This window comes from Podarcis melisellensis (assembly GCF_964234715.1).
Source record: "Podarcis melisellensis genome assembly, chromosome: 1".
NCBI lineage: Eukaryota > Metazoa > Chordata > Lepidosauria > Squamata > Lacertidae > Podarcis > Podarcis melisellensis.
Genome location: NC_138528.1, coordinates 31,618,391 through 31,761,312, shown reverse-complemented (window position 1 = coordinate 31,761,312; position 142,922 = coordinate 31,618,391). Strand labels below are relative to the sequence as shown.

At 43.3% G+C, this 142,922-nt stretch overlaps 4 protein-coding genes and 2 long non-coding RNA genes across 14 annotated transcripts; 2 read left to right on the top strand and 4 right to left on the bottom strand.

The window, feature by feature from the left end:
- Positions 1-11,296: 11,296 nt before the first annotated feature.
- LOC309373446 lies at positions 11,297-18,321 on the bottom strand. Its single transcript, XR_014170025.1, has 2 exons — positions 18,128-18,321; positions 11,297-11,513 (listed from the first exon to the last, which is right to left on the bottom strand). It is a non-coding gene; the product is annotated as an uncharacterized lncRNA (long non-coding RNA).
- Positions 18,322-42,543: 24,222 nt separating this feature from the next.
- On the bottom strand, positions 42,544-46,400 carry LOC309373389. The gene is made up of 3 exons (XR_014170011.1): positions 46,345-46,400; positions 44,361-44,498; positions 42,544-42,655 (listed from the first exon to the last, which is right to left on the bottom strand). It is a non-coding gene; the product is annotated as an uncharacterized lncRNA (long non-coding RNA).
- A 7,776-nt stretch (positions 46,401-54,176) lies between these two features.
- Positions 54,177-86,812, bottom strand: SEC23A (SEC23 homolog A, COPII coat complex component). 2 transcript variants are annotated; one of them, XM_081910915.1, is made up of 20 exons: positions 86,653-86,812; positions 80,411-80,647; positions 71,417-71,474; positions 71,015-71,101; positions 69,839-70,075; positions 69,446-69,525; positions 68,622-68,766; positions 68,104-68,262; positions 67,241-67,356; positions 66,135-66,258; positions 64,898-64,978; positions 63,379-63,468; positions 62,448-62,554; positions 61,295-61,448; positions 60,342-60,419; positions 59,233-59,394; positions 58,884-58,970; positions 57,984-58,139; positions 56,835-56,900; positions 54,177-55,311 (listed from the first exon to the last, which is right to left on the bottom strand). In XM_081910915.1, the coding sequence occupies exons 2-20, from the start codon at positions 80,629-80,631 to the stop codon at positions 55,222-55,224; spliced, it is 2,298 nt and encodes a 765-aa protein (XP_081767041.1). In that variant the 5' UTR covers positions 80,632-80,647; positions 86,653-86,812; the 3' UTR covers positions 54,177-55,221. The 2 variants fall into 2 exon arrangements, with proteins under 2 accessions (XP_081767041.1, XP_081767042.1); XM_081910916.1 differs by lacking the exon at positions 86,653-86,812 and adding an exon at positions 86,419-86,577.
- Positions 86,813-94,141: 7,329 nt separating this feature from the next.
- On the bottom strand, positions 94,142-106,780 carry LOC309371550 (phosducin-like protein). 5 transcript variants are annotated; one of them, XM_081914350.1, is made up of 3 exons: positions 106,479-106,780; positions 104,807-104,837; positions 94,142-96,217 (listed from the first exon to the last, which is right to left on the bottom strand). In XM_081914350.1, the coding sequence occupies exons 1-3, from the start codon at positions 106,483-106,485 to the stop codon at positions 95,197-95,199; spliced, it is 1,059 nt and encodes a 352-aa protein (XP_081770476.1). In that variant the 5' UTR covers positions 106,486-106,780; the 3' UTR covers positions 94,142-95,196. The 5 variants fall into 5 exon arrangements, with proteins under 5 accessions (XP_081770476.1, XP_081770474.1, XP_081770478.1 ...); XM_081914348.1 differs by lacking the exons at positions 104,807-104,837; positions 106,479-106,780 and adding an exon at positions 105,082-105,511; XM_081914352.1 differs by lacking the exon at positions 106,479-106,780 and having other exon boundaries at positions 104,807-105,034.
- Positions 106,781-110,294: 3,514 nt separating this feature from the next.
- On the top strand, positions 110,295-130,608 carry PROSER1 (proline and serine rich 1). 4 transcript variants are annotated; one of them, XM_081910108.1, is made up of 15 exons: positions 110,295-110,426; positions 112,775-112,941; positions 113,240-113,347; positions 114,196-114,261; positions 115,752-115,820; positions 116,787-116,881; positions 117,221-117,314; positions 118,213-118,323; positions 119,309-119,392; positions 120,798-120,876; positions 122,101-122,196; positions 123,038-123,082; positions 126,119-127,829; positions 128,653-128,800; positions 130,044-130,608. In XM_081910108.1, exons 3-15 carry the CDS (start codon positions 113,303-113,305, stop codon positions 130,173-130,175), a joined length of 2,775 nt encoding a protein of 924 aa, XP_081766234.1. In that variant the 5' UTR covers positions 110,295-110,426; positions 112,775-112,941; positions 113,240-113,302; the 3' UTR covers positions 130,176-130,608. The 4 variants fall into 4 exon arrangements, with proteins under 4 accessions (XP_081766234.1, XP_081766236.1, XP_081766237.1 ...); XM_081910110.1 differs by lacking the exon at positions 130,044-130,608 and having other exon boundaries at positions 127,699-127,829; positions 128,653-128,789; XM_081910109.1 differs by lacking the exon at positions 112,775-112,941 and having other exon boundaries at positions 110,302-110,426.
- A 3,559-nt stretch (positions 130,609-134,167) lies between these two features.
- On the top strand, positions 134,168-142,583 carry GEMIN2 (gem nuclear organelle associated protein 2). Its single transcript, XM_081915348.1, has 10 exons — positions 134,168-134,329; positions 135,521-135,605; positions 135,926-136,015; positions 136,370-136,429; positions 136,692-136,805; positions 137,238-137,282; positions 138,392-138,460; positions 138,815-138,925; positions 139,323-139,381; positions 142,125-142,583. The coding sequence occupies exons 1-10, from the start codon at positions 134,208-134,210 to the stop codon at positions 142,162-142,164; spliced, it is 795 nt and encodes a 264-aa protein (XP_081771474.1). The 5' UTR covers positions 134,168-134,207; the 3' UTR covers positions 142,165-142,583.
- Positions 142,584-142,922: the final 339 nt, after the last annotated feature.

Here is a 142,922-nt window from a genome sequence, read left to right as displayed (position 1 = left end):
AGTTTGCACACCAGCACATCAGCTCACAGATCTGGAGCACCAGGTTAACTGACTTCTCAAACACTACTCTGCTCAGATTTTATAGCAAGGCCAATTCCACTAAGAGCTGTTACAAGAATTGTCGGGGTAAAATTGCGAGGCTTAGGATATCTGGAGAGGCTCCATGAGAAGTAATCATTCAAGATTATTGCTGAATAATGTGAAGCATTTCATAAAGTTCTTTTGTAAAGGAACTGCAATGAAAAGTAAATGTTGGCAGCCTGTTACAGTGGAGCCATAATATATGTCAGCCTCCATTTATTATACTGAGTATTGGGATGATGGTGCCTGGGCCCATCCTCTCCAGAGTGTGCGATAACATGTTTTTTCTGAAGAGGATGGAGGAGAAACAGAGCAGGAATTGGGTTACAACTGTTAAATACTATAATAAATACAATATGCAACCAAGTACGGTAAAACTTTGGTTCCCGAACGGCTTTGTTGCCAAACAAATCGGCTCCCAAACGCCACAAACCCAGAAGTAAGTGTTCCGGTTTGTGAACGTTTTTAGAAAGCCAAACATCCGACGCAGCTTCCGCTTGAGTGCAGGAAGTTCCTGCAGCCAATTGGAAGCCGTGCCTTGGTTTTCGAATGGTTTTGGGAGTCAAATGGACTCCCGGAACAGTTTAAATTTGAGAACCAAGGTACCACTGTAGAAGTTTTTTTTATTTTTCATAGTTCAAAACTCCCAACAATGTTTATAACCTCATGGTCAGAGAAAGTTGTCCTGTTTAGTCTCAAGGCAGCTAACAACATTTTATAAAGTACGTAATTATAAACAGAACAAAAATAGTCAGAAACAATAAATAAAACACATCAAAAAGGACACAACCAAATTGAACAATTTCCATGTAAATCATAAGAAGATACAAAAATAATAATATCAATAACAGCAACAAACTCCCCCAGGCAAAATCCCCTCAGAGGCGTACCTAGGAGTTGGTGAAACTGGTCCCCACACACCCCGAGGTATGTGTACAAAAATCACCCCAGAAACAGACTTTATCTGTTTAAGGTCATCATGAGTTTAGACAAGAGCTGGGAGCTGAGCTGTAGGAGTAATGGCAAGGCGGTATGAAGGCAGACTGCTGGAGACTATGGAGTGTTTGATGTATCTGTGTGTGTGTCTGGCGACGCAATGCCTCTGTCATCGTGAGATCAAACATAGGACAAGCTTCTATCTCACACAAAGGCATGCAAATCTTTTTGTCCCTCCTTCTCTCCCTCACTTTGAACACTTTGAGTACTCGGGTCATGGAAAATGTAGTAATTTCTAATGTAGCTATTGTGGTAAAATGGCTTTTTGGGTGGGGGCAGTGCTGAAATGATTTTTATTTTTATTTTTGGCAAAGTTGTTGAGCAGCCAAGACGCTATTTTCGGAGGCCGAATCCCGGATATGTCCAAGAAATTCTGGACGTATGGCAGCCCTGTGATACTAACTCCTTGTCACAGCCAGCAATTTTGCACATTTTTCCATTTGCTGATGCACTCCTCCTCAAGATTCTGTCACCAGCATTCAGAGAATCCTCAGCAGTTAGTACTCTCTCTTATGCGTACCATAGATGATGCACCTGATGCTGGAGCCTTGAACAGGGATCATACCAGCAAATGGGAAGCAACCAACGGGCTTTATTCTGGCAGCAGGGAACACCTGGGATGGTGACAGTTCAGCTGGAAACTCTGGCGGAGGGCCAGGGTATTTGGGTCCTTGCAGCAGTGGCAAAAGCCACAGTAAAATCACCTCCAAAGTCACGCAGCACCATACGTCACCCTCAACCCAAAGAAAGGTTGTCCACTCCTACCGTACAGTAAGAAATAAGGCACTTCAGAATATATGAAGCAAAATATATCTGGCCACCTTTTACCAAAAGCAACAGAGGTTTCATTTCACGTTAATGTCAACAAACTAATATTATGCACCAAAATCAATAAATATGCCACAATGTCATATAGCTTTATGAGGAAATAAGTTTCAGTGTGAAATGTATGCAACTAAGAAATGTGCAAATAAAAGTTTGCAACCGAATTTCTAGGTAAAAAACAACAACCGTTGGGACTGATCAAATGGAAATTCTTATCTTCCCTTCTGACAGAAAATGTCTGGTGTGTAGAGCAGCTGGACCTGCTGAGACTCCAGAAAGGCAGATTATCCAAGGCTGCTTTTAAGATGAAGCAAGGCCACAAGTTGCTTTAACTTGCTGAGGGACATAAACAGTGAAATCTCAACAGAGCTTAATTTCAATGAAATACGTAGCGCTTCATAATTCATGCTAACATGTGCATTATTTATCATTGTGCTTTTCCCTGCAGTAAAACTCAGGAGAAGAAAAAGAATGTACAACTGAGTCAAACACTTGAAGGAAATGTGAGATTAAAATGACTGTGAGAGGTGAAGCACAAATCAAGATGGCCTCTTTTTCTTCCCCTGCTTATCCCGCTGCGGTGGAGTAAGCCAACAACCCATGCCTGTAAAGGGCAATCCAGCACAGAAAAAATGTACCTAACTGAAAGTTAAATTTGGATGGGCTGTAGCTAAACCCGTTATTTCTTGTAGCAGTAAGGACCTTTTCTTTAGTTTAGAGTGTTATGAAAGAGTTAGACTATTAATAGTTGCCATGGGCCCTCAAGAAGTGGGTGATTCTTCCGCAGCCAGTCTACACTTACAGTGCTAGCTGTTCTAATAACAATGCAGTCAGGGGACAAGGACATGGAGAGGACTAGCTGAACATGGAAATCTCCGAAAAGTGCTGCAGCATATCTTGTGTTCAAAGCCTGCCGAGGGCTTTGAAGCGACAGACTTGAATACAACGTGAAAATAGTGAAGTGGATGTTTATAACTGTGTTTTGAACTCCTCGTGAATGACAACTACCCACCTCTAGGAAGCAGCGTTATCCTGAAATCTTATAGAACCATGATATATTTTTAGGAAATTCGCTAGGTTCTACATCTTTTCAGCTTTATTTTTCTTTCCAAGAGTTTCTTCTCCTTCCGGCTCTTTCAAGGGGGATGTTTCTTTTCAGACGCTCAGTTTCCGTAGAGGCCAAACAGCGATCCCTCCCAAATTAAAGCCAAACTACTTCTGAACTTTGGCACGGCTTAACTGCATATGTGCAGTTAGCAGAGAGGGGGAGTGATGTCAGATGGCTCGTAGGCGTTGCCAGGTTTCCATCGCTGTGTCCCGTGGCCTTGCAGAGAATAAGCAAACAAAGAATATTGGTTGGCAATTCAACATAGCTTAAAGAGCACTACTCTGAAAGATTGCAGGTCATTAATGCTATCAGGATACGGAAGTCAATGCAAGCTGTTCTCATTAATCAAAGGCTAGAAATAGTTCCCCTGTTTTCGTGAAAGGTGAGCAAACAGGGCTGAATACCACTGTGGCCTTGACCTTGGATTCTGGTGCACACAAATCATTTCAGAATGGTCTTGTGCTAACATACAGCTCTAGAGCTTTTCCAAATGATGACTTTTGGAGTCACTCTGTTGCCCTATTGCTTCATGCAGCACCAGCCCCCGGGCAGGGAGGAATGGGAAAAGGGCAATGTAGCCACAGAAGGGCACTTTCTGTCTCACATATCAAACCTTCTTAACAGAACCATCTCTATATAGCAGACAAAGCCCTGAATGGTTTAGGCCCCAAGGATTTGAGAGAGTATCTTCCTGAGTATCAACCAACCCAGGTTTTCAGATCTGTGGAAGTGGCCCTACTTGCTTGCGGTACTGTCACGGATAGCCACTACACACAGCAGGGCCTTCTCAATGGTGGCACCCCTTCTGTGGAACTCCCTTGCATTACAGATCCAGCTATCCCCCACTGATGCAACCGTTGAAGGGTTGGACTAGATTATCCGTGGGATCCCTTCCAGTTCTACACTTCTATGATTCTACACTTGAGTAGCTGAATGTGCATAATTGCTCCACACTTCAGCTGCTTGCACATGAGTACCTCTTGGCAGTGGCTCCATGCTCAACCCATAAACTTTGTGAGAGGTGGGCACAACAGTCAAGCAGGACCTGTCGCACAGTCCCATTGCAACTTCCACATGTGACAGCTTTTTTCGTGCATCATACAGGAATAGGGCTAACATGTGCTAAGGTATCATAGCAAATTGTCACGATGAGACTGCACTTAACATAGGCAGGAAAGACCAGCCCCCACTGCTTTGCAAAGGAAACCATACTATCTACACCACAACATAACAACTCTTTATAGTGTTGTTTTGTGCACATTTGTATCTCATGGTTCAGTGTGATCACAGAGATTTTTGTTCCAGTTTATGATATTGAGCTGAACAACTGGCTTCTTTGAAGCTATCACAATTTGCTGAAGCCCTAGCAAATAAGGGTTCTTATAAGTTAAGACTCTGACAAAAACAAAACAGAAGTAGTCATTAAAATTGTTTTGAGGTTTGCTAGTTATTCAGATGGCTTATTTGTCAATTTAAAAGTTCAGCTTGCAGCAAATGCAATCTTTCCCCCCCCCAAAAAAAAATAAGACTTTCTGAGGTACGGTCATCCCAAAGGCACCCACCCACTCACCAATGCAGATTACTTTTCCTATATTGCTGCTGTTTCTCCTCTGTAAACAAAGCAAAACCTCCTTTGCACCTGCACTTTTGGAACAGCTCTGGAACATCAGCAACTGCTTTCCCCCCAACAGATTAGACAAATGAAGTACTTTTTGCAGAGCCAAGATCCAACTGGTACTTTTGCTGGAAGAAACCCATCTCCTTGCATCCCATTAAAAGTCGCTACAAACAATTCTGGTAGCAGTGAATCGGCCCCCCCAGGCCCACACTACAAAAGTAATGTGCTTACAAATATTCAGTCTGAATGTTCTGTAATGCCTCTATTAGAAAGCAGCATCTGTTTCAATCTCTTGTACATGCAAATCAGCAAATGTTCACTTCCTCTTCTTCTGTAGTTTTCCCACAGAGCACTTGCCCAAGGAGACTCCCATGACTGCCTATATTTATTATGGGATTCCCCTTCCCCCATTCCCTTAGGAACAGCACAACTGCTCATGTCACAGGCCAGGGTTACATCTGCACAGTAAGAAGGTAAAATGATGAGGTGGTTGAATAGCATGTTGCAAACACTTGAGGGAAGGACCCTGCATAGAAAAACGTCCCTCCCAGAATGCTCACAAGCAGGGTTGGGCCAAAGGCAATGATGCTCAACGTTGGCTGAGGGCTTGTTGCACCTTCAGCACCTGCCTTTCCATTGGGTCTAGACTGAGCATGGGTAGGTAAACTAAGACCCAGGGACCGGATCCGGCCCAATCGCCTTCTAAATCGAGCCGGCAGACGGTCTGGGAATCAGCATGTTTTTACATGAGTAGAATGTGTCCTTTTATTTAAAATGCATCTCTGGGTTATTTGTGGGGCATAGGAATTTCACAAAAAAATATAGTCCAGCCCCCCACAAGGTCTGAGGGACAGTGGACCGGCCCCCTGCTGAAAAAGTTTGCTGACCCCTGGTCTAGAGGGGGGGCACTGGTGGCAGAGCAGGCGCTTCCAGAGCATCTTCAAGGCTTTGTGAGCATTTCCTTCGAACATGGACACGGTTCACATTCTCTGCTTTGCCTCATTCCCAAAAGGAAATACAGACCCCCGGCTAAAGCGCTTGCAGCACCTGGAATCTCGCACCGCTCAGAGTTTGGGGTGGCATGCAAAAATAGATAACGTCTTCTCTAGGCAAGCTTCAGAACACTGAATGGTTTCAAGACCAATATTAGTTTTTCACTCTAAATTGTGGCCACAATCCTACCAAGGCTAAGTATATTTAAAGCCCACTTATTTAAATAAAGTAATGCTTAATGTCCTTACTCTGAAAACAATAGGGTTTTAAAGTGTTCAACATTGGATTGTTTATGCCCTTCTTTTATAAATCCATTCACATTTGGGCTTAATTCATTTGAATTCTGGGTAATATTACTCCACCAATGGCTTGCTCTCTTTCTTTCTTTCTTTCTTTCTTTCTTTCTTTCTTTCTTTCTTTCTTTCTTTCTTTCTTTCTTTGGTAACAGAGCACTTCAAATCAATAGGAGTTGCAAATGTTCAGCAGTTTTGTCTGAGAGCATTTATTTGTTAATTTGGAAGCGCTATCCTTTGTAAGCACTTCTTTTAACACCCTTGCACTTGACAAAGCTTTCCATCATGGTAGATAGAATAGCTCCAGAGGTTAGATGCATATCAGTGTAGCACAGCAGGAAGTAGCAGCAGGAACTGTGTTCTACGCCCACATGATTCGAAAGCTAGATGTGGATTTTAACAGAGCAACCCTATACCTACCAATTACACCAGCAATAGATAAGCTGACGCTATGCCGGCTCAGTTTCCACCATGACCTACATTCACCCATCCCAGAATGGTCTGGGCGGGGATGCACTGCTCTGAAAAGAGCTAAGGTGGCAGTCAACGCCATCAGTGGCAACATCATGGGTGCCCACCAATCACAGGGTGGAGTAGTGATTTGGGGAAATGTTATGATGTTGTAGAGAAGATGTCACAAAGATGTCATGGTGGCACCTCTATGCCAACCAGACACAGGAAGAGCCAATCCACTCAGAGTATAAGATTTGACCTATGCCTGCTCATTTCCTGTCTCGCCCACATCCCACTCACATCTCCATCCTGATTTGGCTGCTCCTTCAGTTGAACTGCACTAGTGGAACAGATATTGCATTACAGTGTCATGCAACAAAGCTAAATGCTGGGAAATTCAGGGCAGATAAAAGAAAGTACTTCTTCATGCAGTGCATAGTTAAACTACAGAACTCATTCTCACAGGAGGGAGTGATGGCCCCCAACTTGGATGGCTTTAAAACAGGGGTCAGCAACCTTTTCCAGCCGTGGGCCGGTCCACCATCCCTTAAACCATGTGGTGGGCTGGACTATATTTTGAAGGGGGGGAAATGAACGAATTCCTATGCCCCACAAATAACCCAGAGATGCATTTTAAATAAAAGGACACATTCTACTCTAATTCCCGGACCGTCCGCAGGCTGGATTGAGAAGGTGGTTGGGCTGCATCTGGCCCCCAGGCCTTAGGTTGCTTACCCCTGCTTTAAACGATAATTGGACCAATTCATGGAGGTTAAGGCTATCAACAGCTCCTAGCTATGCTCTGCCTCCACAGTTGGAGGTCGTAATGTGTCTGCATACCAGTTGCTTGAAGCCACAGAAAGGGGAGAGTGTTCTTCTGCTTGAGTCCTGCTTGCAGGTTTCCCACAGGCCTCTGGCTGGCCACTGTGAGAGCAGGATGCAAGACTAGATTGGCCACTGGCTCTTCCTGTCTTCTTATGTGTCATCATGCCAACATAGCTAAACAGTTGCTCTTGCATTTCGGATCTCAATATATAGATTGACAAGTTGTCATGTGTTGGTTTTCTCCACCAGATAAATGAAAACCCAAACCTTATGCCACCAGCTCTGCAGAACTGATATGAAGTGTATCACCTTAGATTTAATCTTATCCAGCTCCATTAGTGTGGCAAAGATAGATTTTTGTCGTCGTCGTCAAGCAATATAAATATATCCGTTTACAAGTGTGCTGCTTCATTCATCAGGGTTGCACGGGACAATCTGTTTTCAGTAGGTAAGCATAGCATGGCAGAAAGAGATAAAAATGACAAATGCTTCCAACTCAAGATATGCTAATTCTGAGCTATGTACTGCAAGTGCTTATGCCTACTATTATGTTAATGCTTCTCTCAAGAAAGTTCTGGCCATATTGTTAGCATTTAACAAAACAGCACAAAGAAAGCACAAAATAAAACCACAGGAGTTTTGTGGCCTAAAAGACTTCCGTGAGACTCCAGAGCAGCCTTTCTCAACCTGTGGGTCCCCAGATGTTGTTGAACTACAACTCCCATTACCCCTACCTAGCAAGGCCAGAGCTCTGGGATGATGGGAGTTGTAGTTCAACAATATCTGGGGACCCACAGGTTGAAAACCACTGCTCCAGAGCAATGAGGAAGGAGCAGGCGTGTGGTTTGGGGTGCCCCTGTTTCCAGTTCTGTCAGTGGAGGTGAAGATGCCTTCTGTGGCTAGGAGTGCACACCCTCCAACATTTCTCCAATGAAAATAGGGATATCCTAAGGAAAAGTGGGACATTCCAAGATCAAATCAGAAACCGGAACAGCTGCTCTAAATCAGGGACATCCTTCGAGGGTCTAGGAATGCCTTTCACCAACTTTGGTTGATAAGATAGCTACAACCGTTCCTGGTTCAGAATGATTTGACCACAGTTATTGTGGAGGTAACACTCCACTTTATGAAGGCAAACCTTGCACCAGACAAGCAACAGTGTGTCAAGGAGTGTCACACCTGCTGTCCCTGAACTTTTGCCTTCTTGGCTAGAAAACAGGGTTTTACCCCTGACCGTTTGTCCTCTCACAGATTTGTTTACTAGACATAACGCTTGGCTGGAGCATGACCGGGGATGCAGACGTATCAGGGGGGAACATCTGAGGGAAAACACCTGCTGACACGTGTATTTGCTAACGCTGGAAATGTGCTTAGATGGAAATACGTCAAGTTCAGGGTGGTTTCACTACTGTTGACTTCTGCTAATAAAAGGAGCCTCTACAGAGCTAGCTGGCAGCTTGCTTGGAGCATGCTTGCCAGCGTGCTTCTGCACAGCTCAACTGCATTCAACCTCCCGTCGTCTCCATTATTCCTACAGTTGTAACCTCACAGTTGGATTACTACAATGTGCTGCATATGGGACGACCCTTGGGGTTGGTCTGGAGGCTGCAGCTGTTGCAGCACATGGCTGTTGTGTGGTTTGTGTGGAGAAACTACCTCCAGCGTATAACACTCTGTTTTCAGGATCTGCACTGGCTGCTAACCTGCTACCAGGCCAAGTTCAAGATGTTGGTACTAACTTATAATACCCTATACATGTTACTTGAGAGACCACCAAGCCCCTTATACGCTCTGTAGATTGCTGCGGTCTGCAGGAGAGTTTCTCCAGCAAATTCCAAAGATCTCAGAAGTCCACACCACAATAACTCAGAGCAGGGCTTTTAGTGTAGCTGCCCCTGTTTTGTGGAGCAGCTATCATGTTGAGATATAGCAGGCACCTGCAATCTGCACTCTCCAGAAACAACTGAATAAATGTTAAAGCATGTACTAATGAGGCAGAAATGCACAATGCCTATTGTGCTTGCATAGTTAACAGATATTGTGACTTTTAAGAGATAATTTATCAGACCACTTCTTACCCCTGCTTCCTTACCCAGTCAGCCATATTGTATGGGTTTGAGGCACAAAATAATGTTAATTAGTCTTGTCTACCTGTCCAATTCCTAACCACAAGAATAACCTTTGAGGAAGTCAGATCATGAGTCTGTAAGCCTCCTAAATTCACAAGTAAATAAGCTAAGAACCCTTCTAGAAAGTCTTTATTATTCCGTGTTTTGGAAATGTAATGATATTCAATCCCGGTCACACTTAGAATAGATCCATTGAAATCAAGGTACATAAGTCCTCTCTGATTATGACTTACCGGTATTTGGTTAGCACCCAGTGAAGGCCTGTTCAATGGATTTCTTCATCTCTTTTTAATAGTCAGTTGTTCAACATGCTAACATAACAAGGTTCTGGTTCATAATGAAGGCCACATAATGAATTCCTACAACTTTTCAGTTGGATGACTACTATAAAAGTGTGAATCCCTCTCGACCAAGGAATAGAAATGAATACATAAAGAATATGTAGCTGAAACAAATATTTTTCTTCAGTAGTGCATTTTTTCTAATCAGCAGATTTAGTTTCTGTAGGATAAAAACAAAACTGAATGCGTGTGATGTGTCTTCGCAGTAAGACAGTAGCAGCTGCTATTTTGGCACCAAAAGACTGATGGAATTTACTGGCGTACTTCAAACATGCTGGTGGTTGCTATGGTATCCAAGCATGTCTGACACAGTTGTTCAAAAGCAACAAAGGTTTGTGCAATTTGTCTCACAGGACAGCAAATGATTTCTACATGGTTGTGTGCCTTCGTGGTCCTTTTCCTTGGTGGGTGTTGTGAAAAGCCGAACCCTCAGAAGGATGAACTGCAGAAATCCAGTTTTGTTCTGTAAAAAAAAAAAAAAGAGCTTATTGTTTCAACAATGAGCTCGCTCCCTCTCGGATGTTTTCACAAATGTTTATTAGTTTCCTCACTTGTTCAGTGACATCCAGTTATTCAACCAGTGCTATTTTGCAGCTTCAGGAGATGCAGAAAGTGGCAGCCGCTCTCTTGACAGCAGAATCACAAGCTGACATTACGCCAGTCCGTTAGAGTCTGCATCGGCTTCCTGTTTTCCCTCTGGGTACACTTCCATGTGCTACTTTTGACCTACAAAGGCTTGGAAGCAGCACCCCTAAGGGACCCCTTCATTCCTTTTGACACATTGCATTATCTTAGGTTGACCCAGAGCTGCCTTTTAATAATACATTTGCCTGTGCTGAGATAGGATGTCAAGAATATGTAAAGTGGTGCCCTCGAGAGCTCTCTGATGGCTCCCCTTCCCCTGGAGACCCTCCAAAGGCCAGGCATCAGCATCTTTCAGATGTGTTCAAAACCCTGCAGATTTGGACCAGGCTGCAATGGCAGGTGTATGAATTAATGGAACGGAGCTATCAATTGTTAACATGTCTCTATTCAGATTCAGCTGGCTTTTCCTGTATATCTGGCTATGTTTTAGGCACAGGAATTCATTCAGAGCACTTTTTAAAAATGCACATTCCTCGTTTTATTCCTTGTTTTATGGTCGTGGCTTTTGCAATGTTACGCAGCCAATGTCTTTGAGACTGGTTGGACAAAAAAAAATAAAGAAATAAATAATCAAATCCTGCTAGTTTGCATGTATTTGAATCATTGGAGAAGCATAGAGCTTGGACTGTGACACACTTGATACCTCTCTCCATTTTTTGCTTACGATTTTTTTCATACCACCCCGATTTTCAAGCAACGCAAGATTCCAGGGGTTACAGGCACAGAAATCAAGCACGTCTTTCCCTCACAGGCTTCAGCCTGCAGCCTGCTTCTAGCTCACAAACACCTCCACTCTGCCTTTTGCCCTTCTAACTACCAGCTGATTGAGGGAGGGAGGCCAACCAATTGATCTCTGGCACAAAGCCACCTCCTTTGTTACCTTAACAACCCATACATAGGACATTACCAAGAAGTTGGCTGGCTATTCCAACAATTGGATCCTTGCTGGATCCAGGAAATAGAAGGGACTCAGGCATACAGCCTAACCGCAGCAACATCATGTTTTATTTATATTTCTGGTATTAACATGTTTCTTTGAGTAAAACAGTACAGCTATTCCCTTTTACATATGACTTCTGGCTCCACACCCAATTTCATTCCTTTTCAGTCTTGGGAGTAGCTGAAAAGATGGATTCCTCCTTCCCACTCGCATTTCCAAGCCATCGCTTTTGGAAGCTCCACAGCACAGCTGAGCCGAGCTGAAAGCTGAGCAGAACAGAGTTTGAAGTCAGTGCCTAGCAGCTGATCGGTGCTGATTTCAAACTCCCTGAGATCAACAAACTACTGAGTTTGTCATGAGGAACTCCACACAGCTGCCGCTGCAGAAAGAGGAGCTTGAAGTCAGGGTTGCTGATTGGCATTAACTTAAAGTCACTTGGCTGGATTACAAAGGGGGGAAATGGGTCGGTAGAGTGCTTCTGCACGTGCACGTGTGGCAAAACCCCAGAAATATACTTCCAGGTTTTTTTCTCTGAAGCAAAAATGACATGGACAAGAATTGACCAAATTTGGGTAACTAGTAGCCTGGCGCCAAGAGTCAAAAAAACAGAAATCTGTCCAAAAACCTGCTCCGACCATAACGCGGTAAAGATGGAGATGAAACTAACAACAACTGGATCCTTTAGATGGAGAATGAATGACACCCTATTTAGAGATGAAGAAATTTATAAGAAGGCCCAAAAAACATTGAAAGATTACTTTGAGATAAATATGAGAACAGATGTGGAGAAAAGAACAATCTGGGATGCTAGCAAGGCCGTGATGCGTGGTTTCCTAATTCAACAGAACTCCATAAAGAGGAAAAAGCAAAATGAGAAGAAAGCAAAAATTTTGGAAAAAATGAAAGAAGGAGAAAAGAAATTGAGATCTAAACCAAAGTCCCAAGAGATCTTGAGAGAAATAAAATATTATCAGACGCAATATATGGAACTGATGAATCAAGAAATAGAATGGAAAATAAAGCAAATGAGACAAAAAACTTTTGAATCAGCAGACAAATGTGGGAAACTTCTGTCATGGCAACTGAAAAAGAGGCAAAAATTGAACACTGTGACATGTCTTGAAGTGGATGGAAAAATCATCCACAAACCGAATGAGATAAGTAATTGTTTTCAAAGTTTTTTTAAGAAATTGTACGCACAAGGGCCAGTAAATGAACAAGAAATAGAAGAATTTATTTAAAAATATGGACTACCAAAAATTTCAGAACAAAGCAAAATGATCCTGAATGAGAAAATTACAGCACAAGAAATAGAGGGTGCCATTCAGAACATGCAACTGGGGAAATCTCCAGGACCAGATGGTTTGACTGCAAGATACTACAAAGCGTTGAAGGAATGGTTAATACAACCATTGAAGGAAGTATGCAATGAAATTCTGGAGGGGAAAAAGGCTCCCGAATCGTGGGAAGAGGCATTTATCTCACTTATACCGAAAACAGAGACTGAAAAGAACCAGGTTAGGAACTACCGCCCTATATCTTTACTGAATGTGGATTATAAAATTTTTGCAGACATTCTGGCAAAAAGACTTAAAAGAGTGCTGTTAGGGGAGATTCACAAGGACCAGACAGGCTTTCTCCCTGGGAGACAGATGTCAGATAATGTGAGGAACATTATAGACATTTTGGAGTTATTAGAGGTGGACATTAACAGGAAAGCTGTTTTGATTTTTGTGGACGCGGAGAAAGCCTTTGACAACATTTGCTGGAGCTTTATGAAGAAGAATCTCCAAGGGATGGGGGTAGGCCAAGGTTTTGAAAACGGTATAAGTGCAATATATTCTAAACAAAAAGCTAAGTTAATTGTAAACAATGTGGTAACGGAGGAAATATCAATAGAAAAAGGGACACGACAGGGATGCCCAATATCCCCTTTGCTTTTTATATCAGTCCTGGAGGTTTTGTTAAATATGATCAGAAGGGACCAGTTGGTTAAAGGTATTCAGGTCGGAGTCAAAAATTACAAGTTAAGGGCATTTGCAGATGATCTAGTGCTAACTTTGCAACAGCCAGACACTAGTACTAAAAGAGTATTAGAACTAATTGAGACATTTGGTCAAGTAGCAGGATTTAAACTGAACAAACAGAAAACGAAAGTGTTGGAAAAAAACTTAACAATGGAAGAAAGAGAGAGATTTCAGAGTGAAACAGGGTTGGAAATAACTAAAAAAGTGAAATATCTGGGGGTGAACTTAACATCTAAGAATGTGAATTTATTTAAAGACAATTACGAAAAGTGTTGGACAGAAGTAAAGAAAGATTTAGAAATATGGTCTAGACTGAGACTTTCCTTGTTAGGCCGAATCGCTGTTATCAAGATGAATGTATTGCCTAGAATGTTATTTTTGTTTCAGACGTTACAGATCTTAGACAAGATGGACTGTTTCAAGAAGTGGCAGAAAGACATATCCAAATTTGTCTGGCAGGGCAAAAAGCCCAGAATAAAATTTAAGATTTTAACTGATGCAAAAGATAGAGGGGGCTTTGCCCTGCCGGACTTAAGACTCTATTATGAATCAGCAGCTTTTTGCTGGTTGAAACATTGGCTGCTTCTTGAAGATACAGACATTTTGGATTTGGAAGGGTATGATAACAACTTCGGTTGGCATGCATATTTATGGTATGACAAGGTAAAGGTGTATAAAAGTTTCAAAAACCATATTGTTAGGAAAGCACTATACAATGTTTGGATTCGATATAAAGACTTATTGGAAAGTAAAACTCCCAGGTGGTTGTCACCAATAGAAGCTAAGGCGGTGAAAAAACTTAATATGGATTCTAATTGGCCAAAATACTGTGAAATCCTAGAACAAGACGGTGAGAAGTTTAAACTTCAGAGTTATGAGAAACTAAAGTTCAAATTTCGAGACTGGCTACATTACCGTCAGATAAATGAGACATTTAAGCAGGACAGGAAAATAGGATTTCAGAAGGAGAGGTCAAAGTTAGAAACAGAATTGTTAGAACCCAATACTAAGAATCTGTCTAGAATGTATAACTTGCTGTTGAAATGGAATACACAGGATGAAACGGTGAAATCAGCTATGATTAAATGGGCACAGGATATCGGTCATGACATTATGTTTGCTGACTGGGAACAGTTATGGACCACTGGTGTTAAAAAACTATGCCTTAAAAGAGAACATAATGAAAATGATCTACAGGTGGTACATGACCCCAGTCAAGCTTGCAAAAATTTATCATCTGCCCAACAATAAATGTTGGAAATGTAATGAGACTGAAGGTACCTTCTACCAGCTTTGGTGGACTTGCCCAAAGATTAAAGCCTTCTGGGAAATGATCTATAATGAAATTAAGAAGGTCCTTAAATGGACTTTTTCTAAGAAACCTGAGGCTTTTCTCCTGGGCATGGTTGGCCAACTGGTGCCAAAGAAGGATAGGACTTTTTTCATGTATGCTACTACAGCAGCAAGAATTCTTCTAGCAAAGTATTGGAAGATGCAAGAACTACCTACTCTGGAAGAATGGCAGACAAAGGTGACAGACTTCATGGGACTAGCAGAGATGACCGGCAGAATCCGAGACCAGGGGAAAGAGACAGTAGAAGAGGATTGGAAGAAGTTTAAATTATATCTTAAAAACTGTTGTAAAATTGAGGAGTGTTGAGATGTCAAGGGGTAAGAAGTAGAGAAATACAGCTGTAATTATCAAGTTTAAGGAAATCTAATGAAAGGGAACTAATAGATAAACTGACTAAAGGGTTGCTAAAGAACTTTGGAATAAGGATGCAGCGAAAGGGAGGTATGGGGAAGTCTGTATATGTTTAATGTTGTGTATGTTTTTGTTTTGTAATGTGTTTGTCTTTTATTATGTGTTTGAAAAATCAATAAAAAAATTTATAAAAAAAAAAAAACACAGAAATATACTTCCAGGTTTGCCGCTTACATATCCCAAAGTTTACACAAATGGAGGGATACATAAGCGGAGGTACCACTGTAGTCCAGAACAGTTTTATCATCTGATTCTGAGAATGGGTCTCATCGTCCTTTGGGAACATAGCCAGTTTTCTTGCATTCATCTCATTGAAGTGAGTCCTTAATTTGTGCTTGGGAGTCAAGCTATTTAAGCATACAAACAAGCCAAGCACTTGTGGAGATTGCAAGCGGCAGGGGGTTTGGAGAGGTATCTTTCTGCAGTGAAAACTGCTTGTCATAGAATTACTCTGAACAACTGGACGTGAGGCACAGAGGGAATGTTTTGCTCAAATGCTTTTGCAAAGTGATCATCATCCAAGAAGGCAGGGAGAATGCCACTTTCTCCATCAACATGAATGAGAAAGCACTGGGACATTTTTGCTCTCGTCACTGCATCCTGTCAAGACCCTAAGTGAGAGAAATTGCTTCTGTATAGGTAAATCTGGGTTATTAGACAGGAGCCTTCTGGAATCTGTGCTTTTTACACTTCAGATGTGCATGGGGATGTCTCGCCAGTAGCCTCTAGCAGCAACTACCAGCACAATCCAATGACATTATTATATTTGCAGACAGCTCAATGTTTCCCTGTAGGCAGCGTGCAGCTGCAGCTGCACTTCACAGAGTGGGCCATTCCTGCACATTATCAGATAGTAAGGCATGTGTGAGTGTCTGGAGTCGGTTGGAGGATGGATGGCGGCTAACAGATTGAGATTGAATCCTGACAGGACAGAATTACTGTTTTGGGGGGACAGGGGGCGGGTGGTGTGGGGGACTCCCTGGTCCTGAATGGGGTAACTGTGCCCTTGAAGAACCAGGTGCACAGCCTGGGAGTCATTTTGGACTCACAACTGTCCATAGAGGCACAGGTTAATTCTGTGTCCAGGGCAGCTGTTTATCAGCTCCATCTGGTACGCAGGCTGAGACCCTACCTGCCCGCAGACTGTCTCGCCAAAGTGGTGCATGCTCTAGTTGCACGCTTGGACTGCAACCACGTAGAGCGCTTGGACTACTGCAATGCGCTCTACGTGGGGCTACCTTTGAAGGTGACCTGGAAACTGCAATTAATCCAGAATGCGGCAGCTAGACTGGTGACTGGGAGTGGCTGCCAGGACCATATAACACTGGTCCTGAGAAATCTGCATTGGCTCCCAGTACATTTCCGAGCACAAATCAAGGTGCTGGTGCTGACCTTTAAAGCCCAAAATGACCTCAGACCTGTATACCTGAAGGAGCGTTTCCGCCTCCATCATTCTGCCCGGACACTGAGGTCCAGCGCCGAGGGCCTTCTGGCGGATCCCTCATTGCAAGAAGTGAGGTTACAGGGAACCAGAGGGCCTTCTCGGTAATGGCGCCCGCCCTGTGGAATGCCCTCCCATGAGATGTCAAGTAAATAAGCAGCTATCCTATTTTTAAAAGACATCTGAAGGCAGCCCTGTTTAGAAAAGTTTTTAATATTTAATGTATTGTTCTTAACACTCGATTGGGAGCTGGCCAGAGTGGCTAGGGAAACTCAGCCAGATGGGCGGAGCATAAATAATAAGTTGTTGTTGTTGTTGTTGTTGTTGTTGTTGTTGTTGTTGTTGTTATGCACGTCTCCATTCTTCTTTACTGCTCTCTCAACAATATTGCATCTTGCTGAGACGATAGCTGACCATGGAGTGGAGGAGGGGGGCGGCTGTGATGATGTGCCAGCTTTTCTGGTTTGCCAGTGCCTTTGGGTGTCTTGCCTTCATATCAACTGCTGGCTGTAGGTCTTGAGATCCCTAAGTGAGGAGGCTTCTGTATGGTCCCTTCTCTGAGGCACCACTGCCCATGTGTTCAACTTTTCCCTCTGGGCCCAGGCCATAGAACTCTCCAGAAGGAAGCAGAGGAGGGGTCTCCATTTCTACTCCCTCTTATCATTCCTGGATGCTCAGAGTGAGCAGGCAGCAAGAGGAGGAGCTCCGAGATCAGGAGACCTCAGGGATGGGCAATAGGCCCCCTGCAGATGTGTGGCTTTCAAAAGGTGCCCTGCAATGGCTACTCCTGACCCCGACCCTGTTCATACCAGGTAGTGTGGCACACTCTGCTCCAGCTGTCCCTTGCATACATTACATAAGAATGGGAAAACTGATGTATATTTAACTCCAACAAGTATTTGAGTTTTAAATGTATACTTTTACAAGGGCAGCAAGATCAAAGAGAGATAATACTTCACTGTCTAGAAGAACAGTATCTCCATTTTTCTCTGACTAGAGAAGTATGTGCGATAGCTCCAACCGGAGATTGCTTGTGGATTACCTGGGACCGTAAGATCCCAGATTTTAACTAAAAGTTAAAACCCACGCTATGTGTTTTCAGATTTTGATAACCCAATGGGTACAAGCCGGAAGTTTCATTTAGGCCTGTAGACTGCATAAATAATTTAATTACCAAAGAAAGTTAGAATTAAAAAAAATAAAAATCTCAGCATTTCTGGAGCTGTTTGAAGAGTAAAGTGCCATATTATGTCAGTACACAGCATGCAGCAGCAACTCTCATCAATTAGAAAGCTGTTTTCTTTTTCACCAGTGATAGGAAATGTTTTATTTAAAATCACACAGGGAGCTAAAATCAAAAACATAAATCACCTGCTATAGGCAAGTACTATCATTTTCAGCCTGCAAAAATTATGGAATAAGAATGGGCACCCCTCAGGCCTCTGGGCCAAATGCAGCCCCCACCCCCAGACTTTCTGACTGGGCCTCAGGCCTATAGGCCACCCCCCTTCTCCCAGGGCTGCAGCCTTCACTAGCCCTGCTTTGCACCCGAGGTTTTTTTGCCTGGTTGGAATATATCTTTCTATGCATGTGTAGAAAAGTAGCCTACTGTAAGAAAGTAAAACAAACATTTGTTTCTCCACCTACTTTTGCTCCCGATCCCACCCACTTCTGGCATGTGGCCCCTAGAAGGTTTCCCGGAAGGAAATGTGGCCCTCAGACTGGAAAAGGGCGCACCCTAGATGTAGGATATCAGGCAAAGCTAACGCTGGGTGATTCTGAGCTTTGGAATCAGAGCCAAGATTTAGAAAAGATAAAGAAACAATTGAGGGGAAAAACAGCTGAATCACAGAAAGGATAAAAGTCAGGAAAAAATCAGGGCTGGGTCATGAGTCTGAAGTGAGTCAGGACCAGAAACTCTAGCCAGCCTGCCCATGAGGTGAGATGATCTGGTCACCTCAACTGATCTTCTCTGCCACCGTTCACCGCCTCCTCCTCTTGCACCCAGCTGCCTCCTTTGCAATTATTGTTCTCAATGACCACTTATAGAGCAGCAGATAACTCGGTTAAATTAATGGAGGAATTACGGTATATCTGTTAAGAACTAAGAAAAACTTTCTCATAGGCTCAACATACAGAGGCTTTTAAAAAAGGAAACAAATGGTCTAGAATTTGTATAACTGGGTTTAGAAGAAGCAGCAGCATAGCTGTCAACTTTTCCCTTTTCTTGCGAGGTATCCTATTCGGAATAAGGGAATTTCCCTTAAAAAGGGGAAAACGTTGACAGCTATGAGAAGAAGACAAACTCTATAACAGATTATCAGTTATTTCTCTTAAGTTTCATACAAAAGAACAGTCCAAATAATATTTATCGGAATTTTTTTTCTAACTCTAACAGTGAATCTTAAAAACTGCTTACTCAGAAGCAAGTCCCACTTTGTTCGATATGTCTCTTTAGGATTTCAGCCTGAAAAATCTTAGTAAGATCACTGGGTAATAATTGAAATAGTTTAAAAATATTTATACTATCAAGTCTTTTCCTAGCTGGAGTCAAAGTTAGCCATTATTCCAAATGCATTTGCTCTGTCTGATTAAAATAGACACAGAAGCCACAGAACCAATCTCCTTCATTTCCGTGCCTTTGTAGCAGGCCGAGAAATATTTCATAGCGCTGAAATAGCTTCAAATTAAGAATGAATTCTCTAGTCAGTGCAGAATACCCAAATCCGAAATGAGTACAATAGAATGAATATTAACCTCAGTTTTCAAAGGAATAACAAGCCTATTCAGATCCAAGCTAACTATTTAAGCCTTTTATTGAAAGATATTGAAAGAAACAAAAACGGGATGTTTCATGCCCCACAGGAGTAGGGTATAATTACAAGGAAGTGTCAATTATTTCCCAGTAGTCCTACATATCATGACAAGAAAGTGAGCATTACTAAAGGCTGTCCCTGCCTTCCAGTGCTTTTCGTTAGCTGTACTGTATCTGGTTCTCGGAATCCTCCTGGTAGCCATGAGACGAGGAGGAAATGCCCTTTTTGCACATCTAAAAGTCACTCATCCTTGCTTGGTCTTGTTCATTCAGCTGCCCTTGAGCAGCAAAAGAAATGAGGGAAAGTAGAGAGCCAATCAATCAGAATCTGTCGCACTTGATAGAAAGTCTAATCTCTGACACCTTAAGCTCAGGGGGAATAAAACTGCATTGTCTGTCTGGTGTTATTAATCCATTCTTGAGAGTACCGTTGACTTCTAAGAAAAATATAAACAACCTGAATAGGTGAAAGGAAAGGTGCACATTCTATGATCCAGTTTTCAAAAATATTCATAACAACACTGTCACCCTTAATATGCACAACCCTATTCATCTGTGCAGCCTGATCACATGGAGCTTAAATGTGTGTAAAGAACTGGACGCATCCTCGCCCTGTCCCCTCCACACCAGATATGCCACCTACCACAGATGTCTGAAGGGAACTTCTAATCATGTTCAGCTGACATTGCAGGGTTGCCAACCATGAGGAAGCATCTAACTGCAATTAACTGAACATGATCATCATCATCATCATCATCATCATCATAAATAATAAATTTTTATTTATACCCCGCCCTTCCCGGTTCAGAAAACCAGGCTCAGGGCGGCTAACAACAAATTTAAAACACTTAATTTATGCAACAAAAACAGCATAAAATACAGTATAAAACATGAATAACAATAAATTCAGAATTCAAAAATCATTTTAGGGGGGGAAATCCATCCAATAAACATTAGATGATCACTCTTCAGACTTTAGTGCTTGCATGTGGACGGTGAGGGGATGTGGGACTTACCCAGCATGCAGGGGAAATTAGGGGTATGCATTCCTAGCCCTCCATCCATATTTACCCCTTTCATGATCAACTGAATTCCTGAGAGCTAATGTCAGACTGAGGACACTTCAGAGGCACCACCTTCTCCAGAGGATTGAGGGAGCCTGACGCAACATCACGCAACGCCACATGATATTGCAAATGCCCTCAGAAAAGTCCCAACACCCTCAAAAAATGCATGGGGGGAGGAACGCCCTCAGCCCCTAGCCTATGGGATGCTTACAGACTATAACTTTTTATGGTGATATTCAATCACATCCTGGCAAATCCAGGTTTGTCAATTTAAGCTGTTTGGGAAGTCTTAAGCAACAAATCCACTTCCCCAAAAGATGGGACTTCTTGCTATAAGGAGAATGATGGAGAAACGCACTGGAAAACGTGAGATAATGCTCACTTTGACACAAGGCCATCTCACCAACCTGCTAATAAATCGGAATGAATGTTCATTAAATGTCATCTAATCAGGTTGAACACTTAAGAAGGAGCACTAAGAAAAGACTAGTGAAAGCCACTTGAACCATGATGTGTTTCACAACATATCTTCTCGTAAGGTATGCATTTTGAAACAAATTTTATCTGGACATATACAGTTTTAAAAAATGCATTCTTATGCAGCTTTGAGCCAAAAACTGCACTGCAGCCTTTAGAAGCTAAAATCACATATGTTTAAAAAGTGTGGTGATGGTTCATTCTCAGCAAAAGTTGCTTTTGTCACAAGTAAATTTTTGCTGGATCAGAGGCCTATAATTCTTCAGAACTGTCTGTTTAAAATAGCAATATTGACCTTCCTCGCAGTTCTTTATCAGTCAGAAAGCACCATAAATTTCAGTTTGGGCTTTTCATCACCCCAGGCAGTGCTTATTTGGCAGGTTTAGGTCACTATGGACTGTGAGAATTTCACTGAGAATGCTGCAGCCATGTAAAAGGACAAATATGCAATAAAGAGCAGGATTCAGAATTGAGAAAGAATGTTTTTGCAGGGCCAGGTAATCATGTAACTCTATTCTTAAAGTTTCCCTGGACTTTCCAAAATCTGGAATGAAAGAGTAAAACTGTACAACAGTCACAGTGCCAAACGGTTTAGCATTCCCATTAATTAATTGTTTCTTAGGTCCAGATTTCACATGATACAGGCATTCCACAATGGGTTCTCCTGGCTAAAAACGAAATAAAGGCAGTTTGTTGCATTAATTCAATCAGAACAATGGCACTGGAGTGAGCCAGTGTGTAACTCTCCTCCCCACACTTCCCTCCTGAATCACTCATCCTTACACAGAGAATACCACTGAAATAAATGGGCAGTTACTGGTGATGGCTGCTGTCTGCCAGCAGGTAGCTTATTTGTTTATTTATTATATATTTAAACCATCCTTTATTCCAAGGTGGTGTACAGAGGTGTGGTTAAAATTAGCAGAGCAATACAGTCTTAAACCAACATATAAACAAAGCAAAATACAGCTAGTCAAAACAATTAAAAAGCTAGAAACAATATAACACACAATTCCACCCCCACCCCCCAAAAAATAATTCTACGCTCTAAATTGAGTGGGCAAAGAAATGCCTCAGAAATGCATGTAATATAGATATGAGAGACGAGGCTCCCCAGGAAAGGCATTCTAAATTTGGGGTGCCCCCACAGAAAAGAAGGGGGCTCCAGAATAAACACCGTCTCTCCCTCTCCCCAAATCTGTTGCCATCTTATAATTGTTGACTTAATATCCACACCCTTCCCTGTTCATATACTGTGGCGTTTTGAAGACACATCCAAGCAATTCAGATATCATGTCTTGCCATTATTCACCTAAAAACCAGCTCAGCATCAAACACTTAATTAGTTTTCAACCGGGACAAAAATTATTCTAGCAATTTTCCTTTTCTTCAGAAATGAGCACTAGGAATAAAACAGTTGCCTCGCTTTGCCCTTGCTTAACATACTGTGACATTTCAATTACAGAGAATTTTTTCACCACATTCTTGCTCCCTTCATTCTGTAATCAGTTCTTATCCTACAGCATTCAGGCACCCTGTAAAGCAGAGTAGATTATTGGAGCAGAAGTGTCTGCGGCAAGTATAACTATTCCAATAAATAGCTTCCCGCTGTGGGTGTGATAACTGTCCTCCAGAGTCTCGCGAAAGGAAAATGACAGCTGGTAAGCAGTTCATTAATCCTGAACATTGAACATTTCAGATGTTCCATCGAGGCATGGGCAGCGCAGAAGCCTCAGACAGAATTCCGTTTTCATGTCAGCTTCCCTGCCTCAAGTAGCAAATTTCCACAGAAAATCCATTATGGATTTGCATGGCAGTTCATTCAATATTACGAATTGCTAAAATCAGCCAGAGGCACTGGGGTGTTTATACACCTGTTCACAGGTGAACTGGGCCATAGTCCTTATGATCTTCTAGCCCACGTGCTGTTTGACCTCAAGCACAATGAAGATGGACTTTTTGTGTTAAAGAGTTAAAATGCCACAAGAATGCGGGTGGTTTGGTACTCAAGCAGGCACATTCTGTTCACAAGAGGTTAAAAAAGTTTAACATATACAGAAAACGCAGAAGAAGAAGAAGAAGAAGAAGAAGAAGAAGGAGGAGGAGGAGGAGGAGGAGGAGGAGGAGGAGGAGGAGGAGGAGGAGGAGGAGGAGGAGGAGGAAAATTCTGAACTATCCTTATTACATAATATGGGTTAGTGCAAATGCGATTCATAAATTGGGTCTTGTTGAAAGCGTTGTGGATTCTGAATCTCTAGAAGAAATTTCAAATTAGGACTCAGAAGGGACAAAATTTGGGCAGACAGAAGTAAGCTTGATTTGGACGTAACAATAAGCTTGCATTGTCTCAAGAGGCAAGTGTTTGAGCCTCACGTGCACCCACTTTTATTGACCAAAGACCAGGTAGCAGATGGCTCTTCAGGCGCAACACATATTTCCCATCCCTGCATTCTCCAATGTAGCCAGTCAGTGAAAGATCTGAAAGGTGCATGTGTACAAGGTGTGATGCAATCTGGAGCGCTTCTCTCCTTTCCTTCTGCACCATCCCACAAATCCTAGATCCGCACACACCCCTCCTCATAGTTTGCTCCAGCCTCCCTTCCAGGATACCACTACAACACCTGAACCTTATCCTAACGCTTGTGTAAAAATATGACTGGGGTACAAACTGCAGAGAAAAGAATGGGAAGAATGGGGGGGTCAATATCTAGAATTAGGTAGCTGATGTCAATCATACTCAATATTTACTTGAGTCATGTCATTTTAAAATGAAACATTCTGTATAAAATATTTCCCTATACAGACAGCAATACAGCATTAGTGGGAGTTTAGTCAGTTCAGAGCTTTAAAATATTTCAAAATCCTGTGACTATATATAGATGACTTTAAAAGCTCCCGTGAAGTTAAAATATCTGTTCTAGTACTTGTGATTTGTACCGGAAACTGGAAAGATAGTGCCCTCTGGTGAAATACCGACTTGGAATCCTTCATTTTTAAAAACAAGTTTTTAGTTGATCTGCGTATTTTAAGAATAAGTTTGATTTAGCGTGGACCAGTGAAAGGCTCTTTATTAACCTTTCTCTATCTCATATATGAGGGACGCAGGTGGCGCTGTGGGTTAAAGCCTCAGCGCCTAGGACGCAGGTGGCGCTGTGGGTTAAAGCCTCAGCGCCTAGGACTTGCCGATCGAAAGGTCGGCGGTTCGAATCCCTGCGGCGGGGTGCGCTCCCGCTGCTCGGTCCCAGCGCCTGCCAACCTAGCAGTTCGAAAGCACCTCCGGGTGCAAGTAGATAAATAGGGACCGCTTACCAGCGGGAAGGTAAACGGCGTTTCCGTGTGCGGCTCTGGCTCGCCAGAGCAGCGATGTCACGCTGGCCACGTGACCCGGAAGTGTCTTCGGACAGCACTGGCCCCTGGCCTCTTGAGTGAGATGGGCGCACAACCCCAGAGTCTGTCAAGACTGGCCCGTACGGGCAGGGGTACCTTTACCTTTACCTATCTCATATATGGTCCCTCCAGTTTCAGAGGAAGGAGGTGTCATGTGCACTGTATTCTGCAACATATCATTGAAACAATAACAGTGGATTAGTAGTGGATTTATACTGGACTGTCCACAGAACGTTCCTTTTTATTAGTTCCTCTGCAATGCTTCCCCAGTGTTCTTCCATTATGCTGTCTGAAAGAGAACACCTGCACTCTAGTGCAACAAAAGCAGGACAAAAAATGAAGTGGAACATTCGTGATTTAGAAAGATGGAGGTTGCAGGACAAGCACTAACTGGAAATAAACAGTATGTCCATCTCAAAACTTCTGCAGGTTCTCAAAACTTCTGGAAGAGAGATTTCCGTATAACTGCCCCGATACTATCATGAGCACAAATCATGATGAACACACAGTTTTAAAAAAGGGGGGGGATTTCTGGTAAAACATATTTAAAAGGCCCAATTTCCTACCAAAACCCAACATAAAATTACAATAACTTCAAAATTGCTTAATCAAACACTGATCCGTTTCACTCATGTAGCACCCTGCTTGTGGTTAACGCTTAGCTGGAATGAAATATTCAACGCAGCAATAGAGAAATTAAAATAATAATTTATTTGTCAGACAAATAAATGAGAGGCACAGTGGTATATGGTTACCAAGCTCTGGCCTGGGCTCCTGCCATTATGGCCAGCACTTATATTCCCTCAGCCCAGCCTCCTTGCTCCTCCTTTGGCTGCCTCTGTCCAATCAGCCTGGTTGAAATTCCCATTGGCTGTTTGCTAGAACCAATCCTAAAAGATACACCCATTTCCTATTGCCTTTTATGGGAAACAAAAAGCTATATATTCTTCTATCTATAAATGACAAATAAGTAGTCATTATATCTTACATTTGTCTCAACAAGGAACCTTAATTACCAGCTCACCTCTTGCCCTCCTTGCCCTATTGCCCTCCAAAACAGATGGTTAATAGTTTTAAATTTTTATCTTAAACAGATGTCAGAGATCTTGGGTTCACATTCTCATGCATCATCAATGAAAGATCTCCTTTTTGGAGGTCTTTAAACAAAGGCCTGACAACCATATGTCAGGAGTGCTCGATGGCGTTTCCTGTCTGGCAGGGGGCTGGGCTCGTTTGCCCCTCTGGTCTCCTACAGCAATATGACTATGAAATAAGAATTTAACATTTCTTTCTTTCTAGATCCTTTGCATAATTACATTTAAGCCAATATATTTCATACATTATCATAGATAGCTTTTTAGAAGAATAAACCTTCTCAAAGTAAAAAAGAAGGAACAGTTTACAGCCTCAAAATAAAATAGGAAAAAGCCTCTTCTTCTGTTTACACTCCCCTTCTCCAGCCAGTTGCTTTCTCCATTTGCTCTTGCCCTTTAACCTTAGGAAAATATGGCTCAAGTTTAATGGGAGGCACATGGTTTTATTTTACTATTTACCAACTCTTAATTATGTTTTTTCTTAGCTTTTTATATTCTGTAATATGTAGGGTCAGTGTAACCTTTGCTCTCAGCCTGTAATTCCCTTTTTACGACTTTGAGAATTGTTTTCTGCTATAAATCAGGGGGCCCCCTTGTCCAGGAGGATAAACATCTTGCCAAAGTACTTAGGCAGCTGGTACTCTGCCTGGCATAAAACATTTGAAAATCTTTAAGCTCATTTTAAAATACAGACCCTGATCAAAATATAAGCCTTGATAAAAATGCAGGCTATGATTAGATGCCTCACTCATGCAACTATAAAAATGCAAGAGCTGTGCAAGTAAAACCCTGTGGTTTCAGGCTCGTTAAGTACCTGCTCTCAAGTGGCATGCAAAAATTAATTAACAGGAAGAGCAATTAAGTAAGGATGGGGAAGGTAGAATATGACAACTGCCAAACCCTGAGCTCTGCTATACTTGTGTCAACCATAACAGAAGTGGGAAGTGCAGGTGGTTGCTGGCTGTCTGGCTGGGAAAGAAGCTTCAGGGTTGACATATTTTCCTCTCTCTCAACCCCAGAGGGATGTGAGGAAATTTGTATTTTTACCTATTTAAAAGATTTCAAGCAAAAAAGCACACCTAGTATTCAGGGGATACGGCTAAGGAACCCAAACCTAACATGACCTGCCGCCAACATATCCCTTCTCCCCTCCTCTGAGTGTGAAGAAGGGATAACTTCAATGGATGCAACCAGGAGGTCTCCATGGGCCGACCACCTGTTCTGCCTGCAAATCTCCTTCTCTGCATACGGCAGGTGAGGGGAACCTTTGGCTTTTGTGCTGGTCCCATGGGTTACCTGAGAGGCAAGGTCCAAGTCTGGTCCATGGTCAAAGGTGCAACGTGGAAGCAATCCGTAGTAGCTGAAGCTGGGTGCAGGGCAGGGAGCCGGGTGAAGTCAGGAACAGGCTTGCAAGCAGGGAGCCAGGGTGGGTCAGCAGCTCAGGCAGGAAAGCAGGACAGGGTTCAGGCAGGAACTAGCAACCAACAATGTTGCTCCCGCAATCTGGGGCTGGTCGGCTTTGATCTGCCTCGAGGCATGGGGCTGCCCCGATCCTCTGGTGACTCGCCTCTCCTGGCCTGGAAGCGAGCACTCCTCCTGCGGGAACTTAGTTCCCTCCACCTCTCTGCCCTGAGCCTCTGCAGCTCAGGAGAGGCTGGAGGGTTACTGGACCCAGAGGCAACCTCAGCTTCCTCTGACGGGGCTGAGAGTGGAGCACCTGCAGGCAATGGGTCCTCCATCACCTCTGGAGCCAGAGCAGATTCAGCTGATGTCTGCTCCTGAGGATCCGGCACAGGTGAGGACCCTTCAGGCTCATGCCCCAGCCCCGGTGGTTCTGGAGGCGGGGAATCCTGTGCAGGCTGGGATCCCTCAGGTTCAGCATCCGAGTCTGAATCCCAGGCCATCACAGCTTTCCTGTTGTTCTTTGACTACACCTCCCATCATCTCTTGCCATTGGCCAGGCTTGCTGGGGCTGATGGGAGTTGTAGTTTAGTCATAGAGGGGACGGTCCCATTGACCTATAGATCCTATGGTCCTTGGGATGCCCTCTGGATGATTCCATGGGATCAATAACTGGTTCCAAATTTTAAATTCTTAGTAAAAATTGCTACTTTCAAAGTTGCCCCCTCTCAGAACTGGAAGTTGTCATCATTAGAGGAAAGAATAATTAAATTAGCCAAAGTAAAAAATTATATTTAATAATACTTATTTTCTTGTGCTCTGTGGAGCATGATTTTATTATTTCGGTGGGCGAACATTTCCTTTCATGCAATGCTGAAACCAAAGCCTCATCATACGTTTACAAGCTTCTATGAGCTTTGCTTTTTGCCTCCAGCCATCTTTGTAGAAAGTGTGTTTTATGTAAGATGTAAAACAGGTTGTAAATTTTTAATAATGTAGCTACATGGTTCAATCCATATCCAAGAAATATGACGTTCAATTTATGGTTGGCTGTCTTTTTTAAATTTTGTAGCCAAGAATGCACACAAAATATTAAACTACAGAGGACACCAAAAACCTGCCTTGGAAGAGCACCATTAACTTTTGTGTTTATTACAAGAAATTAGCACAGGCAACAGTCAAAATGTTTATTGTTGGAAAAATCAACTAGCACTCTGAAAGCTATTTTGAGAGAGAGAGAGAGAGAGAGAGAGAGAGAGAGAGAGAGAGAGAGAGAGAGAGAGAGAGATTAAAATAAGTGCTAAACAGTACTCAATTTTTTAAAAATTGGAAGGCATAGTCAGTCTGGAACTAGACTTGGAGGATTTGTGTATCACCTCCAGACTGTCAGTATTTTGAATATACTGCAAATTTAGACTTGCAGAGTTAACGTAAATTAAAGTGCAGTGTCAACCAGGTGAAACAAAGTCACTTAAAAACAACAACAACTTCCTGGAGTTAGGAAAGTGACAAGGAAATGTGCAGAAAAGTGTGGAATGAACAAATTATCATGGGATGACAAGCAACCACTTACATAAGCAAATTAGGATGAGTTCAGGACAAATATTCATTGTTGTATAATTTCTCCCCAACAAATCAAAATTAAAGATCAATAAAAACTTATTGCATATAATTATATATATATTCATACATACAAGAAAAGCAGAAGATAAATAATCATTTCCAGGGACAAGGACAGGGACTGGAACTGCATTTTATTTCCTGATATAGGTCACACAGTCAACTTGTTATGTACTGAAGTTCTCACCCTGGGCCAGCAGGGGGATACTGTAGATAGTTATGCAAATAAGGGATCGAAAGTGACGTTCAGTGATTGGATAGTTTTAGAGAGTTGTTACAATTATGTTGCACTGGAGCTCTACATAAGCAGGCTGACTGAACCCTTCAATTCAGTTCTGTTCTGGCCTCTGAATAAACAAGAGCTGTTTGAAGAATCGCTGTGTCATCTGATATGTTCACCCACAACTTAACACAACTCTTGCTATTGGTTGGCCTTTATATATTCTAAACAAATAAATTTGCTGAGCAGCTTCAAGACTGTGCACATGTTAATGTTTGCCACGTGAAGGCCACTTTATCTTTTTTTTTTTCTAGAGATGTCTTCTGTGTGGTGACATTTTTACTAAACACAATAAATGTTGGAATCCTGGAAGCCAAGACCCAAGTTTGGGACAGGTACTCTTTGGTGAGAACCCCAGCAGAGATTTAACATTACAAAACTTGCAGCAAAGAAACACATGGAAATATCGGCTGGAAAACCCTTAAAATGTGCCCTTCCAGTGAGTCCCAAAATGTCCTCTTTTAAAAGTTTTTTTCTGAAGCTTTCCTACACTGCTAGCACAGATAGACCACACATTTGCTAAGTCATATAGTGGTTTACTTACAAAACTCTTCATGTGCTTTTCCATACAGCAATCAGAAAAAAACGCACAGGTAGTCAAAATGTTGCTTTGTTACAAAAGGTAAAAGTTTATAAATTATTGTTATAGAAAAACACTAGTTTTGAACTCCAATTTGGTCAGAAACAAGAGGCTGGTTAAAGCCATGCACTGCAGCAACCAGCTCGGAGATCCTTACAAACTGAATTCCTCATGTAGAGAGGAACAACAAAGGTTTAGGTTAGGCCTGGAAGGACAGCTTACTCTATGGTTTTAACTCTTTCATACACCAATTAGACTCAAGCCTGCTGGTTATATGAGGCTGGTTACCCTACAATAAGCAGTGATGTCCAGCCCCCTGCTATATGCAGCAATTTACAGTGGTTTCTATCTGACAGCTTGAATTTCAACACTTTGCCTGTGCATAGGCAGCATCAAGGAATCTAGTGGCAAAGCTGCTGTTGATTTCTAGGCAAACAAAAACTTTTTTTAAAGACTCTCCTGGCTTACAGCTCAGACATAAAGCAGAAGAGCAGGGTGCATTTATGGTAGAGAAATTTTCAAATGTTGATCATTTAAATGCATTGTTATAAAGGCCAGGGAGGAGGGACAAGTCTGCCAAAAAAGAGTTCTGTTCTTTCATTGATGTGAGTGATTAAACATGCAGAATTGACCTTAAATAATTCATAATCATAATACTGAGCAGACTTGGCTCCAGGCAGTCTTCAACCTTTTCGGCAGGGTGTGGGGAGGAAAGATTTTGCTACTTCACGGTGAACTTTGTGCTTGGCAAATCATAACGGTGTAACAATGAATATTCATTGCAGCCTGGGTGCCCCCCCCCCCAATTAAGAACACCACATTTGCCATCTAAAATTAAATTGTCCTTTTATGAGTTCACATCCCACTTAAAGAGATTTGCGATACACATACAGATATATTCTGCACATATCCGCCACAACAACTCTAATTAAACTGCTTAGCATAACAATGCAATCACCATTTTAAGGCCTGCTTAGACTCTCGGGTAAACAACTGCTGTAGAGATCAGGCAACAATCAGAGTATTTTACGTGACTGCTTCGTAAGTCAGGTGAGGTAGGAGGGCAGATTACGCTCTTTGAATTCATAGTACCTGGATTGCCTATGGCTGGCAATTCCCACCCCCACCCCATTTTTTCAAGCAATCTTCATTAAAAAGCAGACTCTCCCTTTGGCTTTGTCCATCCCACATTGGACAAGAAAAGGAGAGGCTGCCAGGATGTCACCGAAAAGGTGCCATTTTGAAACAAAGGTTGCCAGGGTGACAGTGGGGGAGGATGCTAGAAGCAGAAGGGGAGTTGTTTTCTTCAAAGGCTGCTGGGAAGGAGGAGGAGGATGTAGGGAGAACTCCATCCAGCGCTGGTTGGAGGAGGCTGCACTGAGAGACCAGGGGTCATGACCGGCTGCCACTTTGGACCTGAGCTTGCTGAAGCCATGAGGGGAACAACGAGAGAACCTCTTGGGGTGTAATGTTCTGCACGCACTCTACTGAAGGCTTCCAGGTGTAAATACAGTGGTACCTCAGGCTAAGTACTGAATTCATTCCAGAGGTCCGTACTTAACCTGAAACTGTTCTTAACCTGAAGCACCACTTTAGCTAATGGGGCCTCCTGCTGCCGCCGCGCCGCCGGAGCATGATTTCTGTTCTCATCCTGAAGCAAAGTTCATAACCTGAAGTACTAGTTCTGGGTTAGTGGAGTCCGTGACCTGAAGCATATGTAACCCGAGGTATCACTGTATGTGTGAATAAGCCACATTTCTATGACACTGCAGACCGCTGGGCCTTGATTTTCTTACGGAAACAGCTCTGGGAGCCCCTAGAATGCTACCGCTCAGCAGAGGTTGGGGGGGGGAGTATAACAATATATTTAGAATTATTCAGGAAGTGCACATCTCACATGGTGCAAAATTTAGAGTTGAGTGAGAGGAGGAAGAGGAGGATTTATCCACCACCTTCTTAACTGAATATAACCCACTGAATAAAAATCATCCAAAGACAGGGATTTGAGTTGCCCAGGAAGGGGTAAGACTATAGCTAAAGAAGGCCGTCTGCAGCTAAAGACTGGGGGCTACATTTTTGTTGCGATTATTTGGCAGGTGAGGTGGTTGAAGACCTGTAACTCCAATACATGTTAGAGCTCCAGATTTGGGGGAGCAGAAGGTGGCCTTCCATTTATCTTTTGCCACATTCTCATATATATAATAAGCCCTTTATGTCAGGGGTGGAGAACCTGTTTCCCCATCCCCCATGTTGTTAGATCCCAGCTCCCATCAGCCACAGATGGACAGACTGCATGGCCAATGGTCAGGGGTGATGGCATTGTAGTCCAGCAACCTCTGGCAGGCCACACGTGCCCCATCCCTGATGGTATACACCCACACCTCATTATGCCTTTGCGCCAATATAGTCAGTGATGGGGGCTGTCTTCACACCAATTACTCAATGAAAGGGGCTGAGTCCTATTAGCAAAGTATGGAAAAGGTCACAAAGCAAAAAAAATAAGATAAGATTCATTATTCTCTAAAACGGGCTGTTTTCAAAGAAATGCCAAAGTAATGTTAATATTTGCTTTCACTTAAGAGCAATGTACATTCTAGTCATCTAAAAAATGAGATTCCTGATGAATGGGAGAGTCACACAGATCTTCAAAGAAATTATTGATCTCAGAAGAGTGATATGGACATAACATTTTAAATCGAATGCTCCTGTCTATTTGCTTTCCTTTAAACAGGCTGTTGAGTGACACATCAACTTTCCACTTCACGGGAAGTTAATGGCACTTATTATATCTTTCACCCAAAGAAACCTATTATATTACAATAAGACTGGAGTTAAAAGGAAAGGTTACTGCAATTACTACAGTCAAATGCAAAGGTGTTATTAATAAATTAAGACATTCATTATTATAAGATGCCTACTGGGTCGAATAGTCCAAAGAGCATTGTAACCTGATGGCTTAATTAAAAACCTTACTTGCCTTTATAAACAGTCTTGGCTACACAAACAAATGGTTAGTGGGCTGGTAACAAATTGGTGGCATTAATTTTTGGAGGTACATTTGTCTCAGGGTTCACACATTCATTTTTTTTTATTTGGAGATTTAATCTCTGTGTAAACTCTGACACATTTGTTTAGGCCCTCACAATGTGGAGAAAAAGAGGTTCATTCTCGCTGTCATTGAATCTGTGACTGGAAAGTGTAATTGCAATGGAAGTTTACACACTGGGTCACTTTTTATTTACTTTTGCACGTTTTTAGTCCAGGGTAATTAATTCCCATTTGCACCTGCTTTGCTGAGCCTGCACTTCTTGGTCAGAATCTCTGTTCCAACATAGTTTTTGCTACAAATATCCCCAAGGTGCTTTGCTGGTTCTTCTTTCAATCGGAGTCTGGGTTGGCATCAGGTGTCAGCATAAAGAAGCACCTATCAAGGCCCACATCTGAGTGGAGCAGGGGGCACAGCTGGCCCTCAAAACTTTCTGCTCTCCCTGCCAATTAAGCTGCTTTCTCCATGTATTCGGTTTAATTTGTATTACACAAAGCTCTCATTTTCTGTTTAGGGGGAATAAACTCAATGTTGAGAGAGAAATACAGGTTGCCATAACCCAGCTGAATATTTGACAAATGAATCATCATACTCAGGGTCCAGAATAGACCATTCAATTCACAGATAAAAGCCTGTTTTTGAGAGGGAACAGGCAGGGAAGAAGTAAAACACATATAGGTAGGTGCCTCTTCAGCTTGTTCCCTGAAAGATGCGTGACCCAGCTGAGCTCAAGTGCGTGGGTTAAAATTGATAGGGTCTAGAATCTAGGCAATAAAAAAGCATATGCCAGAAAAAGCACATTTTTCCTAAGCTGATGTCAGGAGCCGGAGATGGGGGAAGATCAGCAATAAAACACCACGGTTTGGTTTCTTTGAATAAAGAGTGAACTTCTTGAGCTCTTCATTAAAAGAAGCCAAAACAGCACAGGCCTAGTGATCACAGCAACTCTACCCATGAGATGTTGCCTCAGTGGGGCAGTTGTGAGGACTGAAGGTCCCCATCTTCCCACCTCTCTCTAAGGCTTCTCCCCCGGTTCCTTTCCCAGTAATCTGAGACTCCTTTGTCTTGTCTCTCTTTGCTCTACCCTCTTCATTCATCTCTGTGTTCTGGGAGACCAGGGAGGAGGGGAGATGGTCACAGCAAGCGGGAAAGACTCCCTGGCTTCTTCAGCAGCCTGCTTCATCTCTGCCTCTTGACACACACACCTTTTGAGTTTGGATTTGATATCCCGCCTTTCACTCCCTTTAAGGAGTCTCAAAGTGGCTAACATTCTCCTTTTCCTTCCTCCCCCACAACAAACACTCTGTGAGGTGAGTGGGGCTGAGAGACTTCAAAGAAGTGTGACTGTCCCAAGGTCACCCAGCATTTGCAAGTGGAGGAGCGGAGACTCGAACCCAGTTCCCCAGATTACGAGGCTACCGCTCTTAACCACTACACCACACTGGCCTTTTGCTTCTGCTGCTGAGCTTGGATTCCCCTCTACCACAGCCTCTTCCTGCTCACTAAACCCTGTTACTTCTTCAGCTCCTGACACCTCCTCTTCCCAGTCTGCTCTCGCTCCTCCCTCTGACCACTTGTCATCGTCCAATCACCAGTCCTCTGGCTCTGAGCATTCTTCCCCTGGGTGGTCCCCATCTGGTGCCTCCCACCATTCCTTGGCACCCAGTCAGTCCATGGCAGCTGACTTCATTGCAGGCCCATGCTAGGGTTGCTATCTGCCCTATATAATACAGGATTGCCCTGTATTTCAATGTAAAATGCTACGTCCTGTATTGTGACAGTTTGTCTTGTATTTCAGGTCTCTTCTCTCTCTCTCTCTCTCTCTCTCTCTCTCTCTCTCTCTCTCTCTCTCTCTCTCTCTCTCTCTGCCAAGGCCCAGTTTGTTTGTAGGCAAATTCCTTCTTGGCCCCCAAATACAGCCACCAGTTGTGTTGTTTTTTAATTATGTGTTGGCACTGGAAGCATTAGGACCAGGCTTCTGGTCTTCAAAAAGCAGCCTGGAAAACAAAATGTTCCAAACAGTAGAATATATAGGGCATGCTTTGCTTTTGTCAAAGAAAGTGGTGATAAATAATACAACAGAGTTAGATTCACAGTCTGAGGATTCTAGTTAAATATGAAAGTGATAACTTGACGTACAGAAAGCACATAGAATGCATCTTTCCTATCTGCTGTCTATCAAACATTTAGCTCATTGGGAATCACTAGGAAAATGTATGAGGGAGTCAGAATGCTCAGAGCAATGGTGTCAATTATTGTGCACGGGTTATGAGAATGTGCCTCAGACTCACACACTTCTTCTCCCCTCTCTTCCACTCACAAGTGGAGACAAGTGAAAGCTGTTTTGTGTGAACAGTAGCGTCCTCTTTTTAGGAATATAGGAACATGGAAAGTTGCCATGTTCAGGCTAGTCTCAGAGGCGCATTTAAGACAGTGCAAGTGATACAGTTGCACTGGTTGTGCAGTGCAGCCAAGAAGGACACCTTCTCAAAGCCTGGTAAGCGTTTGCCCATCATCAGGAAGGGCTCTTACAGAGTCCTAGACGACTCCTTCCTCCTTTCCAAAGCTGGGCAAGTGCCTACCAGCCTTTTGGAAGGAGGTGGGAGGGGTCTGGGACCCTGCCAGATCCTTGCACCTCCTTCCTGAAGCCTGGTTTAAGCTGGCACCACAAGGGCTAAGGGGAAAGGCATCAAATATTGGCCTTGCACAGGGTGGCATATTACCAAGGTCTGCCCATGCTGGTCTTTGCCAAATTTGGCAGGATGTTTCCATCCTACACCTATTTAGATGCCTCTGAAGATATCACCAGACTTGGCACAGGGTTTCCTAAAGTGGAGGCAGCGGTTTTTGTCAATGTTTGGATGTCCGGCACCATTTTAAATCAGGGTGATGGACCAAGTTAAGTCTAATTAAGCATTAGTTACACACAGACACACACACAAAAAAAAACCTGATTTGGGGTTGGGCCTGGTGCTTCCTGGGTCAGGTCAGTGCCCTGGGCTGGGGTATGTGTTTGTGTTTGTGCCCAGCCCTAAACTTCTCAAATTACACTATCCATTTAAAAACCACTGTTTGTTGTTGCTGCTGCTGCTGTTGTTTCTTCGAATTCCCAGGCAGTGCCAGGTACTTCCTGCTCATCTATTATATTAGTAGAAATTGTTTTGCAGAAATGTATATATTACAGGAAAATGTGTATATTTGGAGAAAATCACTCTGAAATGCTGGTGAATCACAAAGTGATGTGGGAATGTGGAGAACTGAAGACTGAAACACTGACATAAATCTAAATTGACATCCCATCCTCAACACTTTCACTCGCTTTCTTTCATGCACAAAGGAGGAAGAAAGGGGGAAGGAGCAAGCCTAAGGCTCACAGTGGCTCATCTAAAACAGCCCACAATGTTAAAATATAAATTCCTTTGTGAATATAAAAAAACAGTAGATGGCAAGTCTTTCATTTGCTAGATAATTTCCCATATATTCAGGTTACTTTTGCAACCCACCAGTAATACTTTCCAAAAGTACTTTACAATATTTGTACACTGACATTTGATGCAATTATGGATCTCACAGCAGCTCATAATAATAAAGTCAGATTTATGGGTAAATGATATTGCTTTCACAATAACAGGCCTAGAGTACCAGGCACTCTTGATTAAAAGGTAAAGGTAAAGGTACCCCTGCCCGTACGGGCCAGTCTTGACAGACTCTGGGGTTGTGCGCCCATCTCACTTAAGAGGCCAGGGGCCAGCGCTGTCCGGAGACACTTCCGGGTCACGTGGCCAGCGTGACATCGCTGCTCTGGCAAGCCAGAGCCGCACACAGAAACGCCGTTTACCTTCCCGCTGGTAAGCGGTCCCTATTTATCTACTTGCACCCGGAGGTGTTTTCGAGCTGCTAGGTTGGCAGGCGCTGGGACCAAGCAGCGGGAGCGCACCCCGCCGCAGGGATTCGAACCGCCGACCTTTCGATCGGCAAGTCCTAGGCACTGAGGCTTTAACCCACAGCGCCACCTGCGTCCCAGCACTCTTGATTACAGTATACCAAACCACAGTGCTATGTGGTTCCTGGCTCTGCTTCCAGCTTCCACTATTGCTCTCTGAGATCTTTGCTGTTCCCATAGCATTTCTCAGCCAAATCATTCTTGTCCAAGAAAAGGTATGTCAGTTACTAATTGGCTCAAAACCTCTCTTGACAAAATAAGTCTACATTTTAACCACCTTTCGAATATCAGCTGACAAAAGACACGTGAGGTGCTATGCTGTCAGAACACACAGACTGCTCTTCATTATATACTCACTACATGAACTCTGCTCACATGACAGGTTTATTTGGGTGGAGGAAGTGTTGTTCCTGTATCATTTTTAATTTTAGAGAAGTACCATTTGAAGGAGCATATCTTCAAGCTTTATAATTAGGTACTTTTCTGACAGTGCCCTTTAAGAATGTGTGCCTTGATACAAGATTAATGAGGCATAATGCAGGAAAGGTTAATTAAAGATGTTACGTCAACTGTATCTCTCATTTTCTAGGACCAAGATGGTGATAACATTCTATATTAAGATGTAAGATTAATGGGAAGAGGTGCAGAAATCATATTTCCTTCCAATGACTTAGAACTTTTAACTTGGAGTCCTTTCAGGTGATGTGCAGGGAGCGCATGGTGGTAAATAATTCCAAGGTACAACCACTGGCTGGGGTTGATGGGAGTTGTTGGGAGTCCAAAAACACCTGGAGGGACACATGTTCCCCATCTCTGATTTAAGGTGCTGGTGGTTACCTTTAAAGCCCTTCACAGCTTGGGACTAGATTACTCAAAGAATTGTGTATCTCCACAAAAGTCCACCAGTGCTCTGAGATCATCTTCAGATGCCGTCCTCCAGGGATTACTGCCTTTTGAGATGTAGCAGCTGGTCAAGTAGATGACCTTCTTGGTGAAGGTGCCCCATTTTCTGTGGAATGCTCTCCCACAAGAGACTCCCTGGGTACCTACTCTTATACAATTTCTATCCTTTCCCCAAGTATTTTAAATGTGAATTTTCAAACCCTAGTTATTGGCTTTATGCTGCTAGTCTTTACCCACATTGTTTTTAGATTTTTCCTGTCTTGGCTCTTTTTCTTAACTGATCTGTAAGGAATCCTGGAAAAGCTTGTTGTTGTTTTTTCGAAGCATTGCATTTCAGCAATCCACAAATGCAGAGCATATCTAAGTTGGATTAGGGCTGCCATATTTCAAGTAGTAAAGATCCAGACACAGTTGCTGAGCATTTGGGGGGGGGATGTTTATATGGTGATACTAAGCTATATATATATTTAAAGCAAGTAAACAAGGGTGCCCTCCCTTAGAATGCCTGCCCACTGTGTAGCAAGGCTACATTCTTGTGCAGTTTCATAGTATCCCACTAAGTGGTCATTGTGAGATGCGGGTGGCACTGTGGTCTAAACCACAGAGCCTAGGGCTTGCCGATCGGAAGGTCGGCGGTTCAAATCCCCGCAACGGGGTGAGCTCCCATTTCTCGGTCCCAGCTCCTGCCAACCTAGCAGTTTGAAAGCACGTCAAGTGCAAGTAGATAAATAGGTACCACTCCGGTGGGAAGGTAAACGGTGGTCCAAGTTCTAGCAGATAGTTAGCTAACTGGAATCTCTAACTCTGGTCCAGCAATAAGTTCCACATCCGTTTCTCATCATGAAAAGTTCCACTGAAGTTCTAGAAGGAAACATCAGTAGGTGTGTGCAATTTTTTTCAGGATCAGCATCATAAACATACAATTTAAAGAGCAACTGGAAAGGCACTTACAACGTTTTGAGACGGGTACCTTGACCTTCTAAGCTATGTCCCAGACTGTTATTTTTAAAGCTAGGAAACAAGGTGTGACCCTCTCTTCAATTGTCAACGATATGAAAACATTTTATAGCAGCCAAGGAGCACCAGCATGTTAAATGCTAATGGATTGGGTAAGTTTAGCTAGCCTGAGGCAGTTCACTATTGTTCTTTTTACTTTGAAATGGACTGGTGGATTAGTTTCATCAGTTCTGTTGAGAGAACATCACACCAAAAAACACATTCCCAGGTGTGTGTGAAAGCAACAGAGAGAATGGGCACACATTGTTTTTCACAATAAATTGCAGGATGCAATCAGGAACAGGTTAGCTTAGTTAGGGCAAAGCAAATGCAGGATGCTCCAGCCTGTGTTGGTACAAACAATGTCATGTTCATCAAAATGTGAATGGGAACCTGTATTTACTAGGCGAAAGCCTGCATGCTGCCTCTTACAAGTTAGTGCCAGCTTGATTTGATTTGATTGATTGATTGAGGCATCTGTGAGGCTCTTGGTCAAAAGAGTATCCGAAGTATCTGGTGTATCTGAAGAAGTTTGCATGCACACGAAAGCTTATACCCAGAACAAACTTAGTTGGTCTCTAAGGTGCTGTTGAACAATTTTTTTGTTTGTTTATTGGTGAAAAGGAATCAGTGCAGGTGCCATGAAACCATCCTGAAAATTGTAGCCACCTTGAAGATGACAGATAGCCTCTCTTCAACCATCTCATAATACCAAAATGACCTCTGACTGCAAATCTAGCAAAAGGTGTGGTGGAACTAATCAAAGGGAAGGTTTTCAATGTGTATCAAGTGTGGGTGTGGGATCTAAAGTCAATCTAGATAAAAAGCAGCATGTTCAAGACAAGCAGGAATGGTTCTGAATTGAAAAGCTCTATTTCACTGTGCTGCAAATACGTAAGTGTTTACCCAGCCTTAATCAACTGGTATTTAAATATGGTTAGTTTTGGCTGGATCCTGCCCAATATTTTTGTGCCATGCCATGTTGCAGTTTATTTGTGGTTTCATGGTGTTTTCAACTTCTTCGGTACAGTCTGTTCAATACGGAACTGGTTTCCCATCTTAATTTACACTGGCAATCACAAATGCAAAGGATTTGTAGTGTAGGGTCCTTTTAAAAAAAAGTCTATAGCTGAGTGTAGAATTCTTGGCTGGCCGGCTGATATCTGCTGTTAACAAAATAAGCCACCACAGAATCATCGACCTGTTCAAGATGTATGGCAAAACTCCTGCAGATAACAAGAGAATTAAATCTGGCCTTGAATACATTGTAAGAATTTTTCCCAAATCAGATTGGCTCTGACTGAGAAATCCCTTAGTTGTACAGCAACATCAGAGGTGGATGCTATTAATAATTGCTGGCTTAAGTGAGCAGAAAATTTCCCCCTCTGGATCTGAGTTTTGGTTTATATTTTAGCTCTTTGTATTTCTTATAGTTTCAATGTAAATTTTGAAAGGCCTTTAAAAACTTCACAGTATGTAAACACATACACACACAGAGAACAGTTGCATAAATTATATACGGACATTTTCTCACCAAGTTCTCAGTGGTTGTATTTACAGAAGCTTCCCAGTTTCTGATTTGATCCCAGAATGTCCCACATTTCCTTACGATGTTCCTATTTTCATCAGAGAAATGTTGAAGGTATGTTATTCTTGCCCCAACTTCAAGCAGCTACCATCTCAGTCTGCATGATGAATACTTCAGTCATTAGTGACTGGCTGCATTGTTACAACTTAGAGTTAACTGCATAAGTTCTGTTTTGTCTGCTAGCGAAGTCACCGATAACACAGATGAAGTCAAGAGAGAGAGAGAAAAGTATTGATAAAACACCATGTAGAATTTGAGGAGAAAGGAACAGAGGGGTTTTACCTTTCTTATGTCAGGCCCTATACATAGCAGGGAGACATACAACCAAACATACAGAGGGAAAAACTTCCTCAGAACTACACAGCCAATCAGGGCATGTGATACCTCAGCAAAGAGGTATACTGCTCAATTGCTAAGAAGAATTTCTACTAGCTGGCTAGTTGACATTAACAGAATTAACCCTTGAGTTACAAATAATGATGCCTGCTGTTGAACTTCCAACACTATCTTGACTGAAAGTAGGGGGATGTAGGGCAAGATAAGGATTCTGATTAACACACTCTGCTATAGAGGATTAACAGATTGCTTGGCATCCATTGGCCAGGGGAGCAGGTGTTAGAATATTCCGTTCCACCTTAAGAACAGATGTGTGGATTGCTCTGTGTCACATGTCTGTGTACACTCCAGCACAGCTTGCTGGGAACTTCCGTTTTGTGTATAGCTATTGCTTATGCTGCTTGCTTTTGGACACGAAAGGGAGAAGAAATGTTTTTCTTTGTCCTGCTGTATGCTGAATAAACTGCTTGTAAAAATGCTCACACAGCCGTCTCCTGCCACTTCGGTTGCGTAGTGTTCACTCTGCTGATTGGAGCATGCTCCAGTTTCTGAAGCTGGGGTCACTGACGCAGCTCCAAGGACTGGAGATCACCCGGCTTAGCGGCCAGTGGGCTGGAGCCAGCTGGGGGCTTGCAAATTGCCCCTGTTTCCTTGGATGCATCCCAACAGCAGCTATAGCTGGACTGAAACCTCCAGCACACCCCCTCTTCTGCCATACCACAGTGCAGGTGCCCATGTATCATTCACTGCCAATCTGTATAAGAAGGCAAGGAGCTAACCCTGCAGAACCATTATTGAGCTCCCATACTATCACAGCCTTTAGGTTCGGCCCTCAGTTTTATTTTTTAATCACATGCCTGTATGCTCCTCCTTAAGGTATTTTCCAGAGCAGCAATTGAAGAACAAGGTGCAATTGGATAGATGCTCAATGATTAATTTGAGATCAAAGACATGCATTCAGAAAATTGACTCAAGTTGAAAAATAAGGGGAAATGCTTTTCATTTGCATTGTTGGATGGTTCTTAGCCTGTCAGCTTGCAGAGGCAATGGTACACAGTCACATTTAAACTACAGTGGTACCTCGGGTTACATAACTTCAGGTTACATACGCTTCAGAACTTTGCTTCAGGATGAGAACAGAAATTGTGCTCCAGTGGCAGCAGGAGGCCCCATTAGCTAAAGTGGTGCTTCAGGTTAAGAACAGTTTCAGGTTAAGAATGGACCTCCAGAATGAATTAAGTACTTAACCCAAGGTACTTACATCTCAGCAGATAGTTGGCATGCATAGCAGATTCTCACTCCAGCCCCCCAAGTTGCTAATGTAAATAAATCCATGCAACATTTTTCTTGGCATTACAATTGTAGGGGCAGAATTGTGCCCCACCCACCCAGTTCCCAACATTAATCTCCTGTCTTGAATAATAAGAAAATGTGCTTCTGTATTGTTTTGATAACTTCGAAAGTCTTTGACTGAGCCACCGTGAAAAGAAAATATTGCAGATAAAGAACACCATGTTTTGACTGTGACACAGGACTGGCTCCAGACATTTTGTTGCTGGTGAGGGAGGGCGAAAAGCTTGTTAACCTTTTCCCCTCTAGACTTCTCTGAAAGTTCCTCCTCTGGGAGTGAGAAAGATGTAGATACCCAGACAAAAGAAGACAAAAACACTCTCGGGAAGCAAAATTGATAAGCTGTTGTTTAGACTGTTCTCATCAACCTCTTGTTATCTTCATGTGCAACTGATTATTGTGGAGACAGGACTAAAGTGAAGGAAGTAGGAGCACAACTGGGTGCAGAGAAGATCAGACTCAAAACCAGAGCACAGGGGTAGTATAAAATGCCATGAGAATCCTTGCCAGACATTCAGACATAAATTCTCACAGGGTAAGCTCAGTGTTCTAGGGTACTGCTCATATTCTCGCACAGGCAATGCCTTCCTGAGATTCTGAGAAAACTGGAAAAATAGCATCTGACAAACCCAGAAGGTGGAATGGCAGAATACTCACCAGGTGGAGCTAGTGAAAAGCTTTCCTGACTCCCATTGCAGTGCAAACTGGCTTCAAAAAGGAGTTACTTAACCCATCTCTCACTAACATATTACTCTTCAGATGGACTCCGACACCCATCAAGCCTGACCATTAGCCATGCAGGGTGGGCCTGGTGGGAAGTAGAGTCCCAACAATATCAGAAAGGCTGTAGGCTCCCCATTCATTAGTTTGGTGGCTAAGAGTCTGAGAGTGGACATTATCATGACAGACACATTCTCAAATCCACATATCCCAGTGTAGCAGAGAGTTAGATGGATAGATGGGTGTTCTGTGTGAATTTTAATGGTATAATGTATTTATTTTTATGTTTGTGAGTATAAGTCTCCTGAAGACCTTTTAAATAACAAGCAACTAATACGCAGAAGATGAAGAGCATATTCTGAAAACAATATCCTCCAAAACCTGCCACTACAAACAATTTAAATTTATCAAATGAAAAAGAAAACTTATGTATGAAAGGTCGTTTTCCCCTTATGACTCCCCCCCTCCCCCACAGAGCCTGAGAAGCAAAGACACATCCGAAGCCCTTTTCCCCCAGTTTGTCATTTCAAGGTCCTGTGCTTCATCAGGAGCCAAAGATCTCCACTGGAGAACTAGAGTGAGAGAAGGATGACAGAGCTTCACAATACTGATTGCACAAACCTTGAACACGGTGCTATTAATAGCTGTTTTCCCATTTGTTGTAGAATGAACCAAGAGAAGTAGCAGGAAAAAGCAGGAAACCATAGGAGGGCCCTCTTTACCCGGAGGGGCAAGGGGCGCAGGGCACCCAGGCGCCAAATTCTGGAGGGTGCCCTGCGCCTGGCACTGAAGCCACCTAAGCTCTTAACTATCTACCTGTTATGAAATAATGAATAATTTTGATCAAGCTAGAAAAACAAAATACATATATACCGAGGTATTACCAAAATGGCTCACTGGAAGGACAGATTGTGAAGCTGAGGCTCCAGTACTTTGGCCACCTCATGAGAAGAGAAGACTCCCTGGAGAAGACCCTGATGTTGGGAAAGATGGAGGGCACAAGGAGAAGGGGGCGACAGAGGACAAGATGGTTGGATAGTGTTTTCGAGGTTACCAGCATGAGTTTGACCAAACTGCGGGAGGCAGTGGAGGACAGAGGTGCCTGGCGTTCTCTGGTCCATGGGGTCACGAAGAGTCGGACATGACTAAATGACTAAACAACAACAACATTACCAAAATGTATACCTACTGTTTCACTAAAGGACTTTAGACTTTGTGCACTCATTTACCAAAGTGTCAGACTCAACGACGGCGCTTGTCATTCACAATGGCGCCGTGATGCGATATTAACTCTTAGATCAAAATATTATATTACGGATTGTATTGAGCTGCTATGCGGCAGCGGGGTCAGCGGCACCTTTGACACGACTGATATTTCTCCTAAGTAGGTGCCTAAACAATACTTATAAGTTTAAGTGCGGTGATGTGGTATACTTAAGTATAAGTGTATTATAAATAAATGAGCAAATAAAAAAGTTTGTTTCTTTTTCCTCCCTTCTTTCGTAAATGAGATAAGGCGTAGGCGTGGTGTCTGACATAAACATAATAAAAGTTAATTTGGGGGCTAAACTAAATTTTGGGGCGCTGGATGGATCTTTGCACCCTGGCGGCGCATATGCTAAAGACAGTGCTGCCAATATGCCATGATTAACACTCCTAAAGAAAAGAGAGAGAAAAGACAAAAGCCGGGCTCTTCATTTAAAAGGTAAAGGTAAAGGTACCCCTGCCCGTACGGGCCAGTCTTGACAGACTCTGGGGTTGTGCGCCCATCTCACTTAAGAGGCCAGGGGCCAGCGCTGTCCGGAGACACTTCCGGGTCACGTGGCCAGCGTGACATCGCTGCTCTGGCGAGCCAGAGCTGCACACGGAAACGCCGTTTACCTTCCCGCCAGAGCGGTACCTATTTATCTACTTGCACCCGAGGGTGCTTTCGAACTGCTAGGTTGGCAGGCGCTGGGACCGAGCAGCGGGAGCGCACCCCGCCGCGGGGATTCGAACCGCCGACCTTTCGATCGGCAAGCCCTAGGCGCTGAGGCTTTAACCCACAGCGCCACCCGCGTCTTCATTTACTAACTAGTAAAAAAAAGAAAAAAGAAAAGCAGGCGGAGGTTGGGCAGCAATTTCCTCTAATGGGCCAGCAAGATGGCATTTGTGTAAAAAGCAAGCTGCCTGACACTGATAAGCTGACATAAAGGCAGGCAGCTTCAACCCTGTAGATTTGTAGCTAGTTCAATTCTGTTATTAAGCGAGAATAAATTACTTGGTGTTTATTCATACCTCAGGAAGCTGGAGGCGTTTTGTAAATATTCTGCAGTTTACTCCAAAAAGGAGGAACCAACAATGTAATCCCAGGGGCAAAAGGACTCTGGCTCTCCGTTCCATGACGAAAGAGGCAACTGCCTTCATGGACAAAGTCTAGAATAGAAAGGCATTGAATTTACAAAAACAAACCTGCTCACGTTACTAGTGCCTAATCAACATTTTGGCCTTATGGAGAGAAAGCTTTGCATTAGTGGATTTATAAACGTCTTGGTGACTGCGATCATCCAATGCATCGTTAAATATCTTACAGTCTCTTGAAGAATTGGGTCACCTAAGCAACAACGATTGGAACCCCAGCTTTTACATTTTACACACATCTAAAAATCACTGGCATTGGTGGGGTGGAGATGCAACACTTGCTTTGAAATAACTCAAAGTAATTTAGGGAATATCCTCACATGGACTAACTGTTCAGGGGAAAGAAATGTCCAAGATGAAAAGCAGAAGACATGAGCAGCTGAAGACAACACAGCAGCCATCTTTTCCCCATACAATTTCCCTGGGAGAGGCTTCACATTATGATTTGCAGCCACTTTCTGAATGCATTTCAAAAGGGGTTTGTAAAAACTGCATAGCCATGAAGCTCTTCTAAGCGGCTTAGCGTGCTTAAAGAAAGAGGCAGCCCTCAGACCACCTTGAAAGTACTACTACTCTTTTTTTGTAAAAGTGGGTGGATTTTTAAGGTTTTTTTTTTCTTTCACTTTAAAACTCTGCAGGGCAAAACACAGATTGCTTGGAGTGTAACAAAACTGATATGGGACTGAAAAAGATTGATTGATTGATTGATTGATTGATCCATCCATCCATCCCTAGTAACCAAACTTGGGTTACTGCAGAACCTCCAAGTATCCCTGTTTTCCAGGGATGTCCCTGATTTAAAGAAGCCGTCCCAGTTTCTGATTTGATCCTAGAATGTCCCACTTTTCTTTAAAGGTAAAGGGACCCCTGACCATTAGGTCCAGTCGTGACCGACTCTGGGGTTGCGGCGCTCATCTCACTTTATTGGCCGAGGGAGCCGGCATACAGCTTCCGGGTCATATGGCCAGCATGACTAAGCCACTTCTGGCAAACCAGAGCAGCGCACGGAAATGCCGTTTACCTTCCTGCCAGAGCGGTACCTACTTATCTACTTGCACTCTGACATGCTTTAGAACTGCTAGGTTGGCAGGAGCAGGGACTGAGCAACGGGAGCTCACCCCGTTGTGGGGATTCGAACCGCCAACCTTCTGATCAGCAAGTCCTAGGCTCTGTGGTTTAACCCACAGCACCACCCGCATCCCTCACTTTTCCTTAGGGTGTCCCTAGTTTCACTGAAGAAATGTTGAAGCGTATGGACCTATCCGACCCCTGAGCCGTCTGAAGGCAATCCTGTATAGGGAAGTTTTATTTAATGTTTAATGTTTTATCATGCTGTTATATATGTTGGAAGCTGCCCAGAGTGGCTGGGGCAACCCAGTAAGATGTGTGGGGTATAAATAGTAAAAGTATTATTATGGAATGGGGCGTCCCTATTTTCATCGGAGAAATGTTGGAGGGTATGTCACTATGATGTTGTTGAGATGGGAGTGGGGTTGCCATGTGCTGCAAATGTCCTGGGCCAGCCCTGGGAGTGTGTGGGAGAAGGGGCAAAGTTCCATGTTTGCCCCAGGTCCCACAAAATGATAACTGGGTCTTGTTCAGGAAAGCTTCCCTGCCCTCATGCATTATCAGCTTAGTGCTGAAGCTGTAGCATGGAATAAATTCGCAACCCACACTTACAGTAGTTTTAGCACAGGACCCAATTCAATCCACAGCCACTTCCTTAGTGGAAGCATTCCAAAAATATCCAGTCTTTGAATACGCTGAATTTCTACAAAAGCTTAAGGGCCAAAATTGAAATGAATAGACACACTTATGTGGCAAAGAGGTGCATATTACAGTGCAGTTCTGTTGGACTTACATTGTATCCCCAGGTGAGATATAACCTCCGTGCTTTTTGCAAGGTAAAGTTGCTCCTACTGACAAAAGAAACTTAACATAGTTTCTCATAAAGACAGCTTCAGCATATAAACTGTCCCATTATTTTTTTTTACACTGACTTCTTCACAGACGTGATGGAAAAATACAAGACTGCAGACTTAACTTGAATCAAGTTAACTTGATTGTGCTTATTTCTCATTGAAATCAATGGGGTTTAACTATATTAACCTGGATCCAGCCCCCAAACTCTAAAGAAATGCTCAAAAACACAGAAATATAGAAAAAATATTGTATACAGTCTCTTCCTATGCAGTTAGGTACACCTGAGTTCATTAATTTAAGCGGACTTAATTGTATTTACCAGGCTGAGAGGGTATAAGCAGACTACTGGTTTTATCTTTTACTTTTAAAAAAAAACACACCATAAATCTTGATTTATGAACATTTTGCACATGTTAACAAGGTACATTAAAAATTGATTTATTTATTTTTTAATTAAGAAATGAGAAAAAATACATGAAGATATTATTTGAAGGAACAGGATGTGAAGATAGTGTGCCTAAGGAACCACTTCTCAGAGAAAGTAATGCAACTTTCTCCAATATGTGGTAAAATTAAGAGGCTGATAAGATCAAAGGATTTTATGATGTTGCAAAAATACGTTCCGTTACTGAACTAAAATTATGTGTCCTATTATTGCGCTGGAGATGGTTTTACAGCATTACTAAACACAGAAGTCAAGTATTTTGTGACCCCTTGATTGTATTGCAACTCTATAAATAATTGCCACACTGAGCCTCAACACCTTTGGGTCTCCTCCAACCTTTTCACTTACTGTATTCTTAAACAATATACCCGGTCTTGTTTTTTAAAACTGGAGGTGAAAAAACCACCTACATTTCCACTGCATTGATTAGGCCAGCTCTAGTGCAATCCAACTTCAAGATCCTCTAGGATCAAAATTTGGATTCAGCAGGTCTTGGGCATTCACCAGCATAAAACCATCCCTCACCCCAGCTGACCTGGAGATATGTCAGAGTTAATTCCCTATTCCCAACCTTGGTCTGCTTGGTCATGGGACCTAGGGCCCAATCCTCAAAACCTGGGCCCACTCTCACCTGCCATTTCAGTTGGCAGTGGACCCTCACAGTGGCTCCTGAAAAGTATTTGGAATAGGGATAACTTGCACCAGCTTCAGTTACACCAGCGTCCTGTAGTTAAGGTTGCTCTGTAAAGCTTCAGTATGCAAGCACATAATTTTTTGCTCTGATTCTTTATATCGGATGTGCTACGTACTGAAAATTTTAATAGACCTATATGCAGCTTGACAATGATTTCCAAGAGCTCTGATGCTCACACGCATCAGAGGAGGTTGCACTGCACTTGCAAAAGATGAAGTTTTGCTGTCCCCTCTCTTATATAATTTTTATTTATTTATTTATTCTTTCATTCATTCATTCATTCATACATACATACCCCACCCTCCCCAGCCAAGACTGGGCTCAGGGCGGCTAACAACCAATAATAAAAACAAGTTGATTCATACATACAAGAAAAGCACAAGATGAATAATCATTTCCAGGGACAAGGACAGGGACTGGAACTGCATTTTATTTCTTGATATAGGTCACACAGTCAACTTGTTATGTACTGAAGTTCTCACCCTGGGCCAGCAGGGGGATACTGTAGATAGTTATGCAAATGAAGGATCGAAAAGTGACGTTCAGTGATTGGATAGTTTTAGAAAATGGCAACAGTTACAATTGTTCTGGAGCTCTATATAAGCAGGCTGACTGAGCCCCTCAGTTTAGTTCTGTTCTGACATCTGAATAAAGAAGAGCTGTTTGAAGAATCGCTGTGTCGTCTGCTATGTTCACCCACAACTTAACACAACTTAAAAAGCAAGATTAAAATACAACATTAAAACAATTAAAACATTAAAATGTAGCCTCATCACAGGAGGAGAAAGGAAAAAAGAAAGGGGGGGGAGGGAATCAAATTGATTCTAAGCCAAAGGCCAGGTGGAACAACTCTGTCTTACAGGCCCTGCGGAAAGAAATCAGATCCTGCAGGGCCCTGGTCTCATGAGGCAGAGCGTTCCACCAGGCCGGAGCCAGAGTTGAAAAGGCCCTGGCTCTGGTTGAAGCTAATATAACTTAGGGCCTGGGACCTCTAGGATGTTGCAATTTATGGACCTTAAGGTCCTCCGTGGGGCAAAATATATGCAAATTAACTTCATTCAGAAGTTCCATTTTCCACCCCAGAGTTCATTTGTGGCTCTACCTCAGTGCATTTTTCCTATTAGGTGGTTGCCAACTTACAACTACGCCATGATGGTATATCTTCTTCCACTAAAATGGCTGGAGGTGTATTAAGTAGATGTGTCCTACTTTTTAAATTAAATAAATCCCCAGTTTGCTCTGTTGAACCTTTGGATCTGAACAATAATCCCAGCATGCCTCCCCATGACCTTGGTTTGCTTTGTATTTCTTCAATCACTTGAGAATTGAAAGAGGGTGAACAAGTGGAACTCTGAAGAAACATCATGAATAACTTCACTGGTGTCATGTGTTCTGCATGCAGTATGGCTCTGTGGGTTTCAGAATGATTGCTCTCAGTTCAACTTTTCACCAATGTAAATAAGCTTCAAATCTGTTCCTAATTATCTTGCCTTGAGGCAGGCTCCTGCTGCAATACTTTCTCGGTGTTATTGTTCCAATGTTCCCATCTTCTCCAGCCTGTGATTTCTTATTCTAATTTGTAGCCCTGTTATCTGTACATATGATTACTAGATTATGAAACTCCAACTGCTCTGGTGCCACTGTGAATGATCTTCCTGGGAAATGAGATGCAAATTAAGGCTTAATATAATTAAGGCTGGTTTTGCCTTGATCAGATTTAACTTTTTTCCCTCCATTGCCATAGGTTTGATTTGTTCCATGCCATTGTTTTATTTCAACTTGCTGCTCTTCGTAAAGTACTATAATAGCTTGTTCCAATTTTAGTGCAATACTAGCAAAATGTTCATAACTTCTTCCACCATCTCAAGCGCACACTTGTTGACCAAATAATAAGCACAGCATATCAAATAATATTCGTATCCCTCCCAAATAACCACTATGGAAACCCACACATCAAAAAAAAACACTCCAGCTTCTAAAATATTTTCCCATACAATTGATGTGTATTAATCTCTGCAATAAAGCCAGAAACATGCCAAACTCCTTATCTGCAATGAAGTTTTCACTGCCTTTATCGTTGAGCCTCAAGGTTTCCAAGTTAACCTTGTTGTTGTTGTTTAGTTGTTTGGTCGTGTCCGACTCTTCGTGACCCCATGGACCAGAGCACGCCAGGCACTCCTGTCTTCCACTGCCTCGTCCTCTGTCGTCCCCTTCTCCTTGTGCCCTCAACCTTTCCCAACATCAGGGTCTTTTCCAGGGAGTCTTCTCTTCTCATGAGGTGGCCAAAGTGTTGGAGCCTCAGCTTCAGGATATGTCCTTCCAGTGAGCACTCAGGGCTGATTTCCTTAAGAATGGATAGGTTTGATCTTCTTGCAGTCCATGGGACTCTCAAGAGTCTCCTCCAGCAGCATAATTCAAAAGCATCAATTCTTCGGCAATCAGCCTTCTTTATGGTCCAGCTCTCACTTCCATACATCACTACTGGGAAAACCATAGCTTTAACTATACGGACCATTTTTGGCAAGTTAACCTTATAATCCCACAAATGAAGAGAAAGGGGAAAAAATGCCTCCCCTGCAAGAGTCTATGCAAATAAGGACCATACACTCAGTTCAGGACAGCAAAGTCCAACTCCTTCGCAGCTTTCATGAGCATGGCATTGTTGCTACATGCAGGCAAGGCAATCTATATCCTGGATGTGGGTCCTATCTTGTGCCTAACGCCTAGTTCCATGTAACCTTAAAATAGTGTTGGCACCCTAGGCTCTGGAAATGTTGTTTACCTAGGAAACAAAAAGGGAACTAACGTGGACTGTGCAGAAAAGATAGGGTGGAATTCAGCGTTTATAAGGCTGTCATACGTCCGGATTTTCCCAGACATTACAGGGATTTCAAAGGTAGAATTGATGTTCGGGAGAGAATTTCCAAAAGGTGGTGCATCGTCTTGGATTCCTGGATCTTAACAACTTTGTTGAGCTCAACACCTTTTAGGGTGTCCTGGTTTTTACTCTTTGAAATATGGCAACCCTAGTGTTGCACTACGATATATGTTGTTTCAGCTTGCTAAATGAAATAGTCCCCTCTCTCCTCCCTCTTGTGCACTGCTCTGTGGGTTCCTCCAAGCCCCCAAACCCAAGCCAAATCCACCTGAACAAATTCCTCAAGTAAAGTTCAGGACATTTATTAATGTTGTAAACTTTTTTTTCATTTCCTAATAAATTAGCATTTTCTGATACCACTGCTCTTGATTTGATTAACGTTTCTGGAAATTCTGTGTCAAATCAAATAAAGGTTATAATACATCACCTTCCCATTCTAGAAAGTCACCTCCTGGTATTAAATAATTTTGAATGCAATTCATATGCCATGCGACACCAAATAAATCCACAGGTGTTCAGATGGATATGGGTTTATTTGGTATTTATTAAAATTTGATTTATTGGGAAAATAACCAGTTTTCTAAACAGCAAGAGGTTGAACGAGGGTCCCCCGAAAACATTGACTATGACTTTAATTATGATAGGAGCTGCACCGTACACATGTATTTGTTTTTGATAGCTTTCTGCCCTCCCGACCCAATCGCAATAGATAGTATAAGGGGAACATATGAGGAAAACATTGGTTGAACTTTCCCACTCCCTATTTCTAGGCTTGTTTTTAAAAAAAGGGTGTGTGTGTTATATCTAAGGAATACTTAGAGCTGGTTCTTGGTTTCTTTCTTATACATTCCCTTGAGTGCATGCATGTTAGCCATTTCTCCTTAATGAAATGTCATGCCCCTGAAGAATGTGTGTGAATAATCCACAAATATGCATGTGATCCATAGGTCTTTCATTCCCTAGTCCCAATAGGCATCCTGCAGAGAGGAAAGAGTGTTGGTGTGTCTAAGCTTATGGGATTGGATGCCTGGTAACCATTCTTTAAGCACAGAAAACAAAAGCCCCATTTTGTTTTCGATTCTGTGAAACAATTGGGAATGAGAAGCCCTTGCCAATATCACACAAATCACCCAAAGATTCCACTGCCCATCCCCTAGTGTAGGGGTTCCCAACTTCGGGTCAAGGAGCACCAGTGATTTGCAGGTTTTCTTCATGTGATCTGTAGCATGTCTGTAAAAATACAATTAAAAATCCTACAGCACCTAGCACAGCACATTACAGCTGCTACAAGAGAAAGATTTTTTTTAAAGCAGTCTGCCAAGACCCTGAGCAATTTTCACGTGGGTAAAAGAGTTTAGGAACCATTTCAGTTTCCCAGGAAAAAATCCCCCATCAGGGAGACAAAAGCAGTTTGTATCCAGGACCAGAGGTTAGGCAGATCCAGAAAGCCTTTAATCTAAAGGGCACCTTACACAAGCAAGGCACCTGTATGAAAGGCAGAAATAAAGCAGAAAATCCATATCTCTGTTTGCTGATTCATTACAGCATTTGACACTCAGAACACATGCATTGATTATCTTTCGTGCAATGCAATCTTTTTAAAAACGATGCTTTATGATTCCCTTCAATACCAGTGGATTGTAGAATTATTTCTGGGAAGTCTGCTCAATGATGACAACTTACTTAAAAAAAAAAAACCAAAAACCCAACGCCCTTTCATATGCAGCCACTCGAAGTGTCATTTTGACTTGCCAAGTACAAAAAGCAGGAAAGGACAATTACATTTTAACATTAAGATGCCAGATACAGAGCCTAGTAATAATAGATTACAGTATAATCAGAGCTGACTTTACCAGCTCCAAGAGAATTACACCGGCCATGGATACCATTTGGATCTGAAGGGAAATTGTAGCACAAGCTGCTACTGCCCTCTTGAGGTTTCCAAAAACCTACTCAGAAAGAGTCACATGCTAAATGCAGTTCCACAATTCCTTTCAGAGACCGTTTTGTGTTGTTTTAATAGAAGACAGTCACCGATACTGCCATTTGAAGGGGAAGTGCAACACAGGAAGAGTTCCTAATCTGTTCCCCCAAGCCTGTCATACTGTTTTTACTTCCACTAGAAAGAGATTGGTGCCTGTATCTTTTTCCCCAGGGTTGTATGGGGTGTTAGGAGAGAGGTAGCACCTCATGTCATGCTCCTTCAGGGGTAGTTTGCCCACCTTTTGTCCCCCCTACAAGCAGCTCCCCCTTGTGGCTCCTAGAAGCTGTCAGCATGTGACTGTGGCCACATCCCAGGAACGGCTTTGGCTAGCCGGCTAAGCCAGATAAGGGTAGCAGATAGGTCTCAAACTCTCATTGACTTAAGGACTTCCCCTGAATGCAAAGACAGGTCCCAGTGGGTTGAGCAGATGAGCCAATAGTGGGTCCAATGGCCAAGAAGGCGGTTTCTGCATGTGCTGTAGAGAGGTGAACGGGAGATGGGGGCTTGTCAACCTGGGAAGGTAGCCCATCTAGGAGAAGGAAAACTCTGGTCCTAAACCTCCGCTTCCTTGTGGGATTTCTTCAGGAGAAGAAAAAGCTAAGGAGTAAACCCTACACAAATCTGGAGTGCAATCCCTAATATGGTTGGATGGTATGTTGTACATCTCGTCCTGGCAGCTGCTGCAGCCAAGGAAGTGTCAAAAGTATTGATCTGCTTTCCTTTGGACGCACCAGTGAGGCCGAGAGGGGAGTATTGTTGTCTGGTTAGCCAAAGACCTCCATACACAGTCCCCAGGCTTGAGCCCTGGGAAAGTCACTTGGGTGCTGCTAATGCAGCAGTTTGACTTCACGCCCCACTCCAGAGGTGCACTCCATTGTCTCTTGAGACAGACGGATGCCAACAAATTTTCCCCAGTCGGTTTTATCTTCCCCAGTGAAGAGAAAAGCAGCTGCCAGATGATGGGTGAGGGACAAAGGAACCTGATGGAGCTGCGGGACTTTCAGTAAAGCCAATGCAGTGTCTCTGCTTCCCATCTCTCTCTCTCTCCTGCAACCTCCCTTCAAATGAGTTTAGAATTCATCCAGCCCTAAACCTGTGTCACTATGCCTTCCAGGCACACTGGACCAAAAGAGATAGTAAAATTATTTCCCATGTATTAGGTATTTCACTTTAGGATAAGACACTGATGTCGGGCAGTAAGACCAATCTGGATGGATAGAATACACATAGGTATTGATCAGCCAAGGGGAAGCAAAGTTCACATTCCCTCCTGGCTAGTATCACAGCTACCTAGAATATCTTTAAGTGTTACATCTGTAACAGCGATAGAGCTAAGGGGCTAGATCACATGAGGGTGAGAGAGTTAAAATGGACAACGTTTAGATTTAGGCAGGGAATCTGTGGCTCAAAGGCAGTTCAAGTTAGGCAAATCCTTTGAGAAAAAGGCCAGTGTGTTGGTGACATGAATAGACATACTGTTCCCAGAGTCAATGAAGCTAGGTAACTTTTTTTTTCTTGCACTTTAGTGCTGAGACCCATCTCAAGGGCTAGATGAAAACATTTGGGAGTATGTAGTTTGAGCGCAATTCAGGTCCTTTTGCTCAAACTTACTCTAGTCAGCAACAGCCTGCCAAGTGTGTTTGTGAGTTCTGCTAGGGGGAAACGGTATAAGATTGTTTACATATAAGAATATGTTTTTTATTTATTAAATTATTATGATCAAATTCAGCTATTGCATATAGACATAGGCTTACAAATGCAACCATCTGTTCTATACATAAAAACTTTATTATTAAAAAGCAAATATATTTGTTCTCAAGGAAACAAAGCTAAAACTGAGTATTACCAGATTTATTACAATTATGGTGTGTACTGTGTAATACTGTTTCAACAAGAATCATAACCTGCATAATTTATAACAAAACTGAAGCAGAACAAAAAAACAAGCACCACACAATGTCATAACATTATATGGCTGTAATAAAATAAGCATACTTTACTTATGGAAATAGGCAGCAATATGCTTTTGTTTATGGTACTATAACTATGTGTTTTTCCCTGTGTAGACACTGTAGACAGGTGCAGGACATCAATTTTTCTCCTCTGTTTTGAAAACACCCAGATTTGATAGTGTTTTAATTAAGTGTAGTAATCACAGGCTTTGCCAGAGATTATCCAAATGATTGTCAAATTGTAAACTTTGGATAACAATTGACAATTTTGTTTCAATTTTTGCTTGTTAAACTTCACTTAGAAAATATAGAAAAGATTTCCTAACAAAAATGAACACTTACTAAACCATCGACATACAACTGATTGCAGAAAATAAATATTTTTCGATTTCAAGAAATTGGATTTATATCATCTTATAGTCAGTTTCTTTGTTCTTTTCTAGCCAAGAAGAATAAACATGAATATGCCAGAAGGCAAATCATGAAAGCCCATTGCTGACAATAGACTTTTTTTTTACAACATTTAGTGTTTCTGCAGTGCAAGCCAGAATAATAATTTCGACTGTTCAAATATAAAAGATAGTACAAAGTTATAATCAATGGACTAAGACAAATTACAGTATCATGGAAACCAAAAAAGCTCCCCCACCCCCCACCCTGAATTATATCCCAGTTTGGTTTACTTTTCCAAACTGTAGTTTGTACTTAGGCCTTTGATATGCTCTTTTTCTGAAAACTACACTACTTTAAGATGTAGTTAGGCAGCTTGCAACACATCAGAGCATTTGTTTTACAAGTACATCAAATGGAAAATAAAGCTGAAATGTTGATTCAGCTAATCAACATCTGTTGCACTCCACACTTAGGCAGCACTTGATACAGCAAGTTTCTTCAAATGATCCATGAAAACCTGCAAACTGACATCGTCTGTGAGAATGGGTGCTCCAGATTCCTAGAAGAAAAGGGAAAGCATTAGAAAATATGTCAAATTCATTAAGCGAAGCCAAAATATTCCATGAGAACATGTACTATGAAAATCAGTAAGTCTAATCACTGTAATTAAGTAACCAATATACCTCCACATTTCCCTTTACTGGACAATTAACAGCTGTTCCAATAGGGGCAACGGCAATCGCAAGGAGGAAAAATGGGCGATCAATGGCTTCTCCTAACTGGCAACTGTCCCCTCAGCAAATATAGAGAAGACAGGCAGCAGAAAGGAACAAAGAAATAAAAAAGAACGCAGAGAAGCTTCAAGGCACAAGAGGAGCAGAAAAAGCAAGAAGAGAAAGACAGGATTTTATTTATTTTTTACAAAGTAGGGAAAAGTTGACAAGAGAAGCAAAGCGCAGTAAACACGCACACAGAGGAACCGCAGGAAAGAAATGGAAAATATTGAAAGGAAAAAAACAGTTAAGTGACAGGAACAGAGAGAGTCGGGAGGAATGAGCTGTTTTACCATGGCAGAAGAGAAAAAACTGAGGGGATTCACTCCAATTCTGCTCTCCTGCCTTCCTCATAGCTTGTGATCATTACCCAACCCAGTTAATCCTTCCTTATCCCACTGAAAAACAACTTCTGAACCTGGTGTTATTAGTTTAGCTGGAATGTAGGAATCTTCCACATAGCAACTCAGATACAGTCCTACCTTGGTTGCCGAATGCCTTGGAACTCCTATGTTTTGGCTCCCAATCAACTGAAAACCGGAAGTGAGTGCTCCATTTTTCGAACGATTTTCAGAAGCTGAACGTCCAGTGAGGCTTCCGCGGCTTCTGATTGGCTGCAGGATGCTCCTGCAGCCAATCAGAAGCCACACCTTGGTTTTCGAATGGTTTGGGGAGTCAAATGGATTCCCAGAATGCATTTTGTTCAAAAACCAAGGTACGACTGTAATTGGCCCACCGTCCTCAATATTGCCCGCACTGTATAGTCTACGTTGTCTATGATGAGTAAAATGATTCTCCAGGGTTTCAGAAGTATTTTCCTGCAACCTTTTGCATATTAAGAATGTGAACTACAGCCATAGTCCTAAACCCTCCATGAATCTGCTAACCTTTCTTTAAGATCCAATGGTAATGAATTTCATACAATATAAGCTTTTAGGCTGTCTCCGCTATTCGGTTTCATCAACAAAACTGGCTTTAGTACATTTTCTACTGAGAACAATCCTCACCTCTACCTAATTTTTTTAAGGCCTTTAAATATTTTGTATCCTATCAAAACTCCCAGAAGGAGAGAAATATATTGTTTCTAGGCTGCAAGAAATGCTAATTTTTAAGGGCAACAAAAAAGCAACATAGCATTTCCTTAATCTGAATGGCAACTTCTAAAAATACTGTATTGTTTTTGACATACAAGTTTTAATATTGGTAATCGCTCCCTATTTGATTAACTATCAAATTGTTTTATGAGAGTTAAAGTAGGAAACATTATGTATATTATCTTAGCCTTTTGGTTAATCCACCTGAAACTTACCTGCCCCCAGGCATACATATTATTGTGGGTCTGAGAGGGATTCACTTTAGAAAGCAGAAAACGAGCCTTTAAACAAAAATAAGGAAAATAAAGTTATTCTAAATAATGCTTACAGTCCAAAAAAAATGGACTACACTCCAACAAGAATGACCATCATGTGACCTGCCATTTGCAGGCTGCCCTGAGGTGCCTGTTATATAGTCTGCATTCAGAGAATGATTGCTTTTAAATTTTTTTAAGCATTAACTTTTGTTAAGTATGAAATATTAAAAAGTGCTAAGTGAGCAGCAACAAGGAATAAATGTACACAGCCCTACCACGTATAGTTTGGCTTGAGAAGACTGAATGAAGGTGAGCTATGTTCTGGGAGCCTATGCAAGCAATAGTAAGGGGGTTGCTGTTTGTCTTGTCTAAATCCCACCAGAAAATGGGGGGGATTGAGTCATGACCATCTAAAAGCAGCTTAAATCTTCAGCCAAGCACATGAGCCATCACATGCTCAGTATGCTAGAAGTTGAGTCATAATTCATACCTCTTTCAACTACATGAAACTTGAAAGTTTATTAATGCAAGTCCAATATTGATTTGGCCTGTCTTGCATTTAGCAAGATGATTCCATAAACCAGTGGTTTTCAACCGGTGTGCTATGGCACCCTGGGGTGCCTTGAATGATGGTCAGGGGTGCCGCGGGCAACACTGGCCTCTGTCCCTCTTCCCTTCCCTCTCTTCCTCTTGTGCCCTCTCATGTTTCTGTCTCCCAAAGGCTTGCACAGCTGTTGCAGCAGCTGTGGCTAAAAACTCTCCAGGCAAATGTTGCCTCTGGGGCTGGCCAGGGAGTGCTTCCCAGGCCTCTGTGGGCCAATGGGAGGAGGCACCTCTCTTTGGGGTGGAGAGGCAGCTCAGAGACCAGGGGCGGCAGCTGCAGCTTTTCCAAAGGAGAGGCGAGGGGAGAGGAGGCTGAGGGAAGACTCCACAAGGGAGGGTGTTTGAAAAAGGGTGAGAGGCTGCCAGCTCTGGTAGGCAAGAGGTGACATAACTGAGCTCCTGAGCCCCACAGGGGTGCTGCAGAAAGAATGCAATTGTCCAAGGGAGCTGTGGACCCCAAAAGATTGAAAACCGCTGCCATAAACTGAAGCAACAGTGCTTTACCTGACTGCCTCCATGCTCTGTATCTATGTATCGTGGCATTGGAAATCTGGAATGAAGAATTTCCTGTGCATCATCTGATGGAGCCTGGAGCAAATGGCGGAAGTTTTCGTACTCTGGCATGTCCTGGTAGCCTGACTTGCGCCACTGAGCTATGGTCTATAGAGCATTAAACACACATTGTTTTATTCATACAAACAAGTTTTATATAATCTAGTTTGAGTAGGACGCAATAAGAAATCTTAGGGAACAGGTCAGTTAATTAATGTTTTGGCAGTGGTTTAATCACCAGAATTACATTATTGTAATTATATTTTTACCAAGAGCAAATAATAACTGTGATATTCCATTATGTTCTGAATAACAAATGCTCAATAGTTTCTCGTTTTTCAAGCAGCAGCTCTGTCACAGCAATCATACATGACACCTAGTGCCATCATCCTCAGTGGAAGTATGCCGTAGTAAGTAGTCATAGAATTGCCTACTTAGTGTTATTTGTTAACTGAAATGCAAGAATGTATGTTTGCTGACAATAGCAACTTCCGTAAATACAGCAGGTAGCGAACGTATTAGCTTTCAAGGCCTCAACTTATAAGGATTTTTGCACATAAGCACTTTCATAGAAAATTCAAGTACCATGATGGCCTTGAGAAGCTACCAATATGGACACGTGACAGAGCTCTACCCAAAAGGCTCTGCAATGGCCTCTGCAGTGTAACAGTAAGGTTTTTGAGCCCTCCTCTTCCCAGAAGCAACTCCACATGACAAGCAGCTCCTAAAACTGGACAAAGCACAAGAAATGGCCTCCAATACAGAGCTATTGCCATGTGTGGGTGACAGCCACTAGTTTTAATAAGTATGCCCAAATAGTAGGATATGGAAGTCAAAGTGACTTGATCTTACCTCTCCATGATAAATAAGGATCTGGAAAAAGGTGTCCATGAGAAGAATGCGATCAGGCAGAATACTGCTGCTATCTAAAAGAACAGGCTAATATAAAAGAAGAAAAGTGTCTTAACTACATATACAAAACAGAGAATTCCATTTCTTAAAATTCAGCTTTCTCTGTTACATTTAGCAAGCAACATAACATGCTCCCAAAATTTTCCTGTGCAAAACTGCTTTACATTTAATTTAAAGCATTAATTTAGTTTGAAATTATTTTCCCAACAATACACTAATGAGTCTTCTTCATTTTCAAGTTTTCTTTTTGCAGCTATTCATACACACTAGGTCATACACACCAACATACCTCTGGGGGTCCATTGAAAGAATAGGCATATAGAATTGGCTGAACCATTATAAGGGACTGAGTCAGATCTTGCCGCATGAAATGATGGCGATAGTAGGAACTTTCATCAGGACTGTTGTTGAAGACTTGCAAAAAAGGAGATCTTCTTAAATGGAACATAAACTGCAAAATAAAACAAACCAGAAATTCCCCCAATGTTTCTTGTTCACAAACCCAGCTGAATCAACAGTAGCAATGTTTCTTTCCAAAAAGATTTGATACTGGTTTATGTCACTGAGTTTAGTGACATCATTTAGCTTGTCTGGGACAGAAAGAAAGATAACCTCCAAATTGGTAGGGTAACAATGCTGATAGCAAGGAAAAGATGAGATGTTACCTCTGTGGCCAACAAAATGATAGAAAATCATAGAAAAAATGTACTTCAATTTTGTCTGTTCATTGGACAGTAGTCTAATACAGTTGTGAAATGAGGTGTTTAGGGCTGCAAGTCCTGTGAATATTGTTGACATTGCATGTAATTTACAATTTATGATTACTGCACTGTTATACTTGTATGTATGCTACTGGTATAATATGCCGTTTTATGTTTAAAAAGCGCACACACGGTTCTTGTAGGTGTTGTATACTTTTTCATTGTGGACCCAAATTGCCCTTGGTGATCTTTTTGCAGTTATGTTTTTTTACTGAAAAAGGAAAATTCTCAATGAAGGCATAATTTTTAAACATGAAAAATCATGTTATAGTTAATATCACACGTAGATGTTGATATTTATAGCATGGTTTATATTTATATAAATGTTCTCGAGTGTTTAAATTTATGACAGTCTTGTGGCACATTTGATCCCAAAACTAGAATGATACAGTATTTTTTTAAAGTAGCGATTTAAAAGTCTAAGAAATTCAGAACAGCCAAAGTTAAAAGGCTTAGAATGAGAAATACTATTCAGTTTTATGTTTTAGTGCTTCACAAATCCCAAAATGCTAGCACGAAGCAGAACTTTTAAAAAAACTGCAATCTAATCAAGGACACTTGGACATCTTACAATAAAGTGAATATAAGCATCATACTGGATATAGAATGTTCTCTATTTCAATTCATTCATACTCACCTGTGGGTAAAGGGAAAAGGTTTCTGAAAATCTGAAGGAACTTGGATCATCCTTGTGATATTCTCCAAATTTCTGACACTGGATAAATTTTTAAAAGTCTTTTAAGTTTTCAGTTTGACACTTCAAATACTATCATGACATTTTCAGAAATATATACTTCTACTTTCACTACATTACAAAACAACCTAACTTCACCGAAGTAGCATGGGGAGGCTTCTAAAATTCTGTTCAAGAGTGTCAAGTACATAGTTACCATACATAGATCCCAGAATGAAATCTAACCAAAATGCTTCATTCAATACCAAATGTTTAAGACCCACAGATTTTGCGGAAACATTCACATCAACTTTAACAGTTAGCAACAAGCTCAATGTTTGTATATTATTTTTCGGCTCTCAAAAGAGGGAGGAATACAACTGAGGCTTCCAGACAATTAAGTTTTACTTGAGCAGTATATCTATTGAGAAAAAAACATGACTTTAAAAATTGTGGAGTGAAGCTTTGAAATGCAAGAGTTAGAGGTTATTATGACAAGCAAAACCTTTGGCTTATTTATGTTGGCACTTTATAGTACAAAGTAGATCCACTGTGAAAAGCCTTCTTTATCATCCTTCTAATATCTTTCAACAAGTTCCTTTGCAACTTTATACACCAGAAGCACATAACTTAAAACTATTCAAAATATACATTTCTCAAAATATCAGACTGCAGTCTTAGGAACAAACTAGATGTGGCATCATTCACACAATCATCAGTTGCACAAATGTTTGTTGGTTTTTTTAAAGTAAATAATAGGAGCAGTAGCCCATTCTGGATCAGGACCTCTATATCTGCTATTTGCACTGGGGGCAGACAAGGCAGATACAAGACCCAGGCCCGGTCCTATTCTCTCCCTAAATACAATCTCAGATGGGAGGAGGAATCAATATTTTCACACATTTGTAATGCCTTACCAGTCTGATGAGCTGTCTGTCCAACCACCTAAGAACATCAGGTCCTTCCTCTGTCTCAGCCCTGTACACTGCCAGCCTGGCCATAAGAATGGCAGCCGCCTCCTGGTCAAAAGAAGCAGCGATGTTTTGAATCTGTGTCTGAGCATCAGCCCAACTGCAAAAGAATAGCATTTGTTTACCACACGTCATCAGAGAGAAGCAAAAACGTATCAGTTTAATAACGAACAGCTCCAATCCATGTCACTCCTCCAAATCAAAACAAAGCTCCCTTACGCAATTAAGAGAAACATAAAACATGCAGGAAGCTCACTATGTAGCAAATACAACAATTCCTTTAGAGCCAATTTAGACATTATGCCAGAAGCAGGCCTTGCAGAATCATCAGCAATTCATGAGCCCCTGAAGGAAAGGCATCATATAGCTCTCTGCATACCATGCTCTGAATCGTAATCAAGCACAACCCACCTCCATGGTTGCTAATGTGATCATCCATTTGTGGAGGTGTAGGAAACTGCAATGATTAGGTGTCCAATTCAATTGGCACTGGCTGCCACTCTGCAATCAGGCTAAGTTCAAGGTGCTGGTTCTACCATATAAAGCCCTATATAACTTGGGATCCAGCTACCTAAAATAGTATCTCTCCCTTCATATACTCAATCAATCACTGTGCATTCTGCAGTGAGGGCTTCCTGCAGATACTATCTCATCAGGAGGTACTTCTCCATATATAAATGGGGCCTTTAGTGTTGTGGCACCTACTCTTTGGAATTCCCTCCCATTAAATAATAGACAAGCGCCGTCTTGTTTGCCTTTTCAGCCTACTGAAAAAGCTTCCCTTTCCAAAAAGCCTTTTAAGTGGAGAGTTCTTTCCCAGACCTCATCTGTACTGGATTTATGATGTTTTCATTTTCTTGTTTATGTGTCTGCTGCCCTGGGATTCTTTGGAATGAATAAATAAATATTGGCAGATTAACAAAAATCAGGTGCTTTGATGTGCATGATTCAAAGTGCTTTCCACTAGTGTAAAGTCAGCATTACATGCAATGTCAGACCTTACATACATAAGGTCTACTTTCTAAGCAAAATACTGTTTGTTAAACAGTGTGCATACAACACAAATATCTAGAATAGCACATCAGAACTTAGGGCTTACTTTCTGGCAACAGTGGTCACTCTGATTCGTCTCTGTCCACTCGAATGCTGGTACTGAGTCACAAACTGGATTGCACCTCGCCCACCCTGAGGAATTGGAGCATTGTGCTGTTTTGAAGGGTAAATGGTGAAGAGATTAAATTGAACAGAATCACAGGAAAGTTGTGCAGCATGATCACTACATTAAGAATCCCATCACTGCCACTGTCAATTATATAACTAGAGGTGATTTGTCAGAAGCTACTTTAATAAGTGCAATATGCTGTACAAATATGAAAAAATTAAGTCAGTAAGCTTACTGCCTATATTTAGCTACAATTTAATTCAACACTGGAGCAGCTTCCAAAACAGAGTGCTTTAAGTAGAGAAAATACTATAGGAGATGTACAAATCTGAAGGCAAGACAGGAGCACGGTAGATGAGACAAGATAATACAATGTAATATGTATATAGCTACTTAGAGCAACCAAGTGCTTCACAAACACGACCTCAGCATTTCTTACAAACAACCCTATAAGATAAAAAAGTATTACTACCCTCATATTGTAGATGTGGGCTGAAGGCAGGCAAACTACTAAGGCTGCCCACCAAGTTCATTACACAGATGAGAACTAAACCAGGGACTTCCTGGTTTGTTGCTTAGCGCCTTATGGTATTACAAGCTACAGCAAGTCTCAAAAAATGTTCCTAATTAAAATGGGGAAAACTATAATTTGCTTTCCCCCCTCCCCAAGTGATGAAACACACAAGGAGGCCTCATCACATAATTCTTGAAAGAAACTACTTTTGTAGACCACATCAACTACTTCCCCAAAGCTCCCAATTAAAATGGGGAGGAGGAAGTGGGAATTGTGCTTTTTCAACCACCTACCTCCTACACAATCAGTAAAAATATTTAAATATGCACATGTACTCTAAAAAAATTATCTTACCTGATTAACCACCTCAAAATACAATCCTAGGGTTGTGGTAGGATTAAGTCCACAAATCTTCCACTGACATGTACCTCCTGTTCCTATCTCCTGCAAAAATATTACAAATAATTTTCAGCAAAAGTTACATTTGCTATACACAGCAAATTGTAGGATTTGGGAAAACGTACTGCTGTTTTCAATGGTTCCTATCCCAGTTACTTAGATACAGCAAAATTATATCTTTGTTATAAATGCTTCACTTCTCCCCTCTACTAAGATAACACTTAACATGTTGTTAACATTTCACTGTAACATGAATTTCCACAGACTCGAGTATACTTTGGCTGCGTGAAGGAAATAATGCCACCTTATGCTAGTGGAGAAAGCCAAACGAAACAATGAGCCACTATACTGGCACTAAGCAAGACATTACTGGTACACATCCAAAGAACTACAGGATAAGTAGGACAAATAGTGAAGTTTATAATGCTGATATACAGTGGTGCCTCACAAGACAAAATTAATCCTTTCCGCGAGTCTCTTCGTCTTGCGGTTTTTTCGTCTTGCGAAGCACGGCTATTAGCGGCTTAGTGGCTATTAGTGGCTTTAAGAAAAAGGAAAAAAAATTCGCAAGACGTTTCGTCTTGCAAAGCAAGCCCATAGGGAAATTCGTCTAGCGAAGCGATGCAAAAACCGAAAAACCCTTTCGTCTTGCGCGTTTTTCGTTTTGCGAGGCATTCGTCTTGCGGGGCACCACTGTACATACATATACATACATATATATATATATATATATATATATAGCATTGTTGAACCCAGGAGGCACCACAAGAGGTACAATACATAAATAAATAAGCCTATATGTAAGGTGCTTATCACTACCTAGAGCTTTCTACTCCTCAACAATATATTCACTACTTTGGAAACTGAGTGGCTAGTGAAATAAACATATACACACACACACACACACAGGGCAGGATTCAGTTAATGAGTCCTGTCAGTAGAAGCCCTGCACAAGGACTTCTCCTTGTACAACAGGGCTTTTCCTTCACATCGCCCTGCGCAAACACGAAACTGTCTCTAGGGGAATCGGGAGAACCCCTGGAACGGCATGTAGGGGTGAGGAGGGGGATTGTTCCTTCAGGCAAGCCAAAATGCTTTCCCTGTCAGAACCATCACCTTAGGGTGACACTGAATTACTCACACACAGAGTGGTATAGTGTAATCGCAATATGATACCCACTAATGCTTACTCACATCAGAAAAAGCTGGATCTACTGCATTTTTATGTAACAGGTGTAAGGGTTGGATTAAAATGGTATCAACTGTTCTAAACCAGCCAACAGCCACACAACTCACTGCTCACCCGGCCTGAAGGACAAAAAGTCAAAACTTTTGTAAAATCATGCCTTTGAAAATGACAACATGCTAATAGGATTTTACACAAGATTTTACTACATAATTTCTATAGCATTTTGTGTGTGAAAAGTGAGAAAGGCACAGATTGTATAAGTGATTTACAGGTTAATCAACTTACATTTTCTGATACGCAGGGCCCTTTAGAATTGAGAGATACACAAGGTCCAATAGCTCCAGATATCTTTATTTCTCTTGAAGTCTACACAGATTGAAGAGCAAAATAAAATAAGAACAAATGATTGTTCCTGCAGAATGTAGGATAATCTTTCCTCTTGGCAGTCTGAGCTTGTAAATCTCCTTTACTAGTAAACAGCAGTGCTAACAGAGGTCTGAACAGTCATTTGATTCAGAATGGAGCAGAAACTAGACAGCTTTTCTTGTAGTAAAAATGGTTTCTATGAGACTGCACTGTGGGTAAGTATGTAGAGAACTGCAGCCTTAAACAACTCACTGGATCAACTAAAAGTACTCCTTGCACTAAAAGGACTTATGAGACTTCATTCCTCTATTTTGTAGAAGCCTATACACTTTAACTTTACATCTCCTTTACAAGTCCAATCTAGAACAAGCATTGGTGGCAGAGATGACAAATCATATCTCAGAACAGGCACCTGACCCAGAGTACCCCCAAAGTTTCTTAGAGTCCCACACTTTCGTACAGGTGAACATATGGAGATGTTTTATAAAAATGCCAACCAGCTCAGTATTGTCTACTCTGACTTTTCGCAGCATCATCCTTTGTGGAGATAGCAGATACTGGGTCAAGGACCTTCCATGTGCACATCATGTGCACTACCACTAAGCAACAGCCCCTTCCCAGATATATATTTTTCCTCAGCAGCATATTCATATGACCAGCAGGATATGGACAAATCACCATACTATCCCCTGGATCTCATGCCCTGCTGCCCACGTTCCATAATGGCAAGAAGAAATGTTATAGGAATTGCACCTTTATGCAACAGAGAAATATTTCTGTTGACATTCAGTATGTATTGTGAGTGCAATCTAAATATCCTATCAACAGATTACAAGATGTTAGAGTGAGCTGTGTCTGCAAAGGTACAGGAAAGATACCCAGTTGAATATCTTGCAAGTCAAGGATAGGAATTCATAACAGTTTTGCCAAGCAATGAATGCTGGATCACAGCCACACTAAATTCCAGTGTTTATTTTCACTGTAAAATAAAATACTACCAACCCAACGCTAAAGGTTTAAACTAAAACACTGACTGAACAATTGTTACTAGCAATAATAATACCTTAGTGCAATAGTTTAGTTAGTTGTAAACAAATGTGATGGAATAACAACACAAGACCTTTAAAAATATTTATAGTAAAATTCCAAATCTTACTTTGATTTCTAAGGTACCTCCAAATCCCATCTTGAATTGCCCCTGTGCATCTTTGGTAAACACACGCTGAAAGGTTTGTTTGAACAGGGATGTATTGAAAGAGTCTCCCATTACCATGTAACCCCTACATGGGGGGAAAATGAATAATTAGGTCAAACAATATATGAAAAACGCGAAAGAGCAGTTATAATGGAATCTGGAACTGCTCGAAGTCATCACACTCTAGGCTGCTACCACAAGTTCACCTGTGAAGATTTCTGCTCCACTCCTGCCATCCCATATTTCGTTGTGATATTGCAGATCTATATGCTATGTATAAAAGTGACCATCACAAGACACTCATGGAAGCACTGCAGTATCAGCTTATATCCATTGACTTCCCCACCCCACCCACAGCTTGTTCCTGAAGAGGCATAATGTAGTAATAAAACATGGAAAGCAGCACCGAGGGCCCAGTGGCCACCCCTAAACAATTTATTTCACAAACAGACCATTTTATACATATCGATGTAGCTCCTGAGAAGCGCTGGCAGAATTTGAATAGGTCTGCTTCAAGTAAGACTTAATTGGATATCACCCATTGATTTTGAGGGGTGTGCCTTTCATGCTTGCAGCACACCATGGTGTAGATTATGGATGTTAGGGAAGGAGAAGAAAGAAAACATTGGTGCTTGACAAAGGACAGGAGGTTAGATTTGATTTGATGATACTTTCCAGCACTATAATCCTACAATAGTGCTTCTGAGCAGCAGCATTTAACTTTCTCAGTAGAGAGAAAAAGCTTCCTTTAAGATTACTCTCCAGAATAGTATTATGCTCAGTATTAATAGCTGTGTGATACAAAATCTTTAAACAGGAGAAAGGAATATATTGCAATTAAGAGTACTAGTCAAAGAGTATTGCTTTCTGACGTGAAAACTCGTTTTAATCTATAATTTCATGATTGAAAAAGATTAATTGTAGTGACTACTTTGCTCACACAGACATAATCATGCAAACATATGCAAGTCCACTTGACTTCCAATATATAGCTTTTCTCTTAATTACACAAGAACACTGTTTCTGCATATAACCTCTTTTACGTTACTGTAAAATGTAACACATACCCAGTGTAGTTAGGACAGCACTTCATCTCCAGAAGACCAGTCTGATCTAATGCACATGCGTAAATGTCAATAACATGACCAGTTGTAGCAGCGTGATTTGCCAAAGCTTCAAAATGCTAGAGACACAAATGTAAACATAACTTTTACTAAACAATGCAGATCAAACTTTCCACATTTTACATTAAGGCTTCAAATATTCTTCAGAAGATGAAGTGTATTTGCCAAATTATATTATTTTCAGATGCTATACAAGACTAGATCAGTATTTAAAACAGAAATATGTTTTAATTCATAATTGTTCTGATTTTGTATAAGCCAAAATAGCTACCTTTACTTGGGGGGCGGGCATTCCGGACAACAGATACAGTTTGAACAAGATGAAGCAGAACTGCATCAAGGAGCAGCCCCAAGCCCTATATCTGATATTTTAGGGGGAATGTTGTGACCTCATCTAGAATAGAATGTAATATTTTTTCCTAGTTCAACTTCCCATCCATCACCAATCTCATCTGGATTAAACTTTATTCCATTAGCATGATGGCTGTCAATACACTGTGGTTTTGAAGGGAAGGAAGACATATAATCACACAGCAGTTTCAAGAGATGCTACATGAAGTATTGGACGGGTGGAGAATTACATGCTATTTCTTCCACAGTCCTATATGTTCCATTATGCTTATGTCACCCTCTGTCAAGGCAAGCACACAAAATATGCCTCCAAGGTTAATGGAAATGTACCAGTTTGTTTTGGAGGGGTTTTAATTTTAGAAAATATGCAGTCACTGAATAAATTATGTACAGATCTCACATTACTTTACATATATTCCAAATAATTACAGAATTTAAAACTTATGTGTTCTTACCTTAGTACCCTTTTTTACATATTTGGCATTGTCTTTTTCAATGTCATGCCAAGACCTTATAGGCACCTTAAGTTCATCTCCTACAACCATCCCAGGTCCCTGTGTAGCCGGTCCGCCAATAAACATCATTATACGGGCACCAGTGTTAGGAAAAGTACACTGTGGGATAATAAAAGTTTTTAAGACAGAAAGCAAAAAGACGTGTTTAAAAGACATATTGCGATGATATTCGGAAATGCTGATTGAGTTCTAAAATAGGTTGAACTGTGACCTAAGGTTAATGCTGAGACCTATTTAACTAAGTATTTTTAGTATTTGCACTATAGTCCCTCACTTTTCTATAACTGCAAAAAGAAACAGCTGAACTGGAAAAACTTCAGGAAAGTCTGTTTGCAATCAGAGGGAACAACGTTCAGCATTTTTCCAATTTCAAACCAAATTCACATTGCTTTAACTCATTCAGGTAACCCAGATAAGGGCAGCGAACTTTCAGATGCACATAAATGAGAACTTGTTACCTCTAGCAGTCCTACAGCTATGGAAAGTGCCACTCCAGAAGACCGCAAAGGTCTTTTCCCTTGGGGAACAGGCCAAGGATCACGTTGCAGTTCATCCAAAAGATCAGTGAGATTCATGTCAATTTTCTGGACCGGCTGTAAGAACCTGGAGACAAGAAAAACATTAAGTTAAAAAGAAGTTTCCCTTGATTGCAGAAGCTTTCAAATGATTCTAGACCATTTATATATTTGCAAAGTATTGACCCACAATTATAGTGTTTAAAATACAAATTAATTTTTGTTATAAATTTAATGTTACATGGGTGGTATCCAACTAAGTAATACTTGGAATAGACCTTCCAAAATCAATAGACTTAAGTTAGTTCATGCTTGATGTCTCCCTGTGTTTTTATATTATGTTGGAAGCTACCCATTATTATTATTATTATTATTATTATTATTATTATTATTATTCATGACAAACTTAAGCCCATTGATTTCAGTGCTTCTACCCCAAGTATGACTTAAGTTGGCAACTGATTTACTTTCATTGTGAGTCACCCAGAAAGCTTGTTACTGGGTGGCATGCATATAAATGAGTAATTAAATGAATGAATAGGATTTGGCACAAGCTAAGGTTTGCATCTTGAGTACACTTGCTTGGAGGAAAGAGAGTCGGGAACAGAGATTGACCTCAATATCTGACATTTTAACATTTTTTATTCATCTATTTATTATTACGCTTATAACCCACCTTTCCTCCAATGACTCATACTGCAAAATTACAAAGCAGGGCTTACTGTAAAGCAATTTGGTACATTTTTCTTCTTAATAAAAACAAATACCTGTTTGATGGTGGTGGCTGCTGAGCTTGAGGGCCACGCCCCACTTGTGCAACATTCATTTTTGTAAGTCCTAACATTTCCTGTGAGTATATTTAACATAATAAAGTTGAATATAGTTACATATTCAGCATATAAACAGCAACAACATGTTAAAGAAAATGAAGGAATATTTCTTATTCATTTACACCGAGTCTTTTTAATTAAAAAAATCTTTTACTTTTAAAAAAAGTTTAGAAACATCTTTATAATGTTGATTTTCTCATTTTACACATTGAAAATGTTTGCTTAATTCCTTAACTGTTCAGTAAGGTACAGATTTTTTTAATTCCATCTTCAAAGACAGAGCGGCTCCAAAACTGGAAATACCATTTTTAATATTAATTTTATATTTACCTGAAGCTGTTTTGCAGTCAGATCCTTTGTGCCTCTGAAGACATAACTTTTGTAAATCCCCTCACAGCCAAGCTCATGAACTTGCACCATTCTCCCAAAAGTAATGAGTCCAACTAAAGCAGTTGGAGGTAGGAGACTTAACGACATTTGCATGGATTCCTTCAAAGCTTGCAAGTCTTCATCTTCCATACACGTGTCAACAACATAAAGAAATATCAAAGGCATCTGAGGTCCGCGCTTTAAGAAAAAGTGAACAAGACTGCAGCATTAACATTACTTCAAAAAGTCAGGAACAGCCTTGTTGTAACTATCCCCAAACTATACCTGATCAAATGCTTTATTGGGAATACACATGCAAAACTGGCTTCAACATGGTTGTATCCGTTCTACAGTCCTAAATAAAAACACATGAATCTCTCTAACACTATGCAAAGTGTAAGGCACTGACTTGGGCAGACATACGTGTATTAGATTCCAGTGTTATTTAAATCTGTTTTGCTATACAGTCGTACCTTGGTTCTCGAATGGAATCCGTTCCAGAAGTCCATTCGACTTCCAAAAATGGTTGAAAACCAAGGCACGGCTTCAGATTGGCTATAGGAGCTTCCTGCAGCCAATCAAAACCTGCAGAAGCCGCGTTGGACATTCGGCTTCACAAACTGAAACACTCACTTTCGGGTTTGCGGCATTCAGGAGCCAAAACGTTTGAGTCACAAGGTGTTTCAGAACCAAGGTACAACTGTATTGCTTAGCATTCAGTTCAGTTGAAACAAATGTATAAGCTGAAGAGCACTTGTGCTACCGGCTCCATGGTGGCTGAAACATATTTAGGATGTCACCCCTGAACTACCCATGCTCCTCCTACTTCTGAGTTACATAGGTTTTAGGCTACACTAATTGTTCAGGAAAGTATGACTACACCTGACTCTGAGGTGGAATCTACACACGTATTAAAAATGCTGTGAAAACGCTTTTTAAAAAAATGTTTTTTAAAAATACATCGAACTCACTAGGCCATCTAGTGTCACATTTGTATATTGCACTTTACAACATATCTAAAACATTTTATTTGCCACTATATAGCTGAGTCCTTGTCCAAACTCCACATATTGGAGACCATCACAGTGGCAACTTTTCTGACCCAAGAATCCCAAAGATTTTAATCAAGGTATTTACCTGTACTACATATTCAATGCTAGAAAACTGAGGTAAGAGTTCTGCAGGCTGGTTCATCTCAGATATGCCTGCATACGTAGGAGGAAACTGCAGAAGAAAAGGGATCCAATCAAATGAAAAATTCAAACCAAAAACACTTCGAAGCATAAATTTCTATACCAGTCAGCCTTTCCTAACCTGGTGCCCTCCAATTGCTTTAGAATATAACTCTCAACATCCCTGACATATGGCCACAATATGTGGGGCTGTTCAGAGTTGAAGTCCAAAATATCTGCAGAGCAACAAGCTGGAAAGGGTTTACCTATACTAGTCTATTCCACCCCACCCCCACCCCTTTACATGTTAATATTACTACCACTCATATCTCAATCTTAAAATGCATTCACCTGAAAGTTCTCTTACCTGATTTCTCTGGTAACAAAAATTGCAAGCCCATAGTTTTGCTCGGTAATCCACTTGGCTACAAAAATAAATTTAATAGTGTTTTAATAGACAAATTATGAATACAAGTCAGATACTTTGCAGTTTCATGCTTAAACATGGGCACAGGTGACTTCCGGGATAGCGCGATCCGGTAATGGCGGATTCCCTCCGAGCTCCGGAGGGAATCGGCTCCGCAGAGGACGGGTCTTGCCGTGCCGGCGACACGGGGACCCTCAAAAACCGCAGGCGCTGAAGCCTGCGGACTTGGTGACTCGGTGGGCACCTTAAACGCCCTCCCCGACCCGCGAAGAGCCTTTTTAAAGGCTGCGGAGTGGACTGGGGTGCGGCGCGGTGCTGAGAGTCCATCGCTACCTCGGCGGAGCGAAGCCGCGAGCCATGGCCGGAGAGCGCTGTCTTCCTTCCTGAAATTTGGACTGAAACAAAGAACCCGTGAGTAAAATGAAAATTCGACACTAAAATTTTACCTTTGATTGGAGTACGACCGGGGGATGTGCTAAAAGGAAGTCCACACTCCCCCCCCCACAAAAAGATTCAAGCAAGGAGAGGAGCACTAAGGTGGAAAGACTTTTGTGTTTAGAAAAACAACTTGCACGAAATGGATTAAAAGTTATTGTGCTGGAGAGGAAAGAGGAATATTAGAAGCTTTTGTGTAATCCCCCCCCCATTCTGGACCCGGGAGTGTCCTGCGTGTGAGCCTGAGAAAAAAAAAAGAGAAAGTTTGACAGCTGTCAAAAGAGCTGTTAAACGGACGATTAGAGGCTGGAACTGTGATATTTAGAAATTTCTCTTTGGATTAAAGGTGACATATTGTATCTGAACTGATTGGAAACAAAGTATTTTGAACAACAAAGTAACGAATTGCTGGAAAAGAACTATTAGACTGGCAATCCCCCTGGAGGGAACAAAGGATACTGCAATGGCTGCAGAAGGAAAATTATGGGCAGAGATAGAAAGGATGTTTTTTCTCGTGGGAACTTTACAAGAGCAGACTGCAGATATGAGCAAACAACTTGTGACCTTGAATCTGAAATTGAGCAACTCTGCTGACGATACAAAGTTGGAAAAAAACCTGGCAGCCGGAAAAGAAGAGACAGCTTCGGAAATGGGGGGAAAAGAAGAAGAAGAAGAAGGAGAGGATGTTCAGATGGAAAGCACCAACCAAAAGTCTGCAGCTTTAGGAAACAAAGGAACTGAAGAAGAGGACCAGTGGACCGTAAATCTGCAAAAGGAGAGAAGGACAAAGGAAGAAGCCCCTGGAATATCTGGAATACTGGAATACAAAAAAACAAATAAACATGATTGGGACTTCTTCCTCAAGTTCGAATATGGGAGACTGGCAGATCCATGGCAGCAATTGCTATTGACTGATTCGGTGGAAGGAAAGAACAAGCATGATTGGGACCTTTTCTTTAAGATTGAACATGGGAGATTGGCAGATCCTTGGCAGCAATTGCTACTGACTTTGGTGGAAGGAAAGAAGATGGAACTTGGGACACAACTCCTTCGAGAACTGAAGGCCAATAAGCAACAAAACAGATGGAGAAAGACTAACTGGGGCTTGAGAGCCTCGGATGTGAGAAATCCGGGCTGAAACTGTTCTTTTAGAATAGTGATATGGGAAGGGACAGAAACCGGGCCAGGGAGGGAGGGGGAGAGTAGAATAGTAAAAATTTATGATTTTTGTTCTTTTTAATTTTGATATGGATTGTTTAATAAAAAGGGAGGATTTCGTGGGAGAGAGGGTAGGACGACCTTAGAGAAAGGAGCTAACGTGTAAAAATAGGATAAGTAAACTTGAGCCCAACAAGAGATGTTAAATATTAAGAACAGAGGACAAAAATATAATAGAGAGAAGAGGAAATAACTTGCTGAATTAACTATTGAAATTGGAATGGGGGAAGGAGAGATGTGGGGAAGTCAAGGAAAGAGGGTAATGAACATTATATATGTTTTGTTTTGTGTTTTGTGTTTGTGTGTGTGTATGTCTATAAAATGTGAAAACTCAATAAAAAATATTTTAAAAAAAAAATTAAACATGGGCACAGGTAATACAGCATAGTATCTAACACTGTCGCTCAGCAAGAATGTGAAGGGAAGCAATTTTTGGCCATTCCCCTCCCCCAACACACACCTTAAATCTGTTCCTGATGTAGTGAGGGCTGGAGAGGCAGGGGAAGGATAGCTTAAAACTGCATCTTTCCCCATTCTTCCGACAGAAGCTTTATTGTCAGGTCACTGAGACCGTTGGTCAATGGTCAACCCACAAACTTTAGTCTCATCATTTATTCTGATCAAAGCTAGTTATCAAAACTTTTCTTCTCTGTCAGGGAACTGCCATCTAAAGCGCCGGGGGCGCAAAGGCTCACTGAGGTTGAGAGAGGAGTAGCAGCGGAAGAGGGAACCAGTAGAGGGCGAGCAAGAACTCCAAGGGAAAGTGAGTCGGAGGGATGGCTCAGAGACGCTTCCAGCGAAAACAGTGGGGAGGTCTCAGGACCTCCTATAGGGACACCCACACCTCGCCGGAAACTGTCACGCCGAGAGGCCAGACGACGTGTTTCCGTTAAAGAGCTTTTATGTTGGAAACGATTCCGAAAGCAGCCACTTTCGGATTCTACTAGTGATTGACGCAGCCATGCTGGAGGGGCTCCGTCACAGGCAGAGGTTTGAAAACCTGATCAAACTCTGAGGGACTTGCATTTTACGCACAAGCAGCTCATCGTCCCATCACAGCAATCCGAAAGTCACCGAAAGCCAGCTTGTGCAGGGAGAAGCATCATGAGCAACCCAGCCGGAACCGGAGGAGCAGGAGCAGCTGGAGGGGGTCCAAGCCTGGAAGAAAGGTACAGGGCGTTGGAGATCCAGTTGGCGCTGCAAACGGCGAGGCTTGAGGAGAGGAGGGCTCAGGATGCAGAAAAGGGAAAGGAGAAAACCACCCCGCTCGCCAGAAAGGTGCCAGGATTGGTGCAGAAATTCGGGGGGGATCCCAGGAACTATCATGCCTTTAGAACAGAGATGCAATACGCTCTAAACTTGCAGTTTGATGACTTCCCCGACGAGGAATCGCGAGTGGCTTTTGTGATTGGCCATCTCGAATCCGGGGCGAAGGATTGGGTTAGACCCCTGATGGCAGCGAATAATGAGATCCTAAAGGACACGAGGAAGTTTTTTCGTGCCATGGACCTGATGTTTTCCAGCGATATTGAGCAGGGGGTGGTGCGAAGGCAGTTAATGGCTTGCCAGCAAGGAAGCAGATCTGTCCGTGAGTACTGGACTGAGTTTACTATGCTGATTCATAAATTGGGGTGGGACCTATCGGCGGAGCCCATCCAAATGCTTTTCGAAGAGGGGCTTTCTTCAACCGTCAAAGATGAGCTTTCCCGGGGGCCCAGGGCGGAGTCTATGGATCAGTTAACCAAATCTGCGCTGTGCATAGGAGCGCGCCAGGAGGCGAGGGCTTTGGAAAAGCGGGAAGGGAAAGGAGACCGTTGGAGGGAGTTCCGCATTCCAGACATTCCAGAGCCACCTTTCCCGCCGGCAGAGCCGATGGAAGTTGGAACAGCGCGGGCGCGCGCAGTTTCAAATCCCAGTGAAGGGCGGAAGAAGGAGGGAAGGAGCGCCAAGAGATGTTATCTCTGCCAACAGCCAGGGCACTTTGCCAGAGTCTGCCCACAAAGAAAGGAATGGCAAGGGATGGCAGGAGCTGTTGGGGGAAAGGAAGAGGAAGGCAAGGAGCAAGTAAAAGCCAACGCCTGGCTGCCACCGTCGGGGCACAGCAGCCAGGCCAAAGAGCAGTGAAAGTGCCCATGCCGGAACCTCCCAGACCCGCTTTAGTGATAGAGGTGTTACTAGAACTGCCAAACGGACACCCACTAAAGATCAAGGCGCTTTTGGATTCAGGCAGCTCCTGTAATTTCATGAGTAAGGAGTTTGCAGCTGAGCACCAGATACAGACCATCCCTTTAAGTAACCCCTTGCAGGTGACTACGATTGACGGCAGAGAGCTGTTGGGGGGAGAAGTTAGCCAACAGACTGTCCCGATGATAATGAGGGTGGCAAGGCACACCGAACAGATAGCGTTTAATGTGGCCATCCTGGGAGGAGCGCCCATCATTTTGGGGATGAGCTGGCTGGCGCTACACGATCCGCTAGTGGGCTGGCATCAGAGGGTGGTCTCCTTTGGGTCAGCGCATTGCCTAGAACACTGCAAGGAGGGGAAGGTTTCGGGAGGAGACAGAGTCACCCTAGCCGGGATGGAAGTAATGGACAAAGGGAAGGTGCCCCCGCAATACGCAGATCTGAGCAACGTATTCAGCGAAAGGGAAGCAGACAAACTGCCACCGCATAGACCCTTTGACTGTCAAATCAACCTACTCCCTGGGGCCCAACTCCCAGTAGGCAAGCTGTACGCCATGTCAGACAGGGAGATGCAGGAGCTGAGGGAGTTCATTGACAAAAACCTGAAGCGAGGTTTCATCAGAGAGTCCCGAGCGGTGGGGGGCAGCCCAGTGTTTTTTGTGGACAAAAAGAACACAGACAAACCGAGACTGGTGTGTGACTTTAGGGCCCTCAATGCAGTGTCGGAGCCCCTGGCTTTCCCTATGCCCCGAATTGATGACATTTTGACCAGAGTAAGGAAGGGAAAGATTTTTACAAAGCTGGACCTGCGGGGGGCGTACAATCTGATACGCATAAGGAAGGAAGATGAATGGAAGACCACCATGTTTACCCCTTTGGGAGCCTTTGAATACCTCGTTATGCCCTTCGGTCTACAAGGGGGCTCCGCGTGTTTTCAAGCTTTTATAAACCATGTTCTGGGACCTTTGCTCTACAAGAATTGTGTGGCCTTTTTAGACGACGTGTTGGTGTATTCGGAAGATGAGGAACAGCATGTGAGGGACGTTCGAGAAGTGTTGGGCAGGCTGCAAGCCAACCAGCTGTGGGTGAAACTGGAGAAGTGCCAGTTTCATACCAAGGAGGTGGAATTCCTGGGGTACCGCTTGTCAGACAAGGGATTGGCCATGGATCCAGGCAAGGTCCAAGCGGTACTGGAATGGAAGACACCGAAGACCAAGAAGGACGTGCAAAGATTCTTGGGGTTTGGGAACTTTTATCGGAAGTTCATCAAGAACTTTGCCCACTTGACGGCGCCCATCACCGACTGCCTCAGCAGCAAGAAGAAATTTGTTTGGACGGTAGAGGCGGATCGAGCCTTTGAAGAACTGAAAAGGGCTTTCGCCTCGGAAGAACAACTTCTGCATGTGGATTTACGAAAACCCATGAGAGTGGAAACCGATGCATCCGACCGGGCGGTAGGGGCGGTCCTTCTTCAACCGGGGAGGAGTGCGTCGGAGTGGAGACCGTGTGCCTTCTTCTCGCGGAAGCTGAATAAATCCGAGAGGAATTACACGGTGTATGACAGGGAACTACTTGCCATTCACGAAGCATTCCGGAGGTGGAGACATTTATTAATTGGGGCACAACACAAGGTGCAAGTGTGCACCGACCACAAGAATTTAGAGTATTGGAGAACAGCTCGAGTGCTCAACCAACGACAAGTGAGATGGGCACAGGAATTCTCCAAATTCAACTTTGAAATTTGTTATGTGCCAGGCCCAGAAAACGTCAGGGCGGACGCGCTCTCACGCAAACCAGAGTATTGGGAAGGGGAGGGGGTGATCGAAGAGAGACATGTCATCCCTGAGGACCGCTGGGTGTGTGGGGCGGCGCTGGTGGGGCAACGAGAACTGGTAGAGGAAACGGAAAATGATGAATATGCCCAGGATAAGCTCAGAGGTCTCAGGGCGGAGGGCGAGAGCCCCGGAGGTTTTGAGGAAAAAAATGGGGCATTGTATTACAAAGGGGCACTGTATATACCCGAAGGTGAATTGAGGGGGAGAGTACTCAAGCAGTTGCATGATAGCCCCACGGCGGGACATTTTGGACAACACAAGACCATGTGGTTGGTTACCAGGGAATTTTGGTGGCCTAAGGTGAGGGAAGATGTAAGGGAGTATGTAAGAGGGTGTGACCAATGTCAGCGAGCCAAAGGGGAAAGAAGGGCGCCGGCAGGGTTATTAGAACCATTACCCACACCAGAACGGCCTTGGGAAGCGATATCAATAGATTTTATGACGGATCTGCCAAAGTCCAAGGGGAAAACAGCCATCATGGTAGTAGTAGACCTGTTAACTAAGATGTGCCACTTTGTAGCATGCTCACATGCAGTCACAGCGGAAGAAACAGCGAAGTTGTTTGTAGAACACATCTTTAGGTTGCACGGGGCTCCCTTGAGGGTGATCTCAGATCGCGGCAAACAATTTACTTCCAGGTTTTGGAGGAAGCTCATGAGCTTGCTGCACGTGGAAGTCAATTTTTCAACTGCCCGGCACCCTGAAACCAACGGGCAGGCGGAAAGAGCAAATGGCATTCTTCAACAATATCTGAGGTGTTATGTCAATGACAGAGAGAACGATTGGGTCGAAAAGCTGGCGTTGGCAGAATTTGCCTACAATAATGCGGAGAATGTGTCCACAGGGATGAGTCCCTTTTTGGCTAATTACGGGTGTCACCCCAGGGCATTTCCAGGGGAAGGAGGGGAGAGATGGAGCGTCCCAGCGGCTGAACATTTTGTAGAAGAGATGGAAGCGATCCATCATCAGCTCCAGCTCAACTTAGAAAGGGCTAAGGCACAATATAAGAAGCAGGCAGACAAGAACAGAAGGGAAGGTGAAACCATAAGGGTGGGGGATCAAGTGTGGTTGTCAACCCAAGGGTTGCCGTTCAAAGGGGGTTGTAAGAAATTGAGGCCCAGAAGATTGGGACCCTTTGAGGTCATTCAGCAGGTCAACCCGGTAGCTTTCAAACTCCGATTACCCAACCACATGAAATTGCACCCAGTGTTCCACAGGTCGTTACTGTCACCATACAGGGGGGGACGTGAAGGGGAGTACGTCAGGGGACCAGCCTTGGAAGAGAGGGAACGCCGCAACCATGTAGCGGAAATCCTCGATTCCAGGTGGAAGGGAAATCAGGTGGAGTATTTGGTGGCGTGGGAAGGGGAACCGGAGTCAGAAAACACCTGGGTGAATGCAGAGGAAGTCAATGACGAGGTTTTAACAGAAACGTTCCACCAAAGGTTCCCGAGGAAACCTCAGCCGATAGCAAGGTTTAGGAGGGAGTATTTCGGCACCACCGATGAGGAAGAGGAAATGGAAGGGTTCGCGGAGTCGGAGTTGGAAGAGGGAGTGGAATCCGATGACGAAGATTACCGAGAGAGTAGGAACAGCAACAAGTGGAGGGAAGTGTTCGCGACGTCGGAAGACGAAGGAGGTTCTTTCAGGGGTTTTACCTCCTCACCGCCAGTAGGGGAGGAGACGGGAGGGGGTGAAGGGGGCCCTGGAGGGGAGGTGGATGTCAGGGAACTGCCATCTAAAGCGCCGGGGGCGCAAAGGCTCACTGAGGTTGAGAGAGGAGTAGCAGCGGAAGAGGGAACCAGTAGAGGGCGAGCAAGAACTCCAAGGGAAAGTGAGTCGGAGGGATGGCTCAGAGACGCTTCCAGCGAAAACAGTGGGGAGGTCTCAGGACCTCCTATAGGGACACCCACACCTCGCCGGAAACTGTCACGCCGAGAGGCCAGACGACGTGTTTCCGTTAAAGAGCTTTTATGTTGGAAACGATTCCGAAAGCAGCCACTTTCGGATTCTACTAGTGATTGACGCAGCCATGCTGGAGGGGCTCCGTCACAGGCAGAGGTTTGAAAACCTGATCAAACTCTGAGGGACTTGCATTTTACGCACAAGCAGCTCATCGTCCCATCACATTCTCTAACCCATTAAAATATTTGTGCTTTATCTTAACGCCTTCCTGATACCATAAGTTGTGTTTGGTACTGCTTTTTATTCGATTACTGTTAAATTTATCATTTTAGTGTGTTTCCTTACAATTATTGCAAATTACTTTACGCTCGCTGGGGAAATTATAAATATTCAGGGAAATAAATAAAATTAGAGTTGTGTCTTGCCATGCACCATAACAAAAGGCAGAACAATTATATTAAATAATCTGGTTAGTCGTGTGACTGCAAGTTAGTTAAGCAGTGAGTGGCTGATAATATTGCAGAAGCAAAGTGGCACCAGTGTTACCTTTATTTTGCTTTTTATTGTTTTTGGCATGTCACCAAATGTGGAAAATTCAGGGATACCTTTTCTGTTAATGGTATGCAGCACAGCACATTAAAAAAAAAATTGCAATTTGTACATGGCAAGTGCACACATGAAGCATCACATAGAAGCTCTGTGTGCACATGAGGCAGTATGATTTCAGTTAATTTATCCACAAGAAAACAGCTTCAGTAAAGAACCATACATTATAAGTATGTTTTTAAAGTCCTGTTACAATCAACAGGACTTGCTTTAAAAAAGATCTTGTGGGAATAAGGTATTAAGACCCTTGAAAAAAATACTACAAAATAAGAACTGCTTTTACTATTTACACTTTTTGGCCATTTTTTTCTAACTGCTGTCATGGATAACTTTATGGAGCAAGAAAAATTCTGTAGATAAGGCATGCTCACAGATACTGTCAACTTCAGAAATGCACTTTGGAAAGTATCCAAATCATACTCCAAACAAACTCATTGAAATCAATTAAGTTACTTAACTCAATTGATTTCAGAAGGTCTACTCCAAGCATGACTGAAGCTGGATATCACCCATAATGAGCTGCACTTCAGATAATATCTTTTATGTGCTGTGCATAATTTTGTATTGATTTGTGAGGGTGGTTTTTTTTTTAATGTCCAAGATACTATTTGTAACATTTTGTTATAGTGAAGGTCAGAAAATAAATTTGTCTTTCAAACTCCCGAACATAAATAACATATAAAATACCTTTTTTAACAATAATAAAGTACTAATACCCATGCAAAGTTTAAAACTCTTTAACTGAAATTACCATAATGGATTTAGAACAGCTCGGCAGGTAGTTCTGCTGCACAGGACCGGCTCATACTGAATGGGAGGCAAGTCAGGCCGCTCTTTCAATGGTGTGAACAGAGAGGCCACAGGAACCACCATCCTTGTAGCCTCAAGACGACTGGAAGGCCATACATTCCAGCTGAATCGAACACCATCCCTGTCTTCATTCTGCTGAATGAACTCGAGGAAGGTTGCCATCACTGCGTTCTTATTTCTGAAACAGAAGCACACATTAATGGATACATGCAAGCTTTGGAGAATGAATTAGAAACCAAGCCTTGTTTCATCTGAATGGGCATTACGGAGCACCTCCAAGTTACCTGCATTACTAGCCATCTCGAAACACATACATTTTTCATAGAGCTACATGCGGGAAAACAAAAAACAACTAGGAGCCTCCGTTGCATTTGGATAGTGGACATTCTACAGTATTGCCAGTGCACATATTAAAAAAGAGATATCATACATACATCTCTCAAGCGGCTGTAACATTGCAGCAATATAAAGTGTCAGCTCTAAAGTACACTGACCTGCAAAGTAACTTTGATTTGAGAAGTGTTATCCAAAAGAATATCACAAGGATTACCACACTCCCATTCATTTCAAAACAGTGTGCACGGGGGAAGGGTTCATTCACCTCTTAAGTTCTTTAACTAGCAAGTTCAGACTGGTACTATGCAATACACACCACCATATGTGGTTGCTACAGATTGCTGTATTATTCAAAGCTTGGTAAACACATCAGATATGGCAGCAGCTCAGCAGTACAGTCACCATGGCACACCACTCACATTGGACAAATTGAACTGCAATGAAAGTATTCAGTATAATACAACAGTTCTGTATTATCACACCAACAAACCTTTGGTCGTTTTAAATATGACCAACCAGACTTACACACTAGAAGAGCAATACAGAACGGGGGGGGGGGGGGGGAGCAAGACAAAATAGGGAACATATTCAAGAGCTACCAAGCTCAGCAACAGCCATGTCTTCAGTAAAATTCCTCCAACCTTTCCGCTCATAATCTAGGAATTATTCAATTTATCTGTACTCTCCATGCCAAACACTCTTCATGTATCCTGGGTCTACAGCAGCCCCTAAATTGTGAAAACCCCTCCCCAGAGAGGTGTGCCTAGGTAACATCTTCATTGTGCAGCTTGCACTGTATGCTGGAGATACAACTCCTTACCCTGGCCTTTGACAGTTAAGGTATGGTATTTTGTTTTGCGAGACCCACATCTTTTGTTGAATTTATATTTTTCTATTCTACTTTTAATTGTTTTACTTTTTGAGGAGGGAAATATTATATTGTTGTAACCTGCCATGAGACCTTATAGTGAAAAGTAAGAAATTTTATAAACAGCTTGATTTATATTTGTTATTTTAATACCAAACTTCTGTCAACAGTTCGATGTGGCTTTGTATATGTAAAGCCAAAAGTTTTATTTGTTAGAATTCCAAAGCTGAATGCCAAAATACTTTCTATTGTACATGTATGGTTTTATTGTAGGTGTGTAATTTTATTGTAAGCTGCTGTGCAGGTTCTACAGATCAAGCAATAAATAAATAAAAGCACTATAGGCAAGTATCAATGTTGCAAGTGGACTATTGAGGGAGTGACATAGATGGGAAGATAATACCACAAAAACCTACCCTGGGCACATCTATATTGCACAATGCATTTGTATCATACTGGCTGCACTGGCATGCAACAGTGCACCATGGGCTCCCTTCTCCTCTTCCAGTGCAGCCGCAAGAGTGGAAACCTTAGTCTCCACTTTCAACTAACCACAGTAGCTCATTATGTCTTGACCTGGACAAACCATAATTAGTATTAACTCTGGTTTTCTGAAAGAAGTTTGAACCATGGTCAATAATGATTGTTCTCAGGATCCTACTCCAGAATGAATTCCACAATCATAAAATGATATTACCCACAAAATACCTTCCACTTATTGCAGCAGCTGTAGCTTCAGTACACTGGGTGGAAATCTCAAGCTTCAATTTAGGTGTTTCTAATAGCTGTATTATCCAGCTGTACTGAACAAGTCTGCATCAATAAACTTTTGAAACTTGCAGGTTTCAACAGCAGCTTGCCAAGCAGCACAAAGTGATGCTGCAAGTTGGGGGGGGGAGCAAGGAGAGAGCAGAATCTCTGCTGAAGTTGCAGAGCTCACCAATGCAGCCCTCTGACCTGCAATTATAAGCAGCCAGCTTCCTGAAACTCTGCTTTTAACGAATAGCTCTTATTTTATTGCTGTCATTGACAGAATTACCCCAGCCGAAGCCCATGCAAAAAAGCACAACACTGTGTTATCAAAAGGTCCATGGAGGGAAGAAGCTGAATAAACTTAGCAAAACGTGGAAAAATCAGAGAGCAATAAATCAAGCAAGAGGTGGGAAGAGGTGGGGCTTAGGTCTTCCCTGGTCTGCCTCATACCCACAGCAGACCCAAAGTAGCTTTTCCCATTACAGAAAGAAAAATCCCAAGGGGGAACACGTCTTTGAGGGGAGGGGGATTTGAATATGATAAACAGTGAGAAGGAAAACAGTTTAGCATTCTCTGTCCCTACCACTTGTCTACTCTTCACACTTTCCTCCAAACAAAAATTTATTTAATGAAAAAAGAGTGTCAGGACTCTGATTTTGAGTATTTGCATACAATGTGTACTTGGCTCTTTGCTACCAAAATTTGCAATAAATATGATGAAGGAACAAAAGCAATACCTGCCCTACATACAGATTTACAGTTGAACTCTGCACTTCCAAAGACATGCATATAGCCAGCTATAAGAATATTCTCATCGGCAACTCAAAATTATAGGCATTTGGTTGGGTGCTTCACTGAGCTCCATGTAAACAAGCTTGTGTCAAGCACAAGCAAACTAAGTAACTGTGAGCAGAATGACTCTTCCCTTCTCTGCTCAATGCTGCCCCCAATAACAGATTTAGGGGAACTCTCGGGGCAGATTTAGGAGGTGTGCGAGGGAGGAGAGGGGAGGGGGGAGTCCCACTGCATAAACTGAAGTTATTCCCCTCACACAATTATTTAACTGAATACCGTCCATTAACTATCCGTGAGATAAAGACCTTAGGATGAAATGCTTCCACTTTTTAGAAAGCCACTGTACATTGTTTTATTACATGCTTACACATTCTACAAAGACCAAGGTACACACAACGTGTTGATTAGAACAGACGTCTTCAGATTTTCAGATCTGAAACTCACCTTTAACCCCTGTCTACAATACAAGACACAAACTTAATGTGTTTATTATACTGGTGTTAAATATCTTCCCCTCTCCCTTCTCCATTTTCCCTTATTTTATTTTCTTAAAATATAGGGGAGGGAATGATAGCAATGTCACCAGTACAACCCCTTTTAAACGTTTGTGGGTTCTAATCCACCAGTTAAAGACCAATGGATGAAAATATGCTTACCTCTCAATACCACATCATAGCTGACCTTACAAAGCTTATGCATACATTTTGGCTCATAAAACCTGATCTGGGCAAAGGAAGTTATCCCATCTTCTTCCTTTATTTTTGCCTTCCAAACATGAATTACAGCCTAAAACACTAGGCACAACACAACCTATTTTCTTGTAAGTTGTACCAATTTAAGTGGAATTTACTTCTTAGTAAGTTTGCCCAGAACTATGATGCTCATCATAAAAGTACTACAAACCTATACAAACATCTAGTAAATACAGCATATCTAAAAACAAGTTATACTCCAGCATAAGACCCCTAAGCAAGTTTAAACAGAAGTAGATCCCAGTGAGTTCAATGGGACCCACTCCTTAGTAAATGAGCTTAATATTGTAGCCCTAAGTATGCTTACGCACCAACATGATTTTAAATACTTACCTCTTTGTTCAGCTAAGATTATTAGCTCCCTAAAATATAACTTGTAAAATTAACGCCCTGAACTTCAACAAAATCTTCATACCTAACATTCAGGAAAACTTTTTGGTGTGTACAGAGACAGTTTGCTGGTTATGACTGACATAGGCCTATATGGTTTGGATCCAGGCTAGCTGAATAATTATTGCATCTCCCTTTATGGGCCTTGACATCTTCTGAGGAGGCCTTTATCTTGGCTCCACCACCTTCATAAGTACCTTGGTTGAGGACATGAGAGAGGGTCTTGTCAGTGGCTGCTCCCACCTTGTGGAAGGCTGCACTGACCTTCCTCTTGCTTTTCTTTCACCAGCAGGAAAGCACTTTTTTGTTCCAGCAGGCCTTTGGCCATCAACTAGCTGTTCTGAAAGGGTCTCCCGAGAGTGGATGTGGTAATTCTTTGTGCTTTTAAATGGTTTTAAGCATTTTCAGTGCTGCTTATATAGGGCTACTTGCTTGGCTGACTTTAATATTTATTTTTAATTTGTGTTTTTAATTTGTGTTGTAAGCTGCCATGGGATCTTCACCGGGAGAAAGGTGGAATATAGAATAAATACCCCACATTTATAAAACTTTTAAATTAAAGTTTCTAAACAAACAAATAGAAGCTGTCAGAAGGCTGAAATGGGCTGCACTGAATGTATGTTTAGTATCATGCTGCATGTCTGTTTATGGCAGATGATATCGTTACCTGTGAAGTGAATCACTTTCAAAAGTGAGTGTACAGCACTACATATATTCACTCCCTTGGAAGATAATCTCCAATGCTATTGCAACTTATATATTAAATCCAGGAAAACATATGATTACAAATAAAGCTCTTGGGAGAGAGAGCTTGTTTTTCTGAAAACCCTGGGGGATTATCAATGGAGGCTTCTTGTATTATAGAAAGAAACTGTGTGACTTTTTCCTAAGATCTGTTCACTCTACTACTAATGATTGATTTGCATTATTTGTGCCAAATACTGCCAGTTCTGCAGTGTGGAAACACAGTGTACACATTGCTCAGACAACAGAATCCTATGGCACCTTAAGCATTAACAAATGTTTTGTGGCATTAACATTTCTGGGCCAGAGGCAATTTGTCAGCTGCATGAAGAGGAACTCCATTCATTCCTGACATTCTAAAAGAAGAAAAACCATAGAGCGGAGAACCAAAGCAACAATGTACTAGCAAATGTTTACCTATTTCATCAGTTTGATGTGGGGGTTATTTTTGTCTTTAAAACAGTTGGATTTAGGGACCAAAATACACTGTCATGTAGCACAATTCCTGCTCGCTCTTTATGATCCCGACTTTCCCCTTCATCTTTACTGTACATCTTTGTGTACATCACCCTGCTTCATTTCTTACACATCCCCTCTTTTATTTCCAAAATATCCAGATGATTTAAGATGCTCTTAGTCTCCTAACCCCACAGGAAAGCAGCTACTTACAGCGTTTCTTGGGCATAAGGTACTACAGTGGTACCTCGGGTTAAGTACTTAATTCCTTCCGGAGGTCCGTTCTTAACCTGAAACTGTTCATAACCTGAAGCACCACTTTAGCTAATGGGGCCTCCTGCTGCCGCTGCGCCGCCGGAGCACGATTTCTGTTCTTATCCTGAAGCAAAGTTCTTAACCCAAGGTAATATTTCTGGGTTAGCGGAGTCTGTAACCTGAAGCATCTGTAAACCGAGGTACCACTGTAGTTCAGGCCGCTGACTCCTCTCCTCAGTAAAGTACAGATGTGAAATCCCAATATCCTTCATGCCCAACGCTGCCCAAACTGGGGAGAGAGGCGGGGTCGTTGAAGGGGCAGAATAAGCTTTTGGTTCCCAAATGCCTACCCACTCCCAGTCTCTCCTTCACACACTTCGTCCACAGTACAGCCCCTCACCTACAGAAGAGGGCGAGGGAGTATGAGGGACGCTCGTCCTGGGCTGGGGGCGAGCGGAAGAGGGAAAAGGGGGGCAGGTATATATAAAAATATGTATTTTATAATCACATTATAAAATTTATAATCACAATTCTAGCTTTGGGGAGGGGAGGAATGGGAGAAAACAAGCACCCCGTCGCTGACCCCTCGCTACGACTTACCTCAGCCTACAAGTAAACGGGAGCGGCTTGGGGGGGGGTCTTTTGGGGGGTGTCCCCCGACAGGTACCAAAGCGCCCGGGGGTCACAAGGAGCGTCTCTCCCGCTGCGCGCGCTCCCAGCGCCGAGTGGCTCTCCGGCGGGACTTGACTCTTGTGCCACTTCGGCCTCCCCTCCTCCTCCTCCTCGGAAAGTGGCGCAGCCCTTCCCTTCGCCCGGCCCTTCCCTTCTACCCACCTGCGTCGCTCAGCCAGTGGAGCAGCCGCCTCCGCCGCCCGCTTCAGCCTCTCCTCACACGGGAACCCAGCAGCCTGAGCGCTGCCGACGCAACCAACATGGCTGAGAGGGAAAGCCGGTGCCACGTCAAAAGGGGCAAGGAGCGCGCATTGCGAGGCGCAGCCCGGAGAGAGGCGGGGTCTCGGGACGCTTTTTTGTTCCCGCCTCCGCCGCAGGGCGGCGAATGAGAGCGCGGCGGAGGAAGATAGAGCCCCGCCTACGGCTCAGGCGGCGGCTGTGGAAGCGGGCTTTGGTGAGGCGCCTTGGTCCGAGCCTTGTCATCGACCCGATTCCTCCACCAAGCGTCTTCTGTATTTCAACGTTTGTTGGAAACTTTTCTGCACCGCCAAGCTCACACAGACGATGAATAAAAACCTTCCTCCTCGCCCCCCCCAGTAGTTTGCTGGCGATCTGAAAATGTGTGGTTTTTGTGTGTGTATAGATAGATAGATAGTATATATATAGTTTATGTGTGTGTGTGTATATATATATATATATATATACACACATATATATATATATATAGTGTGTATATATATATAGATAGATAGATAGATAGATAGATATAGATATATATTAGTGTGTGTGTGTGTGTATAGTGTGTATACAGTGGTACCTCGGGTTACATACACTTCAGGTTACAGACTCCGCTAACCCAGAAATATTACCTCTGGTTAAGAACTTTGCTTCAGGATGAGAACAGAAATTGTGCTCCAGCAGCGTGGCAGCAGCAGGAGGCCCCATTAGCTAAAGTGGTGCTTCAGGTTAAGAACGGACCTCCAGAACGAATTAAGTACTTAACCCGAGGTACCACTGTGTGTATGTGTGTGTGTGTGTGTGTGTGTGTGTGTGTGTATCGAACTGCATTGGTTTTTCTGTCAATGAAACGGTTTTCATACAAAGTGTTCTGTAAATAAAAAGTGAATAAGGTCAAGATGACTGGCACTTAAAACCTTCCTGCTGCCGCTAGGTTAAAGGAGCATCTGTAGAGAGAGTGGTTCACAATAAACACGTTTTATTATATTGGAAAAGTTCCTTCTTTTCCCAATGCAGGAAAAACTGGACAGGCCTATTACTAGTCCTCAGAAAAAGAAGAAAAAGTCAGCCCTATCCCTGACTTGTACCGGGGTCTTGAACATAGTGCTGCCTCCTCCTTTCCTGACAGCTGTTCCGTATATGGTATTGATATGTTCAACAGGTGCAGCATTTCTTGTCATGAAACTGCCACGACTGGGAAAGCAGCGTCTGGATCTGATTTCTCTCCCAGGACATATCCCATTTTAGGTGACCTGGGCCTCTGTCAGAAAGAGAGACAGCAACATTTTATGAATGTAGCCACTTTCCCGTGGAAAACACAAATTACATGGTGGGGTAATTCGAGTTTCCTGCCTTTTCAGTGCAATGGATGAGCCTCACCTGTGAAAAACCACCTTCCTGGTTATCATGGTATCTCCCCTGCCAGGTAACTTCATATACAGAACCATTTTTATTGGAGACAAATTAATTTGTTGAAAACAGTAGCTTGTCAGAGGCAGCCTAAATAAACCTCTGAGGAAGATGCACCTTTTGAAACAGAAGACTTTGGTAATGTTTTTCCCTGAGGAAGGCATTTTGCTGAAACATCTTGGGCACCGTATTTCTTTTTAGCTCTTGTCAAACACAGTATCACATAAATGGCAAAGCACTACGCTAGTCATAATAAACAGTTTATAATCCTGGTCACTATAATTGATTGTTCCATGCAGAGGCACTGAGTTTTTAAAGGGGAGCATGCTGAATCCATGGCAAGTGTTACTGCAACCTCTGGCAAAATAGCACATCTCACTGCAGCACGTTGAACCGAGAGACTGAAATTTAACTGGTGTAACTTTTTCCATCACTACATCTCCATACCATGGGGTGCTCAAAGATATTCAATGGCTGTGTACTGCAAGTGGAGTTGTTACTATAATCAAATGTGTGTGGGGGGGGGTGTAAATCCAGTCTCATATAACCAGTATGCTTAACTCTAATCCATTAGAAGTATTCCAGTGCCCAGAGGCAAGAGGCAAACATTCTCAGTACATTTAAAACTCTAAATTTACCACAACACTAAAAATGATCCACGATTAGTGACTGTTTAAAATGTGTTTCTGAATTCAAAATTTCTGTTTAGGTGTAAAAAATGAATTTTAAGGACAGACTTTTTCGGGTTGGATTGCACATATGTTTTGAAAGCACACTGAGATAATGTATAGATTCGGTCGGGGTTAGAATATAAACAAGGAAAACTCCACTTGGGTTATGGAGCCAAGCATGTCTGGTCATCGCCCTGGCAAGCAAGGGGCCGAGTGCTCAGCAGCGCAGGGACGACGAAGGGAACTAATAACCGTCTAAAACAACTTATCCGGCGGTGCACTAAACCAAGGCGGTCGCTGGAACTGAGAGGCAGCAGCCCCTGGCTGGACAGGGCTTGGCGGGGAAGAGCGCGAGGAGGTGGAGCCGGAGCCACCCCCGCATGCAGATGAGGCGCCGCCGCAGAGCATTGTGGGGGAGCACGAAACGGGCTTCGCGGGCCTTCGGAGACGTCGCAGATCCGTTAGGCTGGACCGGTGGATGATGCCCGACTGCAAGCGAGCGAAGGGTAGCGGGAACGGGGCCCTGGGGCGGGGCTTGGTATGCTCGCTGTGCCTTGAAGGGGTGCGGGAAGACGGCGGCCCGGGTCCGGGCGGAGCAGAAAGCATACTTACCTGGCAGGGGAGACACCTTGATCATGAAGGAGGTTTTCCCAGGGTGAGGCTCATCCATTGCACTGCGGGTGTGCTGACCCCTGCGATTTCCCCAAATGCGGGAAACTCGACTGCATAATTTGTGGTAGTGGGGGACTGCGTTCGCGCTTTCCCCTGATCTCTCGTGTGCAAAAAACAGAACTTAAGTGCTTTACTCATATTTTTATCTACGTTGTAGTCAACGTTCAAATTCATTTAAACTTTGATTTAAAAGAAAAAAAGTCTCAGGAAAGGAAGTTGGCCGCACTTTGGTCACTAAAGTTGCCTGACGAGGAGTGCTACTTGCTAGGAATCACATGCCTGGTTGGTCCCGGGAGAAGAGTGTTGCACCAAGTACGTGCTGGGTCTCATCCCAGTTTTCTAAGGCATTCAGACAAGTTCCTGCTGATCCTTTTCACGGCAACTCTTCTGCCTCCGTTTTGCTCAGTAACCTTTCCTTGGGAAAGTACCTCCAATCACCTTCTCTGTGGTATTTCCATTAACTACAATTACAGATAGGTAGCCGTGTTGGTCTGCCATAGTCAAAACAAAAAAAAAATCCTTCCAGTAGCACCTTAAAGACCAACTAAGTTAGTTCTTGGTATGAACTTTCGTGTGCATGCACACTTCTTCAGATACCTTTAAGGTGCTACTGGAAGGAATTTTTTTTTGCATTAACTTAGGTTAACAAGGTTTGTCCCGAGCTGGACTCCGTAGCTGGGGGGTGGGGAATGAGAGGAGCACAGCAATAAAGACGGACTAATTGGGCACACAAATGTGAGTAATAACGCCTGAAAGTTAAAGGGACCCCTGACCATTAGGTTCAGTCATGACCGACTCTGGGGTTGCGGTGCTCATCTCACTTTATTGGCCGAGGGAGCCGGTGTACAGCTTCCAGGTCATGTGACCAGCACGACTAAGCCGCTTCTGGAAAACCAGAGCAGTGCACGGAAACACCGGTTACCTTCCCACCTATTTATCTACTTGCACTTTGATGTGCTTTCGAACTGCTAGGTTGGCAGGAGCAGGGACCGAGCAACGAGAGCTCACCCCGTCGCGGGGATTCGAACCGCCAACCTTCTGATCAGCAAGCCCTAGGCTCTGTGGTTCAACCCACAGCGCCACCTACATTCCAATAACGCCTTAGGAATCACTGAAATCTATTTCTTCAACATCTGGGGATGGAGAACCAGCCCCGGCCTGTCTCTTAGGCTGTGGAGCCAAAGCATGTCTGGTCCTTGCCCTTATAATAATTGTAGTACTGCAGCTCATGCAACATGTTGACAATTAATATACACAGAACAATAATTATACATACTTTATCAACCTTCTGAGAAAAATACTAAACATTAAATAAAGCCACAGAGACTTGTGAACCGACAAGCCTAAGATGCACTTATAATGTCTGGTTTCAATAGATTTTTCAGATGCTGAACTCAGTCTTTTAGAGAAGTTCATGAAGATACCAACAAAAGGTAAGTTCGTTGTTATTCAAAATACCGAGAGATGCTAGTGGAGTTGTAGAGACAGGGTGCTGGCGTTTTGCACGTGTTTCATCCTGGCAGTACAAGTAATCAAGAGGCCGCTATTCACCCCCAATGGGGGGGGGCTTTTACTGGGGCTTGCAGGTAGCACACTCCCAATATAGTTTTCCGGCCTTCTTCAATGGTCGAATCTCAAAGTCTTGATACAGTGGCACCTCGGATTAAGTACTTAATTCGTTCCGGAGGTACGTACTTAACCTGAAACTGTTCTTAACCTGAAGCAAAGTTCTTAACCCGAGGTACTATTTCTGGGTTATCGGAGTCTGTAACCTGAAGCGTATGTAACCCAAGGTACGACTGTACATATATTGATATTCAATCTTAGAGAGAATACTCTTTCTTGGCTTAAGCTTAAAAAACTGATTTGCTATTGAAACCAGACATTATAAGTTCTTAGTCTGGTCAGTTCGCAAGTCTATGTGGCTTTATTTAATGTTTTATATTTTTCTCAGAAGGTTGATAAAGTATGTATAATTATTGTTCTGTGTATATTAATTGCCAACGTGTTGCATGAGTCACACTACTTTTATCAGCAGCACAGGTTGCATTTTCCCAGCTTATAATAATTGCAGGCAAGGCGCCGAGGGCTCGACAGTACAAAGTACTGTACAAAGGAACAGAAGCCTTTGGCCAGAGCGGGGCTTGGCTGGGAGGAGGAGGTGGAGCCACTCCCGCATGCAGATAAGGCGCCACCGCAGAGCATTGTGGGGGAGCACGAAACGGGCTTCGCGGGCCTTCAGAGAGGTCGCAGATCCGTTAGGCTGGATCGGTGGATGATGCCCGACTGCGAGCGAGCGAAGGAAAGCGGGGGCGGGGCCCTCGGGCAGGGCTTGGTATGGTCGCTGTGCTTTGAAGGGGTGCGGGAGGACGGCGGCCCGGGTCCGGGCGGAGCAAAAAGCATACTTACCTGGCAGGGGAGACACCTTGATCATGAAGGAGGTTTTCCCAGGGTGAGGCTCATCCATTGCACTGCGGGTGTGCTGACCCCTGCGATTTCCCCAAATGCGGGAAACTCGACTGCATAATTTGTGGTAGTGGGGGACTGCGTTCGCGCTTTCCCCTGACAATTCATGTGCAAAAAACAGAATTGATGTAGCTTCTTTACTATTTGCAGCATGTGACTGATGTCCTATATCACCCAAAAGTTTCTAGTGTAATATTGTTGTAATTTAGTCTTCGCGGTGCACGCTGGCCAACCATCTCGTCCTCTGTCGTCCCCTTCTCCTTGTGCCCTCCATCTTTCCCAACATCAGGGTCTTTTTCAAGGAGTCTTCTCTTCTCATGAGGTGGCCAAAGTATTGGAGCCTCAGCTTCACGATCTGTCCTTCCAGTGAGCACTCCGGGCTGATTTCCTTCAGAATGGAGAGGTTTGATCTTCTTGCAGTCCATGGGACTCTCAAGAGTCTCCTCCAGCACCATAATTCAAAAGCATCAATTCTTCAGCCTTCTTTATGCTCCAGCTCTCACTTCCAGTGTAATATATGGGAGGTGTATTTAAAATCGTTACTGTGCAATCCAATGTAAAGGTAAAGATTATGGAGCCTGGCAGTTAAGTCCAGTCGTGAACAACTCTGGGGTTGCGGTGTTTGTCCACAGACAATTTTTCCGGGTCATGTGGCCAGCATGATTAAGCCACTCCTGGCAAAACCAGAGCAGCACATGGAAACACCATTTACCTTCCCACCGGGGTGGTACCTATTTATCTATTTGCACTTTTTTTCTGTTTCATTTTAAGATCACGTTTTATTTTTCATTCAGAATTGCTGCAGGTTTTCATCATTCCTGCAGGTGGTAACCCAAAAGCTGCTATTTAAGCTGTGCATGTTGACACATACATCATATTAGAGTGACCTATAGAGACTCTAATCAAATCTACATTGAAGGAATTAAACTTAAAATGGCACATAGAGAAGAGACTCATAAATATATGGAGCCTTATTGTAACCTTATTGGTTTGTTTATAAGAATTCTATCCTGCCTTTCCACAGAAGACCCCTTAGGCAGCTTACAAAATTTAGCCATATGAAATCAGAATACAGTGGTACCTCAGGTTAAGAACTTAATTTGTTCTGGAGGTCCGTTCTTAACCTGAAACTGTTCTTATCCTGAGGTACTACTTTAGCTAACCATCGCCACGCGATTTCTGTTCTCATTCTGAAGCAAAGTTCTTAACCCGAGGTACTATTTCTGGGTTAGTGTAGTCTGTAACCTGAAGTGTCTGTAACCTGAAGTGTCTGTAACCCGAGGTACCACTGTAAAAACAATTAACAGTGCACTTTGACGTGCTTTCGAACTGCTAGGTTGGCAGGAGCTGGGACTGAACAATGGGAGCTCACCCAGTTACGGGGATTCGAACCACCGACCTTCCAATCAGCAAGCCCAAGGCTCAGTGGTTTACACCACAGTATACAAAACAGGAGATATACAAGAAGGTAGAACTCAACTACATAATTTGTGATACTGGGGATTGTGTTCATGCTTTCCACTAACTGGTGTTAAAAAAAAAAAACAATTTAGACTGCAGATAGTAGTTGATTTGATAATTATTTATTAAAATACAGCAAGTTTGACATTCATTTTTTATGATGTCTGTTAAATACTTGCTTCGCTGATTGTTTTTCATTCATTTATTCATAGAGCAGAGGGGTCGCAGGCTGCTGGACAGGTTTCAGCAGGAGGCTTGAGGTGGCTCCTCCATTTGGGAAGGGGGGTGGGGGGGTAGCAACTGGGTAACTGCCTTCTAGGTGCTAGTAAAGGGTGAGCATTTCTTTCTTTTTTTCCAAATTTTTTTATTGGTTTTCCAAATTTACAACAAACATAAAAGAAAAGCATTACAATATAAAAAACAAACAAATATACAAACAATTATCCTAACTATTATAATCCCACTTTTGTACCATTATTGAGTGACTTCCTCGAATCCCCCTAGCTGAGTTTCCATGTAAATCATTCTAACAGTTTTCCAATACTATTTTCAAATAAGATTACCGTTATTTTTGCACCATAACACTCACTTTTTTTCTCCTAAAAAGTAAGGGGAAATGTCTGTGCGTGTTATGAAGGGAATGCCTACGGGTGGCATGCCTACGGATTTTCCTCCTCTAAAAACTATGTGCGTGTAATGATCGGGTGCATGTTATAGAGCGAAAAATACGGTAACTTGGTTGATTAACTTCTTTCTTTCTTATCATATTAACTTCTATCCATAATATGCTATTTAACATATTTAACTCCTAAGCCAATATGGTACTCACAAATACTTCTACTTATATAATCTTAGAATATTTGGCTAAATAATCCTTAAATTTCTTCCATTCTTCTTGATACTCCTCCTCTTTCTGTTCGAGGATTCTTCCGGTCAGGCCAGCCAGCTCCAAAAAGTCCATCATCTTTATCTGCCATTCCTCCACTGTTGTAATTTCTTGTAATTTCCAGTTTTTGGCTAACAGAATTCTTGCTGCAGTTGTGGCATACAAAAACAATCTAATGTCTTTCATGGGCAGTTCCAAACCTATTATTCCAAGTAGAAAGGCCTCTGGTTTTTTTATAAATGTATATTTCAACATCTTTTTCAACTCATTATAAATCTTCCCCAGAAGTCTTTCACCTTGGGACACATCCACCACATATGATAAAAGGTGCCTTCCTTTTCTTTACATTTCCAACATAAATTATCACTCAAATGATAAATCTTTGTTAGGAAACTAGGGTTAAGTACCATCTATACATCATTTTCATTATATTTTCTTTTAGTACAGTACATGCAGTAAACTTAACCCCTTTCTTCAACAACCTTTCCCGATCTTCCATTATATTGTGCCCAACATCTCTTGCCCAATCTATCATCACAGATTTGACTTGTTCATCCTTTGTATGCCACTCCAACAGTAAATTATACATTTTTGATAAGTTTTTGACATTAGTATCTAACAACTCCGTTTCCAATTTGGTTTTTCCCGATGCAAAACCATTTTTCTTACCAAGCTTAAAGAGTTCATTGATCTGGTAATAATGTAGCCAATCCAATTTATCTTTAATTTGCTCAAATGGTCTTAATTTAAATCCTTCATTATCTTCCAACAATAAATCTGAATATCTCAACCATTTATTCTCCATATTTAACTTTTTCTGGGCCTTCTGGGCTTCCATAGGTGAAGGGTGGGCTTTTCTACTCGCCCCTTCACAGGTGCCTCTCTGCTCCCCCTAGGATGCCCTCAGTTGATCTCCAGGTCACTGTCCTCGCTGAGGCAGGAGGAGGAGGAGGCATCGAGGACAGAGGTGAGGAGCACCAGGTCCTTCTCAGGGAGCAGGCCGCACTCCTGCAGGAAGCCCTCCAGGTCCCCAGCGAAGAAGTCCTCACCCAGTTGGTCAGTGACACGGACAAAGTTGCCCACCAGTTCCCCACCCTTGTAGACCAGGAGTGCCGGCAGGGCGCTGGTGGTGAAGTGGGAGCTGGCGCCGATCAGGGAGCTCCGCACCCGGCAGAACTTGACCACGGGGTACTCAGTGGCCAGGCAGACCATGCATCCATGGAGGGAGTCGGCCCCTGGGACATCATCCTCGTAGACATGGACCATCACCAGGGAATTCTTGGGCGCTTTGTCAATGGTGTCCAGGAAGGCCTCCCCACTGTGGATCTCGACAACCTGCTGGAAGTGCTGCCCGCCGCGCAGCTGCAGCCGCATCTCCTCCATGCGCTGCTTGCGGTACTGCCGCAGGAACTCCTCGTCATCTGGGCCCTCGCGCAGCGCGCTGCACTCCTGCAGGGTCAGCTTGCCATTCAGCTTTTTCTGGAGCTCCTGCTGCTTCCGCTTGTCCTCCTCATCGTCCAGGTGGGACCTGCATGTCATCGAGAGCTTCTGGATGAGGCGCTTCATCTCCCGGCACTGTTCCTCCCGCTGCTCTGTCTCCAGCTGCTTGAATCTCCTCCAGTCGTTGATCACCCCTTTGGGGCCTGTGTTTACCGAACTGCCATCGCTGCTCGGCCTCTTTGACATGTCCATCTGTTGGTTAGTGGGGTCGCAGCATGCTGTTAAGTTCCCTTTCCTCATTGCTAGTGCCACACAGTCTTCGAAAGATTTGAAATTATTCTTTGTGGGCAAGGAAGGTAAGACAAATTCCCCGACAGGTCTCCTGTCACTCGTTCCCGTTGTTCCTATGTAACTCTTTCTGCAGAATGTGGCTTGGAAGAGACTTCTAGATCTATAGTATGTTTCACACAAGGAAGAATGTAAGCTAGAAGAAAACAGAGAGGTAGTTTAGTGGAAGAAGGCAGCTCAAAGTATAAGTGTTGGAACGACAGGAATACATAGGACTCAGGATCTGCGAGGAAGGAACTGGTTAGAAAAGGGCATCCATGGAGAATATTGATTGCTGAAATCTTGGATTGAAGAAACAAAACAAACCTCTCAACATTTCCTTAAGGAACAGAGGAGAGCAGTACTTCAGATCTAGACAGGGATCAAAGCCACTACATATTCCAGGGCAAAGGGCTGTTGCTAGCCTAGTGCCCCCCCCCCCCGTTTGAAAATGATGCTTTCAAAAGTAGTTTGCCATTGTTAGGATCCAAGCAGTCTGGCTTGGAGGTGCAAGGAACTAACTGTCAGGCTAACTGAGACAGGTAGGCTGTGCTGCTCACATGTCAAATTGGGTGCCAGAAAGCCGATCCCAATAAGGATCTGGTGTGTGGAGCGAAAAAGGTTCCTGATTTAGAGAAACAGAGCATTTTCGAGGGTTTGCTCCACTCTTTAAACTGCTAGATATTGCTGTGTAGCCACCATTGTGCTCTTGTCTGCAGCACTTTGCAGTGGAGTAAGAAAATCAGCAGGAACCTGCTGCTCTTCTGCAGTGTGCACACACACCCTGAGTTCTTCCTGTGTGTTATTACATGCCTGCAATTCCTCCTGCTGCACCCGTTTTTCTGGCACCGCCCCCAGACACTGATTCCTCCTTCACCCCCTTTTCCACAGCAGGCTCCCAAGGAGTGGAGAAATCAGCCAGAAGCTCCTCAGCTCCAGGCAGTACATCCTTCTGGGTTTTTTAACACCAGTTAGTGGAAAGCATGAACACAATCCCCCGGTTTCACAAATTATGTAGTCCAGTTCTACCTTCTTGTTATGGATTGTATATTCTATATCGGATTGCACAGTAATGATTTTAGATACACCTCCCATATATTACACTAGAAACTTTTGGATGAGATAGGACTCCCTCTCAGTCTGAAAAACAAACCGACGAGCAAAAGAAAATGTACACAAAAAAGTCCCAGGCCACTGAAAGTAAAGAAGCTACACTACTTCTATAACTCTCATTTCTATTTTTTGCACACGCGAGATCAGGGGAAAGCGCGAACGCAGTCCCCCACTACCACAAATTATGCAGTCGAGTTTCCCGCATTTGGGGAAATCGCAGGGGTCAGCACACCCGCAGTGCAATGGATGAGCCTCACCCTGGGAAAACCTCCTTCATGATCAAGGTGTCTCCCCTGCCAGGTAAGTATGCTTTCTGCTCCGCCCGGACCCGGGCTGCCGTCCTCCCGCACCCCTGCAAAGCACAGCGAACATACCAAGACCCGGCCGAGGGCCCCGTCCTTTCTTTCCGTCCCTCGCTCGCAGTCAAGCATCATCTACCCATCCAGTCTGACGGAGCCCCGATCTCTCCGAAGGCCCGCGAAGCCCGTTTCGTGCTCTCCCATAATGCTCCGCGGCGGCGCCTCATCTGCATGCGAGAGTGGCTCCGCCTCCTCCCGCTCTTCCCAGCCAAGCCCCGCTCCGGCCAAAGGCCTCTGTTCCAACAGCCGCCTCGCTTGTAGTCCTTGTACTGTCCAGCCCTCGGCGCCTTGCCTGCAATTACTCTAAGGACAAGGACCAGACACGCTTTGGCTCCACAGCCCAAGGGTCAGGCCTGGGGCTGGTTATCCACCCCCGACGTTGAAGAAACAGACTTCAGTGATTCCTAAGGCGTTATTACTCACATTTGTCCGCCCAAGTGGTCCGCCTCTATTGCTGGGCTCCTCTCATTCCCCACCCCTCAGCTACGGAGTCCAGCTCGGGACAAACTTGTTAAGCTAACTTGTAGTTAACAGAAATACCACAGAAAAGGCGATCGGAGGCACTTTCCCAAGGAAAAGCTACTGAGCAAAACGGAGGCAGAAGAGTTGCTGCGAAAAGGATCCTCAGGAACCTGTCCGAATGCATTAGCATTAAAAAGAAACCTGGGGTGTGGTGGGCAATGAGAACGCCATTAGAAGAACTAGTGCAGAAATTAAAGTGAGATGGAAAAGGAACGCCCTTCAGCTATTACCTGAAATATACTCAATACTGTATATATACAAGATTTCCACGAACGTCGTAGGATGGCGCTACGGGCCACATGATCTCCTGCAATGATTTTGTAAAGTTTTTTGCAGATAAAGTCGCTCAGATTTGAGAAGAGGTAGATTCCACCATGGGAGCAGGGCCGGGGCGGGAGAGTGGTAGAGTCCTGTCTAGGCAAGTTGTATGGGATCAATTCCAATCTGTTACCTCCGAGGATGTGGACAGGCTGCTTGGACGAGTGAAACCAACCACTTGTCTCCTTGATCCTTGCCCATCCTGGCTTATAAAAGCTAGCTGGGAAGGACTGGGCAATGGACTTTGTGGGGTGGTAAATGCCTCCCTCCGTGAAGGAGCCTTCTCAGACCCGCTGAAAGAGGCAGTTATTAAACCGCTTCTTTAAAAACCATCTTTTTTTTTTTTTTTTTTTTTTGCTTTTGCATATATGCCCATTGCATATATGCCCCAGGTTTATTACCCATCATCTCCCTCATGTCTGCAGTTTTCAGATCAACTGCCTATAAGACATTGGGGGAGCTTAAAGGATTCCTTTTTTATTCACCTCAAAACTGTGTAGGCATTTCCTGTGGGAACAACCATATCTTTCTGTTTTTTTTTAATATAATTTTATTAGGTTTATAATATACAAAATTCAAATTCCAAATACATGTTTCCATAAATCTAGTGGACTCCCCCCCTCTTCCGGACCCTGCATTCTCTGTAAAACCAAAACCTCAGCAATTTGTTGACTTATTTTAAACATAATAATATATCTTCCATTTTATCGTGATATCTGGTCTCTAGACATTTCAATCCGAACCCATTAATTTTTAGTTTCAACACAATAAAATTATTTCATTACACCACTTCTGTCTTGTTGTGCCTTATTTACCAATTCAAAGATTTACCGATACTGAAGCTATAATTTCCTAGAGAGAAGCATTTTTTAACATTCATACAACTTATAATGCTTTTTCAAATAGTCCTTAAATTTTTCCCAGACTTCCTCCGTTTCTTCTTCTCCCGAGTCTCGAATTCTGCCAGTCATTTCAGCCAGTTCCATATATTCCATCAGCTGCGTCTGCCATTCTTCCAGTGTGGGTAGATTTTGTGTCTTCCAGTGCTTTGCCATCAGGATCCTTGCTGCTGTAGTAGCGTACATAAAGAAAGTTCTATCTTTCTTAGCCACCCTCTGGTCTACCATGCCCAGGAGGAAGGCCTCCGGTTTCTTGGGTAAGGTAAGTCTAAGCACCTTTTTTAGTTCATTATGTATCATCTCCCAGAAGGCCTTCACCCTCGGGCAGGTCCACCAGAGGTGTAGAAATGTCCCTTCCTCCTCTTTACATTTCCAACATTTATTATCAGACAGGTGATATATCTTTGCAAGCTTGACTGGGGTCATGTACCACCGGTATGTCATTTTCATAATATTTTCCTTCAAGGCACTACATGCCGTGAATTTCATTCCGGTGTTCCATAACCTTTCCCAGTCTTCAAACATAATGTTGTGCCCCAAGTCCTGCGCCCACTTTATCATGGAGGATTTAACAATCTCATCCTGTGTATTCCATTTAAGCAGCAAGTTGTACATTCTCGAAATTAACTTAGATTTTGGCTCAAGCAACTCTGTCTCTAGTTTCGATTTTTCCTCCTGGAAACCCACTTTTTTGTCCGCTTTAAAAACTTCCTGGATTTGAGCATAATGCAACCAATCTCGCACCTTGTTTTTTAACTTTTCCATACTCTGCAACCTCCATTTATCTCCAATTTTTTCAATTATTTCCCAATATTTAGGCCAGTGGGCCTCCATATTGAGTCTTTTACGTGCTTTGGCCTCCATCGGTGAGAGCCACCTCGGAGTTTTACTCTCCAATAGGTCTTTATGTTTTGACCAGACCATAAAAATTGCCCTTCTGACAATATGGTTTTTGAACGATTTATGAACTTTAACCTTGTCGTACCACAAATATGCATGCCACCCAAAAGCATTATCAAATCCCTCCAGGTCGAGGACATCGGTGTTCTCCAACAAAATCCAATCCTTCAACCAGCAGAGGGCTGCAGATTCATAATATAACTTCAAGTCCGGCAGGGCAAACCCCCCTCTTTCTTTCGCATCTGTTAGTATTTTAAACTTTATTCGGGGCTTTTTGCCCTGCCAGACAAATTTAGATATATCCCTCTGCCATTTTCCAAAACATTCCACCTTATCCACGATCTGGAGGGCCTGAAACAGAAATAGCATTTTCGGCAATACATTCATCTTTATAGCAGCTATTCTACCCAACAAGGAAAGTTTCAGTCTTGACCATGTTTCCAAGTCTCTTTTGATCTCTGACCAACATTTCTCATAATTGTCCTTAAACAAATTCAAATTTTTGGAGGTCAAGTGCACCCCTAAGTACTTTACTTTTTTAACCACATTTAGTTCCGTTTCTTTTCTGAACTCCTCTATTTCAGTAGTTGTCAAATTTTTTGCTAGAACTTTAGTTTTTTGTTTATTCAGCTTAAATCCCGCCACCCGACCAAAGTCAGAAATTAATTCTAACACTCTTTTAGTACTAGAGGCTGGCTCCTGTAATGTTAATACCAAGTCATCTGCAAATGCTTTCAGTTTATATTGTTTCTCTCCGACCACAATTCCCTGTGCCAACCGGTCATTTCTAATCATGTTCAATAGCACCTCCAGGACTGAAATAAACAACAGAGGAGATAGAGGGCACCCCTGTCGTGTCCCTTTTTCAATTTTGAACTCCTCTGTCACCACGTTGTTTACTATCAATTTAGCTTTTTGTTCTGAATAAATTGCTTCTATTCCATTTTCAAACCCCCGCCCTACTCCCATCCTTTCCAATTTTTTCTTCATAAACATCCAAGAAATGTTGTCAAAGGCTTTCTCCGCATCAATAAAGATCAACACCGCTCTTGTATTTGAGTTAATCTGTAAAAATTCCAAAATGCCAATGATGTTTCTTGTGTTATCAAATAAATGTCTGCCAGGGAGAAAGCCTGCTTGGTCCTTATGAATCACTTCATTTAATACTTTCTTAAACCTGCTTGCCAAAATGTCTGCAAAGATTTTGTAATCCACATTTAGGAGTGAGATAGGACGGTAGTTTTTAAGTTGAGTTTTTTCAGTTTCTGATTTTGGTATCAACGTGATGAAAGCTTCTTTCCACGTTTCCGGTGCCTTCCTCCCCTCCATAATCTGGTTACAAACTTCCAACAATGGTTGTATCAATGAATCCTTCAATGCCTTGTAATATTTGGAAGTAAGTCCATCAGGTCCCGGAGACTTGCCCAGTTGGAGGTTCTGGATGGCGCATTCAATTTCTTGGATTGTAATATTACAGTTCAGGGTTGCTCTCATTTCCTGGGGTATTTTTTGTAATCCATTAGTTGTGACAAATTGGTCCACCTCCGAGCCTTTTTGTGGCCTTTGTGAATAAAGTTCTTTGAAATATCTCTGGAAACACTTTCTTATTTCCTCGGGTTTCTGAACCATTCTCCCTTCAGTCTCTAGATTTGTAACTGTGTTAAGCTTTTGTCTCTTTTTCAACTGCCAAGCCAACAACTTCCCGCACTTGTTAGCAGATTCAAAGGATCTTTGTTTCATTTGTTTAATTTTCCATTCCACCTCTTGATTTATCAGTTTCGAATATTGTGCCTGGAAAAACTTCACTTCTCTCAATACTTCCTTTGATTTAGGCCTGGATCTCAGTTTTTTCTCTCCTTCTCTTATTTTCTCCAAAATCTTCTCCTTCTTTTCATTCCAGAGCCTTTTTTTAATCGTGTTCTGCTGTATTAGAAACCCTCTCATAACTGCTTTACTTGCGTCCCAGATTGTTCTTTTTTCCACATTTGTCTTTAAGTTTATTTCAAAATAATCCTTTAAAACTTTTTGGGCCTTCTTAACAATCTCCTGATCTCTTAACAAAGCGTCATTCATTCTCCATCTGAAAGATCCGGTTGTATTTAATCTCAATTCCATTCTCAAAGCGTTGTGGTCGGAGCAGATTTTTGGGCAGATTTCCACTTTTCTGGTCTTAGGTGCCAGCCCTCTAGTTATCCATATTTGGTCGATTCGCGTCCATGTCATGTGGGCCTCAGAAAAGAAAGTTCCTTCTTTCCCTAGAGGGTTCTTGATCCTCCATATGTCAATCAAATCCAAATTGTCAGTCATTTCGAAAAAGGTTTTTGGTAGTCTGCCGTCTTTTCGTTAAAAACCATCTTTAGATGCTGCCAATATGGCCAACTATCGCCCAGTCTCAAATCTTCCATTCTTGGGCAAGGTGATTGAGCGAGTGGTGGCTGAACAACTCCAAGCACGCCTGGAAGTAGCGGACCATTTGGATCCCTTCCAGTCGGGATTCAGGCCTCATCATGGAACTGAAACTGCCTTGGTCGCACTGGTCAATGATCTCCGGCGGGCTAGGGACAAAAGTGAGAGCTGTTTCCTAGTTCTGCTAGATCTCTCAGCGGCTTTTGACACCATCGACCATAACATTCTTCTGGACCGTCTTGAGGGGCTGGGAGCTGGGGGCACTGTCATACAGTGGTTCCGCTCCTTCCTCCTGGGCCGTGTTCAGAAAGTGGTGTGGGGGATGAGTGTTCAGACCCCTGGGCTCTCACTTGTGGGGTGCCTCAGGGTTCTGTCCTCTTCCCCATGCTTTTCAACATTTACATGCAGCCGCTGGGAGAGATCATCAGGGGGTTTGGGCTGGGTGTTCATCAGTATGTGGATGATACCCAGCTCTACCTGTCTTTCAAATCGGAACCAGTGAAGGCAGTGAAGGTCCTGAGTGAGTGTCTGGAGGCGGTTGGAGGATGGATGGCGGCTAACAGATTGAGGTTGAATCCTGACAAGACAGAAATACTGTTTTGGGGGGACAGGAGGCGGGCGGGTGTGGACTCCCTGGTCCTGAATAGGGTAACTGTGCCCCTGAAGGTGCGCAGCCTGGGAGTCATTCGGGACTCACAGCTATCCATGGAGGCACAGGTCAATTCTGTGTCCAGGGGAGCTGTTTACCAGCTCCATCTGGTACGCAGGCTGAGACCCTATCTGCCCGCAGACTGTCTCGCCAGAGTGGTGCATGCTCTGGTTATTTCTCGCTTGGACTACTGCAATGCGCTCTACGTGGGGCTACCTTTGAAGGTGACCCAAAAACTAATCCAGAATGTGGTAGCTAGGCTGGTGACTGGGAGTGGCTGCCGAGACCACGTAACACCAGTCTTAAAAGACCTACACTGTCTCCCAATACGTTTCTGAGCACAATTCAAAGTCTTGGTTCTGACCTTTAAAGCCCTAAACAGCCTCGGTCCAGTATACCTGAAGGAGCGTCTCCACCGCTATCATTCTGTCCAGACACTGAGGTCCAGCGCCGATGGCCTTCTGGCGGTTCACTCGCTATGAGAAGCCAAGTTACAGGGAACCAGGCAGAGGGCCTTCTTGGTAGTGGCACCCGCCCTGTGGAACGCCCTCCCACCAGATGTCAAAGAGAAAAATAACTACCAAACCTTTAGAAGACATCTGAAGGCAGCCCTGTTTAGGGAAGCTTTTAATGTTTAATAGGTTATTGTATTTTAGTGTTTTGTTGGAAGCCACCCAGAGTGGCTGGGGAAACCCAGCCAGATGGGCATGGTATAAATAATAAATTATTATTATTAATTATTATTATTTTTATTATTATTACTACCACTACTACTACTGCAAAGCCATTGTCTGCAGAAAAGCTTATAAAGCCAGAGCAACTTCACAGTGTTTCTTGTGGATATCCAATCTGTTGATGTTACGGGGATGAGACCCAACACCTACTGTACTTGGTGGAATGCTCTTCTCTCAGGGACCAACCAGACAGACGTGTCTCTTGTGAATCCCACAAGGAGGCCGTGAGCACAGGATCCCTTCGGCACTCCTGATTCCTGGCAAGTAGCACTCAACATCAGGTAACTTTACTGAACAAAATGTGGCCAATTTCCTGAGAAGTTTGATTTTATTCAGAATTGCGACAAATTTGCAAGTGGAATACAATGTAAAAAAAGAGTATGAATAAGGCATATTAATTCTGTTTTTTGCACACTAGTCATTCCTCCTGTTGCACCCGTTTTTTTGGCACACACCCCCAGACACTGATTCCTCCTTCACCCCATTTTACACAGAGGGCTCCCAAGGAGTGAAGAAATCAGCCAGAAGCTCCTCAGCTCCAGGCAGTGCATCCGTCTGGATTTTTTTAACACCAGTTAGTGGAAAGCATGAAAACGATCCCCAGTTTCACAAATTATGCAGGTGAGTTCTACCTTCTTGTTATGTTTAGTATATTCTATATTGGATTGCACAGTAACGATCTTAAATACACCTCCCATATATTACACTAGAAACTTTTGGACTAGATAGGACTGTCTGTCTCAAGTCTGAAAAACATACCAAAGAGCAAAAGAAAATGTACACAAAAATGCCACGAGTCCTGCAAATAAACAGGCACCAATCACATGCCACAAAAAGTAAAGTAACACTACTTCTAGAACTTTCATTTCTGTTTTTTGCACACGAGAGATCAGGGGAAAGCGCGAACGCAGTCCCCCACTACCACAAATTATGCAGTCGAGTTTCCCGCATTTGGGGAAATCGCAGGGGTCAGCACACCCGCAGTGCAATGGATGAGCCTCACCCTGGGAAAACCTCCTTCATGATCAAGGTGTCTCCCCTGCCAGGTAAGTATGCTTTCTCTGCAGACCGGACCCGGCCCGCCGTCTTCCCGCACCCCTTCAAGGCACAGCGACCATAACAAGCCCTGTCCGAGGGCCCCGTCCCCGCTTTCCTTCGCTCGCTCGCAGTCGGGCATCATGTACTCGTCGAGCCTGATGGAGCCCCGATCTCTCCGAAGGCCCGCGAAGCCCGTTTCGTGCTCTCCCATAATGCTCCGCGGCGGCGCCTCATCTGCATGCGAGAGTGGCTCCGCCTCCTCCCGCTCTTCCCAGCCAAGCCCCGCTCCGGCCAAAGGCCTCTGTTCCAACAGCCGCCTCGGTTGTAGTCCTTGTACTGTCCAGCCCTCGGCGCCTTGCCTGCAATTACTCTAAGGGCAAGGACCAGACACGCTTTGGCTCCACAGCCCAAGGGTCAGGCCTGGGGCTGGTTATCCACCCCCGACGTTGAAGAAACAGACTTCAGTGATTCCTAAGGCGTTATTACTCACATTTGTCCGCCCAAGTGGTCCGCCTCTATTGTTGGGCTCCTCTCATTCCCCACCCCTCAGCTACGGAGTCCAGCTCGGGACAAACTTGTTAAGCTAACTTGTAGTTAACAGAAATACAGCGATACCTCGGGTTAAGTACTTAATTCGTTTCGGAGGTCCGTACTTAACCTGAAACTGTTCTTAACCTGAAGCACCACTTTAGCTAATGGGGCCTCCTGCTGCTGCCACGCCACCGCTGCACCATTTCTGTTCTCATCCTGAAGCAAAGTTCTTAACCTGAAGCACTATTTCTGGCTTACTGGAGTGTGTAACCTGAAGCGTATGTAACCCGAGGTACCACTGTACTACAGAGAAGGCGATTGGAGGCAGTTTCCCAAGGAAAAGCTACTGAGCAAAACGGAGGCAGAAGAGTTGCCGTGAAAAGGATCCGCAGGAACCTGACCGAATGCCTTAGCATTAAAAAGAAACGTGGGGCGCGGTGGGCAATGAGAACGCCATGAGAAGAACTAGTGTGGAAATAAAAGCGAGATGGAAAAGAAACGCCCTTCAGCTATTACCTGAACAATGCTCAATACAGTATATATACAAGATTTCCACGAATGCCGTAGGATGGCGCTACTGCAAAGCCATTGTCTGCGGGAAAGCTTATAAAGTCAGGGCAACTTCGCAATGTTTCTTGTGGAAATGCAATCTGTTAGAACGTAAGAAAACGAGATTGAGACCCAACACGCACTTGGTGCAACGCTCTTCTCCCGGGGACCAACCAGGCAGTCGTGTCTCTTGCGAATCCCACAAGGAGACCAGAGCACAGGATCCATTCGGCACTCCTGATTCCTAGCAAGTAGCACTCATCGGCACGCAACTTTACTGACCAGAGTGAGACCAGTTTCCTCAGACGTTCATTTTTTAAAAATCAGAATCGCTAACAATTTGAACGTGAAATACAACGAAAAAAAATAACATGAACAAAGCATATTAATTCTATTTTTTTGCACATGAATTGTCAGGGGAAAGCGCGAACGCAGTCCCCCACTACCACAAATTATGCAGTCGAGTTTCCCGCATTTGGGGAAATCGCAGGGGTCAGCACACCCGCAGTGCAATGGATGAGCCTCACCCTGGGAAAACCTCCTTCATGATCAAGGTGTCTCCCCTGCCAGGTAAGTATGCTTTCTCCTCCTCCCGGACCCGGGCCGCCGTCCTCCCGCACCCCTTCAAGGCACAGCGAACACATCAAGCCCTGCCCGAGGGCCCCGTCCCCGCTTCCCTTCGCTCGCCCGCAGCCGGGCTTCATCTACCGGTCCACCCTGACGGAGCCCCGACCTCTACGAGGGCCCGCGAAGCCCGTTTCGTGCTCCCCCATAATGCTCCGCGGCGTCGCCTCATCTGCATGCGTGAGTCGCTCTGGCTCCGCCTTCTCGCACTCCTTCCAGCCAAGCCTCAGCGAAGAGAGCGAGGGGACGTGGAACTCTGCCTGTGTCTCTGGGTTCGAGTGGCCGTCTTTGTTTTGACTGCCTTGTCCGACCGAGTTCTGCTTCCCCACACCACTCTGCCTACGATGCCGGTCTCTCGACCCTTTGCTTGATCTGCACGTGGATAAGCAAGCAGAGGAGATGACCAGACACTCATTGGCTCCATAGCCCAAGAGGCAGAGATGGTGTTTTTTTTAATTAAAAAAAAATTAAGGGAAATATTTATTAGTCACATCCAGTCACATTTCAGCCTAATTTTTTCCTGCCTATTTATCTCTTCTCCTTCCATCTGCCCTCGCCCCCCAGCCAAGCTACTGGGTTCCGCTCAGGACGACGAACATATTTAACAAAAGTTTACAGTTAACAGAGTACAACAGGGAGGACATTTAGCACTATTTTCACAAGGAGCTCCTAAAGAATAGAATAGCGGAAGCGAAAACTATCCGTCAGAACATAACCTTAGTATTAAAAAGTTACCTCTAGCCGAAAATAGTGAGAACCCCATAAGAATCAATAATCTGAATAAATGCAAAATGCAAAAAATAAACCAGCAACCAAAATACATAAGCTATTATATGAACAATACAGTACTACTCAACTGATATTTCTTGAACTTTCCAAAATACACCATAAGATGGCGCTACGGTAAAGCTATTGTCTCCGAAAAAGCGCATATAAAGCAGGACAAAACAATCTTCTATCTAGAGAGAACCTTGTAGAAAACAGTTTGTCATTAGAACATAAGAAAATGCTTGCTGCATCAGGCTAAAGGACCATCTGGTCCAACACTCTGTTATCTGGGGAGCCAACCAGACACCTCTTTGGGGAAGCCCACAAGAGAGACATGAGCACGACAGCACTTTCCCCACCCAGTTCCCAAACATCTCATGTGTATACTGGAATAGTACACAGTGTTCTTTTAATGATTCATAGCATGTTTTTGTACACCTTGCTTCATTTTTCATCTATTTTCTAAACTTTGCAAAAGTGCAATTTGGCTGAGGTTGTGTAAACACAGTAGAGGCTGTGATGGAGGTACCTTGAGACTATACTCCCTGGAGGCTGAATAAATTAGGTCCAATAGAAGGGTGTTAGTTTGTTTTTTGCTGTTTGTATATCTTCATATATTTTGGTTTCATCAAAGATGCTGAAGAAAATGAGACTAATGGAACCATTTAGAAACTGAAAATGTGATTTTCAAACGGCAGCTTACACACCACTATAATGCATGAGTAGGGTTGCCATCTGTCCTGTATATCACAGAATCGTCCCATATTTCAATGTAAAATGCTTCGTCCTGCTATTGATACAGTTTGTCCTGTATTTCAGGTACTTTTCTCTCTCTCTCTCTCTCTGCCAAGTTAGGGAACCTCTCCAAATGCATGTGTTTGAAAGGGTAGTGAAAGGTCAGGTATTTAAGGTCTGGGTAGCAAAGAACAGACAGATTTACAATTTCATGTGTATGTGTGTGTGAAAATTTCCAGAAGGGAAATCCTGTTTGGCTGCAGTAGATTGCAATGGATTGCTTTGAAGTCACTTCAGCACCAGATTAAAAAAAATAAGAAATCGCCCCCCACCCACCCCGGCCCATATTTTGCCAGAACAAAGGTGGCAACCCTATGTGAGTCAGCCTAGTGCAATGGTTTTCAGCCAGTGTGCCATGGCACCCTGGGGTGCCTTGAATGATGGCCAGGGGTGCCACAGGCAATGCTGGCCTATGTCCCTCTTTCCTTCCCTCCCTCCTCTGACGCCATCTCACATCTCTGCCTCCCAAAGGCTTGCACAGCTGTTAGTTGCAGCAGCCCTGGCTACAAGCTCCGCAGGCGAATGGTGCCTCTGGGGCTGGTCAGGGGGTGCTGGTTGCCAGAGCTGAAGTGGCCTCAAAGTAAGCAAGTGGGTCAAGGAGCCTAGCCAGCTAGCCCTTGCTGTTGGGAATGGACAGACAAGTCCCAGGACCCAGTGGGGCAACGTGAGGAGGTACCTCTCTTTGGGGCAGCAGGGGCAGTTAAGAGACCAGGGGCAGCTGCCCAGAGGACTCCCAAGGAGAGGAGGCTGAGGGAACACTCCACAAGGAAGGATGTTCAAAAAAGGGTGAGAGGGTGCCAGCTCTGCAGGCAAGTGGTGACATAAATGAGCTCCTGAGCCCCACAGGGTGCCGCAGAAAGGATGTAGTTGATCAAGGGAGCCGTGGACCCCAAAAGGTTGAAAACCTCTGGCCTAGTGTGGGACTGGGACTGGGACACCAGGGGTCAAATCCCCACTTGGCCATGAAGCTCATTGTATGACATTGGGCCAGCCATTGCTTCTTAGCCTAACCTCCCTCACAGGGTCGTTGTGGTGATTAAATGAGGAGGGGGCAGAACCATGTATACCACCTTGAGCTCCTTAGAGGAAAACGAGGGATAGACTGTAAATGCAATAAATAAAGGAATCCTCCCAAGTGAGGCTGCCTCTCATCACCTTTTTAATACCCCCAGGCAGTGTTCAAAACTCCCATTGCTCTAGGTGCATTTTGCAACAGGGAATTTCATTAGTGTGAGCAGTTTGAGCCCTGGGCGCAGTACTGTACTGCGCCTAAGATTTCAGATTCAAAATTGCAAAGTGGAAGTAAAGGAGTACCTTTTTCTGCCTCCCCACTTCAGCTGCTCTCTGAAGACTGGAGAAGAGATCCTCTTAAGAATATGAGGGGTTTGGGCAGGGGAAGGACTAGACCAGGAGTCAGCAAACTTTTTCAGCAGGGGCTGGCCCACTGTCCCTCAGACTTTGTGGGGGGCCGGACCATATTTGGGGGTGAGGGAATGAACAAATCCCTATGCCCCACAAATAACCCAGAGATGCATTTTAAATAAAAGGCCACATTCTACTCATGTAAAAACACAATGATCACAATGATTCCTGGACCATCCGCAGGCCAGATTTAGAAGGCGATTGGTCCGGATCTGGCCCCGGGGCCTTAGCTTGCCTACCCATGGACTACTAGACCATGTGAAAAATGAATCTCATATTTTAGCTGCAGTACATTCATTTTCAACTTTGTGTTCTTGTTATAAAAAAGCGCGCCTAGCCATTCCGTTGTTGCGCCCATAACTTAGGTTTAAGGTGCCATTGAGCTCCTAGTTTTCCTATCTCAGCTTCTAACATTGCCCCCAGGGAGCCCATAAGCCTCGCTGAGCACAGAGCTCTGAGTCCTCATAAGACGCGGCCGGCCTCTTAATAGCCTCCTGAGGGAAAGGGGTGGGCGGGGCTGACTCCAGGAGCAGGTGCGTCTCCTCCTTCCCGGCATCCCCTCCGAACGGAGGGGCGGGAGGAAGGCCTCTTATGGCGGTGCCTGGCTGGTGATGACATCAGGAGGCGACGAGTCGCGAAGTTTGGCTCCGCGCGGTGGGGGCGGCTGGGGGTTGCGCGCGGGTTGCCTTGACGCCGGCCAGGGGCCGCTCCTCGCCTGCCTGCCGGGCCGCCGCGGATGGTAAGCCGAGCACCGGCTGGAGGGTGCGGGGAAGGCGGGGCTGGAAGCGGCCCCGAGCCGTCCCTAATTGGCGAGGAGGGCTTCGGGCCTGCCTGCGCCGCCGGCTTCGGGTGCTGCAGCCTGGAAGCCACGCGGGGCGCGGACTCCCGGAGCCGCTTCCCTTGGTCAGAGCTGCAGCCCTGAAGCACGTGTTTCCCGGGGGTAAACGCCGCTAAGTCCAATGGGACTTCGTGCCGAGGAAGCGCGACCAGGGTCGCCCTTCGAGTTCTTGGTTAATCCGGAACCCGTCGTGCGAGCCCCCTCGGGATGGAGTTAAACCCCGTTGAACTCAGCGGGATTCAAGTCACAGCAAACGCGATACGTGTGTGAGCACGAGGTTTTGTTCAGGTTTATTCGAAAGCAAGTCCCCCTGGACTGAGGGGAGGCCCTGTGCCCTGAATGGCAACCTTTAGCATAACCGTCTGTTTAAAGCCCACAATGCAGAAGCTGTTGGTGCTGGGCTGGTGACGAGGGCAATTTTTCATTTAGGTCATCAGAGGGACTTCTGTATCGCATATGGGGAACTTCTGGACCCCTGGAAATAGTAGGACTAGGACTGGTCTTGTTCCTGGTTGTTGCCTTTGCTGGCTGCTGCTGGAACATGAAGCTGGAGGATAACAGGTTTCCCATCCTTGCCCTACGGAAAGAAGCATTAGAGGATTCTGCCAGGCAGTATCAGTTAGTAGTTCATCACATAGACGATCACTTGAAGCAGATGTGCCAAAGAAGCTTGGTGATTTGCCCACAGAGTGGCTCTGGTTATACTAGTGTGTGTTCACTCCTGGTTGTGTTTGGATGTGTCAGTTATTTTGGAGGTGGAATTCTGAAATGGTTTTAGTGAGAATGGTTGAATCAAACTGGGCTGCAATGAGTATCATGCTGGAACAGATTGGATGTTGTGTTTATGATGATAGAAGAAAGTGTAAAGTTGTGAGGGAGGAGATTGAAGTAGCAGAATGGGCAGATTTTACTTACTCCCTGAATGTCTGGATATTGATGACCCACACTCTACATTAGCCTCAGGAGTTTTGAATATCACCATTGGCTTTGTAGAATTCCATTCAAATGTGATAAAAACAATTTGTGCGTTCAGTACACAAAGCAAATCGAAAATTGCATGTTATTTTATGCAAACACTGCTGCACAAGCATGGACTTCAACAAGGATGTCCTCAACCCTGTTCAGCCTGCCACAGAACATCTCTGGAGTGTCAGGGGGAACCCTACCCCCAGTGTTGAGGATGGTCACCCATATCTCTAATGAGACATTGCCACCCCCAGTGTTGAGGATGGTCACCCATATCTCTAATGAGACATTGCAGGGATGTGGAGAGCTGCACATGATCCCTCTTCAGTTACTCAGCCCAGTTACAGAGATAAGTGGGGCATTGTGGAAGGGCATCAAGCCTTGGTAAGCTGGGAGGGATTGAAGGTGATAAGGTTTTCAGCCTTTACCAGCGATCACAAGATATACCAAAGCTCTGTTTGCCTGGAAGTAAGCCTCATTGAATTGGGACTTACGGTACTTTTGCCTTGACAGAATTGTGTTATGAGACTGGAGTTCTGTGATCACTTAGTCAGGAATAAATTCCATGGGCTTCGATCGGAGCCATTTTTGGATTGGGCTGTAGGTAAAACTTTTAACAGAAGAAATGGTTTAGCTATGTGCCCTAGCTACATTATAACATGATGTCAAATGCCTTATCTTTACCACTGGTTGGATACAATATTCCATAAATATGAGCACCCTAGATCTGTGCTTTCCTTTTTTTAAAAAAGAGACAAATAGAGGATTTTGGGGGGAAATATTTCAGGTTGGATCCAAAGAAGTGTGAGGAGACCCTCACTTTCACAATGGGGCTTTCACAGATATTGCTCCCTGCAACGCCAAAAAGCTCCTAAGGGTTTAAGGACCTTATGAAATGGCAAGAAGTGGGTGGGGCTCAGGGTACTCACAGAATTTGGCGGCAACTTCCTTTGTATCAAGAGAAGCATCATTCTGTACATTTAAGACCCTTTTGGGTCCAAGTTATAGTTCTCTTTGAAACTGTTCTCTAGAATTCAGGATTTCTTTTTAAATACTAGAAAATATGTTTTATTCACATGTCCTAATTGCTTGCCTTTAAAGGTTCAGAATTTACTAAGAGAGAGGCTTAAATGTAGATCTGTTTTATGGAAAGTTGGATAGTATGTCACAGCATTTGACAACACGACATGTCGCAAGAATGCTCAGCATATTAAATAAACTTCCTTTAGGAGGTGTTCGCTTCTACTGAGTTCTGTTTTTTCTGTCTTTTGGATTCTACCTAGAAATGGATGTCCTGAGGGCTCCATGGAGCGACATTGGCAGTGCAGTAATGTTAAAATAAATAAAATATAGCTGCTGGCCTTCTTGCTGCCAATCAGCATCATGCAGATTCTGTGTTGTGCATCTGAGTGAGTTCAAAGGAACTGCTGTTACATTTGAGAAGGCTTGGGTAAGTTCTTTTATGACGGAAGGCTGCTCATTTTGTAACTGTTTGAGGACATTATGTATTACCTTGAGCTTGAGGACAGTAACATGCCATTTTTCCACATTGGGGCTAGTAAATATGGCTTCAATGAGAGAATGAATAAAGAGTTTTGGAATTACCTTTGATGCAGATATTTCAGAAGTTGAGGCTCTCTCAATGTTAACAATTCCCCATTCTAGACTTAGTGATGAACTTCATGATCAGTGAGGTGCACAGTGTGGGCAGGAATTCACATTTTATTTTATTTGTGTTTTTTCAACAGAAGGCAATTCTGCATTAAAGAGTGTCTGGAACTGACAAAGGGTTACATCTTGAAGAAAGCAAGATGGATAAAAAAGCATTTGAGATGGTGCTTGATGAAATTAGAAAGGTAATTAGTGATTAAACCAATATAACAGAACAGCTCAACTGTAAAAAATGTAAAAACATTAGTCAAGGGAAGAAACTTAATATTGTGCAAATATGTCTTCTATATTCTGTTCCAGGAGTTCTGTGTCTTTAACATATAACATTTAAATGGCATATAGTGTGCCTTCTTATAAAACCAGTAATAAAACCCAGGATTTTAACAAGAACCCATTGGTCATTGTGTGGCTTCACACATCCCACCACTGCTTTGGTTTCCCTTACATTTTGTTACTCAACAAAGCCCTACTCTGAGTAGAACACTTGAAATTAATGAACCTAAGATAGTCATGTCCATTAACTTCAGTAGGCCTACTTTGAGCAGGGCCAGTGTTGTTTCTAAAGATACTTTAGTGAAACAGAAGCCTCATTTTTGATAGGACTTATTTCATACTAAGTATGGTAGCATTGCAGAATCTTTAGCCGGAATGAATACCTTTTCCATTTTCTTATGGTCAAACCTCCAGGCACCACGTACTTCTGGTGGGCAGGGCCAGAGACAAAACTGGGTGGAAGTGTGGGGGGAGGGGGAAGTGCACAGAGCAACTGACTGATTCTTATTTTGTGCACTGGGTTACATTTAAGCCATGCAAACATAAAAGGTTTACACACACACAATGTAATCTAGGGAAGCCAAAGGCATTATCAAAGTTTAAGTGCACATTCCAGCCAGGCAGAAGTATCCAAGGAAGGTACAGAGAAGGCCTGGGCCTAAAGTGCGCCGCCCTTGCTATATGCTCTTGATTTCCGATAGTTTTACGCCTTCATTACTATAGTTTTGCAAACTAACCTATGGTTTTTTGTGTTTCATAGGCTGTGTTGATGGAATACAAATTGAAAGCTATTGAATATGTACATGGATACTTTTCTAGCGAACAGGTAATGCTGAAGAACAAATAAGCTGTGCAAAGCTCTGGAAAGTATGACAAGGCAACTGTCACTATAGCAGGGGCTCTTCAAGTGTTGTTAGATTGCAACTCCCTTCGTCTTTGGTAGTTGGCCATGCTGGCTGGAACTCTTGGGTGTTGGGAGCTGAACAACAATTGGAATTTCCTGATCTCTGTGCTGCAGCATGAATAATTCTGCTAAAGGTGCCTTGTTTTTCCGATCAGCTTGGCAGAGTGAGAAGAGTGTAAATGTTGAGTTTCCCCCTCCAATTTAGGGCCCTATCCTGTGAAGCAAGAAAATAGTATATTTATGAAGCCTGATTCTGTGCTCTGCTGAATATGGGTGAATTTTATGCTCCAGTAGTGGGACTGAGGTCCTTACACCAGGGGTTCTCAGACTCTGTACCACAATGCCCACTTGAGACAGCTGGAAATTACTGAAGTCCACCAGCCACAAAATGGTGGTGCAGGGCAGAGCAAGTCACAAGATGGAGTCAGTTTCTGAGCAGCTGTCAGTTACTGACTTTGGTGGTTTCTACAGTTATCTAATCCACCTATGGAAATTGCTAAATTCTTTACCGCAGTTTTCTTTTCATCAAGGAGTTCAGATGATCAGCTTTCCTCAAGTCATAGTACCGTGAGGTTTTAGGTAGAATCTGCCGATTCAGAGACTCTAAATGGAGAAGTCTTTTTCTTTCATATTCCCCCCCAATGCTTCTTAAAATATCTTTACTCATTTTCTGTAATTTCTTCTCCTTTTACATTTGTACCTTATTCCCTCCTAACTGACAATTTCGTTCATTATTCCTAAATGTTCCTGTTAGATTCACTGCTTCCTGCTATTACAGCTTTCTTCTATTCTCCCCTTTCTTTCTATTTTCAGTTTATTATTAATAATAAGAATTAATAAATATCTCACTTTCTGATTTCCTTCCATAACTCCTCTAGCCCTTTTCCCTCAGAGGATGGAGATCTTCTTTTCCTCCGCCTCCTGCCCCCCCAACTGCCCAAAATGTTTGTCTCCCAGCCACCTTGCAATATGCAAGGAGTCACTGATGCTGGCACTGGTCCAACCAAAAGGCTGTGGGATAGCTAGGGGAGACAAGTGAAGAAGCATTGGGCAGGCTGTAGCATCTGAGGTCCACTGTTTGAGAAGTACGGCCTTACAACAAGGTAGATGCTGCCATGAATGTAGCTGCATCTCCATTCAGATTTCAATTACAAAAAAATAGCTTATTAAACAGATTCAAGATTTGGATAACTTTGAAATTCTGTTTCTAAAATGTTTAATTGTGTGGTACTATTTTAGATTTAAATTTCGTCAAACTGGTTCACAGCTATTAAAGAATCAACAAAAACCATTCTACAAAAGTTTCTGAGAAAACCTTTTTACTTCTAGCTACAAGTGATGTACAAATGTGTGCATTTGTTCAGTGACAGTTTTTACATGAGTGATGAACTGTTGGATTTCTTTCGTTGCAGATTGTTGAATTACTGAGGTACTTTTCTTGGGCTGAACCACAGTTAAAAGCAATGAAGGCATTGCAACATGTAAGTTTTTTCATTGAAGCAGTAGATTTTGTTGAATTGCATTTCTCTGGTCTTATAGCCATAGTAGCATTTATTTGGTTTCCAGCAGCAGGTTTGGATTGGACTGCTCACTCATTTTATCACCACAGTCCTTAAAGATGACTTCAAATCCTGATTGTGCATGATTCTGACATGCTCACTTTTGGGGGGGCCGTTTAGCCTCCCTGTTCAGCCAATGCTGCGTATTCCATCCTATTCTCCCTTCTTTGTAAAGACTAGCTCGGTCAATATTGAATGTTTCAAATACTGTGGCTTGTATCCAGAGGGTTTTCCCTTCCACACCTCCCCCCTGTGTCTGCCAGCTTCTCTGGATTTGAGAGGAGTGAGGGAGTTGCAGGCAAGTGGAAAAATTTGGCAGAGAATGGGATACGCAGTGGGGAGGAAGGGGAAGTCCTGTTGCCGAAGCGATGCAACCTTTGTTGTGATCTCATGTGCAGTCTGGTGGTAGCTTTTGTGTGCTGTGGGGCCTACAGCTGGAAATAACATAATTGTAAATTGTCTGTTCTGCTACAGTGTAGTGGTTAGACCTAGGTGACTTTCAGATTCTCTGCTGTCTTTTCATGCTGTCATTATGAACAAAAGCCTTGTTCAACAAGCTGTTGAAGCATTTGTCTGTACCCAGGTAGCCAGCATTTAGTCCCATCATCTGGAGGCTGCAGTTCCAGTCACCCCTGATCATTGCTTATGCAGGCTGGGAGTGATGGAAGTTGCAGCACAAGATCAGGATGGGCACCACATCAGTTACCTTTGATTAATCTGTGCACTCTGATCCATTTGTTGGTTGCCAAAAACTCAATGATCTTTTTTTTCTTCATACAATTTGTATACCATTGATTGTAAAAAAACAACCCTTAATGTAGACATGTGAGCCTGCAACTAATGTACATGAATAGGGATTGCTGAAACTTTCTTTTCTTTCCTTTCTAGAAAATGGTAGCTGTTTCTGCAGCAAAAGTGGTTAACATCCTAAACTGCTTCACTTTTAGCAAAGACAAGCTTATTGCATTAGAACTGTTGGCTTCGTAAGTATTGGCTGTTGATTAGCATTCCGTGCAGACTGTTACCGTTAGTACTAACATATGTTCTCTTGGTGTTTTGGTTTGATGGAGGCTTGAATGGTTAAGATCCTTGACCTCATGGGCTGTGACTGGGGGGGAGGGTATTTTCTTGCACTGATAGCTTGTTTGTGTGTGTGTATATATTTGTATAGTACTGGTCCATCTCCTTTCTGTTCAAATTAGCTTTGTTGTTATGATTATGGTGCTGTGGAATATTAAGTAGCACAACGAGCTCTGATAAATACTATGACTGTATGCATGAGAGCCGCTAACAGTTTCTAAACATAGTGCTTTGTTTTATAGCAATATTATTGATGCTCAGAATTACCGCCTTATTGAAGATCTCTTCAGAACTAGCATGTCTGAGAAGAAGAGATGCAGGAGAATTCTTGAACAGGTATTACCACACGGGTGCATTCATGAAAACCTGGAAGCGCATAGGGACAAAATGCATAGTTTTGGAGGTTTTCAGGACATTGCATGATATTGTACGTATCAAAGAGATTGAGTCTATGGAGAAATTGAGAATTTCTCTGCAAGTTTTGCATTCTCCCTTTAATGTATAATTTGCCCTTGTATTGTCAGTTTGCTCTGCTGCTACTTTGGGGCTGTGGTTCTTCGTTTTAGATCTGTCTGTGGATTTTAAAAGATGCACTACTTCAGTTGCACAAACAAGTATGAGGTAGCTCTATGAGGCATTTCATTGACTGGTCCCTTGATGAGTAGGAATTGAACCTTTGGGCCAAGTTTATGATTTACCTAGTCACAAACACAGCCTATTATAATCTGGAATGCAATACATTGCTGTAATAATAGGAAAGTCAAATGATAAATTCTCATGTTTGAGATAATTCAAAGCAAACAGCTGCAAAAAGCTTAAGGTCTCTCCAGAGCATGGCAGAACATCTCTTCAAAATCCCTAATATGAAGCTGCTGCACCACATGACCTTTCCGCCAGGGCGAAGGCCCATGCTTAGTGCAGGATTTCCACGTAAGGATTATGCTAATCCCAGTCCCTGGTTCAAAAAGATGTTCCGCTGGGGTATATCCACTGGGCCACCATCACCCAGCTCTGCTCTAAGGGAATTATCAGGCCTTAGAGAAGGGGAATGGAGAGGCAGTGGCTTGCGAGAACAAGCCATCTGGGCTGTACTGAAATGTTCATGATATCCTTGGAATATGATAGCTTTACCTTTACACCCATTCTTGTGTATTCATAAAGCAGGCTATTTTGCCACCACTCAGTATAGTTGTGTTGGAATCTAATGCTGCCCTTTGTTTTGTTTATATTGCAGGCTTCCAAAGCAGGGTGCAAAGCACCTCACGCTATGATATCTTCCTGTGGCATGATTCCAGGAAACCCTTACCCAAAAGGAAAGCCCAGCCGCATAAATGGAATTTTCCCAGTATGATCTTACTGAATATACTTGTCATTTTCAGTTTGGGGATTGGTGGTGGAATATAAAAGTAGCACTGCTGCAATAAATTGCCTACAAAAATGAAAGAATAACAGCAAGCCTGTCTTCATCAGTATTGGGCAAATAATAAAAAGAACGTTTTGCTAAAAAGATAACGTAATTCCTAATTTGTTTCTCTTTAGTTAAACAACAACAACAACAACAAACAGGCCTCATTATAGAGAAGCATATATACTTGGAATAACTGGTTTTGTAGAAGAAAATATCCAGTTCTTGTTAAAAGCAGAAAACCCAAAAATCACTCCAAAAGTAGTTCTCTTGAGAAGAATTGCACATATATTCTCCCACCATGCAAAGGGGGAGCAGTGCCATGCCCTCCGCGTTGAGCATGAGCAGTAGCATCTCCCACATTTGTCTGCTTTCTTAAAAGGCAAGTGGCTATGGGAAAGGGGCTGTTGCACTTTTAGCTGTGTATATCAAGGCATCCTTGCAACCTGGAACCCTGCATGATCAGAGTACTCCAGGTTGCATCAACATTTTTATTGTAAAGTTTTGTGGCCCCCCTGAGGGATGTTTTTGGAACCTAAGGGTTCCACAGGACCCTGGTTGAAACCAGTGCCTTAGAACGTGTGGCCTGAAACCTCACTCTGAGAGCATGTTTACTCAGAAAGTGTTCTACTGTATTCAGCGGGTTTACTTCTAAGTGAATGTATAGAATTCTAGCCTTAGTTGCTTAAATGTCACAGAAAATCTTAATTTATTCTGGTGAAGCTGTCTTTCATGGTTCAGTGGGGACGTTTTCCTGATAATGGGTGATAGGTAGACAGTTAGAGCTACTCTAAGTATATCCTATCTATCTATCTATCCATCTATATCTGTCTCTTACAAATGTCCCTGTGCTTTCTGTAACCCACATTTGCTTTCCACACAGTAGAGAGCTTGATCTTTAATAGTGGGTCCTCCTTTTTTCCAGGGGTCACCTGTCAAAAAGGAGAATGAAGACTACACTAATGAAGGCAAGGGAATAGCAGCTCGTATCCTTGGACCATCCAAGCCAGTAGGTTTACAAAATTACATTTTTATAAGCTTCATTATTGGGGTTGCTCCTGTTGTTGAAAACAGAATAGAGTTACTTGGGAGAGAAGTAACAGCAGGGTGAAAATGGTGGAAGAACAAAAAGGGACCGTAATAAACATAGTTTAAAAGAATGACTTCTGCATGCTTACAATGTAAAGTTTGGTGTTTTTTTAAGAAAGGAGGATGGAGCAAAGGAAGTGGTAAAGATAAGTTTCCAAATACTGTTTGAATGCAGTGAAGGAGAAGAATCAGTGATAGTGCATTGTATCCACAGCTGAACGAATGTCACAGGGTTGGCATAAGCTGACTACTTCTTCCCTGGTCGCCCCCTGAAAATGCTCCATTGGAGGTTGGGGGATCATCCTGAATTGTGTGGTGGAAGAAGAGGACATTCCAGGAAAAAAACGAGCAGAGACTTTCTTGGATTACTGGCCCAGCTACCGTATTTTTCGCCCTATAGGACGCACTTTTCCCCCTCCAAAAATGAAGGGGAAATCTGTGTGCATCCTATGGGGTGAATGCAGGCTTTCGCTAAAGCTTGGAGAGCGACAGGGGTCGGTGCGAACCGACCCCTCTTGCTCTCCAGGCTTCAGGAAGCGATCAGCAAGCCTGGGGAGCCCGCAGGAGTTCCCGCAGGGCTCCCTAGGCTGCGGATAGCAGCCTGCTGCCCAGAGCGTGGGGCACGCTGCAGCAGAGCACCCCGCGCTTCGGGCAGACATCCGCAGCCTGCTGCCCAGAGCGCGGGGCGTGCTGGGGGGGGTTCTTTATCCCCCCCCCAAAAAAAACTAGTGCGTTCTATGGGTTGGTGCATCCTATAGGGCGAAAAATAAGGTAGTTCAGTTCTGTCTGCAGTGACTGGTACTGGCCCTCAAGAGTTTCAGCCAGGAATCTTTCCCAGTCCTACCTGAAGATTGCAAAAAGAGTTGAATCTTAGACCTTTTGCATCCAAAGCATGTGATCTGTTTCTAAGGTGCAGCTCTTCCCTACAGTTGGCAAGATCAGAAATTCATGAGTTCAGTTGTTTTGTTCATAGCAGAAGGGTAGTGACTCAAGAAGTCTCAAATGTATCTGAGAGAAGGTTTTCCACCACAGAGTTTAAAGGCAGATAAGTCATATCAATTACTGGTTATTGGGGCATGTTAAAGGCAAACTGCAGTGTAGGTAGTAGGCTTCCAATGCAGAAGTCGAAACCAAGTAAGAACGCCCGTGAAAATTGTCAGCTGGAATTTTGAGAGCTGAGCAAAATGCCACCTCCCTTCGAAATATTTTAGTAGTGAAAAAAAATATATTTCTGCTACAAAATGAGGGGGGGATTTACCGTTGCCTTTGCAATAGATTAATGTGTAAATGTTCAGTTTTGACAAACTCTTGTCCCTCTTGTTTAGGCCCCAGCAACATACAATCCACACAAGCCTGTTCCTTATCCTATCCCTCCTTGTCGACCACATGCAACCATTGCACCAAGTAAGCCCATCATTCCTGTTTGTTTTCTGTGATCATTTCCCCTTTATACTGTGGAAGAATGTTCACATTCTCTATGGGCAATACCCTCAGTTATTTTCTTAAATATATGCTTCGGATCTCTTACTGTTTACACTATTTGCATGATGGAGTAAAATTCAATGACTTTCATAGCTCTCCTCTGAATGTTGTCCAACTTGTTAATGTCCTTCAGTTGTGATGTTTGCAGCTCAAAACAATTCTCCATAGATAATTCTATACCTGCTGAGTCTTGGAGCTGATTCTCCTACTCATTTCTGCTTCCTACCCACCCTAAAACAATCCCTTATGCATACATTATTGACTCTTAATGAGTAATTAAACTGAAAGAATAGTTCCTGCTTTGTTGTTTTGTTTTGTTTTTGAAAAATCAGGAGCAGTGAAAGAAAAATGGGATTTCTGAAATATTGGGGTGCAGTTGCTTGCGGGGTTTGGACACTTGGGTGGGACAGCAGAAATCCACTTTGCTGCTAGTGTTTGACACCTCATACCTACCTTTTCATAGTTTCTAATCTTAAATGTGGGGAATTTCAGCTGAATACTTAATGACACTTTAATCTGTTAAAGGAATGCTGAAAGCTCAGGATGTTTTTGCAGGGGGTGGGGAGTTGATGTAACCTTTTAAATTAACTAGTTTAGCATTGAAAGCTCAGGATTCTGTGACTGAGAATTCAGTGTAAGGTGATATTCCACATGCAGTTTCAACCATTCAAACAACTTGCCATATTTATTTCTTCATTTAAAACAACTGCCTTCTTTCACAAAACCAATTCAAGGTTTACGTAAGAGCACATCATACCGGAAGTAAAAAAAAAAAGAGTATCAGCTTAAAATATTATCAGATATCTCAGCCATGGAGGTAAACATTACTAAAATAATGTAACAGGGTTAAGAAAGCAATGAACAAGCCTTTCAGAACAGCTGTGTCTCTGCCAGGCATTTACAACAACAAAGTGTTGGGATCTGATGAACCTCTCTGGAGAGGATGCTTCCTGAAGTATGTGCTTCTGCCTGCTCCAGGTAGCTGCCCATCATAACTCATTGGCAGTGATATCTGGAGCAAGGGTAGGAAAGGACTTATGGAAGAAGGCAGCCCGTAAAGTATTGAGTAACCAATATGCTGTTTGGAGTTGACATGTGAAACTTCATTACACCATCTTTGTTTGCCTTCCGGTTTTTTTTTCGTAGGTGCTTACAACAATGCTGGTCTTGTTCCACTGGCCAACGTCATAGCTCCAGGCTTGCCAGCTCCACCACCATATGCTTCTAGTCATGTAGGAACAGGTAAAGCAAGAACCCTACGAAAGCCCCGTGTGTCCTGGTTACACACCAGCGTCACCAGTAGGTGGGAGAGTATGTGCCAATGTCTTGGGCCGCAAGCCTGCTCTTGACAACTAGCAAGTCACTGTCAGGCTCTCTCCCTCCCAGTAATAGTTTCTGCAGGGTGGGAAGTGTGAAGAGATTTGCTTCAGAATGGGCTTGAGCAGCGGTAGCCACCATAATACCCTCCAAGTGTTGTTGGACTACAGCTCCCATCATCCATGACCATTGGTCACTCTGGCTGGGGCTGATGGGATTTGTAGTCTACCTGTCACAGGTAGGCAGGAGTGAGAGGAGTGGCCTGGGGTGGAGGGGAAGGCCTCCCATCTCTCAAGGCATGATGATTGTTAAAATGAAAACAATGAAAAGGAGTTGTTTTTTTAACAGCTTGGTAGGGAAAAGAAGGGACGCGGGTGGCGCTGTGGGTTAAACCACAGAACCTAGGACTTGCTGATCAGAAGGTCGGCGGTTCGAATCCCCATGACGGAGTGAGCTCCCGTTTCTTGGTCCCTGCTTCTGCCAACCTAGCAATTCAAAAGCACATCAAAGTGCAAGTAGATAAATAGGTACCGCTCCGGCGGGAAGGTAAACGGCGTTTCCGTGCGCTGCTCTGGTTCGCCAGAAGCAGCTTAGTCATGCTGGCCACATGACCCGGAAGCTGTACGCTGGCTCCCTCGGCCAATAAAGCGAGATGAGCGCCGCAACCCCAGAGTTGGTCACGACTGGACCTAATGGTCAGGGGTCCCTTTACCTTTAGTATCAAAAGAATTCTGTTTTCACCTCATTAATTATGTTCTTTATGTAGAAAATGAAGAGCTTTCCAATCAGACAAAATCTTCCCAAAGCCAAGGTAAGCTGTCCACTTGCAGAGACAAGCTGTAGCTGTAGAAACTTAAATGCATGTGTTTGTGAGGATGATAAACATTATTAATTCTGCTGAATGCTGCTTTTTTAAAAAAATAAATCCATTTGTATTTGAATAGCAGCAAATGTTAAGGTAAGCTACTTACTATGTTCCTGAATGTTGGGGTTTTTTAACCAGTTGCTTAGAAATTCTTTTTCTGATGTTATATCTAAACCCAGCACTAAATTCATAAGTATTTGTCATGCTGAGGTACAGAAAAAACAAGTACCTTTCTTAGCCCAAATTGTTAGATACATAAAACTTTGGGCTGTGAAAAAATTCACTGCTGTTGTCTAGACTTGCTAAATTTTGATGAAATAATATTTAATTAAAAGCTACTATCATTATCTGGTTTTGAGCACTGTTGAATAATTACAATGGAAGCACTTCAGATCCTATGTTTCTATGTATAATTTGGTGGTCCCTGTGAGTGAACTTAGCTTCATTGATAATAGTGAATTCTAAATACATAATGGAACAGACAATAAATGTGGACCCTAAAGCAGTATTGTGTTAACATTTTGCAATATTTGAGGGTGGGGGAGGAGGAGGAGGTTTTTGCAGTTCAACTCATAAGTTAAAAGTATTTGTTTATCAAAAGGGGACAAAAAAAACTAGTACCCAGTTGAATTTCTTGTATTTAATTTAGGTAGGAGCTACAAGTTTCTTCCCTTCCCAGGAAATGCTAATAGCCTCATTTCAGCTTAATCACTTTTGGTTTAACAGGAAATAAACATTGGGGTGGTGGTGGGGAAAACATGCATAAAACATGTACCTTCCTGACAGTAATATAAGCTACTTCCTCTTTCATTTGTTATTCCCAAAGCCTTTACTGTGCTAGAAGCTCAAGTCTTCCATGAGCTCGGGACACAGTGCTGCTTTGCTTGCTATCTCAGAAGTCAGTGGTAACTGTTCAACATACAGTGTAGTGCAAAAAAAGACTCTGGAACATCAGGTTAGTGGGGGCGGAACCTGCTCCCTACGACCTGAACGGCAGCCTGTACTATAGCATTTCACTTACTGCCAAAGAAGCGAATGACTGCTATTCTCATCTTTGGCAGAGAAATAAGAAGGTATGCAATTGAAATAAGGCCAAATCTACTGAAGTCTCCATTTTTACAGCCCCCGCACATTGAGTGAGCACATTGAGTCTCCATGCCCGGAGTAGAGAGTGAATGTCAGCAGTTTTGATGCTACCAAAGCAAACTTCAACTAACGTAAAACGTTTTTGACATAGCCTTGCAGGAAAATTGGAAAGCATTGGTGACAGCAATGGCTGCAATTGCTTAGTAAGATTCCTATAAAGAAAGAGAAGTTGCTTGCTTTTTCTCCCTGTTTAGCAGAACTAGTCAAAGGTATGTTTCATCACCTAGTTGCTTATCAACTACTGCAGCACCTTTACCCAGAACTAATGGCCAGCTCCCTATCTTCACCCCCCCCCCACTATGCTTTTCCATGTAATATTGTTTTTCCTTTCCTATTAAAACTCCCACATTTCTCAAGTGTTGCGAGTGCAGCATGACCACTTAGGACTTTTGAGTGCCTTCTGCAAGCGATTCTATTTTCAATAATATTATGTAGAATTTAGTAACTGAAATTAGGTTTGCGCATCTATTTAAAATATTTATAATCTGCCCGTCATCTAAATAATCCCAGAGCACTTCACAGCACACATTTTGTTCTTATTGAAACACAAAACTTGCTTGGAAAAGTGTGTTCAGATTAAATTTGCTGCCATTCATCCTCAAAAATTGCTATCCTGACAAATTCTGCTTAACCACAGAAAGTGGAGAGGACACCTGTTTCCAGGGAAAGTAGGAGATTCAATGAAGCACAAGTGTCCCTAAGGCATAGCTGTCAAAGTTTCCCATTTTTTAAGGGAAATTCCCTTATTCCGAATAGGAAATAAGAAAAGGGGAAAGTTGACAGCTATGCCCTAAGACTTCCTCCTAATTTTGTAACAATAGTTAATAAGGAGTGGTATTATGTCTGCCCCAGCCTTGTCTTGAAAAACTAGGATTTTGAAGTAAGAGAATGTGTATTGTATGCCTAAGGCAGGTTTTGGGAACCTTTGACCCTCCAGATGCTCCTAGACTACAACTCACAGCATCCCTAACCATTGGCCATGCTGTCTGGGGCTGATGTACAACAACTGGAGGGCCAAAGGTTCACCAGCCCTGGTCCAAAGTAAATCAATAGGTTGTATATGAATGTACTCATTTGCATTCCTCCTTTTAGTCCTGATATGTAAGGCTAACTAGACACCGGAAGGTACAGCAACAGGAGACACAGGCAAATGAGGGACCACTGACAATATATTGCTGGGTGACACTACCTTGGGATAGCAGGAGATAGATGGCCCAATATATATTATGGCATGATGACTTCCTAAACATAAGAACTCCTTGCAGACTCTGCCTGTATTTCTGAAAATATTTTTTAGAAAAAAGATGGCTAAATATAATTTTAAAACTAAGAGAGGCTGAAATCCAGCTAGTTCTGATACCAAGAATAAAATGTGTTGTGAATAATTTTGCTCTTCTGATGAAGCTAGTACAAAAGGGCAGGGCTTATTTCTCAGTACTAGTCCTACTTGCTAGTTGTCTGGCAACACATCTGGTAACCTATCCAATATTTATTATATGCATAGGAGAAAAATGGACATCATATTTGGTTAAAATCAATGGCGGGCTTTAATTTTTAAAACAACCATATAGTTAAACTGACAGCAGCGATCATGGGATATTAAAGTGAAACTGGTATTTATATTTGCTTGTCCTACAGTTATTCTTTAACAATGCAAAGAACAATAAATGAGCTAGTGTTTTGTGTCTCATTTTGCATACCATTTTACTTCTTGCAAGTTATGGTGGTAGCATCTTTTATTTTGCTGTTGTGTAAACTCTGTTACAATGCATTCATGTTGAATACAAACATTTCTGCTAGTTTCCAAGAATTCTTACCGGTTTTGTTTCTTTCCAGCTTTTGCTACACAAACGAATCATCTCTTTACACCTCATGGTTCTAACCCTGCTGCTACTCCAGCCCCAACCCCATCATCTGTTAAGGCAATAAGCCACTCGTCGGCACTTGCATCGCCAACCATCCCAGGGATAAGCATGTCCACCCCTGTCCTTCCTGCCTTCTCTGGGCAGGTTATCTCTTCGGTCCACCCATCACAGCCATCGACTCCCACCCCTACTGTCATCAAATCCCATTCGCTGCCTGGTGTTCCTGCCACATCTTCTCATTGTGCTACCTCTGCTCCCCTCCCTTCAACCTTTTCTGGGCTGGCTTCCGTGCTGCCTGCCACAGCAGCTCCGCAAGGGCTCTCCACGCCATGTGCCACTCCTGTCCCGAGCGAAGCTTTTGCATCCGCTTCTACACCATTTGCCAGCCTGCCCTTTTCCGCCGCATCTGTCACTGCCTCAGCTAATAACCCTAATTCATTGTCATCTGCTTTTGCTGGCCTTCCTTTGTCCTTGACCCCCACTCCTCAAGGGATCGCTAGTCCCCTTCCGTCCGCTATTGCTGGTTCTCCTGCCACTAGCCTGCCATGCCCACTTAACTTGCCCAACCCACTCCTGTCGGTCTTGAAGGGATTCCTGTCTGTAAACGATAGCTCAATAATGAATTCGGCTGGGCTGCCTTCGGCTGTGACGGCTGAGCTTGCCTCTCTATCTGGCCTTGCTGGCCAGAATTCTGAAGCCCCCTCTTCGTCCGGTAACAAATGTTACACTCCAACTGCTACCTCTGCCCTCCAGCACCCTTCCACTTCAGGGCTGTCCATTTTCCCAGGGCTTCCATCTCAGCCTGGGGTTAACAATAGCGCAACGCCCCCAGCTCAGTCCCCTTTAACTGCAGGGCCGTCCTCCATTATGCCCATCAGTTGTGTTTCCTCAGCTGCTCACGCCCATTGCCCAAGTCCTGCTAATCCCGAACAGCAGGCCTCATCCGCACCAGCTGCCACAGCAATTCCTGCGCTGGTCAAAACTGAGCCCACCAGCCCTACCATTTCAGGTTTCAAAGGCCCTCCCCATTCTTCCGGACCTTCTCATAGCACTTCAGGCTTGTCAGCACTTGGCCATGTATATACCTCCACTAGTTCCTTGCCAGGCAGTTCCCTGAATCCAGCACTCTCTAGCCTCTCCTCCTTGGGCTCTTCTCTCAACAGCTCTCCTTCCATCGCCCCGCATGGCTCATCCGCTCCTATAGCCCCAGTATATAACGCACTTCCTCCATTCACTTCACTGGCCAGCAGTTTTGCTTTTGCCGGCAACCCAGCACTTACCCCAACGGGGTCTCTCTTGCCCATTCCACCTACGACCACATCAGGCATTCCTGCTCCCCATGTGAGCTCTGCGACCAGTGCCCTCCCGACGCTCATCGCTTCAGCGGCTGCTCCAGCTCCCCCATTCCCCCTTAACTTGTGCAGCGCCGTCCCTTCGCTGTTTTCTGTTCCTCAAGTACCTCTAGGCTCATGCAGCTCATCCTTCCCTCCTTTCCCTGTCTCTAACACTCCCTCTGTCACTCCTGCTCTCCCTTCTTTCCCTGGGCTCCAGGCATCTTCTACAGTAGCAGCAGTTGCACCACTGCCGGCAGCTGCCACAGCCCCATCTCCGGCTCCAGTGCTGCCAGGGTTTGCCTCGGCCTTTAGCTCAAACTTCAACTCTGCACTGGTTGCACAGGCCGGGTACGTTGTTGCTCCAAGAGGTCAGGGGGTCTCTTTGGCAAATTGTTGATTATCTTTAATGGTGGTTGTGAAGTTCTAAACATAAGGATAATGAAGTATTGATAACTTGTTTTGAATACCCCGTTTCTTAGCTCTCTGTGTTGCAGGCTAAATTTTTCAACGTGGGCAGAGACCTGTCTATAAGTTTGTGATTTCCTTTAAACCTACCCTACTAACTTGATAAGTACTGAATGTCTTCCTGCTAGAGGATATATGGCTCTTAAATTTGTACTAGGTTCTTTGAGAGAAGTCCTAAAGTAAGAACCAACAAATACGGCACTGGGCTGTATTTTACACATATCTGTTGCCTGAGGTAATCAAATTCCAAATATCAGACATTGGCAAAACAATTTCCACATGCAAAATCCCTCTTGGCAAAATGATAACTGGTCTATTCAGTGCTTGGGCACACAAATTTGTGCATACGGTATTTAAATTGTACGAGTTATGTTCCACATAGTGCTAAGGTGAACATTCAGTTCGAGCAAGGCTTTCTCCTTGCACAATCAGATGTTCTTCCCTACCTCTTCTCCCCCTAAATTGGTCCTGAGGGTTTGCCCAACCCCCAGAGCAGATTTGGGGAAAGCATGGGATGTGCAGGGAAAGAGGAGGGAACATCCTGTTGTGCTAGTGCCAATCCTTGCACTAATGCAACTATTTAGTTGTATATGACCTTATGATCATAGCATAGAATCTAATCACTATAATACACTTTGGAATTTTGTATATTAAAGTGTTGCCGCAGTGTCTGAAGTTGAACTTGTTCCACCTCTGATTCTTTTAGCCTGACTTCTGGGCTTCAGGCCCCTGGAAATACAGTTTTCCCTGGACTCCTCTCTCTTCCTGGCATCCCTGGACTTGCCCAGAGTGCTACACAGTCTTCCCTGCAGGAACTTCAGCACAGTGCAGCTGCACAGTCTGCATTACTGCAGGTAAATACAGAACATAAAAGGAAGACGTAGGCACTTTATGCATTGGTAACAAAGGACAAGGAAACTGCAAGAACGCCATGCTAAAGGTTCCAATGCCTACAATGATAATCAGTTAAGGAGATGTCTGCAAATGTACAGTGGTGCCTCGCAAGACGAAATTAATTCGTTCCATGAGGCTCTTCGTATAGCTGTTTTTTCGTCTTGCGAAGCAAGCCCATTGACAGCTTAGCGGATTAGCGCTATTAGCGGTTTAGCGACTTTTAGCGATCAGCTGTTAAGCAGCTTATCAGCGGATCAGCTGATAAGCGGCTTAGCGGCTTAGAAAAAGGGGGGGAAAGGGAAAAAAACCCGAAGGAACTCGCAAGACTGTTTCGTCTTGCAAAGCAAGCCCATAGGGAAATTCGTTTTGCGAAGCGCCTCCAAAACGGAAAACCCTTTCGTCTAGCGGGTTTTCCGTCTTGCGAGGCGTTCGTCTTGCGGGGCACCACTGTATATGCATGCTTTATTCTGGTTAGACCAGAACTTGGTACTAGATTATAGAAACTAGATAAGGAAAATCTGGGCTCATTTTATATTAGTAGAGTGGAGTCAGAAGGACTATTGCAAAAATCTTAGTCCCTAGACTCAAATATTTCACCCAGACAGATGTCTTTTAAGCCTTTTGTAGTTAACTAGCCACTTCTATAAGGTTTCTTCCATAACCATGAGGATAAAGCATGCTATTAAAATGAAAGTGGCATTACACACACACACACCGATTTTGTGACAACTCTGATTATTACAAGCTCTGTAATGCTTGCAGTCATTTATGCCTCAGTGTGTTTTATCCATCACATGAAACATTCATTTACTTTCATAGCGTTTATATCCTGCTTTACCCCATGCGCAGGACAGCTAATAGCAAAACTACCAATCCAACTCAATTAAAATTCTAGATAAGTGGCGATGAAATCTATGTTTTCGGGGTTGTGAGAGTCTGAAAATGTAAAATAAATTTATTCAAACATGTAGATTGTTTTGTTTGCCAATAAATTAGTTTAAAACAATCTTCCGTAATCATCCTTATTTAGAAATTCTAAATTTTGCATAAACTAAATAGGTTAAGAACCAAGTATGCAAATATAAACAAACTAAAAGGAGCAAGGGCCCTGCTTGTGGTCTTCTTTTAAACATACTGTTTTGTTTTTGTTTTGTTTTGTTTTGTTTTGTTTGTTTTGTTTTGTTTTGTTTTGTTTTGTTTAAGGCACACACTGCTTCTGCTCTGGAGAACTATGCATCCCAACCAGATGGTTTTACTACATATCCCCCTGCACCAGGAACACCTGGAGCCCCCTTTTCCTTACAGGCAAGTCTTCCCCAGAGTGGATGGCAATAAAGAGCATCTGTTTCACCTGCAGAGAAATCGCTCCTTGAAGAAAGCAGTGATGGAAGTCCCTGATGATGCTTCCATTGAAGGCTTTTGGGGGGCGGGCGGGGAGGAAGGGATACATGGACTTCAGTGTGTAGCACTCAAGAGGAAGAGAAGAGGATTCGACGTAACTGTTATTTCCAGGCTACAAAAAACTGGACTGTTTTTTAAAAAACTTTTTATCAGTAATACAAAGCACTGACAATTTTCTATTCCCTTGTAAGTAGATGAGGTTGAGAGCCTTTGGACCCTCATAGGATCTTTTAAAAATGCAGATATTATTGATCCTTCTTTTAAACTAATAATTTCCTGTGGTATCCGTGTCACACGTTCTCCTCAGGATTTATTTTCTGCAATGCATGTTGTATGTGTAATTGATAAAAAGGAAATGTAGATCAGGCTCCCTCTTCGCACATGCTCAGATAATACTCTCTTCAAGTATTAGATCTTGTGTGTCTGCGAAACACCATTCATTGTCATCCTCTGATCCCTCTGCCTTTTGTATTATTTTTACTGCCTTTCCCATCCAGATCCGCTCAGATAATCGTCACTGGAAGTAGTAATATTTATCAACTTGAGCTTATTCTTTACACCACCATGCATCCTACCATCTATCAGTATTTCTTCACTTTTCTAGGATGCCAGGAACACTGCTATATATAGATAGATTGGGTTTTTTAAAAAAAAACTTTATGCAAGACCAGATTTGAGAGTACAATTCTTTTAGGTCATGTAAGAGATCATGGTTTGCATTCTGTAATTAACTTGTATTTTGTGTCCCGTTCATGGCAATGGCTCCAATGCATCAATTATATATCAAATGTTGCCTAAAATGTCGAAGACCTGCTGATTTGTGAACCAGGTTTCCTTTTTCCGTTCTTTTTTTTTGGGTGTGGGTGGGGTGGGGAGTAAGAAGAGAACTAGCTTATAATGCTGTACTGTGGATAAGAATGAATTCTGTGGTTAAATTCTGAAAATGTAAATCTATGAAACATACACAAAATAAGAATTGTACAAATGAATGAAACTGGGTTTTGCTTCCCCCAATTACACTCCAGGTTACAGATACCAATATAAGACAAAAAGTTTAAAGAGTTTCCATCTCTAGCTAGGAATTATGCAACACAAAATAGGCTCTTGCTATATTAATGAAGTGCTCTATACTGTTTATCATCTATAGCGATGAGTGGAAAAAGCCACAATATTATATCTTTTTAAGAAAGTATTGATCATGTTCTAGAACTACAGTAGAGATGATACTTGACTTTGTGTTTTTAATGTGAACTCTAGGTAAGAATATCTTGCTGTGCATAGCTTAACATCCCTTTTTTCTAAAGATGGGAGTCTACTGGAAGGTAGAGCCTTTCCACAAATGAACAGGCATGAAGAACACTAATGTGTGTGTATATATATCTGTATTTTTATAAACTTTTTTAATAATAAAATGTGTAGCAATGGTACACAAGTTTCTAAAGTAGACCTGAATAAAAAGAAATCTTTACAAAACTTATGTCTTACATAAACATATCCATGTGAGGTGATTTAACTTAAGGCAAATGGTGTGTACTGTATATAGATTTTGAGGCAGCAGGGCCCCTGTAAAACACAGAAATTCATTGGAGAGTATTAAAAAGAGAGGAGCTTGAAGTGGTGAGCTTCTGATTACATTGTGGAGGTAAGTGCCCAGACTGGATTGAATGAAGTGGAATTTTATGGGCTGTGTGGAGCAGCCACAGCTGAGATTTTAACAATCTCCAACAGCTGAAATATTTCAGGATACAAAATATTACACATTTTGAAGGAGAGAGATACAAATCTCCCAGGCTTTTCTTTTAATTGTAGCATATGTAACAAGCCATTTTCTGGGTGGTGTAGATGGGTAATGCATTTATAGAATACCCAGGAATCATGAATTTAGAATGCACAATTTCCCTGGTTCCTTAGCCTCCCAAGACAACATGTAGCCTTATGAGGCTTTGCCCTCGGGTGGGAAAAATATTGCGCCTGGGAAAGGGAAGTGGGAGTCAACAGACACTCAAGGAATAGTTTCGGAGAAAAGGCTTTTATTTCTACCATCCATGAACTGGTAGAAGGAGCAAGTGTGATAAGTCACAAAAAGCATGCACGAAGTTCACAGTCATGTGCACAAGCATATATACCCATTTCCAGTTCCCTCCTCCTTTCTCCTCCCTCAGGAGTCCTCTGAGCATGAACAGAAAGCTGTCTTGGGACTATTGGACTCTTCCCAGGAAAGGTGGGTGAGAGTGGTTCAGCATGTCCAAAGATGTTGCAACCGAATGAGATAAGATTCGTTCTCAGGCCTGAGTATTCTTGGCAATGACAGAGGCCTTTAAAATGACATTAACCTTTAAAAGTAACATTTTGCCTATGCACAGCATCTTGTGAGAATAAGCAGAGAAGAGCAGAGAAAAGCTGTTTTGGATTTTTAGAAGACAAAAGGAGTTTTGGACAGTTTTGAGGCCTGGGGTGATTATTGAAGCCTGGGGTGATTTCAGACAGGATTTGGGTATCCTGTCCCTTCAAACATATGGGCAACATTTTGTTATCCCATATGGACAAATGAGCAGGTTAGAAGCCACATAGGGATCCTCTGTAACTCTACCTCCTGTTTCTTTGCCTCTTTAAGAAAATGAGGGTTTCTTCCATTAATTCAAAGTCTATTTGTAGAATTGCTGTTATAACCTCACTTGGGTCCTTAGTGGGAAGGGTGGGTAATACATATAATAATCTTGTATTGGGATTTTTTTAATTGTGGGTTTATCTTGCTGCTTTTATTAGCAGTATTTATCTCCCAGTTGGGACGCGGGTGGCGCTGTGGGTTAAGCCACAGAGCCTAGGACTGGCCAATCAGAACGTCGGCGGTTCAAATCCCCGCGATGGGGTGAGCTCCTGTTGCTCAGTCCCTGCTCCTGCCAACCTAGCAGTTCGAAAGCACGTCAAAGTGCAAGTAGATAAATAGGTACCGCTCCAGCAGAAAGGTAAACGCATTTTCGTGCACTGCTCTGGTTCGCCAGAAGCGGCTTAGTCATGCTGGCCATATGACCCGGAAGCTGTACGCTGGCTCTCTCGGCCAAGAAAGTGAGATGAGCGCCGCAACCCCAGAGTTGGTCACGACTGGACCTAATGGTCAGGGGTCACTTTACCTTTACCTTTTTATCTCCCAATTAAACAAATAAAATCTCAGATCCATGGTCAATGTTCCATAGCATTTAAATCCCACATGTTGACATGAAAAATAGGGACTGCAAGCTATCACTGCTGTCTTCTGCTTGACATCTGTTGCCTTGAATGCAAGGTTTCTGTAGAGAATTTTAAGCATAAATTGTATGCTCTTGTTTCTATCAAGTGCATTCTATGCTTGAATAAAGGGAAAGCTCTGTAGTTTATCTTTTATTTTGGAGTGGGGCTCAGGGCAGGCCATAAGACCTGCACCAGCAAGTTAGTCTATTCCCCAGCCTCCTGGAAGTACTGACCATCATTGCTCCCCAACATGTCTCTTCTCTTGCTACCAGCCTACTCTGGAGTAAACTATGGGAGCCAGGCTGTATGTCATCTAACCTGGCTTCCTTCTGTATTTAAGCCTTCTGTATTTAAGCCAGGCTCCTTGAAGTGCAGGAAGACCAGAACCAGAAACTTCATTGCCATTTAACTCTTGTTTTCCTTTGCATTTAAATACTTAAACCTAGGGATATTTTGTTTTAATGTTGAATTTATTTTGTTTGCTAATTTGTTTCTTTTAATTTACTGGTGATGTTTTTGAACGTTGGCTGCAAGGTCCAGCTCTTTGTGGAACGCGGCATACAGTATAAATCAACGCGGCCGCTCAATCCCTGCGCAGGCGCCTCCGCCCGCTGAACTCTCCAAGCAGCGGTTTGCGCGTGCGCGCTAGGTCCGCTCCTCGGTCGTCGCGAGCGTCGCTGTTTGCTGCGCATGCGCTTTGCGGTCTCTGGCGAAAGAAGGCTTCCCGGAGGCTGAGAGATGGAGTCGGCGACGGAGGAGTTGATGCCGCGGCTCCTGCCTGTGCAGGACTGCGACCTCTCGGAGGACTTCGACCCCACCGTGCCCCCCAGAACACCCCAGGAATATTTAAAGCGGGTCCAGTAAGTGGGCGGCGGCCTGGCCGGGTGTCTGTGGGCGCCCCCTTGGTAGGTCGGGGTGGGGAGCGGGGCTGCTCCGGGGGGCAGAGGGAGCGGGCTGGGATCGCCTGCCAGCTCCTTCGGGGGAACAGAGAGGCCAATCATGTTTCTCACTGCCAAGTGGACCCTCAGGCACACCTGGGCACGGTTGCTGCTGCTGCTGCTGCTTCCAGCGTGCTTGCAGTTTGCATAGAGCTGATCAAGGCAAGTGCTCCTTTTGATGGCCAGATGTGCGTGCAGTTCTGTCGGGATCTGGTCATTTACTTCCCAGAGGCTGGCTGTAGGCCACTATTTTTATTTTTTTAGCACATTTCTTTTTCCTTTTCTTTCTTCCCCACCCGCGTCCCATCTTATGAAACAAAACAGTTTTGTCGTCTTAAATTTTGAAGGACAGGAACACATCGTGACAGCCGCCATAGCCACGTGCTCAAACAGAGTCCAAAAATTCAGGCAGATTCTTTGTTTTGATGCACACACACACATACGCCAAAGAGTATCAGTACATACTGCTATACCCAGTTGGTTAGGATCAGCTGACAGGGGCAGACTATAAGGGGAGATGTTCACATGTTGGAATTTGGGGAGATCAGTGCTCACTTTCCTGATCCGCTGTGTGACATGACTGCAGTGTTGTTACCTGGGAGTAAGCTCTGTTGAAAGCAATGGGCCTTACATCTGACTGCATAAAACACATTGAGCGTTAACCCAAAAATGTTCAGCCAACAAGAATAAATTCAAAGAATACTTAGCCAAATATTATAACATAAGACAAAAACACAACACTTATCTTTTAAATATAAATGTAGTTTTCAATATAAATGTAGTTTGTGAAGCACATATGGATAACGTTTCTGCTGCCCTTCTATGTTATGTTCTGGATTAACAGCCTGTTCTTTTGACTGATCAAAAAAGCCTAAAAATAAAACATTCTCATTGAAAAGAAATAAAACAGCTCAAAGAGGCAAAATTATATAAAAGAGAAGAAGGCAATCAAGATTCTCAATGAAGCCCAGTTGAGGGCAAAGGGTGAGGTAGATTGTGACAATTTCCTTAAGTATTTCAGTGTGTGGCATATAGAAAACCTCATTTTACATGGTAAATTTACAGGGAAATCAGAAGGCACTCCAAAGTTTAGACCCCATTTTTGTTTTGTAGGATTGAAGCTGCAAAATGCCCTGATGTTGTTGTGGCCCAGATAGACCCCAAGAAATTGAAAAAGAAGCAGACTGCGAATATTTCAGTAAGTTTTGAAGAACTGTATCCATAAACTTCTTGAGATAAAATAATAAAGTTGGAAGCACTTGAGTCTGATTGTTCTCTTGTTTTAAGAATGTGCCATGCCATTGCAATTTCAGGGTTTGTTTTGCAAAAGTAGACACCATCCACGTAAACTGGCAAGGCTTTTGAGGGTTTTCCAGTCACAAAATTGAACACCTTGTACCAGCCATGTGGCTGGTGTTCTTGCAGAACAGGACTTGAAATTGCAACAACATGGTCCTGCCTTAAAATGTAACTATGCTAAATTCTTAACAAAGCCATATTCTTTCTTTCCTTTCTTAGCTTTCAGGTTGCCAACCTGCCCCTGAAGGGTATTCTCCAACTCTGAAATGGCAACAGCAACAAGTGGCACACTTTTCAGCCATTCGCCAGGTAAGTAATGATTACACACACCAAGCCAGTGATCCAATATGTTGTTTTTCCTGGTATATTCTAACACACTTCCTGAATCATCTTGTCAGCCTGAGAGAACTCCCAAAGATTTGAATTCTGAAGATTTGGCCTCCCAATATTAAACATACTCTCAGATCAACTAACTTTCAAGAGTTTTTTAAAAATAGGAAGGATCACATTGTGTTGATTTGTATAATGTTATAGTCCTTATCAAAAACAACAACAAAATTCAGCCTGCCACTCTTTTCCCTTTTGAAATAAGATTTAATTCTGTTGAGGTCTTTTTAACCGATGAATGCTGTAGTCATTAGGTTTTAATTATAAATCTTTCAGAGTGTGAACAAGCACAGGAATCATTGGAAGTCGCAACATTTGGACAGTAATGTAACAATCGTAAGTTGAAGATAACATATTAACTGTGTTGTCAAACTGTTTGTTCCATAATACTCCAATGCAACCTCTTATGAATGCCTTTTTAAAAATTTTGTTCTTGGGTCACATTATGATTCCAAGTGTTGTTGTTGTGGTGACTGTGTTACAAACTAAAAATACAGGATTGACTTTTTTGAGGGTAGAATTTTCCCTAACTTAATGGGGGGAAAACACTCCACAACATTTAAATAAGAAAAGTAATTTGCCTTTTTGCATTCTTTAGCCCAGAGTAGAGGATGAAGAAGGCTGGAAAAGGTTTTGTCTAGGTGAAAAGTCCTATTTAGACACAGCTGTTGAAGTATCCAGAGATGAAGATCAAGGAATTGATTATGTACAAGTGCGTATTAACTTTGGACAAAAGTGCTAAATATTTATTGTACATCCTTGTTCAGAGTTCCTAGGCATGTTTTTATGTGCATATGACACTCTCATTAAATAAAGATGGGTTTGTTTTTTTAAAAAGGGTGATAACCCACTTTGACTGTCCACCACAGAGATACCTTCCACTGATGCAATGTGACTTCGCCTTCCTCTCCTCCTTTGTACAGCCTTGCCCTAAACCTACAAAATCTGCTCTGGGGTTTTGGGGACCCTCTGGAACAGATTTGGAGAGGCGGCACAAATGAAGGGGGTGTCCTGTTTGTTATCAGCCATTGGCAGCAAAGTGCTGCTGTTTGTGTGCTAAACTAATTCTGATTTCCATCAGATACATCTGTATCCTACAAAAATCCTATATATTCTAATGGAGTTTGTTTTTTTTCTCTTCTAGATTGGCTTTCCTCCATTGCTGAGTATTGTTAGCAGAATGAATCAGGTAATTCTATTTCTTTCACTCTACAAATATGGCTGAAACCAGTGAATTCTTTAGATTTGTACTGTCCACTTACTCATAGACATCCTACCATTGTACATATTGCTTGTGGAAAGTTGCATCCAGCTCTGAACTACAGTTTGCTAGTTATGATCTAACAAAAATTTGTATGAAAGTTTGTAGGAATATTTGTCACAGACAGCAACCTGATTTTCAGATTGGATATGCCAGTGAAATATAAATGTTTATGATAAGACTGTTCAGCAGGGATGGGGAATTGGATTTACACTAGAGGGCTAGATCCAGAAGTGGCTAGCCTTCTGCAGGACACTTTGATCGGTGATGGGGCCACTCACTCACCTGTCAAGTCACTTGATGTCATATGATATCAGGTGGTCGAAAGTTTAAGCCGTGGCTGCAAACGAAGACACTTTCTTTGCAGACCAAACTTGAGTTTTGCCCTTTTTAAATTTGGCACCTTTTTCAGTCCCTCTGCAGGTTGGTGGGAGAAAGCACCTTATTTCAAATTCAAGAAGCACCTTTTTTGGATGCAGAAGAAGAATACCAACCTCTGAAGGCTGGTGGGCCTAATGAGGCCTGTGGGCTAGACACAGGGTTTTCCAAACTTTGGTTTCCAGCTCTTTTTTGGACTACAGTTTCCATCATCCTTGACCACTGGTCCTGCTAGCTAGAGATGTTGGGAGTTGTAGTCCAGAAACAGCTGGAGACTCAAGTTTGGGAAACCCTGGGCTAGAGGTTCCCCACCACTGCTGTACAACAACTGTTTCAAAGCAGCACTAGTTACGAACATGTGTTGTCACTGCAGGGTGGCTTTGCATGTGTATTCAAAACAGGTTTATTGTGGTCCATTTAGCCATTTGCTTCCTTGATTATCCTTAGCATTTGTGTAAGTCAGTTAATGAACCTGCGGCCCTCCATGCTAGCTGGCGCTTATGGGAGCTGGAATCCACCCACAACTTGGAGGGCCACAGATATTTTAGGTATAAAATATCTAATATAGCCATTACATCTTTTCTAATAATGCAAGGGCTATATGGAAACACTAGCTGCAGAAAACCCTTCTTCATAACTGCTTCTCTTGTTCTTAAAAGGCAACAGTAACCAGCGTCTTGGAGTACCTGACAAACTGGCTTGCAGAGAAGGAATTTACTCCAGAACTGGTAACTTGCACTCTTCCTTTTTTCATTTTGGAAGTCAAAGAAGGCAATCTGAGAAGTTAGGCTAAAGAAAAATAGTACAGTCGTACCTTGGAAGTCTAACGGAATCCATTCCAAAAGTCCGTTCGACTTCCAAAACGTTCGGAAACTAAAACGTGGCTTTTGATTGGCTGCAGGAAGATCCTGAAAGCTAAATTTGGCTTGAGAAAACCACATGTATCTATTTTATGGTAACTGGGTTGATATGGATCTTTCACAGTGGTAATCCTTAGATCAAGGTGTATTTTGATAAAACGGGCAATAACTATTTTACTTAAGTGTTAAATTCTTGTTGCCACTTTTGTTGAATTTCTCTAGGGCAGATGGCTTTATGCGCTATTGGCCTGTCTTGAAAAACCATTGTTGCCAGAGGCTCACTCCCTCATTCGGCAGTTGGCCAGACGATGCTCTGAAGTGAGAGTCTTAGAAGTAAGCTGAATCAACAAATTATTGTGGCAGAAAAGTAATAGTGGAATTTATTATCTATGCTAATTGCTCATTCTTTCCTTTTCCTGTAACCATCTGGGTTGTATGAAATGTGTTTCTTTTTTTACATTTTGTTTCTTTATATATTCTGAAAATGACAATTCAAAGTGTGGCAGAAAAGAGAATTTGGGGTACTAGATGGTACAGTGAGTGTTCAAAATGCTGACAGTTCTTAATTAATTTAGTGAATCACCTGTTTTCAGAAGCATAACAGCAAATGCTGGTAACATAAGAAATTACTGTCACATTCAGTGCAGTGTGTTTTGAGTCACAAATCTGTTTGGGATTGTTGACATTTGCTGTAACATACTACATTAACTTCATTTTTCTTCTGTTGCAGGAAAACAAGAATGATGAAAAAGTGTCTGCTCTGAACTTGTTAATTTGTTTAGTTGGCAGGTATGGCATAGTTGCATAACTATTAAGAGCAGGTTCAAAGCTGCAAGCCACTGGGTGAGATTTGCAGCCCTAAAGGAGAAAGAGCTGGATTGTAATTCTGTATAAGGCTATTTAAGGATTGTAATCTTGAGTCACTCAAAGCTGTTATCCTCAATGGTCTGACAGATTTTTGGATTTTTAAGTCTTGTAGTTTTGTTTCAGTAGGCTGTTTCAGTTTCTCTATGGAGATTTTGGGCACAAAGTTCAGCCCTCATTAGCCCTATAATCCAGCGTGATGAGGCTTCTGGATGGCTTATACAGTGGCACCTCGGGTTACATACGCTTCAGGTTACAGACTCCGCTAACCCAGAAATATTACCTCGGGTTAAGAACTTTGCTTCAGGATGAGAACAGAAATCGCGCAGCGGCGGCAGTGGAAGGTCCCATTAGCTAAAGTGGTGCTTCAGGTTAAGAACAGTTTAATGTTAAGAACGGACCTCCAGAATGAATTAAGTACTTAACCCGAGGTACCACTGTAATATGCCCTGAACACAAGAACCACATACAGTGGTGCCCCGCTAGACGAATGCCTCGCAAGACGAAAAACCCGCAAGACGAAAGGGTTTTTCGGTTTTTGCGACGCTTCGCTAGACGATTTTCCCTATGGGCTTGCATCGCAAGACGAAAGCCCATAGGGAAATCTCGGGGACCTTTTTTTAAATGCTGGCGGTGGGGAGCAAAGCCTTCCCCCCCCTCCGGACTTCAGAAGAGGTCCAGGAAGGCCGGCGGGGGCGAAAGGCTTTGCTCCCCACCGCCAGCATTTTAAAAGCGGTCCGGGATAGCAGGGAAGCGCTTCCCGCTATCCCGGACGGCTTTTGAAGGCAGGCAGGGGGGGCAAAGACTTTTGCCCCCCCTGCCTGCCTAACCGGGGGCTTTTAAATCGCCCCGGGACTGTCCGGGGCGATTTAAAAGCCCCCGGACGGCTTTTGAAGCCTCCCCCCCGCCCGGCTTCGGGGCATCATCCCGATGCCGGGCGGTGGGGCAGGAACGCCTCCCCCAGCCGCCCGGCTTCAGGGCATCGTCCCGATGCCGGGCGGTGGGGCAGGAAAGCCTCCCCCAGCCGCCCGGCATCGGAACGATGTCCCGAAGCCGGGCGGCCGGGCGGGAAAGCCTCCCCCAGCCGCCCGGTGGGGCAGGAACGCCTCCCCCAGCCGCCCGGCTTCGGGGCATCGTCCCGATGCCGGGCGGTGGGGCAGGAAAGCCTCCCCCAGCCGCCCGGCATCGGAACGATGTCCCGAAGCCGGGCGGCCGGGCGGGAAAGCCTCCCCCCCCGCCCGGCTTCGGGGCATCGTCACGATGCCGGGCGGTGGGGCAGGAACGCCTCCCCCAGCCGCCCGGCATCGGAACGATGTCCCGAAGCCGGGCGGCCGGGCGGGAAAGCCTCCCCCCCCGCCCGGCTTCGGGGCATCGTCCCGATGCCGGGCGGTGGGGCAGGAAAGCCTCCCCCAGCCGCCCGGCATCGGAACGATGTCCCGAAGCCGGGCGGCCGGGCGGGAAAGCCTCCCCCCCCCCCGCCCGGCTTCGGGGCATCGTCCCGATGCCGGGCGGTGGGGCAGGAACGCCTCCCCCAGCCGCCCGGCTTCGGGGCATCGTCCCGATGCCGGGCGGTGGGGCAGGAAAGCCTCCCCCAGCCGCCCGGCATCGGAACGATGTCCCGAAGCCGGGCGGCCGGGCGGGAAAGCCTCCCCCCCCCCGCCCGGCTTCGGGGCATCGTCCCGATGCCGGGCGGTGGGGCAGGAACGCCTCCCCCAGCCGCCCGGCTTCGGGGCATCGTCCCGATGCCGGGCGGTGGGGCAGGAAAGCCTCCCCCAGCCGCCCGGCATCGGAACGATGTCCCGAAGCCGGGCGGCCGGGCGGGAAAGCCTTTGTCCCCCCTGCCTGCCTTCCCAGGGGCTTTTAAATCGCCCCGGACAGCGGAGAAGTCCTCCGCTGTCCCGGGCGATTTTAAAATGCCGCCCGCCAGAAGAGGTCGGGGGAAGGCTTTTTCCATAGGAACGCATTAATTGATTTTCAATGCATTCCTATGGAAAACCGTGCATCGCAAGACGAAAAACTCGCAAGACGAAGAGACTTGCGGAACGAATTAATTTCGTCTTGCGAGGCACCACTGTACTGTTTTTCATAAAGGCTATAATTTGTCTGCTCCTAGTTTCCCCCTCCCTCTCGTCACTTCTCCTCAGAATTGCTTGAGGATGCCTCTTCATCCGGGATCAATAGGTTCCGATTCCTTATCAAAAGTGTATTGCAAAGTAGGGGCAGAGGGAATGAATATCGCAACAGAATTAAATAACTGTCACCTTTTATAGGATTCTTTCAAGTTGTTTTAGCCTGAAGCAGTTTATTCACTACCAAGGCAAAACCTGTTTGGAACCTCCTTGTTGTTATAAATCAGAGCCAAGGAACCTTGTTGAGACCCACCTTCCCTCAGTGGTAATCTTTTGTGGGGCTGCATGCCAGCAGGGACTACAAATGCACAGAATTATTAACCTTAAGAAAAGCTTAAGAAAACCTATCACCCCGGCCTCTGTTCTTGAAGAAACAACTGAAATTGGTATAGTTTTTGTATTCGTTTAGTACATCCGTGTTCAGTTGAGGGAGTTTGAGATACCCAAGGGTATGTGTTGTGTTTCTTTGACATTTTAAGTTTTTGTGTAGGCTTTCCTTAGCGACTTGTATAACTTTTATGGATTCTTTCCCCCAATAGGTATTTTGACCAGCACGATCTGGCTGATGAAGCCTCCTGACAAGTCTGGAAAGCATAAATGCATTGGATGCCATTGTTTCTAAGGCACTATGCAAGCCAGTGTTATTAGCAAGCTCCTCTGTGACAAGTGTGACGAACAGCAGAGATATCCCATCTTCCAGTGTGATCTCCCTGAGTAGGGGGGGAATTCTGTAGAAAATGAATAGTTGGAATGACTTTTTAGCAAGTGTGGCTGGAAAACTCCGCTTGGAAAAGGTCACCAACACAGTGCCTAAAACACTTTCTGAAGGACCCATTTGCCTGCAGCTAGTGTGTGATTGCAGTTCATATACCAAACTCCTCCTCATTCAAGCTACACCACGGAACAAGACTGATTCTGTCATTGAAAGCCCTGCAGGACTGAATCTGGCTCCTGTAGTTTTTATAATACTGTTTTTATAAATAAAGTTATTCAAAAGAGTTTTAATTTGTGAGTGTATTGGTATTGGCTCTTTGCAATGCTTTAGGGGCCAGTGTGGTGTAGTGGTTAAAAGCGGTAGACTAGTAATCTGGTGAACTGGGTTCGCGTCTCCGCTCCTCCACATGCAGCTGCTGGGTGACCTTGGGCCAGTCACACTTCTCTGAAGTCTCTCAGCCCCACTCACCTCACAGAGTGTTTGTTGTGGGGGAAGAAGGGAAACGAGATTGTTAGCTGCTTTGAGACTCCTTTGGGTAGTGATAAAGCGGGATATCAAATCCAAACTCTTCTTCTTCAAATAGCCAAATTTAGTTCATAAAATGGATGTAGCAGCTTTAGTA

Bases quoted from the DNA above. Each gene is read 5' to 3' on its own strand.
- GEMIN2 (XM_081915348.1), top strand. From the start codon at position 134,208: ATGGAGTCGGCGACGGAGGAGTTGATGCCGCGGCTCCTGCCTGTGCAG. The intron at 136,430-136,691 runs GTAAGTTGAAGA...TGCATTCTTTAG, and splicing joins TGGACAGTAATGTAACAATC to CCCAGAGTAGAGGATGAAGA. The intron at 138,461-138,814 runs GTAACTTGCACT...GAATTTCTCTAG, and splicing joins AGGAATTTACTCCAGAACTG to GGCAGATGGCTTTATGCGCT.
- LOC309371550 (XM_081914348.1), bottom strand. From the start codon at position 105,209: ATGGGAGAGCACGAAACGGGCTTCGCGGGCCTTCGGAGAGATCGGGGC. The intron at 96,218-105,081 runs GTTATGGTCGCT...GTTTTCTTCTAG, and splicing joins GGGGCCCTCGGACAGGGCTT to CTTACATTCTTCCTTGTGTG.
- SEC23A (XM_081910915.1), bottom strand. From the start codon at position 80,631: ATGGCAACCTTCCTCGAGTTCATTCAGCAGAATGAAGACAGGGATGGT. The intron at 67,357-68,103 runs GTAAGAACACAT...TTGTGTCTCTAG, and splicing joins ATGTAAAAAAGGGTACTAAG to CATTTTGAAGCTTTGGCAAA. The intron at 56,901-57,983 runs GTAAAGCACTGT...TTTTGTTTAAAG, and splicing joins CAGAGCATGGAGGCAGTCAG to GCTCGTTTTCTGCTTTCTAA.
- PROSER1 (XM_081910108.1), top strand. From the start codon at position 113,303: ATGGATAAAAAAGCATTTGAGATGGTGCTTGATGAAATTAGAAAG. The intron at 115,821-116,786 runs GTAAGTTTTTTC...TTTCCTTTCTAG, and splicing joins CAATGAAGGCATTGCAACAT to AAAATGGTAGCTGTTTCTGC. The intron at 123,083-126,118 runs GTAAGCTGTCCA...GTTTCTTTCCAG, and splicing joins AAAATCTTCCCAAAGCCAAG to CTTTTGCTACACAAACGAAT.